This window comes from Chanodichthys erythropterus, chromosome 16, assembly GCF_024489055.1.
Source record: "Chanodichthys erythropterus isolate Z2021 chromosome 16, ASM2448905v1, whole genome shotgun sequence".
NCBI classification, from domain to species: domain Eukaryota; kingdom Metazoa; phylum Chordata; class Actinopteri; order Cypriniformes; family Xenocyprididae; genus Chanodichthys; species Chanodichthys erythropterus.
In genome coordinates this window covers 17,287,410-17,431,588 of record NC_090236.1, presented here as the reverse complement: position 1 = coordinate 17,431,588, position 144,179 = coordinate 17,287,410, and the positions used below count along the sequence as shown (strand labels likewise).

The 144,179-nt window shown below is 37.3% G+C and overlaps 1 protein-coding gene across 1 annotated transcript; it reads right to left on the bottom strand.

Moving 5' to 3' along the window:
- Nucleotides 1-26,283: 26,283 nt before the first annotated feature.
- On the bottom strand, nucleotides 26,284-143,049 carry st6galnac3 (ST6 (alpha-N-acetyl-neuraminyl-2,3-beta-galactosyl-1,3)-N-acetylgalactosaminide alpha-2,6-sialyltransferase 3). The gene is made up of 5 exons (XM_067363700.1): nucleotides 142,881-143,049; nucleotides 109,172-109,366; nucleotides 87,741-88,150; nucleotides 36,199-36,306; nucleotides 26,284-27,583 (listed from the first exon to the last, which is right to left on the bottom strand). Exons 1-5 carry the CDS (start codon nucleotides 142,896-142,898, stop codon nucleotides 27,394-27,396), a joined length of 921 nt encoding a protein of 306 aa, XP_067219801.1. The 5' UTR covers nucleotides 142,899-143,049; the 3' UTR covers nucleotides 26,284-27,393.
- Nucleotides 143,050-144,179: the final 1,130 nt, after the last annotated feature.

Below are 144,179 nucleotides of genomic sequence, written 5' to 3'. Positions count from 1 at the left end.
GTTTGTTTTTTTTTAAAACGACCAATCGTTTCACTAGATAAGACCCTTATTCCCCGTCTAGGATCACGTAGAGCCCTTTGAAGCTGCACTGTATCTGCAATTTGGACCTTCCACCCAATGAACCCCACTGAAGTCCACTAGAGAAGAATCCTGGAATGTTTTCCTCAAAAACCTTAATTCCTTTTCAACTGAAGAAAGAAAGACATGAACATCTTGGATGACATGGGTGTGAATAAATTATCAGGAAAATTTCTCTCAGAAGTGAACTAATTCTTTAATTATACATAATAATAATAAATAAATATAATAAAAAATTAGCAGCAAACGAACAATTTTTTCTCTAAATATCTTTCACTCTAAACTGCTTTAATTTGGAGAGAGATACAGGGGAAGGGCTTTATTGCATCAGATTCATGTCACTGTATTTACATCTGATTGGTCCTGTTAGGGTTTGCAATCTCTAACCCTGAAAAAAACATGCTCCGAAGCAGGTTAGTTGTGTAGCAGATGTAGCGTGTTACCATGGCAATGAAACCCCCTAAAAACCAATCCACCTTACTGAGCCTGAAAAACAGTTTGCTCAAACTTACCTGGGTAGCGACTGAAATCGGCTTTGTGCAACAGGCCACTGTTGTGGGACAGTCTCTGGACTGTTACACGTTCCCTTTATTGTTAATAAATCACCATTGACTGCTTATCTCTGCGCTTGGGTCCTTGGGTTATTTCCAGTGAATCCTAACACAAAGATGAATAAATACTGTAACAAATGTTTTATTCATGTTAATACATTAAGTAATGTTAACTAATGAAACCTTAAGGTAAAGTGTTACCATTATTGTTAAGGAATACCAGACTCAGAGACCCAAGCAAGTATTTACAGAACAGATGGAATGCACAGATGAAGCAGGCAATCTCAAAGTTACTGATGACTGATGAATAGTGAATAAAGTAATTTACTTTTACCGGGTAGCTTGGGCTGAAACAACAGATGTGTTCGACTTGAAGCAGCTCTGCAGAGCCCTATTGGTGTATGACATCAAAGTACCGCGAGAGTGATTCGAAAGCATCTGGAGCCATCTGCTCTCTAATCGCTCTCACGATAGTTTGATGTCATATACTGATCAGTCTACACAGTGCCACTTCAAGTTGAACACATCTAATGACTGGTAATGGGAGGAGACTGGAGAGCACACACTTTATGGGTGGTTGGAACAGATGAGGAAACACAGGGAGGTAATTGGAGAGTCTTATGAGGAGAACAGTGGAGACCAGACGATGAGTGACTGAGAAGTGTATGCTCTTATACTATGGCCAGTGGCCCTCCAAGGCTGGATTTGAGAAACCCTGCTCTAGATGGCGTAGGCGGAAAGGTCCTTCACTCAGTCTGCTTGAAGTCACTTTGTTCTCTACATGGCACAAGCTGATTGGTTCCTATTGCATCAGCAGCCAGTGAGCTTGCTGCTTAACATTAAAATATTTAGTTAGTGTTTACTATAGCTGTTTGCAGCATGCTTTCAGAAACTCTCCACCTGTATAGATCTACTACAGGTAATTTCGTGTACTGCATGCTATAGGCCTATTGTGCAGCAGCAGCATGTCTTACATACTCACATCAGCATGTTTGTGTATGTGTTGGTAGTAGCAAGTCTGTTCTGCAGCAGCAATAATCAATAGCAGATCTATTCCAGCAAGACCAAATATATTAACATTTTCATATCCATTACCATGCTCTTTGAGAACTGTCATGATAGAACTGTTATAATGTACACAAAGAAAGTCAAAGGTCTTACATCATTCATAATGAATGTTCTTTCAGACTGCATTATATTATATTAAAGTATATTCTATTATAATATATTATTGTCATGAAATTCCAGACTCAGTGTTCAACCCAAACATTTATTGACAGAGATGATATGCACAGTTAAGCAGCGGAGTACTGAAGCAGTCAGAGTAATGAGCAGATGAATACTGAATGACAGTGTTTCTTTCTCTGGTGGTGACTGGAACTTGAAGGGAGAGCACACATGTCTTTGCGGAGTATGGCGAGTAGACAGGTAAGTATAATGTTCCAAGCAATAACATGAGATCTCTGGAGTTTCACAAGGAGTTATCACAGCTAAGTAGAGCAGGTTGGAGACCAGACAAAGGGTGACTATCAGGTGTGTGCTCTTATCCTGGTGCAGATTGGATTTCTGATGTTGAACAGGTGCAGGTGATAGCCAAGTAAGTGCAAGGGGTTAATAAAGGCCTTCTGAAGCAATGCATTTGTGTATTAAAAAAAATATCCACATTTAACAAGTTATGAAGTAAAATATCTAGCTTCTGCTAGACCACCTTCTGTATTCAACATACGAAGAAAGTGTAAAACTCTTGCCATTCAAAAAGCTTATGCTATGTCCTACGCCTTCCCTATTCAACTTACGGAAGAAGTGTAACTGACGCGATGGCAGTTTACACTTTCTTCGTAACTTGAATACAGAAGGTGGTCTGGCGGAAGCTAGATATTTTACTTCATAATTTCGGTCTGCAGGAAGCTATATATTTTACTTCATAACTTGTTAAATATGGTCTTTTTTTTTTTTTTTTACACAAATGCATTGCTTTGCTTCAGAAGGCCTTTATTAACCCCCCGGAGCTGCATGGAGCACATGTTTATGGTGGATGGATGTGGATGGAAACACTTTCTTCAGCTTCATACTTGTTGATCCCACTCACTGCCATTTATAAAGCTTGGAAGCGTCAGGATATTCATTAATATTTCTCCGATTGTGTTCATCAGAAAGAAGAAAGTCATATACACTTAGGATGGCTTGAAGGTGAGTAAAGCTTGGGCTAATTTTCATTTGAAAGTGAACTAATCCTTTAATTAGCATTAAATATAAACAGCATTAAAGTAAATCATATGGGCCTATTTCATTATAATTTTAGTTTTATATTAACAAAATATAAAGACTATTTCATGCAAATATACATAAAAATGTCCTTAACTGAAGCTCTGTTGAGTTCTCTAATATACAGCGACACAGTATCGTCCATCACCTCAATGCGTTCCTTTCAGCAGTGCTATATTTCTGCAGGGAACAGATACCAGAGTGAAAATAGGCCTCCCTCCCATTTGTCACCAGCGTTTGGATAATGAACAAGGTGGATTGGATGTACTTGCTAATTATATATAGGACAAAGAGCCGACCAAAGCCTTGATTCAAGGTCTCAGCGCTACTGCAGCAAGAGCTCTGGTTGATGAAGAAAATGCACTCAAGTCTTAAATTTGTTGTGGAGTAAAAAAAGACATACATAAAAATGCTCATTATCATCAAGGATGCAATCATCTAGTGGAGAGTCATGCTGAAACGACATGTGTAGCCATTCTTTAGCTGCTGTAATGAGCTCATTTGGCAAGTCATCACTGCACTTCTGCAGATTTCTCTGTGGCATAAAAAATGTATTCATTCATTGGTAATATTACTGCATTCACTTTTTTATTTTTATTTTAGAGGCCTGTGCATATCTTCATTTACCGGAAAATTATACTGTAAGTGTATTATTGGTGTCCTATTTAGGTAATATAACCCTGTTGTTCTCCAATCAGGGTCAATGACATTATGCTCTTTTTGGTTACGCTTTATTTCGATTGTCTATTATAGACATTCTACTAGCTACTTTGTTACTTTGCAACATGTCAACTCTCAATATGCAACTTGTAGACAGTCTACCAATACTCTAATGACTTGAAGTTTACATGTAGTTGCGGTGGACAGCAATGACCAAGATGAGAGACAGCATGGTAACTTGAAGGAAAATGGATGAATACTAACACAGTCCCTTTGATTACAGGAAACACCCTGCTGAAGAAGTGGAGGAGGCACCATACATGGTACTGAGGTCTTACAAACTCAAGACGAGACAAGACAAGACAATAATGGTAAGGTGAGTATAAATATCGTCCATGATGAGAGAGGTAGTAATGAACAGGTGAAGGTGATCTGCATTCCAGCGAATGAGAACGAACTGTGGTGGGAGACCATGGTAAAAGTGTGACAGGATCCCTGCAGACCCACATGACTAAGTCAAAGTTTCTCAAAATTTTGGTGTGACTCCCTAAAAATATAGGCTAATGATGTTTATTTATTTATTTTTTAAAAATGTGCTAATGCACCAAATGTTGGAGTACTGCCCACTAAATGCTTTTTACTTTGAAAAATACTTCAAACCTTTTTTTTTTTTTTTTTTTTTAATTCATGGATTTATAATGATAATGATAATAAAATATATACATTTATAGAGTCAATACATTTAAATGAACTTGACATAATGTATTTTATATGATTTTTTAAAATGACACATTCCTTTCCTTTTTTGTGGAAACTTTTTTTTTTTTTCTTGTATGAGCCAAAAACATACAAAAGACATATTTCCTGCATTTCAGACATTTGAACTGTACCCTGTCCAAAGGAAGAGCAACGTCCAGTAAGATATTCTTCTTTTTTACACTTGTTCCTCTCTCAGTTTGGTTAGAGCTGATGATTGTCCTTTGCTCAGAGCGGAGCTTTAATTAAATTGCTCCCTGAGGCATGATGGAGCTGGAATCTAGTTTCAGGGGTGACTACACTACAGGAGCTGTGAGACTCCCAGCTCTTATGCCTGGCTAACTTATACACACCAACCCTTGTAGACATTTTGCCCTAATCCACATGACACAAAAAGAAAAAAGCAACTACATGTTGTTTCCCTTTATGTTTGTTCCTTAATAATTAGTCTTCATGACTATCCCTGTTAGGGAATTACTTTTAGGCTTATAGCAGTGGTCTCAAACTCAGTTCCTGGAGGGCCACAGCCTTGCAGAGTATAGCTCCAATTCACACCTGCTTAGAAGTTTAGTAATCGTGAAGACCTTGATTAGCTGGATCAGGTGTGTTTGATTAGGGTTGGAGCAAAACTGGGCAGAGCTGTGGCCCTCCAGGAATTGAGTTTGAAACCAACGCACAAGTTGAAGCTCACAATTCTGACATTTTCTTACAATTGCAATATCTCGCAATTCTGACTCACTTTTCTTATAGTGGTCTGCTACCAAGCCACTGGTTTATAATAAATGTTTTCTTGCTGCCCACGGTCAGTTCACGGTTTATAATTAGTTCCTCACACTAACCAAAATGTCCTTCCATAATATAATAGATCAAAAACAATGTACACCAGTGGACAGACCTGTTTACCAGATTTTTTTTATCCAACGTTTAGTCAAGTAAATTAGGAGCATTCAATTCATTGTTAGCTGGGGGCTATCAACTAAGACAGTGTTTTCCAATGATTTTTCAGTTCACCCTTTGAAAATGTTCAATAATTTATGGCACCCTACACTAGTGTTGTCACAAGACTGGAATTTCTAATTTCAATACAATACCATGAAAAGTATCCATATTCTGTGCTATTTTTGATACCACATGAAAGAACCTCCCTATGTACTGTAACGAATGGGACTCACAGGCAGGGGATCCAAATGCAGCATTTATTAGAAGTAAGAGTGGTCGTACAGGCAGGGTCAAAACAGGAACAAACTGGAACAGTGAGGAACAGGCAGAGTCGTAGTCAAGGGACAGGCAATGATCAGGATAGGCAGCGACGGGTCAAAAACAAGAAACAGGCAGGAACGATAACAAGCAGGCAGACAGGAAACAAAGAAATGCTCAGAAATGACACACTGGGAAATCAAGACTTCGCGGTGAGGTGGTGTGTGTGACAGTCCTTTATAGTCCTTGTAATGAGTGGCAGCTGGGTGTGGTGATTAGTGTGGAGTGATTGTGAAGTGAGTGCAGGTGATCAGCAATGGAGGATCATGGGAAATGTAGTCCGGGATGTGACAGGAACAGACGTGATCATGACATGACATAACGCCCCCCTCCCGGAAGGCGCGTCCTCGCGGCGTAGATGACACCAATAGGGAGGGGGGGTGGGTGCATTGGAGCTCTAGTGGCGGACAGAAATGGAGTCTCCAATGCAGGTTCCCGGGCCGCCATGGCGGGTCAGGTGCCACGGGCAGCCATGGTGAGTCCGGAGTGTCAGAAGGCCATGGGGGATCAGGTGGCTCGGGCGGCCACGGCAGGTAAGGTGGCCTGGGTAACCACGGCAGGTCAGGCGGCTTGGGTAACCACGGCGGGTCAGGGTCCATAAATGGCCAGAATAGTTCAAAGGCCGATGACGGCAGTGGCCGAGCAGGGTCCCCTCCCGCAAGCTCCCCACCCCTAGGTATACTGCCCCCCCCAAAAAAGTTCTTGGGGAAATCAACGGAGGCATTGGCGGGTTCATGGGCAAGGAGCTCGGGTGGCGCCTGCAGGGCAGATGGCCTGAGCGGTGGTGGCAGGGCCGACCAAGGGTGCTCCGTGGCCGTGTCAGTGAGAGCGGGCAGCTCGGTGACGGCCTCCGTGGCCGTGTCAGGGAGAGCGGGCAGCTCGGTGACGGCCTCCGTGGCCGTGTCAGGGAGAGCGGGCAGCTCGGTGACGGCCTCCGAGGCCGTGTCAGGGAGAGCGGGCAGCTCTGGGATGGGCACAGGCCGTTCTAGAACGGCAGCGAGCCGCTCTGTGACGGTAGCAGGCTCGGGCTGCTCTGGGACGACAGCGGGCTGCTCTGGGACGACAGCGGGCTGCTCTGGGACGACAGCGGGCTGCTCTGGGACGACAGTGGGCTGCTCTGGGACGACAGCGGGCTGCTCTGGGACGACAGTGGGCTGCTCTGGGACGACAGCGGGCTGCTCCAAAGTCCATAGAGCTCGAGTTTATCCTCAACGCACACAGGACAGCCAAAACATAAAAAGTGAGCACAGCCCTCTGGGCCAAGACAGGACTGACCAGGAGAGCAGGCTGCTCTGGAGTGGACTCACTGGCTGGAGCGGCCTCTGGAATGGACTCACTGGCTGGAACGCCCCCTACATCCTTACTCATTGCAGGGGCGGCCATCTTGCCCGAGGGCACTGGCAAGGCAGCCACTTTGTCCATCGCGTCCGGGGCACTTGAGAGCGCTGCAACCGGCGAACTTGAGAGCGTTGAGAGCGAAGCGTCCGTCTGGCTTGAGAGCGAAGCGTCCGTCTGGCTTGAGAGCGAAGCGTCCGTCTGGCTTGAGAGCAAAGCGTCCGGCGAGGACTTGGGGATGCCAGCTGCTCGGACCGTAGCCAGTGGAGGATCAGCCACACTGGAACACAACCCTCTCCGCTCCCGGACTGATCTACAGACGTGACGTTGCTCTGGGCGACCAGCGAAGGCGTGACGTTGCTCTGGGCGACCAGCGAAGGCGTGACGTTGCTCTGGGCGACCAGCGAAGGCGTGACGTTGCTCTGGGCGACCAGCGAAGGCGTGACGTTGCTCTGGGCGACCAGCGAAGGCGTGACGTTGCTCTGGGCGACCAGCGAAGGCGTGACGTTGCTCTGGGCGATCAGCGAAGGCGTGACGTTGCTCTGGGCGATCAGCGAAGGCGTGACGTGACTCATGAAGATCAACTATGTTTTGACTTGGTGTTGTTGTGATGGTAGCCACCATTTTGTGAGTGTCCATTGGTGTGGCAGCCATTACATAATTCACCGTGGTGTTGCATTTCTCTGCGACACCCACAGTAAATGGAGAGCCCACAGTTAATAACGCATAATCCATAAAACCGCTGAGTGATAAACGTGGTCCTTCTTGTCATAGTTTATTTTGGAGTGGCTGGTTAACGCCATCACAAAAAAAGTCTATCAAGACACAGTCAGGCAAATCTGAATAGTAAGCAATATCCAGAAACTTCTGAATATGGTCCTCCAGGGTACAGTTACCTTGACGAAGTCGGATGAGACGTATTGCGGGGTCCATGTTGAGACTGGAAACGCTCACAGAAGCTGCTGGATCTGGGTAAGGCAAAGTCTTCTGTAACGAAGGCAGGACTCAGAGTAAGATCCAACTGCAGCGTTTTATTAGAAGTGAGCGTGGTCGTTCAGGCAGGGTCAAACAGGAACAAACAGGAGCAATAAGGAACAGGCAGAGTCGTAGTCAGGGTACAGGCAAGGATCGAGGCAGGCAGCAATGGGTCGTAAAACAGGAATCAGGCAAAATCAATCACAGACAGGCAAACAGGATACAAGGAAACGCTCAGAAATGTGACACAAGTGACAACAAGACTTCGCGATCAGGTGATGAGTGTGTGAGTCTTTTATAGTCCAGGTAATGCATGGCAGCTGGGTGTGGTGATTAGTGTAGTGATTGGTGGAGTGAGTGCAGGTGATTGGCAGAGAGGATTATGGGGAATGTAGTCCAGGAAGTGACAGGAACTGACGGTGATCGTGACATGTACTTTCATATAGATATTGTAATATTATCTAATTTTTTGTCCATCCATTGAAAGCCTAGGAAATCAATAATTTCTTTTGAAGAGATCACTTTATATGATGACAGATTTTAATGTAGGCCTTAATTCATAAATAAACATTGCTCAAGTATAAAAATCTCACCTAAATGTTGTGTTTTTACAATGGGCTAATTTTGTTGCAATAGCACAAGATAATTTGATTTTAATTAAAAGAAAGATTTAGATTACTTGTCTTTTTTTTCTTGAAAAAATCAGGGCTATTCAGGTAAGAAATACTACAGAAACTGAATAAAGTAATCAAATGTAAAATAACACTTGATAATCTTCATTGTAAAAGTTAAATACAGATTAATCTATTAAAGTTACAAAAGTTAATCAGTCAAGAGCAGCAAGTGATTTTTTCTCTTTGTCTTTTGTTGTTTGATTAATATTAACAACACAGAGTGTGGCATGTTTATTAAAGGGATGGTTCACCCAAAAATGAAAATTTGATGTTTATCTGCTTACCCCCAGGGCATCCAAGATGTAGGTGACTTTGTTTCTTCAGTAGAACACAAATGAAGATTTTTAACTCCAGCTGTTGTCGTCTGTCGTTTCGTGTCTTAGGACATCAATGTGTCGTCATGAGCCGCAGGGTTTAATTTGGATTTGTCTATGCAAGGTTTTTCGACTCTTATTGATCCAAGTTCCCATTCACTCACATTATTTGACTGACAGACGGCAACGGTTGGAGTTAAAAATCATAATTTGTGTTCTACTGAAGAAACAAAGTCTCCTACATCTTGGATGCCCTGGGGGTAAGCAGATAAACATCAAATTTTCATTTTTGGGAGAACTATCCCTTTAAGCTGCTTTCACTTTAAGACCTGATGCATGTACCCGGTATACATGTTTTCTTTCTGAACTGTTTACGTTCACTTAGGACCATTGTGCTCATGTGAATACTTGACAAGACTGACATTGTGACATTATTTTTATGTGTGTTTGACTGTTAAAGTGCGTTTGGCTTTTGCAAACTGTATGAGAGGTGGCTTTATGTGCACGCTTTGGATGTGAGCGCGGGAATGAAAATTATGCAACCCCCGCAATCCTGCGCCGAAATTCAAACCAACCTTTCTTATGATTTGCATTTTTACTATCCATTTGTGTGTTCTTTGTTATTATAAGAGACATTGGTAATACGTGTTGAATGCTTCATACACATTTTCAGCAATTTTAAAACGTTTGAAGGATTTTTACACGGCACCCCTGCTCTCACCAGATGGGACCCCAGGCTGGGAATCATAGAACTAGAAATAGTTACTGAATCACATTTTATACTGTTTGATATGTTTATTTAAATTTCTTAAACCTTGTAGGATATGATACATTTCTCTCTTTCTCTCTCTCTCTCTCTCTCTCTCCTGGAGCCGGCAAGCATTTATGTATTCTTTATAGCTAACTTCTGATCTCTAATCAGATATTTTATATAGAATCATCTTATTTGAGTTTGTGGATGATTGTCCTGATATCTTTACAAAGTTCTTATCCGATTTCAGATCCAGATATTGGTTCTGCGGCATAACCCCTATGTATATATTATTATTTTATTATTATTATTTTAATTAACATTATTAACATTTAAAAGTACCATAAATGTAGACCCTTGCACTGTATTGCACTTTCAAGTTGTACAGTAGCTTTATGTGAGGAACAGACTGAAACTGAAGTCTTTTTCACTGAAATTTTGCCTGTCCAGAGATCTGGCAGAGTAATGATACACAAGAGAATGTCTTTGACCTTACAAAAAAGACATTTATTCAACTGTGCTTATACTTCTTTTAAAATAAAAATAAGATATAATACTTTGTCTACTTTAAAACTACAAAAACTTACTGTAATAAAATTATGTTTAAATACTGGCTTGAATTTTAGTGACAAGCAAACAAAGTTGAAGTATATTTGGTCAATACTTAAGTATATCTTTATCAAAAAAAGTATGTATTAAGAAAAGTATAGTTGGCTTCTTGGGATGGAATAGATAAGAGTAAATAGTTAATGGGTGGAACTGATCTTCCCAATGCAAATCTTCCTATATATCCTAATAGACCCTTTTCACATTTCGAGGTATCTTAGAAGCTGAAGTCGTCATAATTGGGTAAAATTCCATAGTGGTGAATGAGAGAATACATTAAATATATATTTTTTTGTGTTCCCATTTGCTCAAATAGCAAAAGAAAAACTCAACAACAGTGTTTTCACAACTTTCAAAAAGATGAAAAAAAAAATCTATATATATAGAGAGATTGATAACAGCTATCAGAAGAGAGAAAGATGTCAACTTTACCGTCACTCCCATAGCTATTGTATTAGAAACACCCTCACAGCAGCGTTAACTAGTTTTGTTGTAATTTGATGCAAAGGTAATATAATGCTAAGTATAGTGTTATAAATATACATACATTTTTTTAAAACTGAAAACATAAAAAACGTTGCAAAATTTACGATGCTGATGACCGATCAAAAGTGTCATCACAGTCTATGAAAAGGGTCTACTGAACCCATTGAACGACTGATCCTGGAATTTGCCTATCTATGAGAGGTGAAGCCCCGCCTCCACAGAAGAAATCAACACCTACGTCATCATTGCAACGTTATCCCCGCCCACTGGCATGTTAGTGAGATGAGGAGGAGAGGAGAGCGATACAGGACAAAAATAACATTACCTTTCAAAGGATCCTAATGCTAGGAATATGTTTTTTTATTTTCAATAATGTGAATGTCTCAGCTGAGCTTTATTTATTTCTATTTGGTATTCACTGTGGATTCTTTGGTTAATCAATAGCATTTCGGTGCAGGCTTTGCAAACAGACTTTTATGATATGGACTCGACAGTAATTCTACAACATGTAAATAACTGAGTTACTCCTACTGTTCTAATGCCTGATCTGAACGGTCAACTTCACATTGTTTTTGTTAGCAGGATGAAAATAATCTGTTATTTAAACAGTGATTAAATTATATAAAGAAAACGATCAAAGAAAGCAATCACAGCAGTGGGCGTTTACACTGAAGTCTCACAGCTGACACGCTCCTTAAAACAGAGCATTTAAATCCAAGTATAGGTCTCTGCAGGACAGTAATAGTAGTTACCAGATCAGTGGGTGAGGCCATAAATAGAGGGGCGTTTTTGAGAGCGTTACCTGATTTGCCCATGTCAGTGTGGTAGGGTTTAGGGGTGGGGTAGGGTGAAGGGGATCACTTTCATTGCATGATTTATAAACACCCACCAGTTTGAAAACACCCACAAATTTAGAAACGGCCACTTTTGTCCTGCAGAGACTTCATACTCTTCAAATCAGAGGGCTAAAATCAGGGTAGCAAAAATGCCTTTTATTTCTAAATTATGACAATTTTGGATGTAAAAACCATACTAACATTAAGTGCATTATAAAACATTAAAACAACGCAGTTCATTACCCCTTTAAGAACATCTAAGTGTACTCACCTTTTGCTATTTTGAGACATCATGGATATGAATTAAAATGTGCTTTTTAACATACTATCTCTGTGTTAAAAAAAATTATTAAGTTACCACTTGTAGTACATTGGTGTATGAAAGATGGGTTCAAGTGTGCAAGATAGTATGATAAAAGCACATTTTAGTTCATATTCATGGTGTCTCAAAGTAGCACAGTTGAGTAAGATTATCTTAAGAAGTACTAAAGAATTTTTTGTATATTAAGTACAAAATTAGTATACTTTTTTTTTCTGGGTTGGTACACATACAATACTACTATAGTACATTGATATTAGTATGCTTACTACATAATGTATACTTGGAAAATACACAACTTTATCTAAGTTTATTTAAAACCCTTTAATGCATAACATGGGTCAAAAATGACCCCGCTGGGTTTTTATTTTCTATATCTTTGCAAGAAATTAATCTCATCATTCAGTATTCCAGGTATTCCTCAATTAACTTGTTTTTGATCATAACAAATCCTCATTTTAATTTTTTCTTTCTTACTTTTTTAATAAAAATCATTTTTGTATCACTACCCTTCTAATGCGCAACATGGGTCAAAAATGTCCCGTATTCATTTCCTATGTAATTTCAATCATGGTTGAGTGTTTCTTTGCTGAATCTATATCTTGTTTTTGATTGACAAAAATCATTATGTTAATTTTTTCTTTCTTACTTTATAAACAAACGCAGTTTTTGTTTGTCTACATCAATTTTACACACATGGATCAAAAATGAGCCGTATTCATTTCCTATGGTATTTCAGTCAAGTCTGAGTGTTTATTTGCTGAATCTTTGAAAGAAATTTATTTTGTCATTTATTTATTCCAGGTATTCCTTAAATATCTTGTTTTTGATTTTCTACAAATAATTATGTTTATTTTTTTCTTTCTTACTTTATAAACAAACACAGTTTCTACATCAATTTTACACACATGGGTCAAAAATGACCCATATAGAAATCTTTAATATTTGCAAATTTTTGCAAGTAGGAACATATTTACTGCAGACAACTGTTCATCTGCCACACATTTCACATCTTAACAAGGCTACTTTTGTATATTTGATGGATGTAAGTCTTATTATATTTAATATATTAGGCTATGTATTTCATAATTTTAATTTTTTTTGTCATAAAACAATGCAATTTGTCACCCTTTAAATCTGTCAGTGTTCCTGAAAAGTAACAGTTTTGGACATATACAACATGGGTCTAAAGTGACCTGAATGAGTTATTACTTTCTATATCGCATATATTACAATAAATTAATTTTATCATTCATTATTCCATCTATTACAATAAACAAATCCTTATTTTTTTTTTCCTTTCTTTTTGAATGATTTTTTTTGTGTGTCATTACCATTCTAAAGGCCAAAGTATACTTCACTTTTGCATGCATATGTGAGGATCAGCATACAGATTTTTTTTTACTTTTTATAATTTCCGCCAGATTTATGTAACATTTAAATTGCGTTTGACTGTGCGCAAAGTAAACTTTCAGCTTTTTTTACAGTGATGTCATCATCCACCTCAGTTCTGTTGAGGACCAGCGACTAACACTCTAGATAAAGAAAATCAAAAGCACTGTTGATCGATTCACTTATTATATATTTTCACTGTTGGACAGAAACCTTGTTCAAAACTGTTACTTTTCAGGAACACTGATAGATGTAAAAAGTGACCAGTAGCATTGGTTTATGACAAAAAATACAAATTCTGAAATATAATATATAGCCTATTATATGAAATATAATATGACTTTCATCCATCAAATATACAAAAGCAGCCATGTTGAGAGGTGAAATGTGTGGTGGATGAACAGTTGTCTGCAGTAAATATGTTTCTACTTGTGAAAATTTGCAAAGGTTTCTATATGGGTCATTTTTGTAAAATTGATGTAGAAATACAAAAGCTGTGTTTGTTTATAAAAAAAGAAATAAAAAATAAAAAACAAGATATTTAAGGAATACTTGGAATAAATAAATGACAAAATAAATTTCTTTCAAAGATTCAGCGAAGAAACACTCAGTCATGACTGAAATACAATAGAAAATGAATATGGGTCATTTTTGACCCATGTGTGTAAAATTGATGTAGACAAACAAAAACTGTGTTTGTTTATGAAGTAAGAAAGAAAAAAATGAACATAATGATTTTTGTCAATCAAAAACAAGAAATTTAAGGAATACCTGGAATAAATGAATGATAAAATACATTTCTTTTAAAGATTCAGCAAAGAAACACTCAACCGTTATTGAAATTATATAGGAAATGAATACGGGTCATTTTTGACCCATGTTATGCATTAGAAGGGGTTTTCATAGCTTGTGCATTAAAAGGGTTAATAAAATGAACTTGGAGTATACTTCTTCTTTTGTAAGGGTTAGCAGCATCGCAAACCTGCTCAGTCTAATTAACTTGACGTTAATTTAAATTTGAAATTTTTAGAGTAGATGACAACTGATCCCTTCCTCATCAGCTGCAAAATAAACTTTATCTCTCCATAACTCCAAGAAAAAGTGACACATTTCAGTAAGGTTGTATGGCTTGAAATGTCCCCATGACGAAATATGATGCTATCTGAGTGATTCTTTGAACCGTTGCCCATTCTCTAGCAAGTCTCAGTCTGCCAGCATGTTACTCATTAAAATTTGATTGGAGGCGCTTTGGTCTTTGACTTCAGAGAGAGCTGAGCTGATTGATATTGTGAAAAGGAGGTATTAGTGTGATTAGAACTCCACCACTTAATAGCCTCCATCATTTAAATTGGCACTCATGCAGAAATATGTTTAACTTCTGTCACATTAAGGTTAATGACAATTAATTTAAGCTAAGAAATCTGATTAAAATATCAATTACATCATAAAAAATACCATGTCATTATTCTTAGGTGTGTGAAATCTGTGTTTATGCTACCCAATTTTATTTCAAAATTTAAGATGACCAAAACCTACCACTAGCAATCAAACAGATTAAAGAGACAATTTTTAACTGTCAAGTATTCATTCTTAGAACCTCAGAAACAAGCAAATAAATTTAGATATGCAGAAAGTCTAAGCACATGAGACAAATCATTAAAACTGTTTCTCTTAGACAACAATAGAGAGTTTTTACTTCCTCCATCTCAGATGTTTTTCATGAGAAAATCTCACATGTGCCTCATCTCAAGTTTCATAAGAGGAAGAGAGAAACTCCATTAAGCCTCCTCAGCTATGAAAGAGCGACCTCAGAGCAATAACATTTTGCTTATGTGGGAAGACTCTCTCTAGCAGAAGCTTAATATGGCATATTTACAATACATATTTCTCATAAACCCATGTGGTCATCATTGCCAGCAGCTGTATGGACTCAGCTGCAGGTAAAAATCGGGCCGTTTATCAACTTAGAACAGACCACCAGCAGCACTGAACCCAGAGGCTTTGGCTCTGAGGGTCTATATTTCAGCCTGCTTATCAGTTCTCCATTTGGCTCATGTTGTTCTACCTTTAAATGGGAAAACAAATATGCTTTTTATCTTGGGCTGGAGTCAATGAAAAGATAAAAAAAAACTTTAATGGGGAGAAACTCATTTATTGTAAACATTCTGCAGGAGAATGTGATTGTACAGCATCTGCTTCAGACTCAGAGTATCTTTGAAGCAATCTGTTGCAGCAGGCAGGGAGCAGTAGTTAATTGGGTTGTGGCAGAAAAAAGGATAGCTGATGTGATTCAAGTCCCCTTTCAGGGAAACCTTGAATCACAGCATTATTTTTTTTAAGAAATTCGCCTTCTAAAAGTCAACAGAATGTGACCGAGCAACATTACACAAATACAGCCCATTTTAATGTTTTCTTGGCCTGCTCAACACCACTGATGTTCATTTGTGGAACTATTTTTGTTAGTATTAAGATTGTTAATTATGTATTAAGGTCAATTTTGAAAAATATTTTAATTTATTAATTTATTATAAAATATTCAAATTTTTAAAATATTAATAAGTAGTGAAGCTTATTCTTTTAATGATACTTTTTTTCTTCATTATGATATCAAGACCTATTTTTGTCTTAAGGTCAACCAAAATATACAAAAGATTTTTAATTAAAAGTCCTATACTGATTGGTTTCATCACTCTGTCTAGGGCTGGACAATTAATCGAAAAGTAATCGAAACCGAAATTCAGAACCTCTAACCGACGTAATTTTCCCATGTCGGTTATTTCGTTTTTTTAATCCTGATAATACTTCCCCCTTAAAAACATACTACCACGTGTGTAGTCACGTGACTCTTCCCCGTCCAGTCAGTGGCATAAAAGCAACACAGAGGTGAACGCTGGTTCGACACATAGTAATGGCGCACGAGCGGTGAGCCTTGCGTCTTCACTAAACTTTGTCAGTTGTATTTGTTTTAATGTTTGCCAGTTTGGACATTCAAGCAATTTTAGACGGATGCATATTATTTCAAGATACCGTGCTCGCGCAGCTGCATTGTGGCACTTGGTGAAATCACATTCACCTGTACTGGTACTGTGCTAATTTATCTTTATCTGATTTACAATGAGCAGAAATCTGTAAGAAATGTTACAAACCATTGATAAAATAACTGCTGAAAGTGAGCTGTTATGTCAGATCACTCTTTCAATAGGAAAAAATATCCCACCTTTAATAGTCAAGCATATTTACAATATAAACCTTGTCAGTGAACTATAAGGGCAAAAAAAAATTAATCGAGGTTTTGATTTTAGGCCATAATCGTCCAGCCCTAACTCTGTCTCCTTTCCACCAATAAGCTGGTGTGTGGTGGGCATTATGCCGCAAAATGGCTCCCGTTGCATCATCCAGGTAGATGATGCACATTGTTTGTGGATGAGGAGATTCTCCTTTCCATATGTAAAGTGCTTTGAGTACCCAGAAAAGCACTATGTAAATGTAACACATATTATACACATATTATATATATATACACACACACACGCACGCACGCACACACACACACACACACACACACACACACACACACACACACACACACACACACACACACACACACACACTTTTATTTTTTTAGACCCAGACAAAAAAAAAAATAAATAAATAAATAAAAATCATATGTTATCGTGTCAGGAAAGGGTGAAGGGATGAGGCGTGGACTCAAGGAGGCAGAGTAATGGTTTTTTATTAAAATAATAATTTAACAAAATACACACACACACACACACACAAAAAAACACCCCATAGGGGAAAACATGGCAGCTGGGAAGAATAAATAGGGAAGTAAATCAGGTGGTTAACAAGGGAGAGCAGGTGATGAACCAATAATTAGGTAACAAGAAGGGTGGGTTAAGACAACAGAAAGGAGAGCACATGGCACATAGAAACAAACAAAAAGCCATGTGCTCACACAGAACATGACATGAACACGCAGCCAACAAGAGACATGACATGAAAGCATGCGGCCGATGAAAAATATGAACAACATGCTACAGTATACAGAACACAACAACAGGGGAACGCCTGGTCAAATGAACACGTAAACCAGGCGCTCTACAAAAACACACTACACAGGAGCACACAGCGAGTGAATGAATGCTTAATTCATGTGCTTACACGAAGAGACAAAACATGGAGCATGAATGTCCAAACCCTGACACTGATCCGTAACCAAACTAGACACAAGTGTCGGGATCCAAACACCATGATCCTCACATACAACACAAATGGATGAAAGAGCATACAGGTCAAGAAAATTCGTAATTACACGCCCACACAAAGACAAGAAAACAGGAATGTCAGAGCAAAATCACCAAACTAAGGATATGTTTAAACAATTGTTTCTAGCATTTTTTTTTTTTTTTTTTTTTGCATACAGATGTTAAAATGATCCCCATTCACAAGGATCCACGAAAATGATTAAAAAATACTGTATTATTCATGCCAGGCCAGTAGTTGGCGAGGTCACTGTGTAAAGAAACTGTATAGCGAACATGTAATACGCATACACATGATGTCACCCCTGTTGAAAAAAAAACAGCATATGCTGGTTAGGTATGTTTTGAAACTGGTTTGAGCTGGTTTATGCTGGTCCTTAGCTGGTTTATGCTGGTCCTTAGTGGGCCACGAGCTGTGAGCTAGTTGCTTAGGACCAGCTAGCACTTGACCAAAACCAACTAAGGATGCTTATGCTGGTTTTTTCAACAGGGATTGTTTTCACAAATTCATGTTTTTGTAGTTTACATGGAGACTATAATGGTATCATTTTCAAAAACGTGCATGTTCGAAGCTGTTTTTGAAAATTTTGCATTTTCAGGCTCCCAGAACACCATTGTCTTTGTAAATGAACAGCCAAAATGCACAAAACGTTTTCAGTTTTTAGTTGAAAATGGTGTCGTGTAAACGGCCTCTGATAATAAACCAGACCAAAGTGACAGAACCCTGACACGTTGACCCATAATTAAAGATTTTTAGAATGCATTATGTTGCATGCTCATTTCATAGGACTACCAAACACAAAAGTCACAAATTTAATTTTGTCATTTATTACAAACAGCCAGACAGCAAGTACAAAAATGTGTGACAATCACATTGCTTAAAAAGCGAACATTTTGTGAATGCGTGACATTTTTTTTCTTTAAAAAAAAACAAACAAACACTGCAGTGCAACAGACAATAAGGAAGAGAAGAAAAGAAAAAAGCAGCATACATAGTTACAGACGTTAAAGAAGACAAAGTGATAATATTAAACAACACGGAACAATCAGCTTCCACAACAGCAAAAATTTCCATAACAAGAGTTTGATGGACCACTGATTTCCCCACTGTAATTGGTAGGAAAAATAATATATTATTTTCCAATAATATAAATAAAGCATCATAATAATACGTGTTGTTGAAAAAGGGCTTAAACAAATCTAAGATGGTTTCTGATCTTAGCTGGCATAATATGCCCATCTAAAACCAGCAAACTATCTTAGTAGAATTTTTTTTTTCTTTCCCAGCAGGGTTTTCAACAATATAATTTTAAAACTTAGAAAACAATTATTTTATAATGCAACAAAGTGAACAGCTGATGTACATGTAGATACTCCACGGGTGTTTTCTCACACAGAGTTTTTCTTACAGTCATTGTGATTCCACAGAACAGCAGTGAAATTGGGGTTTTAAACTGTGAGCAGAAGCCTAGATGGGAGCACAGTACATATGGCAATGCCATCTGTTCAATAAAGGGCATCAGCACATTCTGGGAGAAATTATTTTGCAGGAAAATGTATTAGATTAAAAAAAAACTGAAGTGATGAGTTAACTGACCAGCTTCAACAAAGTTTCAGATGAACTACAGAATGTTGAGTGAATATCACTGACATAGCACTGCCCACTGGCATTTAGCCTTAGAGGCTCGACAGGGCTTTTAGAGTTACAGCACATATAAAGAATGTGAAAATGACAGATATGTTGAAATGAGGAGATATGCAAGCTGGGGTTGATGGGGTATTAAAGCTCATTTCCCCTCAGTGTCCCATGGTTCATTTAGATTTTAATGAGGAATGTAACCACTGTTCATAATCACTTCCACTACTCGAATGCAACAACGTCTGGAAACAACAGAGCAGGAAACCATCAATTCTACAAAGGCTTCATTAATATATGTCACCAACTAATAATCTGTACTTTATTATTTCATTTTCCGACCTGGACTTTCTTATACTCACCAAGGTTGCATTTAACCAAGAATACAGTTTTAAAAAATAGATTGATTATTAGCATTGACTTTTTCAACATTGAATATTATCATCAATGTAAAAAAAAAAAAAAAAAGATTTAAATGCTTGATATTTTTGTGGGAAAGAATTATACACTATTATTATTATTATTATTAGAAATTAATACATTTATTCAGCCATATATACACTGCCCTCCAAAAGTTTGGAAACACCCCTGGCAAAGTGTGGTTTTGGATGATATCAGCATAAATCCTTATCATTTTTCAGTGCAAATACATTAAAGTAACTTGACATTATCATTGAAGACCAGCAATAATAATTTTCATTTTGATTACATAATAATTATATATATATATATCTATATATATATATATATATATATATATATATATATATATAGATAGATAGATAGATAGATAGATAGATAGATAGATAGATAGAGAGATAGATAGATAGATAGATAGATAGATACAGTAGATATGTCTAAGTCAGACATTCCCCTTTACCAGCTGTGATGCCTGGTTACCGGTTTAAACTTGGCCCAGGTTTGTAAAAGATTTTTGGTTCAGCACACCTCAATAGCTTCAACAATTGATTGCCAATTAAGTTTAGAATACAATGAACCAATTAGAATCCCAGTTTAGGTCAGATAGCTGCTAATGGTGTATATTTTGATGAATCGAAAATGTAAGTTTTTTTCTAGGTATAAACTGTTTATATAATAAAATATGTTTTCTTAGTTTGTGTTGTCCCTTATCAGTGCAAAATTGTTACAAATTAAAAGGATTCATGCCAATATTGTCCAAAACCCCACTTTTCTAGGGCGTTTCCAAATTTTTGGAGGGCAGTGTATATATGTATACATACATACATATATATGTATACATACATACATATATATATATATATATATATATATATATATATATATATATATATATATATATATATATATATATTCAGTGGAAACTTTAAACAACCTTTACGCTGGTCTTTTCCAGTCAAGATTAAAAAGCAAAGTCTGAAACAATCCCTCTAATGCTATGATGATATTCACACATTCTCTGAACAGGACATGTCAAGACAAATGAATTACACCTAACTTCAACTGTTTGTAAGTCAAACTAGTTGCTCTGATAGTGCACTACATATACACCTCAAAATACAGTAGACTGACCTGTAAATAAATATAATGTAATTATATTATAGCAGAGGACTATGTCCAAACAGTTTGAATCCAATAGGTCTCTTTTGCAATGAGAAACAGACTCTTTTATACACACCACAAAATAGTTAACATAGGTTCATTTTTACAAACCAACACTGTGAAACACTTTGAAGGCAAGTTTCATATCACACTCAAGATCACAACACAAGATGATACAGTGCTTTGCAAAGGTTTTCAGACCCCTAATTATTTCTCTCATTACTCTAATTTACAAATTCAATTTTAAATGAAATGCTTGCAATTTTAATAAAAAGAAAAACTGTGCATGTCTACACATTATATCACGGAGCTAGTATTAAAGTAATGATAGCAGGAAAGCTGGCTTTATAAAAGTCTTCTGTGGCATGTACCGTATATTGAGGCCTAATTTTGTCCCATTTTCCTCAGACAGATTGATATTTCAGGTCAGTCGGTGACACTTCTGCACTGCTGATTGTCAAATAGCACCAGCGATGCACAATTAAACTGAGATCAGGGTTTTGACAGGGCCATTGTAGGAAATTCACCTTTTAGGCCAGTCCATTGTTAAATCGCCTTGTGTGTGGGATCATTTTTGAGCTGAAAGTTATTCTAGAGTTATCCATTCTTTTTTAGCAAGATGCCAACTCCTTACCTTTGAAAAGCAGCCCCACAGTAGGATGCTATCACGACTTTACTTCACTGTAAGCATGATGGGTTTTATTTTAGTTATAAGTATTAGGTGAATTTAAAAGCAAATCTATCTTTCCCCATAATTCTGCTAGGTCGCGGTTATGCTTTTTAACTCCATGTGTTATATGTATTCATTTGCACCTTCCAATACAGGACAATATGAAGATATCTTTGCATAATAACATGTCATTTTTACTTTTTTTTTTTTTTAAGAGTTGATTTAGATGTGGCTTTTTTATCATTAATTAAATTCAAAGTGTAATGAACATTTCACTAAAGGTTGTGACTTTGGCACCACTTTGAAAATTCAAGGCAGTAATTAAACTAAAGTTTTCCATTTTAATGGGCTGAAGTTTTTACAGTCTAAGTAAGTGATCTTATGATTTTTACCCACCAGATGACAACATTCATATAAAAAGCAAAGTCTAGGGATCTGAATATAAAAAAAAAAGTGCCGCTGGGATCTTTTGGCCTAGACCAGTATGCAAAAATCACTCAGAACATCTAGGCAATTTATAGCTTAGAAAGACGGTAGCGAGTTTTCCATGTAACACCACTGTAAAAATAAAATGCTTAAGTAATAGCTTGTTATATTGTGACATTCTCCACATCTATGAATTTGTTTTACATTCTCATAATGTAACTAATTTATACATAATTGTCTGTCGGAAATCTAAATGATGATCCTTTCAATTTTTTTTACAGGAAATCATTGTAATGATTCACAGTTAGAGGACAACTGAAATGCAATTGTGTCCTTGTTAGTGGGATTGTTACTTTTGGAAAGCACTGTATATTTGACTGTTAGTAGATTGCACTAACAATGGCAAGAAAACACTCAAGAAATCATCACTAAAAAACAGACATTTCTGATTGCAGTGAATGGCCAAAACCTTAATTATGTGAGAACATAAAAAAGAAAAGAAAAAATGCAGCAAAAATATAATAGGCTAAATAAAATAAAATAAAAAAGGACACTTTATGCTGCAAAGTGTACACCTCAAGCACACAACCTTTCAAAAGGTTCAAGAAAAGCACTTACGACATTTGATAAAGAAACAACCTAACAAGATAAGCTAAAAACTAAAGTCAGTATTGCGTTTTTCTACAAAAAATAAAAATAAAAAATTGTGTTTGATTCAGTTGGGCATCTGGGAGACAATTCACAAGTCAACATTCACATGCTTGTGCTGAACCGCTAAAGCTGCTGCAGATCTGTGGAAAGGCATCGACTGCATCAGGCAGATCATGAGACTGAGATAACAGAGCTCAAAGAGTCATGACCTCTCCTTCCGAAGCTCTGATATACACAACATGGCCACAAGCTTGTGGACACACACTTCCAGTTAACAGGTGTAGCTATTTCAGCCACAGCCATTACTAAGAAGTTAATTAAATCAAGAATACAAACATTTAATCTTCTAAAACATCTTTAGAAGAATGTGGCCCTTTTCTCTTTCAGTATTACAAAGTCACCGTGAGAAAAGAAAGGTCCATGGAAGAACTTGACTGGCCTTCACAAAGCATGGCAGGAATCCCACTGAACAGCTCTGGAATTAATTTGGAAAGCTAAGAGAGCCAGACTCCATCATCCAGCATCAACACCTGACCTCACAGATGCTCTTCTGTCTGAATAGAAGTGCATTTCTGCATCCATATTCCAACATCTGGTGGAAAGCCTTTCCAGACTGAAAGCTGGTAGGACCACCTCTGTGTTAATGCCAATGGCTTTGAAACAAGCACATTTTGGGTATGGTGTTCAACTATACTGCAAAAATAAACAAGTATTTTTGTCTTGTTTTCCAACATCACACTGTTCAAAAGTTAGCATTTTTTTAAAAAATGTTTTTGAAAGGAGACCCTTATGATCACCAAGCAGTAATATTGTGAAATATTATTACAGTTTAAATACCTGTTTTCTATTGTAAAATGTAATTTATTCCTGTCATGTCAAAGCTGAATTTTCAGCATCATTACTCCAGTCTTCAGTGTCACATGATCCTTCAGAAATCATTCTAATATGCTGATTTGATGCCCAAGAAATATTCTTATCAATGCTGAAAACAGTTGTGCTGCTATATAATTTTGTGTAAACCGTGATTTTTTTTTTTCCAGGATTTTCTTTTCTTTTTCAGTGTTTCTTTACAAAGTGACATCGCCAACTACTGGCCTGGCATGAAAAATACAGCGTTTTTAGTCGTTATGGATCCGTGTGAACGGGGATCATTTTGTTAATGTTTTTGTCATCTACATGAAAAATGTTTCCATATATATATATATTGTTGTCGTGTAAATGTACTCTTAGGTGCGTTTTTGTTTTAAATGGCGTTTTAAAATGAAAACGATCCTTGTCTATACTGGCTTTTCCACAGCATTTCAGAAACAATCTCTGTCTACACTACATAAAAAAATGCAGAGTTTAACAATGAATGCTAAAAATGACAACAAAGCCAGCAAAGATTGTAGGTCAGTCTACATGTTATTTACATGGTCGTCAAGGATACACATAGTGAACGTGAGCATAATTTTTTTAAAAGTCTCCTTTTTAGTCCGTTTACACTGAAATGCAACCCCAGCGTTTTGTTCGAAAACACCGGCGTAGTGTAAACGACAGGCATAATCGTAGCAAAACTTACGCATTTTAAAACGAAAACGCACTAGTGTAAACGGTGCCTTAGTGATGTTTATGAACAAACAATTGGGTAAGAAACAATATGAAAATAAGCAAAATACTATTTAATTACACTATTTATTAAACTTTTTTTGTTTTAGATATTTTTAAGGGGAAACAAGACAAAAAATAACGATTTTTGCAGTGCATCCACTTACTTTTGGTCATGTAGTGTATATCAAGAGAAGATCAAGTAATAACCGAGTCGTGAACAGCAGAAGCTAAAGTCAAAAATACATAGAAGAGTGAAAGTGCTGTTTGTTGACCAGCTCTTTTTTTATACCACATGGTGAACAAAATCAATATAGACAACAGGAAATGATGATCCCGGGTCAGCACTCTGAGAAATTGAGCTGGCATCAATTGTTTTAATGAACAGGTTGGCCAGAGGTGTGAGCAGTATCTCATCAAAGTGCTCCAGCAGTGGCGCTTCCTTCCCGTTCTGTCTATCAGTCTCATATTCTCATGCCATATATAATTCTCTCTTCACACAGCTAGTGCATCCAGCACATCTTTCTCTCCAGGGAAAAACTGTCACGGTGCTCAGGCGATGTTGCAGTGCTGGTCAAACATGCACAGAGTGGTGCATAAGAAAAGAAAGGCTGTCCGGGCTGAGCTGCCAGATGATGTCAGAATCACAAGCTGATACGAAAACTTGTACCGGCGAAGATGAATGTTTTTGATATACATGCAAAAAGAGTGCATGCTGTGTTTGATGGGGAAAAACACAACGACAAGAGCAGCGGGGAGCAGTAGGGGAGCCTCAAGGGCGCTGCATTGTCTGCTGGTTTATATGATGCTACGACACTTAGCTACAGTAGCTGATCAAATTAACCTGCTGATCTGACAACAGGGACAGCGTACCTTCATCTCATGGGAATTCAGGATTCTGACAGGTGGTGGACAGGAGTGTCATTTTTAAATAAGCAAATAAGGCATAAAGGAAGGATAGGTTGCTGAGTTGCACAGTCAATGGACCTTATGCTACACTTCATACAGGCACAGTCTTGACATTCACTCACTCTGAATCGTACCTCATGTCTTTTGCCGACCGTAGACCTACATATTGTAAGCAATTCTGCTTTCTTGTCATGGCACCGAACAGAATATCACTACAGTCTCAGATCAACTACCATCTGGATTTTACTACTTTTTGTACAGGGAGTAAATAAAAGCAGAAATTATAAGTTCCTGAATGACCTATTAAGCGGTTTAAAGGAAGTTATGCAAGTCACTTTGGGAATTTTAGGATTTGGGGCTAATTTTTTTTGTGCATTTTGTACTAAAGTAAAATGTTTGACAGTGGCAAAAACTTTCCTAAGACTGGCTTAAGTCTAATGTTTGTCTATGACATGAAAATAGCCTATAAGAAACTAGGGCTGGGAGATTTATCAAATTTTCACAATATATTCATGATGATCATGATGACTTTGCAGGCAATATAAAAATAAGGAGCACTGTGAATCATAATGTAAGGTGCTTTTAATTTAGTCATTACTTTCTCTAAACACTGTCATACTCAAGTATGAAAGTGTTTAACGTAAACAGAAATGTTTTAAAGGGTCATGAAACTCGAAACCAAATTTTTTGAGATTTTAACAAAGTTATGTGTGTTGAACAACAGTCAATGTTAATTTTAAACCTTTTTGCGCTATTTTCAACTTCCGGGTTTAAATTCGCCTTTGTGCCAACGTCACAAGACGTTTTCTCGTACTATAGTAGGGTGATGACTCATCAGTTTCTGATAATTATTCATGAGACTGAGTGTCCTTATCCTATGAGAAGATGCGTTGCTTAATTCATGACAGTACGTGCTTAATTATTCATGACAGCAAGCGTTGATTTCAGGTAAGCGAGCAATGCAGTAATGGATCAAAAACGAGTGTTTGTTTTTGCATTGTAAGAGTTTCTGCGTCGCACAAGTTCTCTTCAATATCTGTGTCAAAGACACAAATGCGATTCATCCACATTGTGAGTGTAACCAGTCTTTACGGCTCTTTAGCCGATCAAACAGCTTATAAAAACGCCGCAAAATAAGTCTCAAAAGTTATCAAAGATGCAACAGCGTGTTCATATATGAAGACTTCAGATGCAAAAGCCTCTAAGTGCCATCTGAAATGTTCTTGTAAAATGAGCATTTTTATCAAGCTCGTATGTTTCAGTTCAGTAATTTCACTTTAATAGCAATTAATAGGTCCTTTTCATTGCCATTAAAGAAAAATAACTGAACATAAACATACAAGCTTGATAAAAATTCTCATTTTATACAAAAAGCCAATACGAAAGTGACTTTTACTGCAATTCATCGACTGGCCGCTAGAGACAGGCTTCAAACGAGAGCAGAATCTCACTGAGCTCCATGTTAAAATGCCCAACTTTACAGCAGAAAAAAAAAACATGTTTACAGCCTGGTACAAATTGTGGATTTGGTCTATATAGCTAATTTTGACGGGTGACATCACGGACATATTTTTTACAGTCTATGGTCTTCCCTCATCCCCCTCCACTCCGCAGCTTAACCACGCCCACTTTTGTAAGATTTTTCAAAACTGTGGTGAGAACTGACTGCTGCTGAAACAAGAGGTTTCATGGCCCTTTAATAGCATATCTGATTTAGACTTTAATAGCAAAAACTTCATTAGAATTCATATGTTCAATTAATTTCTGTGAATCAGTTGATTCAAAATTTTGATTCTGCTATTTGCACAGAAGTCTCCATGGCAGGTTTCATTTTCATTTGTTTTACTATGTTGCTTTAGTTTTAGATAAATTATTAAATTCATTAAATATTGATCTTCCTTGGGTTTATTTGGTGAAAACCTTTTTTTTCCCCCACAGATTTTTACTGTATTTTACTTCTTGCACTAATCGTTTGAATCAAACTACAGCCATTACTGCAGTTAGATAAAAAAAAAAAATAGTGCAAGAAGTGAAATATATATTTATATATAATTTGGTATATTGGCCAGCCCTAATATAAGGGGATAAAAGATAAAACAAGGACATTACATTCTACTGTAGCCCATCCTTTCTGCAATAAGTGTATGTGCTCTGAAAGAAATATACTACTTGATTGTCCAGATGAGTACAACATGCAAAATCCACTATTTGATCACACCGGTTTCATTAGAGAGCTGTCCTCATGGTCACGGAGGGTTACTTACTTCACTTGGACAACTGTTTGAAATCACATTCGGAATGATTCATTTAGCCACTTCATGACAAGTTTCATGTGTGTTACTTTAAGATGGAGGGGGAACGAGCCAACAGGACCGTAGCGTTAAGGAATATTCTGAAAGAATGGGAGTCTTGGTCATGACAGGTGCCATTCCGGACTGAAAAACTTGATGGGGTGCGTCTTTGCCCACTTCGCAAAAACTGCCTTCTCTGTGATGAAACGGTGCCCGCCATAAGGGGCACTCTCATGCAAGAGGTATTCGGCACACTCGTCACGACTTCCTGCTTCATAGTAGTGGTATGGGACCTTCCTGTAGCCTTCTGATCTAAAATGTAAAAAAAAAAAAAGGTGAAAGGAAGAAAGTGTTATTTTGTTATTGACAATAAATTGTACTGTAAAGTGCCATTTTCAATAGCCTATATTTTAAAGGGTTAGTTCACCCAAAAATGAAAATAATGTAATTTATTACTTACTCTCATGTCGTTAAACACCAGTAAAATCTTTGAATCAGTGGTATTTCAGTAGTTTGACACGCAATCCGAATCACTGATTCGAAACAAAAGAATCAAAGCAGTGTTTTGAAATCGGCCGTCACTAGATATTGTTGAAAAGTCGTTATTTTGTTTTTTTGGCGCACAAAAAGTATTCTCGTCACTTTATAATATCAAGGTAGAATCGCGGTAGTCACATGAACTGTTTTAAATATGTTTTTCAGTACCTTTCTGGGCTTTGAAAGTGTAAATTAACTTGCTGTCTATGTAGGCCTCACTGAGCCATCGGATTTTATTAAAAATATCTTAATTTGTGTTCCAAGGATGAACGAAGGTCTTACAGGTGTAGAACAACATGAGGGTGAGTAATAAATGACTTTATTTTCATTTTTGGGGTGAACTAACACTTTAAAAGGCATTTACATCTATATTAGGTAACATTTTATTGGTGCACATTCGACATTCTACTAACTATAAGTAAATTTGCAACAACATGTCAACTATCTCTCATTAGAGTATTAGTAGACTATCTGCTTGTTTAGTATCTGCTAACACATTTTATTTTGATGGTCCCCCAACAGACATTTTAATAACTATAGTATAAATATATTTGCAACTACACTACTGTACCGGTCAAAAGTTTGGAAACATTACTATTTTTAATGTTTTCTGAACAAAGTCTCTTATGCTCATTAAGGCTGCATTTGTTTAATAATAAACACAGAAAAAACTATAATTTTGTGAAATATTATTACAAATTAAAATTATGGTTTTCTATTTTAATAAGCTTTAAAATATAATTTATTTATGTGATGCAAAGCTGAATTTTCAGCATCAACACTCCAGTCTTCAGTGTCACATGATCCTTCAGAAATCATTATTATCAATGTTGGAAACAGTTGTGCTGCTTAATAGTATTTTATAACCTGTGATAATTTTTCAGCATAAATCAGCATTTATTTAAAATAGAAATCTTTTCTAACAATATACACTACCGTTCAAAAGTTTGGGGTCAGTATTTATTTATTTATTTATTTATTTTTTTGAAAGAAATTAATACTTTTATTCAGCATGGATGTGTTAAATTGATAAAAAGTGATAGTAAAGATTTATATTGTTAGAAAAGATTTATATTTTGAATAAATGCTGTTCTTTTTAACCTTTTATTCATCAATGAATCCTGAAAAAAGTATCACAGGTTCCAAAAAAATGGAAGACTGGAGTAATGATGCTGAAAATTCAACTTTGCATCACAGAACTAAATTATATTTTAAAGTATATTAAAATAGAAAACCATAATTTTAAATTGTAATAATATTTCACAATATTATTGTTTTTTTCTGTATTTATTATGAAATAAATTCAGCCTTAATGAGCATACGAGAATTCATTCAAAAACATTAAACATAGTAATTTTTTAAAGACCTAACAACCTAACAGCCTACTAGTAATCTAATGAGAGTTAGTTGACATGTAGATGACAGTTTACTTATAATTAGTAGAGTACCTGAAATGGACCTTTGAAAAAAGAAAAAAGTGTATCCCTATTTTATTTAAGCATTACAAATCTCTGAGTGAAATTGAAAATAAATAAATAAATAAATAAATAAAAGTAAATAAAATCTATAATTTTGTGAAATATTATTACAAATTAAAATTATGGTTTTCTATTTTAATATACTTTAAAATATAATTTATTTCTGTGATGCAAAGTTGAATTTTCAGCATCATTACTCCAGTCTTCAGTGTCACACAGTGTCCTTCAGCAATCATTCTAATATGATGATTTGATACTCAGTTATTATCAATGTTGAAAACGGTTTTGTTGCTTAATATTTTTTTGGAACCTATGATACTTTTTTCAGGATTCATTGATGAATAAAAGGTTAAAAAGAACAGCATTTATTCAAAATATAAATATTTTCTAACAATATAAATCTTTACTAACACTTTTTATCAATTTAACACATCCATGCTGAATAAAAGTATTAATTTCTTAAAAAAAAAATAAAAATAAATAAATAAATAAATACTGACCCCAAACTTTTGAACGGTAGTGTATATTGTTAGAAAAGATTTCTATTTTAAATAAATGCTGATTTATGCTGAAAAATTATCACAGGTTATAAAATAATATTAAGCAGCACAACTGTTTCCAACATTGATAATAATGATTTCTGAAGGATCATGTGACACTGAAGACTGGAGTGTTGATGCTGACAATTCAGCTTTGCATCACATAAATGAATTATATTTTAAAGCTTATTAAAATAGAAAACCATAATTTTAAATTGTAATAATATTTAACAATATTATTGTTTTTTTCTGTATTTATTATGAAATAAATTCAGCCTTAATGAGCATAAGAGAATTCATTCAAAAACATTAAACATAGTAATTTTTTAAAGACCTAACAACCTAACAGCCTACTAGTAATCTAATGAGAGTTAGTTGACATGTAGATGACAGTTTACTTATAATTAGTAGAGTACCTGAAATGGACCTTTGAAAAAAGAAAAAAGTGTATCCCTATTTTATTTCAGCATTACAAATCTCTGAGTGAAATTGAAAATAAATAAATAAATAAATAAAAGTAAATAAAATCAAGGATATTTTCTCTGGAATGCACTGATGACAATAAAGACATTACAATAAGATTATGAAGCATGCAGCAGTTTTGATATTGTTGAAGCTTTAAAACATTGCTTCTTTTATTCAAAGACCGAGTCCATAAGGAGAACTCCAGCCGAGAGCTTTGAAGACTTTTTTTTTTCTCTTACTAATAGATTCAATTTTTCTCGCCCAGTAGCACCTGTTGAATTTTAATTACAAGAGATCCAGCGAGGTCAATTACAACAACAGCTCAGCACATTATGCTAAAATAGATACTTCCCAGCTGAACTGCCTTTCATCAAAATGAATTTGTTGTAGCCAGTGTTTTCTCATTTGCCAGTCTTTACAGGTGACTGGGATTTTCTGTGGAATGAAAATTGCTCATTGTTTTGAAAGGGAAAGCGGAATGAATAAATGGTTGGGAAAACAGACTATAATAGCTACTTTAAACACACTAATCATATCATTGCGTGCTTTGATTATGTCTATCTGCCGTAGGAGGGTTGTGAGGTTGTTAAGGACACTATCATTAAAATGGAACCATAGTGTGAGACTTATGATAAAGGGGCTTATATGCTGCTAGTGAACTATTAAAAACAAAGGTCAGGAGACATGCAAGGCAATGTGTTAGAAAACAGGTCAACAGAAAAAACATTTTGACACCCAAAATTATTGTAGTAGTAAATCAATCAATAGTATTAAAGGTGCCATAGAACTGAAAATTGAATTTACTTTGGCATAGTTGAATAACGAGTTCAGTACATGGAAATGACATACAGTGAGTTTCAAACACCGTTGTTTTCTCCTTATGTAATTCTCATTTGTTTAAAAGACCTTCGAAGAACAGGCAAATCTCAACATAACACCAACTGTAATGCAACAGTCGGGATCATTAATATGTACGCCTGCAATATTTGCATATGCCAGCCCATGTTCAAGGCATTAGACAAGAGCAGCCAGTATTAACGTCTGGAGCTGCACAGCAGAATCATCAGATTAGGTAAGCAAGCAAGAACAACAGTGAAAAATGGCAGATGGAGCAATAATAACTGACATGATCCATGATATCATGATATTTTTAGTGATATTTGTAAACTGTCTTTCTAAATGTTTCGTTAGCATGTTGCTAATGTACTGTTAAATGTGGCTAAAGTTACCATCGTTTCTTACTGTATTCACGGAGAAAAGAGTCGTCGCTAATTTCATTTTTAAACACTTGCAGTCTGTATAATTCATAAACACAACTTCATTCTTTATAAATCTCTCCAACAGTGTGTAATGTTAGCTTTAGCCACAGAGCATAGCCTCAAACTCATTCAGAATCAAATGTAAACATCCAAATAAATACTATACTTACATAATCTGATGTATGCATGCAGCATGCATGACGAACATTTTGTAAAGATCCATTTTGTGGGTTATATTAGCTGTGTGAACTTTGTTTATGCAATGTATTATAGAGTTAAGAGCTTGGGGGCGGGGAGCGCGAGCATTTAAAGGGGAAGCGCATTGAATCGGCGCATATTTAATGATGCCCCAAAATAGGCTGTTAAAAAAATATATATTTAAAAAAATCTATGGGGTATTTTGAGCTGAAACTTCACAGATACTTTCAGGGGACACCTTAGACTTATATTACATCTTGTGTAAAAGCATTCTAGGGCACCTTTAAAAAAATGTGTTTAAAATATGATCAACATATAAGTTCACTTGTGGAATAAATTAACCTTATATCATGGTCTGTTTGAATATTTGATTCTGATTGGCTAGAAGGTGTGTTAAAACATATAAATAAAATAAGTACCACATATTAAAGGATTAGTTCACTTTCAAATGCAAATTAGCCCAAGCTTTACTGACCCTCAAGCCATCCTAGTTGTGACAAAAATATGACATTTTTTTTTTCTAATGAAAACAATCAGAGAAATATTAAAAAATATCCTGACGCTCTATAATGGCAGTGAACAGGGGTCACTAGTATGACCTGAAGAAAGTGCTTCCATCTACATCCATCCATCCATCCATCCATCATAAATATACTCCACACGGCTCCGGGGGGTTAATAAAGGCCTTCTGAAGTGATGCGTTTGTGTAAAAAAAAAATCCATATTTTACAAGTTATGAAGTAAAATATCTAGCTTCTGCCAGACCGCATTCCGTATTCAACGTAGGAAGAAAGTGTAAAACTCTCAAAGTTCAAAAGGCTTACGCTACATCCTACACCTTCCCTATGCAACTTACGGAAAAGTGTAACTGACGTGACGCAAGTTTACTCTTTCTTCATAACTTTAATATGGAAGGTGGTCTGGCAGAAGTTAGATATTTTACTTCATAACTTGCTAAATATGGATATTTTTTCTTACACAAATGCATCGCTTCACTTCAGAAGGCCTTTATTAACCCCCCAGAGCCGTGTGGAGTATGTTTATGATGGATGGATGTAGACGGAAGCACTTTCTTCAGCTCATACTCGTTGGTCCCATTCACTGCCATTATAAAGCTCGGATGCATCAGGATATTTATTAAAATATCTCAGACTGTGTTCATTAGAAAGAATATACACTTAGGGATGGCTTGAGGGTGAGTAAAGCTTGGGCTAATTTTCATTTGAAAGTGAACTAATCCTTTAATAAAATTAACAATTATTTTTATCTGTCCAATCAAATTTAGGTAGCACTTTATTTTATAGCACTTTATTTTATTATGTACTTATTGTATGTATTACAATAACTAGGTACTAAGTAACCCTGAACCTACCCCTAAACCTAACCCATGTAGTTACCTTATATTAACAGTACTTTCTTAGGTAATTACACTGTAAATGCATGTAAGTACACATGCTGTGAAATAAAGTGCAACCCAAATTTGTGTCGCAAACATCAATAAGAGCTTTAACTTTTCCATGCTGGAAAGTGACCATGGTCTAAGTATGATAATTTTAATGCACTTCACTTTGCATTGAGTGGTTCTTTGCCTCCACTTTGTGGATTAAAATTGTTAAATGCACACCTAGCTGTCAGTATCTCTTATCTTGCTTACTGTGAATAGACGATTTCTAAATGGTTGCTTTTGTGTGATGCTACATCCACATCCCTAGGTGTGGCCACATTTATTGTTCAGCAAAATTTCATGGGTGAAACTGAGTAATTCCAATAGGAATCTGTGCGATGGGAGTTTCAACATTAACACACCAAGTCACTTTTTTTTTTAAATGTAAGTACATAATAGTTAAAAACACCTCATATAAAGTGTGACCAAAACTTGAGTTACTAGGTTTAGTCACAAGCTCAAGTTTAAAGCTATTTAGTATAAAGTTCTATTCAAGCTCTAGTATAAAGTATTGGCAATAAATAAATAAAATAAAAAATAGCGTAACTAATTTCAGACAGAGGGTCAGAATGACAAAAATATTAATTTTTTGCAAATATATGATTGTTTTCTGTCCAAAAACTGAAGTGAAAAAAAAAAAATGTTACTTCACCCAAAAATGAAATTTCTATCATCAAGTACTCACCCTCATGTTGTCCCAAACCTGTAAGACCTTTGTTTGTCTTCAAAACACAAATTAAGATATTTTTGATGAAATCCAAGGGTATCTGATCCACACATAGGCAGCAATGACATTACACTTTTTGAAGTACAGAAAGGTACTAAAGACATTGTTAAGACCATCGACATGACTACAGTGGTTCAGGGGTCTGAAGTTTTTTGGGGCCCTGGAGAAGGTTTGACATGCCCTGACATTTGTGCTTTTTTCAGTTGTTCATAAAGTATTAATGGAAAAAGTGTCATTACACTGTATTCAGCACAATTTAAGCTACAATAATATGTGAGGAACATGTACATGTTTGTATTTTTGAAGGAATAACGTTTATGCGTGGTTATTGAAAAAAACAAAAAACTTAAGTCACTGAAATAAAGCCAAACAATATATATTAAATTTGTGTTCACAATACTTCTGGGTATTGCTTCAAAATGAGGTAAAATTATGCTGCCTGCTTGTTCATATAAAACAATAAAGAGATTTTAATTTTCTAAAACATCTTTGGTCAAGAAACAGTATGCGTGAAGGCATGAATCATCATGAATAATGGGTGATTCTCAGCTGAGAAGACAAAAGAATCGCATAAAGAGCTCTAATGAACTGCATAAATAATGAGCTCTTTCAGTCAGGTAGGCTGTGAAAAAATCATGTCTCAGCTCATCATGGTGTAAATCAAACATACAGATAAAACTGCAATACAATTTAAAATAATGGTATTCTATTATATTCTTTAAAATATAATGTATTTCTGTGATGCAAAGTGTCTGAACAGTTATGTTACCTCTATGGCATTTCATATAGGCTTTTAGCTTAAAATCATGTACATTTGGAGAAATATTGATGGATTCTCATATGTTTGTCAATTTTCTATACAAAGGAGTAATATTTATTCTATATTTATTGTCTTCACTATGAACGCTGGATACTGTTTTCAATTCATACTTGCAGCCGGATGGCGCTCTGTACACCTTTAGTCCACAAATCCATATAAAGAAGAAGAAGAACCAGGAACAAACTGCATGTCTTCTAGAGCTCGCTAACCATAGCTTTAACATCCAGATAAACACTTTTCAAGACAATCAATACACGATTGAGACGATGAATGCATGCATTGCCTCAGAATTTGCGTCTGAATAGCGCTGGCTCCGTGGGCGTGGCCGCATTAGCAGATAATGAGCTGAGTCATGGACTTCTGACATGGCTCTCTTTTCATACAGATTACATAAACCCAGAATTTTTGTTTTCAATTTGACTTACACAATTTAAAATCTAACATTTCAACGTGTCTTTAGAGACAAGTCTCATTTTTTTGTGATTAGTATTCACTAAGTTACAGTTCATTTTCTGAGAGCTATCAGATTGGACTTCGTTCAGAGGGAGACGAGAGATCACGCATCATGTTAGTTTTCTTTATTTTGCAAAAAGCACAACATTTTGTTTTTACTCTGAGTGTACACAAATAAAAGAAGATATTCCACAGATTAAAATGGTGTATAGCTCTTAATTGTATGTGCAACTTTGACGGAGTATTTTGAGCCTCTTTCACACTGGTTAGAAAAAAAATGCAGTGGTCACGCCGGCGTGACCGCCGACCCGAGAGTGTTAATATTATTAAGTGACGAGAATACTTTTTGTGTGCAAAAACAAAACAAAAATAACTTTATTCAACAAATTTGTCTGTCCCCTGTTCATTGAAGAGCTTCAGTGTTTATGTCCAAATGGTGCCTCAGTATTGCGTGTGATGCTGACGCAGGAGCCCGCCAATACTGAGCCCATTTTCTGACATAAACACTGAAGGTCTGCAATGAAAATAGCAGAGCAGAATTTGTTGAATAAAGTTGTTATTTTTGTTTTGTTTTTGCACACAAAAAGTATTCTCGTCTTTAGTACCTTTCTGGACCTTAAAAGGTGCAATGTCATTGCTGCCTCTGTGTGGATTATATTCCTCTCAGATTTCATCAAACATATCTTAATTTGTGTTCCGATGACAAACTAAGGTTTTACGGGATTGGGACAACATGAGGGTGAGTACTTAATTACAGAAATTTCATTTTTGGGTGAACTCACCCTTTAAGGAACATATTAAAATAATTTAAAAAATCTCTCTCTTTAAAATTTTGAAGCAAAGATATTGGTGTGTATTTTTGTATTATGACAGAGGGTTAGTTTCCTTCCAGTGTTCAACTGAAACTCACAGCACTGCTCTTGTATCAGCTCTACTGTCATACTCTGGAAACCAGTAAGGCTGCTTTAAAGACCGCTGTCAAGTGATAGATTGCATGTCAGTCTTACTTGCAGTATGTGTCATTGATCATTCCGTAGACTCGGATCTCTTTGCACATGTCCATGGCCAGTATGAGGGTGAACCAACCGGTGCTCAGGTACGACCCCGACTGAATCCTGCCAACATAAAAAATGATTTCAGCACTTAAAATTCCCTATTTACATGTGTAGATTTCATTATTCCAAAAGAAGTGGTTGATAAAACATGCATTTGAGAGATCTACATTCAAATAATCCTCATTATAGTTCCCAAACAGTTGTAATATCTCTTTAAGAAAGAAATAAAGCACCTTTGTGTAGAACATAAACCGGGTGAACCTTACTGATGAAGATAGTTAGTGAGGGTGATTAGGACTAACAACATAGAAGCTGCTCTATATAGAACTGAAAGAGCTTTAAAGGTAAGAAATGAATAGTTTGTGTGAAATTAAATCCCCAAATCAGAGATCAGTTTGAAGTAAATATAGTCTCATCATGCTCCCTTGCCTTATATAAAAGCTCCTCCACTGCCTCAGTACCTCCATCACACAGTCCTGACGCTTATATTCCCTGCAACTTGAGCTTGTGAAACTCTCCCCTGCAGGGCTCAGGAAAGTGGTCAATCATCAAGACATATTAGAGCACGTGGCCATTTAGAGAAGCTATTGGCACCTGTGGAAAAATCCATTTCCCAGGCGTTTTGTAAAGAACACCGGTTTCATCAGAAAGAGCAGGCCCTGCTTTCAAAGTAAAGACATTAATTCCCAGCCATCTACCCTCCTCTGCTCTGTGCACCATTAAATTGCCATTCATACAGTTTCTGAGACATTGTTCACCTGAACATAACAACCCTTAATGACAGCTTCTCTGGTAGCTAAAGAAACCTAAAGGGATAGTTCACCCAACAATGAAAACCTATATGCTATATGCTGTGACAAAAGAAGAGAATTTGAAGAATGCTCATGTAGCTCTTTTCCATACAGTTCATCTTGAACATGAATGGAAAACACCACAAATATTGTCCATACAAACAGTTTGCTATATTCCAGGTATTCCAGGCTGAAGCCTTTGTGTGACAAACAAACTGAAATTTTAAGGGTGAGTCCACCCAAAAATGAAATGTCTGTCATTAAGTACTCACCCTCATGTCATCCCAAACCCGTAAGACCTTAGTTTGTCTTCAAAACACAAATTAAGATATTTTTGATTAAATCCGAGGGTATCTGACCACACATAGGCAATAATGACATTGCAGCTTTTGACGTCCAGAAAGGTACTAAAGACAGTGTTAAGACCGTTGATGTGACTACAGTGGTTCAACCTTAATATTATAAAGTGACCAAAATACTTTTTGCGTGCAAAAACAAAACAAAAATAACTTTATTCAACAAATTTGTCTGCCCCCTATCATACTGCTATGCTATTTTTGTTGCAGAGCTTCAGTGTTTACGTTCGAACAGCGGTTCAGTATTGACCAGCTCTGGTCACGTGGCACGATGCATGCAGGAGCCGGCCAATAATGAGTCAGCGTTCTGACATAAACACTTCAAAATACATTCTTCAAAATATCTTCTTTGTTTTCCAAAAGTAAATGTGCCAATTTTACTCTCCTTTTTTCTTCTTTTTTTTTAATATCCTATTAGGAAGAGATTATTTTGCAGTGTTGGAATTGGGCACAATTGCTAAATACAAGAGAAGTTTTCGAAGCTCATCTGTGCCATAGAAAATAATTTCGACTTGACTTTCATGCATATAAATGCAACTAAAAATCATGTTTACAGTAATGCATATACAATGGAAGTATACGGGGCAAGACACTGGAATAAGCCTTCAAATAAACACTATTTGGAATATATAGCCACAATACTTACACAACATTATATATATGCCACAATTGTGATAGAATTGCTTAGTAACTTTGCGGAAATGGAGAAGCACTGCTATTCTTTACCTAATTGATTTATCTAAACAGCTCATTTTTTATGGTGTGGTTCTGCTGACTAATACGGCTGAACACTGCTTCCCTAAGATGTTTTAAACTATTTCTTCCCCTGGGATGAGTTTTTCATTTAGCCAGAATAGTAGAGTTGCCTAGCGCTCTTAGCTTGTGCCAATTTATCTTTGTGAGGAAACTAAGTACAGCCATTATTACCCGACACATTAAAGAAGACAGACAGTCGCTCCAAGCTAAGGTTGTGTTTACTTTCATTTCGGCGAGATCTATTAATAACCCTGAGGCTGTCAGCAGTTGCTAGTAAATGATAGGCCTTTAGTAAGTGCACTAGCTCCTGTTCTTAAGTGGTTTTACCTGGTCAGCACAACTTCAATTTCTCCACCAGCAGCTAATGGTGCTGTATCTGTTTTCAGTCATGTCAATAAACAGAGAGTTTGTCACTTCTTTATTTAAACTTTTTACCTTTGTCATTGCTGAACTCATTCCTGTGTGTGAGCAATAAAAGGTTTTAAATGCATTATTTTCATTGTTAATATATATATATATATATATATATATATATATATATATATATATATATATATATATATATTTTTTTTTTTTTTAAGTATTATTTTGTGGATCATTTTAAACAACTTAACTATAACATGTCAATTCAACCAAAAGGAAATACATATTGCTCTTTTTAGTTGAATAATACAATATATAATAATGACAATAAAACTAATTTAATAAAATAATAAAATAATTTCTCGCTGGGTTTTGTTGTACTGCTAGACAATTACTAATCTCTCCCAGGTGACCTCATGGAACGCTGGAGATGGTGGACTTTTCAAATTGTAATAACACTTTTTTTTTGATTGATTCAGTTAAAACACAAGCTCAGATGCTCTCTATCATTGTTATCTTGAAGTGTGAATTTTATATTATTTTCCTGCTGTTTTCTGCATAAAAGATCAAAAGATGCCATCTATTTATCTGCCATTAGAGTTATTACTCTACTTTTGTCTGTATAAAAGTCAATGTACGGTGAAATATTATTTTGTACTTCAAATCATTTTGCTGTAAAACCTTTATGAAGAGCACTATAACATACACTATTACAACATACAGACAGTGAAGAATGAACAGACCATGACCGCATTATAAAATGAGGTTTAAAGGCCCATTAACACCAAGAACAATAACTTTATAATAATTATAACTTCCTTTTTTTTTTTTTTTTAACTTGATTACAAAAATGAATACATATACAGAACACAAGTTAAAGGGTTAGTTCACCCAAAAATGAAAATTCTGTCATTTATTACTCACCCTCATGCCGTTCGACACCCGTAAAACCTTCATTAATCTTCGGAACACAAATTAAGATATTTTAGTTGAAGTCCGATGGCTCTGTGAGGCCTTCATAGGGACCAATGACATTTCCTCTCTCAAGATCCATAAAGGTAAAAAGCTAAAAACATATTTAAATAGGTTCATATGAGTACAGTGGTTCAATATTAATATTATAAAGCGACGAGAATATTTTGGTGCGCCAAAAAAACTAAATAACGACTTATTTAGTGATGGCCGATTTCAAAACACTTCTTCAGGAAGCATCGGAGCACAAATGAATCAGTGTATCGAATCATGATTCAGATCGCGTGTCAAACTGCCAACGGCTGAAATCACGTGACTTTGGCGCTCCAAACAGCAGATTCGATACACTGATTCTTTTATGTAAAAAATATTTATTAATCTTAGTAAATGCACTGTGAATTAACATGAATATGGACATTTGTGACCCGTCACGGAAACCAGGGACACAAGTCGGCAGCACAACTATTGAGCAAACTGAGAAAAAAGCAGATCAAAATTGGTGATTTTCGTTTTTTTGCAGAATCTGTTAGTTGAGATCATGAAGAAGCATCTCCGTGTTTTAGATAGCAGTATTGGTTTATTTAAAAGCGGTTGAGGTTGAAATCGGCTTGTTTTTCAGAGATTCTGTCTCGCAGTAGGGGCGTGTCATTGTTTGTATTTCCATACTGGAATCGGATACGCCGGCTTTTGTTTCTTTTGTTATTGCCGCCGCCCTCCAAGGGAAGCATGGCTACTTATTTATGCAGCGCTCTGGCCGGCTCTAGCTGATATCAAAATTTAATGAAGATGGACGCCGCAACGAATATCTCAGACGAGCTGAACCCTGGCTGTTACACCGAAAATGTTTTGAAGTACAACATACGACTGGATTCTTTAGTTGCAGAAAAAGTGGCAGGACATGTGAATTATTGGACATTTAGAGGCAAACAGACGCATAGTGCAAACTTCGGAAATGGTTACATCCACAAAGAAGACCCAGAAAAAGAGAAAGTGTGCCCAAACAACTTATTTCATTGGAGGTATCAAGATCTTTTCTGTTTCTTATGGGGTGAGTTTCCATAAACATCAAAGTCTGTCGTTTTGTGTTCATTCTAAGAACACGTAGGCTACACGTTATCTCATGTGTCTATTGTTATTAGCTAGCTCAGGACTGTCGTTTTAATTGTAATCGTTAGCTTCGTGTCACTTGCCAAAAACCCCCATTACTATAATGGGCTTTTAGATGGTAATGTTAGCATGTTAATTTGAATAACGCTTCAACTGCTTGAATTGACTGGTGTGAATGACTTAGCTCATGTAAACCTTATTCTTGAATTGAATGTGACGCTAATAATTTTAGCCAGTTACTACTTCTTAACAAGGATTTACTAATGTAATAGTAAATGTATCAGATTAAATTCCTACGTAAGTAAAAGTATAAAGTATCCATAGCCGTAAAATGTGCGTTATAAGTCAAAAGTAAAAGTATTGAAGAGTTTAATGTACAGGATTTTTTTAATCCTTTGACTCAAACCAGGTCTAACCACTAACTGAGGTCTAAACCAGGACTATACGGTTATCACAGAATCCTGTTCAAAAAGTTCTAATGTCAAAAAAGATAAATTACTGACATTTACAATGCACATTATCCTTTATTATTAATAGTATGCGGTCCGATTTTCCCGTTGCGTCTGTCGTTGCTATGCAACCATGCAGCTTTACAGGGGGTATGGCTTATCTAAATGAGATATAAATGAGCCCTGTTGTATATAACCCTCCCAGCAGGTGAGAACAGGCGAGAACTGCAAAATCTTTAGGTCATTTTCTGCCCTTTGAGCTTTTTTGAGTGCCTGCCTTCAAATGGCCACAACTTCTCCAAATATTATCAGATTTCCATGTGTTACACATCGTTGGAAAGCTTGGAGACTACACTTTCAGAATCGTGAATAACTCAAAATGCCCCAGAACCGACTTGTGTCCCTACTTTCCGTGACTGGTCACATTTGGGAGAGCGTTTTCACATTTGGCTCCGAAACTCTGGAATAGCCTTCCTGATAATGTTAGGGGCTCAGACTCGCTCACCCAGTTTAAATCTAGATTAAAGACACATCTCTTTAACCAAGCGTTCACATAATGCATCTCATACCAGATCATTTGCACATGACTATCTTTGCTTAATGTTCTGAAAAGCAGCTACGCTAATTATTCTCCATTTGCTTTTCTGTTTTACATCGGGACACCCATCCCAAGGTGACTAGAGAGGACATCAGCTTCAGTTTGGATCCAGCGTCTTAAGAAGACCTCAGATGACCAACACCTATGAAGAGACGGCACCAACTCCTGAGAGGACTTCAGAAGATGCAATCATCTGGATCAACATGCACATTGCCCAATTTCTATATCCTAATTATTGTTAATATGTTATTCATTTTTTCCAGGAGCTCATTGCTTCTATCTTCAGTTAAACTGCTAACAGTGATTGTAAATTAATTGCCTACATTATTTGCTAACTGCATTCTTTACATTGTAATGTTGACATGCATTCTCTGTAAAGCTGCTTTGAAATGATATGTATTGTGAAACGCACTATACAATATGGAAGTAATTTAATGCCAAATGTTTTTGAAATAAAAAGCTTGTTGAATTGCACTAATTGAAAAAAAATATGCATTACATTAGCTGTGCTTGCATTTTGATTAGGGCTGGGCGATATATCGCATGCGATTGTCATGCGCATTTCGTCAGTAAAGCCGGTTCCCTGATTGCCGCTAAATCGCCATCACCTGCTTTCAAATGGAGCGCATGCGATATATCGCCCAGCCCTAATTTTGATGCATTGTATTTTAAAGGCTTGCATTTTTATGGGCTGAAATTCAACATGGTTGTATATTTAAGCTGTGAATATTTTAATTAAAAATATTTCACACACATTTTCATTATTAAAAAATAATTAATAATTTATTTTCACCTTCAGATTTCACTTCCAAAATTCTGTTTAAAAATACAACCTATAAAATTTGACTAGCAATTTTCAGTCCATTTTATTTTGCTTTACAAATTCACTTCCACAAATTCAGTGGTTCAAATTCGGCAGAAAATTCAACATTTCACATCCGGGAACTGCAGGAAAAGCAATAGAGTGCCGATGCATGATCTCCATCTGCTGTTAGTCTTTTTCACCAGCAGGTGCCGCTAGCGGCTGTTTAAGACCAGAGCAACTGCAAGTAAGTCATCATTCATTCATAAAAACGGATTTACAGAAATGGAGCAAGCGGTAGGGTTTGCTTAATCTCTCTGATTTCCCGATTCGATTCGATTATGATTACTGAAGTCCTGATTCAATTACAGTCGATTTTTGATTATTAACGATTCTCGATTAGCGATTATTGATTTTCCATTTCACAACAGTAAATGAAAATACACTACAAAGTGATTGCAGTATTAAAAAAAAGTCAGCTACTGAATTGAATTGAGCTCTTTTATTGAGTAACAACAACTCAAAGCACTTTCTGTGTCATGAAGTTATAACTTCAGAATTATTTGAATTTTAAAAAAATGAATTTAAAAAAAATAAAAAATAAAAAATCGATTTTTTAAAATTTAATAATCGATTCATACTCGTCCATAACATACTCACGATTAATCAATAATCGATTTTTTTCACCACCCCTAGGGGTTCGTACGTATAATACGCCATAAAGTGCATATCATATGCACGCGAAAACTCATTTTGGCGTATATATTCTATGAGATTACAAACTCGTACTATTTATATGCATTTTCGTGTGATCGGGCTCGATAAAACGCATGCCGTCTGTCAACATTGCCACACTAAACTGAAGTACTGCGGCAATATGAGCAACTTGAGGGCCCACATTTCCCGCTTTCATCCAGAGGAGGCAGGGTGGGTTAAAGACGACCGCCTGAAGCCTGTCATCCCACCGAATCAGCACACTCCCACGATATGACAAAATTGTCAGCACAACGGAGCACACTCACGCTACAACATGTGGACCAGCTGGTCTTCCTCCATAAGAATCTGGTCATTCCAGAGCTATGTATGTTTAGTACAACTTGATTGCTCACAAGTTAGTGTGTTGCATTTTGTCACTGTGTTCTACAGTACAGTATATAAGCTGAAGCTACAGTAAGTTGTTCAAAAATGTTAATTTTGTCTTCTTAATGATTAAATTGGACAATTTTCTTCTAGAAAGACAAGGTGTTCAGGTGGAGAAAAAACTTTTTCTTTACCTTGACATGTTTCAACTGCAACCTGCAGTCTTCCTCCACCTGAACACGTTGTCTTTCTAGAAGAAAATTGTCCAATTTCTACAGTATGTTGGTTCTGATCTACTTCCTAATTTATTTGTTATTGTTTAGTTCAACTTGATGACTCACAACACAATGTGATGTATTAATTTCTGTGTTCTACAGAACATAAGCTACATACAAATAATTCTGAAGTTATAACTACATGACACAGAAAGTGCTTTGAGTTGTTGTTACTCAATAAAAGAGTTAAGTAATTCAGTACCTGACTTTTTTTTAATACTGCAATCACTTTGTAGTGTATTTTCGTTTACTGTTGTGAAATGGAAAATCAATAATCGCTAATCGAGAATTGTTAATAATCAAAAATCGACTGTAATCGTATCGGGACTTCAATAATCATATTCGAATCGAATCGGGAAATCAGAGAGATTAACCACCCCTACGAACCCCCCACCCTCATCCTATCCAAGAGTGTATCATATACACGCCATAAAGTGCGTATCATATGCACGCGAAAAATACGCGTACCATAAGCACGCCATATATTCTACGAGATTACAAACTCGTACTATTGATACGCATTCTCATGTGATCGTGTTGGTTTTATCAACATGTTTAGAGCTCCTGCCATGAAAACCAAAATGAATAAAATAATGCAAATTTAAATAAATAAATAAATAAATAAAAAATCGATTTTTGAAAATGTAAAAATCGATTCATACTCGTCCATAACATACTCGCGATTAATCAATAATCGATTTTTTTCACCACCTCTAGCAAGCGGTAAGTAAGTGAATGGTTGATGATTATCAGGGCCAGTATAAATGCAAAACAATCTGATAAAGACACAAAAGCTGCATTTATGTTTAATTCAGTGTCTTTATGGTTACCTGTGTAGTCTACATGTAAGCAGCTTTCTTTCCAGTGAATGAGATTATAACATTATTGCCCAATGCTGGTGTACAGATCAAACGTTAAATCTGAGGTAGACATACATGTCTCTCTGTTGTTTAGTTTCCTTAACTTTATATCGTGGCGCTGTGTTGTAATACTAGGGATTTCTCATCTGTCATAGGATTCCCCTGCCATCAGGACATATAAAACTCTTAACACAGCTTAATGGACTCGTACAGTGATATAAAAGACCAAACTCGCACCTCATTTGTGATGTAAGTTATACCATATAGGCCCCAAGAAAGCAGATACTGGCATAAAGTTGATTTGAGGCTGAACGTTTGATTTTCGCAAATTTAGGGACCGTCTCTAAAGTTACGACATTTATTAACATATTACGTTTCTACCTTCAATAGCGTTTAAAGAGAATGATTTACAGTCAAAAAACCAACTGTAAAGTGTTCATCTAGGTCTCAGGTATAATGCAAACATTTTAGATTTTTTTATATTTATTCAAATAAAAGGTAACACTTTATATTAACTAGTTAATATAACTAACGATGAACTGCACTTCTACATAACTTCTGTTATGTTAATTCCAGCATTTACTAATACATTATTAAAATAAAAATTTGTATTTGTTAACATTAGTTAATGCACTGTGAACTAACATGAACAATGAACTGCTGCATTATTATTAACGTTAACAAAGATTAACAAATACAGTAACAAATGTAGTGCTCATGGATAGTTCACGTTAGTAAATACATTATTAACCTTATTGTAAAGTGTTTCCAAATAAACTGTCAAGTAATATGTAAATATTGCAATGTATTTCACTACTGTATGGGATCATACACAAAAAATGCCATAATATAAATCTCAACAGCATGTGACAAGAATAATGTACAGTCACCAAACCAACTCTACAGTGTTCATCTAGGTGTCAAGTCGAACAGTGATACGCCTACTCTCTCTCTCTCTCTCTCTCTCTCTCTCTCTCTCATGCACGCACACACACACACACACACACACACACACACACACACACACACACACACACACACACACACACACACACACACACACACACACACACACACACACACACACACACAACACGTGAACTCACACAAACTCTTGTAGACACACATGCACATACATATTCAAACACACCCCACTCAAAGTAGCCTACATACACATATCCTTTTCCCTTTTTTTTTTTGCTTTTTTTTTTTTTACACATTCATCACACAATTCTTTCTACTTTGTTCCTTTTTATTATTCCTGCTTATATTTTATCCTGCTTATACAAATTTTACATTGTGTTGCCAAAGCATTTATATGAGCAGGAAAAATCTAATTATCAAAGTAGAACTAATTGTGTGATGAATGTGTAAAAAAAAAGGCAAAAGTATATGTGTATGTACTTTAAGTTGTGTTTGTGTTTGTGTTTGTGTGCGTGTGCGTGTGTGTGTGAGAGAGAGAGAGAGAGAGAGAGAGAGTAGGCGCATCACTGTTCGACTTGACACCTAGATGAACACTTTAGAGTTGGTTTTGTGACTGTAAATCATTCTCATCACATGCTATTGAAATTTAAATTATGGCATTTTATGTATGATCCCATACAGTAGTGAAATACACAGCAATATTTACATATTATTTGATAGTTTATTTGGAAACACTTTACAATATGGTTCATAATGTATTTACTAACGTGAACTATCCATGAGCACTACATTTGTTACTGTATTTGTTAATCTTTGTTAACGTTAATAATAATGCAGCAGTTCATTGTTCATGTTAGTTCACAGTGCATTAACTAATGTTAACAAATACAACTTTTTATTTTAATAATGTATTAGTAAATGCTGGAATTAACATTAACAAAGATTAATAAGTGCTGTAGAAATGCAGTTCATCGTTCAACTAGTTAATATAAAGTGTTACCTTTTATTTGAATAAACATAAAAAAATCTAAAATGTTTGCATTATACCTGAGACCTAGATGAACACTTTACAGTTGGTTTTGTAACTGTAAATCATTCTCTTTATACGCTATTGAAGGTAGAAACGTTAATATGTTAATAAATGTTGTAACTTTAGAGACGGTCCCTAAATTTGCGAAAATCAAACGTTCAGCCTCAAATCAACTTTATGCCAGTATCTGCTTTCTTGGGGCCTATATGGTATAACTTACATCACAAATGAGGTGCGAGTTTGGTCTTTTATATCACTGTACGAGTCCATTAAGCTGTGTTAAGAGTTTTATATATCCTGATGGCAGGGGAATCCTATGACGGATGAGAAATCCCTAGTATTACAACACAGCGCCGCGATATAAAGTTAAGGAAACTAAACAACAGAGAGACATGTATGTCTACCTCAGATTTAACGTTTGATCTGTACACCAGCATCGGGCAATAATGTTATAATTTCGTTCACTGGAAAGAAAGCTGCTTACATGTAGACTACACAGGTAACCATAAAGACACTGAATTAAACATAAATGCAGCTTTTGTGTCTTTATCAGATTTTTTTCATTTATACTGGCCCTGATAATCATCAACCATTCACTTACTTACCGCTTGCTCCATTTCTGTAAATCCGTTTTTATGAATGAATGTTGACCTACTAGCAGTTGCTCTGGTCTTAAACAGCCGCTAGCGACACCTGCTGGTAAAGAAGACTAACAGCAGATGGAGATCATGCATCGGCACTCTATTGCTTTTCCTGCAGTACCCGGATGCGAAATGTTGAATTTTCTGCCGAATTTGAACCACTGAATTTGTGGAAGCGAAATAAATAAAATGGACTGAAAATTGCTAGTCGAATTGTATAGGTTGTATTTTTAAACAGAATGAATATTTTGGAAGTGAAATCTGAAAGGTGCAAATAAATTATTGAATTTTTAATAATGAAAATGTGTGTGAAATATTTTTAATTGAAATATTCACAGCTTAAATACAAAACCATGTTGAATTTCAGCCCATAAAAATGCAAGCCTTAAAAATACAATGGATCAAAATGCAAGCACAGCTAATGTAATGCATATTTTTTTTCAATTAGTGCAATTCAACAAGCTTTTTATTTCAAAAACATTTGGAATTAAATTACTTCCATTTATACAAATAAATGTGCATTGAATTGAATTGACATTTTATTAACTAACATTAAATTTATAAACAAAGGTTTATAAATGCTGTAAAATATATTGCTATAAAATATATATTAATATAAAATATATTGCTCATTGTTAGCTCATGTTAACAAATGAGACCTTATTGTAAAGTGTTACCTGAAAACTTGTATCAGTGCTGATTAAAACCCTGAACCCCATAAAAAAAAAAAAAAAATTGCGAACAGGTTATTTTCCAAGCAGTCATGCTTAATAATTCATGCATTCTCCTACAAAATCCCTCAATCCTCCCTTAAATCACTGTAATGAGAACAACAATATTGATGTTTAAAAAAAAACCAACAACAAAAAAAAAAAACAACTTTAATAATTGTATGTTATTAATACATTGTTTACATTGCAGTGAAATTGAAATGGCAAATTGTTTCCCAAAAGCATCGTTAGCCACCTAACATCGCAAGTTCTGTCGATACTTACATAGTTTCTTACACAATTTGGTGATTTCCAAAACCATAGTTCAAACGAACATTCGCAAACTGCAACGTAAACTTGTGTGGTTGGAGCAACAGCTCTCAAGCTGCGGTTAGAAGCATAGTTTCTTGTTTTGGACTTAATAAATCATTATCTTGAGCAAACTAAGCAAGCTGACATTAAGTACAATGTATATCTTTTATTTCGAAAATATACAAATGTCATTTACATATTATAGTTTGTCAAGAGATTTAAAGCATGAGATTTAAAGAGTTTTAAAGCAAGAGATTTCAAGTTTTTGAAGTGTGCGCATATGCGCACGTGCTCTAGTAAGAACAAACTTATGATTAAATCTGGAAACAAAGCAAAATAACAGAAAAACGAGAATTAGTCCTCCGATGCCATGTCTGTAATTTATAGCAAAAAATCTAGCATTAATTTGATCTCAAACGGAATTATTTAAAGAATTTATTACTCACCACCTGTGTGACGTCATTCACCAACGTGGTTGAATGACAGCTTTGCGACAATAAGGTTTCAGGAAACAGTTGTGACTAGCTAGTTCATTGTTCAATGATGCAGCGTACTATGGTAGTGAAGCAGCGAGTTACATCTTCGTTGTTAGGGAAACGCACCCCTGATCTCTGATCAACAAATTTACATTTTAAGCTTAACTTAATTAATATTCATAGGTCAAGCCTTTGTCGTTTTGAGAGATCGCAATGGCACATATGCAATCGCTTGAGTAAATCTTGATGGTTGTCTTGGCCTACTTTGCAAGAACAGTTAAGTTAGCCATAAGGGATGCTTTCATGCACAAGATGCATTCATCAAAACATCATGCTTCATGCATTGGCATATTCCTGGATGTTTTGAACCCTAAACAAATTCTCAAAGGAAATCTAGGCAGACATAAGTTTTGTTTGTGCATTCTGTAAATAGTGCTCCATAAAGTTTCAAGAGCAAGAACTCTTTATGAGTCATAATATCTCAGTCTCAGCAGTGAATGAATGGCCTCAAAGAAAATAAGTGCATGAATAAGGTGAGCTCAAATAATACTGCATCTGACAGAGTTTCTTTACATAGATGAAAAATGGAAAATTCCCAAATGTTTAATGTGACGAGTCAGTGCATTATCTAATTTATCACCCTCCTCACTTTTTCCTGTTTTGGAAAGCTTACAGAACAGATTTCATCTGCAGAAATATTCATTAATCTATGACAAGATAAAGCCTTATGTTCTGATCTCTATCAGCTCAGACACAGCATTGCGTGATTTTACCATCTTTCATGGTTGGAAATAGATCTAATGTCTTTAATATCAGTTTCAGCTCATCTTGTGCACTTAAAGCAGGGATTTCTGGATTTGATTTACTGTGATGTTTAATTTAATAAATGTGTGCAGATTGTTTTGCATCAAGTCATGTCATTATTATTCTTAAAAAAAAAAAAAAAAAACTGAAACATGCACAAATAATAATCCCTCTATCCTCATTTACAGATAGAGATAGATAACAATTGATTAAAGTTTGGTATTATAAACTCATATCGTGTTCATGAATTTATTAAGTATAACTTATCGAAGTGTATCAAATTGTAATTTAAAGAAACATCTGAAATAATTACATCTAATGTAGGTTTTGTATTGCTCTTCTGGTTCATCTCATTCTAATTAATTTATCTGCACTTGAATAAACAAGAAAAAAATACACAATTCATTTTTGCTTGTGAGTAGCTGGTGCATATCAGTAAAAAAAAAAAAAAAAAATTGCATATACGGAATATGAATGCATATTTTAGATCATGTAACAGGTCACCATTTATTTTAGGTTTTCCAGGAATAAGTAAAATGCTGTTTAAACCAATTTCGATGGAATCAGTCACACTGCAGGCTACCTGTTTCTGTTACGAAACACATGCACTGTTTTGTATGCTAAACGCAAGCAAAATGTCTTCTTTCTATCATCTACACATCAAAACAAATAAAATAACTTTACAGAGACAGCCAGAATTGACATTTTTTTAGATCTAAAATCCATCTTCAAGGGCTAAATTGACTTTGTTGAACTACAAATCTAATCTGGGCATAGCTGCATTTGCTGCAGGGAGGAATATGAGTGAGCAAAATAATGAACAATTTCAATATTTGAATTCTGCTCACATCCCATCTCGGTAATGTCTCTTTCAAAGGCTCCAGGATCTGTGATAATAGCCAGTGAATGATGAGGCCTTTTGAATGCATTAGGACTTTTATTCCCTCACTCTATTCATAGAGTTTTCTGGCAACGCTTGGATTCATGGACTATAAAGCCATCCATCCTGACACACGGTTGATTCAACAGAACTTTCCCAAGAATACACAAATGGCGGTGCCTTAGGAAGCACTCTTTGGATAATGGTAGGCCATTTCTGCTATTCTGCTGACATTCAGCCAAATTCTACAAAGAACTGAAATTACAGTGGCTGCTAAAAAAGAGGAAATGGACTTCCTAATACCATAAGCATGTAGTAATATGTCAGATAGGTGCTAGGGAAGTCAATATCGGATATACTTATTAAAATTATGCAGAGCAACTTTGTGCAGTCAAGCAAAATAACAAATAAATGAAAAGATAAGCAAATCTCAAAAATCCTCTGTGAGCATTCACAATGAAAACAGTAAGCTGAAGAACTAATCAAAATAAATACCTTTGTGCCTCCAGTATGAAATAAGGGATTAGATTTGAAATAGGGGTCAATGCTATTGACATGATAGATCTCAGACTTCTAAAGGTATTTTAGTGCAGTGCGACATATTCACATTGAGCCTTTCCTATACATTTCAACATTTAATAAATCAACTACTATAGAAACATATGCATCAGGCTTCAGATGGGTCAAAATGTGTTAATTATTCTATTATCTTTTATTACTTATTTTCACACATCTTTAGAAATATGTCATCTTCTAATGGACATAAAAAAAACATTTTTTTCTTAAATTGAATATTTTAATAATCTAAAGAATCTTTTTTCCACTATAAATATCCTTTTATGCAATGTAATGGTTCCATTGATGTTAAAGGGTCTTCACGGAACCATGGTTGCCAATAAAGAACCTTTATTTTTAAAAGTGTATAATCACTGTAAACAGGTTTCGGTTTCTGTTTTTCACCCAAACAGGTTTATACTGGAGCAGGAGAAAAATTACATCAAAAAATGTCACAAATCATCACCAACGAAAACTGCATTGTTGTTCATACACTGCATTGTTGTTCATCCATCCATCTATCTATCTATCTATCTATCTAGTAGGGGTGTGACGAGATCTCGTGTCACGAGATCTCGCGAGATTAAAATGTGACGAGATTTCTCGTTGAGGCGAAAAGTAGTCTCGTGATGTTGCCATGAGAGAGTGTTAGTATGATTAGCTACGTTTACATTACGCCTCCACTGTCGTTTTGCTTTGTATTTAAATAAAAAACATTTAATTCAGTTGGATAACAGTCGCTGCTCCTCCATATTTACAGAGTTACGCGCGATCACAAAAGTGAAAGTAAACGCGATTTCAATACCCCGCATTTTGAAAGCGGCTCCCTGATGAATACAGATATCTCTCAATATGAACGCTATTTTAGGCTGGGCAGTGTAGTTGTAACCATCTCTTAGCTCTTTGTCAAAGAAAAAATTGGTATTTTTTTCACTTTGAATATTGAGAGAGTGCGATTATGGTTGCACTTATTGTAAAGTGTTACCATAAAAATGAATAACAGTTTTTTCTTAATCTTATTAAGCACAAACAATAAGGTTTCATTTGTTAACATTAGTTAATGCACTGTGAACTATCATGAATTAACAATGAATGACTATTTTTATTAACTAACATTAACAAAGATTAATAAATACTGTAGCAAATATATTGCTCATTGTTAGTTGATGTTGGTTAATACATTAATGTTAATAAATGAGACCTTATTGTAAAGTGTTAACATTTTTATTTATACTGTTTTTATTTCTATGATCAGTTTGTGGAAAGGAGTTCAGTTAGGAGGTCAAAAGTTGTAGAAGCTCATAAATCATGTACAGTAAGGTCTGAAGAGACTGAAATCATACAGAAGAGAAGTCAGTCAGTTGAGTTTGTGTCAAAACCTTTTACAGTACTTGGGTATTGTTGTCTTTTACTGCATATGATAATTCATACTCAGAATGTAGAACAGAAATGACATTCATGACAAGATGATTAGTTAAAACATTTCAAATGAACCTGCAGAATATTTTTTGGTAGTCATGTATTTCGCTATTGAGGATTTCTTAAAAATAGTGTGTAAAAATCTTGTCTCGTCTCATGAACTCAATCTCGAGTCTCGTCTCGTCTCGTCTCGTGAGCTACCTGTCTAGTCAAGCCCCTACTATCTAGTAACATCTCTGTATCTGTCAAAGTAACATTTTAAACAATATCTCAATGAACACAAAAACAATTTCCAAAATGTTTACATCTGTTTAACTTATAACATGAAAGTAACGTTAATAATATAACTTAGAGAACAATTTTTTTTTTAGTTTTACTCAAATTAGGGTGATGCAAAAACGAGTACACCCCACTGAAAGCCTCTGGTGCAAAGCTAAATTTTAGACTACAAATGTCTAATTTAACAAGAATTCAACCACAGGTTAGTCTAATTATTCATTACACATTGTGTCCAGCAGACAATTAACTATAAAAGGGTGTTAAAACCCCTTCCCATGTCATGCTGTCAGCAATGGCACCACATGGAAGAGAAATGTCACATGACCAGTGAAAGAAAATAATTTCTTTACACCAGAAAGGTGAAGGCTACAAGAAGATCAGTGAAGCTTTACTAATCAGTCAGAATACTGTAGCAAAAGTGGTTCAAAAATTTTAAAAAGATGGAACTGCAACCATCTCACAGAGACGTCCAGGTCGTCCACAGAAGTTAACACCTCGACAGGAGCGTCTTCTGATTAGAAGGGTTGAAGAAAATCGGCATGCAAGTTCAGTGCAGTTATCTAAAGAAGTAAAAAGCCAAACTGGGGTGACTATTTCCTGTCACACAATATGGTGTACACTGCAGTGGAATGGCACGCATGGGTGCTGTCCACGAAAGAAGCCTCTCCTAAAGCCAAGGCACAAAAAAACCCGCCTAGAGTTTGCCAGGGCCCATGCTGACAAAGATGAAGACTACTGGGACTCTATACTCTGGAGTTATGAGACCAAGATAAATGTTTTTGGAACTGATAGCTTCAAAACTGTATGGTGTTGCAAAGGTAAAGAATACAAAGAAAAAAGCATGGTGCCTACAGTGAAACATGGTGGTGGCAGTGTCCTTATGTGGGGCTGCATGAGTGCTGCTGGTGTCGGGAGCTGCATTTCACTGATGACATCTTGAATTCACAGATGTACCACTCTATATTGAAAGAGAAGATGCTACCATCACTCTGTGCCCTTGGTCGTCGTGCACTTTTCCAACATGACAATGATCCTAAACACACATCTAAGGCTACTGTAGGATTTCTGAAGAAGAACAGGGTGAAAGTGATTCAGTGGCTCCTGATCTGAACCCAATCGAACACCTATGGGGAATTCTGAAGAGACAAGTTGAGCATCACTCTCCATCCAGCATCCAGTCTCTAAAAGAGGTCATTCTTGAAGAATGGAAAAATATAGATGTTGCAAAATGTTGCCAACTTGTTCATTCTATTCCTTGAAGACCTAGTGCTGTCATTAAAAATCATGGAGGCCATACAAAGTACTAGATGTAGTAGTTTTTGTTGTGGGGTGTACTCCTTATTGCATCACCCTAATTTAAGTAAAACTGAAAAATATTATTAACCTTACATTCATGTTATAAGTTAAACAGATTTTATATTAAAATTAGTCTTGTCAACATTTTGGAAATTGTTTTTGTATTAATTGAGATATTGTTTAAAATGTTACTTATATATATATAAACTCAATCCAGATTTACTAATACACAAGCTTTAGAAGTTTCAAATTAGGAATTATCACAATTAGAGGAATTATCACAATTAGAATGACCGTATATGGCTAATATCAATGTATTAAACGATATTCAAAGAATGAAGCCTGATTTAATAAAGCACATTTCTGAATGTTCCCAAGCCAGCTGCATTTTATTCTCATCCTCCATAAGTAAATAAGTCAAGCAAAGCCTGAAATGACTGGGTATAATTTATAGGTATACTTTAAAAATGCCTCCAAGCTCTCAATTACTATTAAAACTACTATAATGTAAACTTTGAGTCATTCGGAAGTGAAAGAATACCACTGATTTTGACAACATGGTGTCTACAGTGTTTCATATGTGCTTTTGTTTTTTTGAGCCATCTGGGCAACTTGCTCATCATGGCTACGTTTAAAGTCCACTCAGTGTGTTTGAACATAAAATGCATTTAGCCTGATTATTTCCAACCAAACAGTCAGCAGATCTAATTATCTCTAATGACATTATACTGTCACATTATATTGCGTGGTGTGCAGGTGCATTCATTAATTTAGAGGGTAAAAGGGTTTGATTCAATTAGGCAAAGAGCAGAAGCAGACCAATGATTTTCCGAGGCAGAATTGTGACTACTTGACAACTGTTGATGAGAACCATAAGAGTCTTTCTAGGCAATTAAATGTTACATTTAAACCTGCCTGTTAAATGATGATCAAAAATGGACAGTTCAGACTTCAAATTCTGATAGGACAAGCCACACAGTCTGTGAAGATAAATGAATTATGTACTAATACGTCAAGTTTCTACATTGCTTGGTAACTATAAAAAGCCTATAGTCCCGTACATATCCACTGATGTGGAATGAGCAAATTCCCTTTAAGGGGCATTCAGTCTTTTTGAACAATTGATAGCAATTGTTGACCTTAATAAAACAGCCACCCTCAAGCACATTTATACACACACCCAGAAAGTACAACTAAGTATTACAGTGTAATAAGGTTGTAATAAAGCGATTATAAAGATGTAACAGGTAAAATGGTGGCAAGCAAAGTGAAGAATTCACAAAATGGAGTCTCTGATTATCAGTAATATCTGCAGTGACTTAGCACCTGTATGTGTGTGTCAACACAGAGGTCAACAGGACTATCATGGCAACAAGGTAATGTGACAGTGTGATTTAGGAGGGCTGTCGGCTGTTATCTGCACATAGTTTACCATGCCAACCCCACACACAGCATGACAGCGAACCGGTAAATGTGCGACATTTAAGATAAAAGAACTCTGTCTGGAAGATTCTGCTTTGCACAACACACTGCAGGTATTGTTCAGATACAGAGATTGCACAAAAGTTTACACATGGTCTGGGAGAAAACATGGAAAGGTGAAAAGGTAAAAAAGGGGGGAGAAATAAAGGATAATGAAAGCAGAGAGGAAGAAAGATCAGAAGGAATGTTAAAAAAAGGATCAAAGATAAAGAAAGCTAGGAAGTAAACTAAAATCTTTTGTATTCACGTATATTTATATTTTTTTTCCCCAGTATTTATTTTTGTATAGTTTAAACACTGTGTGTTCACTTATAATTATAGGTGACTATAAATGGCTAAATATATGCAAGGAATACATAATTCAGCATGCAAATATATGCAAAAAAGAAGACCAACATCACCACTGACAGCCACATTTGAACATTTTAAAAATGTCAATGAGACTGTCATTTAAAAAAAAAAAAAAAAAAAAAAATTAATACAATTAATTTGAATGGAGTTAAGTCTAGCCAGGGGTCGTTGTCTGTGTGCTTTGTTGTCTGGAGCACATGGTTTTTGTTTTGGCAACTCACCTTCCCACACTCTAAAAAATGCTGGGTTGTTTCAACCCAAATTTGGGTCAAATATGGACAAACCCAACCGTTGGGTTAAAAAAATGTATTTAAAAATTTAACCCAATGGTTGGGTTTGTCCATTTTTGACCCAAACTTGGGTTGAAACAACCCAGCATTTTTTAGAGTGCAGGTGAAAAAAAAATTACAATTCCATAATGTACTTAAAGTGCTCTATTTTCGTGCTCTGATTTTGTATTTAATATACTAAAAAGGCTTCTTCTTTAGTACTTCTTAAGAACATCTAAGTGTACTCAACTTTTGAGACACCATGAATATGACCTAAAATGTGCTTTTAACATACTATCTCTTTATTAAAAAAAAATTATTTAGTTACCACTTGTAGTACATTAGTGTATGAAAGATTCAAAGGTTCAAGTGTAATACATGCTTTTGAGTCATGATCCAAGTGCCATTTTCTACCCTGTTTACTCTTTCTCCTTCTTGTCCCACCACACTTTACATCCTGTTTCCTGTCCTTGTTTTCTCAGATCCGTTGAGACTCTGATTCACCACTCTATCACTCTCCTCATTCTTTACCCTCTCACCACTCTCATCATTGGATTACAAGTTGATTTAGTCGTTGTGCTACTGGTGACTCTTGGAATCCTCTTCCCACTTTGGCTGTGCTAAACTCTCTTGCCCCAGTGGATGCTGATATGGATGCTCAGTACTGCCTGGCTTTTTTTTTTTTTTGCTCATTGAGAATAAATTAAACATTTGTTTTGTACCTGCAATTGAATACGTATCTCTCCCTGACAAAACGGTCTGACCAATATGGATTCAGGAGGCTCTGACCAAGTCAGAACTGTGGTAACTCAACAGGGCAATTTTCTGGGCCAGCATTCCAACCAGTTAACTGCCACTTCAAGGGAAGTTGAGCTCCTGACAGCCTAGGTAGCCAAATTCAATGCACAGATACATGAACTCTATGGAGGGGCTGCAGCAGTTCTTGGGGTTCTCAAAATTCTAGTCCCGGCATATCTAAACCATTCCATTCAGGGAGGTGGTGGTGGGGTCTCTTTCCTGGGATGTCGAGCGGCAAGTGAGGGAGGCCATGGGAGGTTGGTGCCGAGGGGGTGTCTGGTGGGGGCCGGTTGTTTGTGCTGGCTGAACTGCATCCTGAGGTGCTCCGGTGGAGGCACGAGTCCAGGGTAGCCTGCCATCTAGGGTTTTGGTGGTTGCTGGCTGCCATCTGTCAGTGATTTTGGTTGCCATCCATGGCTTAAGATGTCAGACAGTTTGCGAAGTGTCTCCGCCAGAGGACCCCAGTTTGTCTCCCGGTTTTGGAAAGAGTTCTGTAGACAGATCAGGGCCTCAACAAATTGGTCTTAAGGTTTTCACCCTCAGACCAATGGGCAGTCCGAGCAAGCCAACCAGGACCTCGAGCAAGCTCTCTGCTGCCTGGCATCACATAGTCCAAGCTCCTGGTGTCTGCAGCTACTGCGGGTTACATATTTCCATAACTCCCTATAAGGGAGTGTCTCCTTTTCAATGGTCTTTTCCCAGCTCAGAAGCCATGTGCAGCTGCTCTTGGATGAGGGCTAAGGAGGCCTTGGCCTAGGCTTCCAGATGGACCAAAGAGGCGGCTGATCATCATCGGACTCAAGCTCCCCTGTACGTCTGCAGACAAAAGGTATCACTGTCCACCAAGGACCTGCCTCTCCAGGTGCCTTCTCATAAGCTGGCACCCAGGTTCATTGGTTGGCAGTGCGGCTCAAGCTTCCTCACACTCTTTTACGTGTCCTCATAATACTGTTGTTTCTTCCCTAACACCACCCCTCACTGTCATGACTTCGGTTTGATCAGCCAGGTTTTGTTGTCTTTGTCTTCGTTGTCTGTGAGCTTTCTTATCTAGAGCTTTTGTGTTGTACCTGCAATTGAATCTGTGTCTCTCTGTGACACATCTAATCATGCAAAGTGAAGATTATTGTATTATATGTTCTCCCTTTGCATCGAAGGTTATTACTTAGACCAGAGGTCTTCAACCCTGCTCCTGGGGACCCACTATCCTGGAAAGTTTATTTCCAACTTGCTTCAGCACATCTGCACATGTATTTTTAAGCCAACCTGAAGAGCTTGATTAGCTGCGTCAGGTGTGTTTGATTAGGGTTGGAGCTAAACCAGGGGTTGGCAAGTTCGGTCCTAGAGAGCCTCTGTCCTGCTGAGTTTAGCTCCAACCTTAATCAAACACACCTGAACAAGCTAATCAAGCTCTTCAGGATTATTAAGGCTATAGGCAGCTGAAGGTTTTTTTTTTCAGGGTTGGAGCTATACTCTGCAGGACAGCTGCTCTCTAGGACCGAACTTGCCTACCCCTGATCTAAACTCTCCAGGATAGTGGGTCCCCAGGAGCAGGGTTGAAGACCTCTGACTTACACTGTGCTTTAGCAGTACTGCGCACTGTAGCCAATCACAGACATGTCTTTTGAAAGCAACAACCAATCAGAGGTGTTTCAGATTATATACCAATCCCTTTCAATTCACAATTTACAACAAATGTTAAAAAGAGGTGCTCTACCAACAGAAGAGGAGGTGCAACCAAAAAATCAAAATGTATATGAACTGGAAAAAGGTGCAACACTCACTTTTACAGTGATCTAACTTTGTTAATTAAAAAAACATGTTTTTAAGTTGTCAGGAGTGACAACTGCCTGTAAATGTGGCAGTGAATCCACTTTATTGTTCCACATCGATGACAGACTGTAAGGGACTCTGCACATAGGTGCCTGAGTTTAGGACTTTTATGTTGAAGTTCATTGTCATGTTTCACTATGTGCCTGCTTTCACTGCCTTGTTTATTGTCATAGTTACCCTTGTTAGTTTCCCTGACGATTATCCACGCCCCTCGTTTCCTCGTTATCTTGTTAGTCTGCCTCTGTATAAATAGATCCCTGATTCTGTCTAAGTTTGTTGGTTATTGTTTGAGTTTCTCAACTTAGTGTTTGTGTGTTGTTCTCCCATGGTGTTCATGTAATTGCCATGCCTGGATTCGTGCCTTGCTAATCTGTGTACTACTTTGTCATGCCTGAAATTAAATTTGTATTCATGTGACTGTTTTAGTGTGGAATAAACTGCTTGCATTTAGATCATCGCCCTTCTTCATTTGAGACAACACAGCAGGCATTATAGAATAACCGAACCCAGTTGAGATGGAACTAGCAGCAGTTTTTCCTCCTGGAGCTCAACTTCTTCTGTTACACCAAGGTAACCGTTCCATAGAAGACCATCCTGAAGATTTCCTGGACCTTGCATACCTCTGATTTCCTGATAAGGCGCTTGCTGCTTTTTATCGTGGCAGTCTGAATGAGCCTTTGAAAAAACAACTTTATTTTGGGACATTAGCTGAAACCATTGAATGGGCTTTATTACCGAGTGGTTCTATGTTCACTGTTAAATATGCAGAGGAAGAACCTCATGTTTCAGCATATCTTCCAGAGCCACGTCACGTTTCATTATGTCTTCCAGAGCCACATTGTGTCTCGGCACATCTTCAAGAACCACGTCATGTCCAAGTTGATGTTTTGGAGCCTTGTCATGTCTCAGCAGATCTTCCTGAGCCCTCACCCGAGATTGTTGCCATGCCTGAATCTTCAGCCAAAATGGTTGCCATGCCAGAGTCATTGACCAAGATGGTTACCATGCCAGAGATTCCAACCAAGATAATCACTACATTAGAATCTTCAGCTATCAAGTATGTTACTTCAAGTATTCCAGTCATATCACGTTAACAAAGTTAAGATGGGCGTTAACTCCCTCGGGTCGGCGGTCACGCCGGCGATACCACCTCAGTTTTTTTCTTACCAGTGTTAGAGACTCAAAATACTCTGTCATTGTTGCACATACAATTAAGAGTTATACACCATTTTAATCTGCTGAATCTTCTGTGTACACTCAGAGTAAAAACAAAATGTTGTGCTTTTTGTAAAATAAAGAAAACTAACATGATGCATGATCTCTTGTCTCCCTCTGAAGGAAGTCCAATCTGATAGTTCTCAGAAAATGAAGTGTAACTTAGTGAATACTAATCACAAAAAAATTAGACTTATGTCTAAAGAAATGTTAATGTCAGGTTTTAAATCATGTAAGTCAAATCGAAAACAAAAATTCTGTGTTTATGTAATCTGTATGAAAAGAGACATGTCAGACGCCCGTGATTCAGCTCATTATCCGCTAATGCGGCCACACCCACGGAGCCAGCGCTATTCAGACGCAAATTCTGAGGCAATGCATGTATATATCATCTCAATCGTGTATTTATTGTCTTCAAAAGTGTTTATCTGGATGTTAAAGCCATGGATAGAGACCTCTGGAAGACATGCCATTAGTTCCTGAAATGTCACATGACCTGTTCTTCTTTAGATTTATTTGTGAACTAAAGGTGCACAGAGGGCCCTCCAACTGAAAGTATGAATTGAAAACACAGTATCCAGCATTCATAGTGATGACAATAAATATTAAATATTACTGTAGGTATAAAATATTACTTGTATAGAAAATTGACAAACATATGAGAATCCATCAATCCATCCTTTTAAGCTAAAAGGCTATATGAAATGCCACAGAGGTAACATAATTGTTCAGACACTTTGCATCATAGAAATACATTATATTTTAACCCTCTGGAGTCTGAGGCTGATTTGGGGCCTGGAGAAGTGCTTACATGCCCTGACATTTGTTCTCTTTTCAGTTGTTCATAAACATATTAATGACACAAGTGTCATTACACTGTATTCAGCACAAACTAGGCTACCATAATATGTGAGGAACATGTATGTACATGTTTGTATTTTTGAAGGAATAACGTTTATGCGTGGTTATTGAAAAAAAAAAAAAAACTTAAGTCACTAAAATAATGGCAAAAAAAGTATATTAAATCTGTGTTCATATTGGAGGTTATAGACTAGAGTTTTTGCTTCAAAATTATAATAATAATAATAATATGTTTTATTTATTTAGCGCCTTTCATGAACCCAAGGACGCTTTACAGTAAGTTGCTATATAATATGAATACATATAAGTATACAGTCAGTATACAACATGTAATCAACCAGAAAGAACAGACAAACAAGGTTAATCTACATTAGACTTACAAAAAACAAGCACAGTGCTGGAAAATTGAGACAGACAATCAATTAACAAAACATAAAGTGAATAAGTGTGTTTTGAGGGCAGTTTTATAGGTCTGAAGAGAAGAGATATCACGAAGGTCTTGTGGTAGCTTGTTCCAGAGCTTAGAAGCTGATATGCTGAAAGCCCTACTACCCACACTAGATAGACGGAACTTGGGTCCTGCAAGCAAGTTTTCAGCACTTGATCTCAGAGTACGGGCAGGGACATAGGGGATAATCATTTCGCAAAGGTAGGAAGGTGCTAAACCATGACGAGCCTTAAAAACTAGAGTAAGAATCTTAAACTGGATGCGGTAACTAACAGGGAGCCAATGTAGTTGCTGTAAGACAGGGGTGATGTGAGCTGATTTTTTTGGACCCGAGCAGCTGAATTCTGAATGAACTGCAAGCGATTTATGACTTTTTTGGGTAGACCATAAAGCAAGGAGTTACAATAATCAAGAAGTGAAGTTATAAAAGTGTGAACAACAGTTTCTGCATCTTTGAGATTTAGTGAGGGCCTTAAACGGACAATGTTGCGAAGATGGAAGAAACAGGACTTGACAAGCTGATTGATGTGGGGTTCAAAACTTAGCCTAGAATCGAACAACACACCAAGGTTTCGAATAGTGGAAGAGAGTTGAACCAGGACACCGTCAATGTTAACAGAAAAATCATGTTGGGTGAGATCAAAGGATTTCAGGGCTACCAGCGGAATTTCGTTTTTTTCCATATTCAACATTAAGTAGTTTTGAGCCATACATATTTTGAGATCATGTAAGCAAGATTTTAAGGAAGGGGGAGAAAAAACAGAGTTAGGTTTTACAGTGAAATAGATTTGTGTGTCGTCTGCATAACTGTGAAAATTAAAGCCATAGCGCCGGATGATCTGACCTAGGGGAAGAATAAAAGTGGACCAAGGACAGATCCTTGAGGCACTCCATGGGAGAATGTGACAGAATGAGAATTTAATTTGTCAATGCTAATGAACTGTTGCCTGTCTGTGAGATATGAATTTAGCCATTGTAAAGCCGTTTCTGAAATGCAGATTGCAGACAATCGGGACAAAAGTACAGAGTGGCAGACGGTATCTAAAGCTGAACTCAGGTCCAAAAGGACCAGAATGCTGAGGACACCAGAATCAGAGGCGAGGAGGAGGTCATTCACCACTTTGAGAAGAGAAGTCTCTGTACTGTGGATGGGGCGTAAAATGTTAAATTATGTAAAAATGATTCTACCTACTCCTTCATATAAAACAATATATTGATTTAGTTTTTGTAAGACACTTTTTGTCAAGAAACGCAGTATGCGTGGAGGCGTGAATTATTTTAATACAGTGTAATGACACTTTTTCCATTAATATGTTTATGAACAACTGAAAAAAGCACAAATGTCAGGGCATGTCAACTTCTCCAGGGCCCCAAAAATCCTCAGACCCCAGAGGGTTAAGCACAAGAGACTTATATAAAGTTTGGATGATATACCCTTGATGACAGTGCATGCTGCTAATATCACTGTAGTTGTCTCAAGTCAAGAAGTAGTTCTACCAACAACAATTTACATCACAGTGATGGCCATTATGTGTGTCTGGGCCGCATACTGTTTATAAACTCAAGAGTTTCAGGGTCTGCTTCAAAGTCTGCTCCCAAGTCTGCTGCAGTCCAAGAGTCTGCTTCAAAGCCTGCTTCCAAGTCTGTTTTAAAGCCTGCTTCCAAGTCTGCTTCGGTTCATGAATCTGCTCCAGAGTTTGTTCCAGTCAAGGAGTCATCTCCAGAGCCTGTCCCAGTCCTTGAATCAGCTCCAGAGCCTGTTCCAGTTCATGTGTCTGTTCCAGAGCCAGTTCCAGTCCATGAGTCCACGTCAGAGTCCAGCTCTGTTTATGAGTCAAGTCCTGAGTTTCCTGTCTACCATGAAACGACCACAGAGGTTGTCCCTGAATTCCCTGTATGCCATGTTATGACCACAGAGGTCGTCTCTGAGTTTCTTATCTACTATAAAGCAACCTCCCTGAGGAGTTCCCTGTCTGTCCTGATGCGACCAAGGAGATCGTCCATGAGTGGTCTGTCTGCCCTGGGGTGACCATGGAAGTCATTCCTGAGGAATGTCTGTCTTAACACGACTGTAGAGGTCGTTGCTGAACTGTCTGTCTGCCTCAGAATAATAATGGAGGTCATTCCTGAGTGTCATGTCTGTTTCGACACAATCAGTGAGGCTATATCTGAACTTTCTGAGAACCAGAGACAATTGGAGAGCCTAAAGCCCATCAACGTGGACAGCCTAAAGCCCATCTGCATGACTGTGGTGGTCGTCTGCGCCCCTGTGGGTATCAAGCCTGTCTATGTTTATTTGGTGGCAACTTTCCCTGCACTGACCGAATGCCTGTTCCGCCCTGGCCGTCTGGTGGGCCTTCACCTCTAGTTACCCTGTCCTTGCATGGACCTGGCCCTGGCCCTCCATCCCTCCCCCAAGTCCGCCTCCGCTCCACTACCCTCCTGGATCATCATGTGTGGAGCGTCTTAAATCTGCCCTTTAAGCGGGGGGCCCTGTAAGGAATTTGCTCCACTAAGTGCCTGCTTTCACTGCCTTGTTTATTGCTATAGTTACCCATGTTAGTTTCCCTGACAATTATCCTCACCCCTTGTTTCCTCATTTATCTTAGTCTGCCTCTGTAATAGATCCCGGATTCTGTCTAAGTTTGTTGGTTGTTATTTGAGTTTCTCAACTTAGTTTATGTGGTGATCTCCCATGGTGTTCATGCCTTGTCTTATCTGGAGTTCATGTTATTGCCATGCCTGGATTCATGCCTTGCTAATCTGTGGACTATTTCATCATGCCTGGAACTAAGTTTGTATTCATGTGACTGTTTTAGTGTGGAATAAACTGCTTGCATAACAGCTTGCATCATTGCCCTTCTTCATTTGAGACAACACAGCAGACATTATAGACGTAATAAGCAGCAAATATCTCACATAAAGTGAAATATACACACAAGCTTTCTTTTTTATTAAAGGTGCCCTAGAACTTCTTTTTAAAAGATGTAATATAAGTCTAAGGTGTCCCCTGAATGTGTCTGTGAAGTTTCAGCTCAAAATACCCCATAGATTTTTTTTTTAATTAATTTTTTTAACTGCCTATTTTGGGGCATCATTAACTATTTACCGATATGTAGGTTTGCGGCCCCTTTAATTCTCGTGCTCCCCCTCCCCCGGAGCTCGCGCTTGCCTTGAACAGCATAAACACAGTTTACACAGCTAATATAAACCTAAAAATGGATCTTTACAAGATGTTCGTCATGCATGCTACATCAGATCATGTAAGTATAGTATTTATTTGGATGTATTACATTTGATTCTGAATGAGTTTGAGGCTATGCTGCGTGGCTTACGCTAACATTACACACTGTTGGAGAGATTTATAAAGAATGAACTGTTATTTCAAATGTTTCCAGGCATGCCTATATGCTTTTCAGAATGCCTCAAGCGCACTGCAGGTCAAGAACCAACTGATCAGCTTTGGCCTTTCCGTAACAACATCAAAAGTTCAGCCGGGTTTCATTTCTCATCTCCATAAATATATCTAGTAAAGCTAATGCAAGGGCTGGAAATCAATTAATCCTTTCTGATACTTCCTCGTCATCTTGTAGAGTGCAGTTCATGGTTGCATAGCAACGACAGATGTCACGGGAGCGAAAACGCTTTGGAAAGGAGGAGAAACGTGTTATACGCGTTTTTAGACACAACATGTGAATGCCCCCAAACATGGTGAATACCTTCAGATTAATGCTGTGTTGAATCAAAAGTCAGTGCCGACTGTATTGAACTGCGTATGTGCATGATGAGATAAGGTCCTTGTCGCAGGTCCTAGCAGATAAATACAACTGTAAAATGCTCACTGCTGTTCACCATGCAAGAATGACTGAAAAATGTCAGGAATCGATAAACAGAATCAAAATGCGCATAGTGTACCGAAGACCCGGTTCTTTGAAATTTGGAACCAGTTCTAAAATGGAACCGGTTCTCAATACTGAACCCTAGCTAACACACAGGCAGAACCAGGTATCTGGTTACAGGATACATGAAGAGTGATAAGACTATTTACGATTGTAATGAATTTGCAGAGACTCTCACTTAATTCTTGAAAAGGACAAATAAACCCTTTTAATCCTATATATTCTATATATAACCATTTGAGAAATGTATAAAAATGTTTCCAATTTTCCCCTCTCATGATTTTCCTTTTATGGGGTTTGGCCTATGTATTAATTCTCTCTTTTGAACTCTTTTGTATTAATGATTCAGAGTTGCATACTATGGTTAACTAAAATCACATGGGTAGCATGTTTGGTCTCTATGAACTCCAATCTTCGTTCTCGATTTGTTCATTTACATTACATTTTGCTAACTCTGTGACACATTAGTATTATAAGAGTCTAGAAAGTTCTTATCTCAAACACCCAATCAAATGTCTTATGCTAATATTCTGCCAGAGGACAAAGAGTCGTAAAAAAGCTCCCTCCAAAGGAACAACTCCTTATTGGCTCAGTCAGCTCCAGAGGGTTTGACATCTTCACACTTTAAAAATCACTGATCACAAGATCATGGGAGTTCTTTCTCTGATAAACTCTGATGTGAAGATGATGCTGAGCTAGAAGACTTCTAAGGAACCCCAAGCTTATGCCAGGCTGCAGCCTTGTCTTTCCATTCACCAAAGATCCTATAACTCCAACTGGTTATCTCTCATCAAGACAACATCAGCAAAGATCAGCGGGAGCCTCCACAAATTGCATCAGTACAGTTTAATTCAAATGGGTGAGACATGCAAGTATCAAACTCTCATTATTTGATACATTAAGTATCCTTACCCCCCTTTTAAAGAAGGGCGTGTTAGAACTAAACTGATGGTTTGCTCAAGGCTGTTGACCTGCTGAATTTCAAACAATGCTATAACTTCTTGCTAGAGCCCGACCGATATGGATTTTTGGGGGCCGATGCCGATATTAACTCGAAAAGAGCCGATTTATAAGCCGATATTTTGATTTTGAAAATAAACTTGATATTAGACCCATTTCCTATAAACTACACTTACACAACATTCAATAGCAAAATATCTGCCTGTTCTATGTATGTGGGCTGTATAAACCATTTTCCAGAAGGGATTATGTTAAAAAAAGCCTTAGATTACAGTCTCAATGACTAAACAATTGCACATCAAAAGTATATATTTTTTAATGATCAAACTGGTTTTAAACGTTTAACAGTTTTACTTACTTCCAGGTGAAGCTGGTTTTAACAGTCTGTGTACAGAATATTTAGAAGTGATAATGATAGGACCGTTAGCTAGAACAACCACACTGTTTTTATATACAGTGTATGAACTAAATCTACAATCATGGCGTACCGCAAGTCTGTGAGACCCCCCGCAAAGAATGAGATGGGGCCCCTCCCACAAGCAGTGATGTCATGTGTTAAAATTTGTTGTGCACCTGCGTCCATCTGCCCCACAGTTTACAAAAACTGATTTAACAGTGAGTCATGTGGTGAATTATCATTGCATTGATTCATTTGATGTTATTATCGAATAATATTATCCTAGCTATAGCCTATATGATAGGCCTATATAATGTTTAGTGATTTTGATATCGTAGACTAAAATATAATATAATAAATATTTAAGATAATTTATTCATTAAACCCAAAGGAGCGCCAAGAGAATGGATAACAGCCGCAACGAGCACTAGCCATGATTTCAGAAACAACACATTCCAGCGGATAGATCGCCTCTTATTTAACACAGACCTACACATTTATTATCAAATGGAGATGTTTCTTTCTATTAGGTACAGTTATTCGCCAAGTTTAAATTAATGTTTGAGACGTTTCAGAAAGATTTTCGCAGAGAGAAAAAAGTAGACCATTTGTAGTCTTGCACTAATCTGTAGGCTATCGCCAAAAATGACGGAAGGCCTGTTTTAAGTTGTTTCAGCTGTCATGAGGAGAAAATCAGAACGCGCCGACGCTTTCGTCAGCCAGAGGGATAAAAATGTAGCCAATTTAGTTTCATATATATTTAAATATTGGGTTATTGCCTAATATATTTTTTGTAAGATGTCACCAATGTTGATTATGAAAAGTGAATAGTCGGGAGACATATGCAGCAGGTTAGACATGTTTGACCACTTCATTAAGTTTTGTTTTATAGTAAGTCTTTCTTTAAAGTGAATTTCGTTTTGTAGAAATTGTATCTTAATTTCAATCAATGTTTCATCAACCAATTGCCTATATTTAATAAATAAGGATAAACCAAGAACGTCGGGTGTGGAATGGATTGTGTAACAAACAAACTCATGTTTCTGCGCGGCCTTTGAATAAGGCTGACGCAATAGATGTCTTTCTGTTTTTATTAAATGTCTTTATTACTTTATTAGATGTCTTTATTACTTAATTAATTGATAAGATATTTTTGGTCTAACAATATATTTTAGCTGGTCTAAATTCTAAGTTAGACACAAATTTGCGTATAGGCGTGTATATAAGGTTCCCTTCTAGACAAGCACGTAAATTGCTGTTTCGGCCGCAAATTTTCAGTAATTTCAATCGGTGCATCAAATGATGTATAGGCCTAAACTAAATTCATGTAGTTACAGTAAAATAATAAAGAAATAACTAGACTTATGGCTAGGCTACATTTGGAAAATAACTTAAGACATTCCGGTAGCTGACCATTATCAGAGCTGACGATGGGGTAAATATAGTTTGGGCAATATATAATAATATAAATAACAATAATAATGTCTCAGCAATGACCGAACATATTTATTTGTCTCGGCACACATCCGCTAACAGTAGCACAGCACATCAAAGCTTGCTGTTGTCTTGGCTACCTTACAAACGGCGATGGAAACAACAGTGAATTTTCCCCCTTTTGTGGTAATTTAGCCCTAGTTTCTATAATCTTCTGCTTGTATTTTTGGGCTTCAGTTGGATGCTTTATTTTTATCTTTAGTCAATTGAGTTCAGTTCTAAAAAAAAAAAAAAGCAAAGGCTATAAAGTAGTCTAGCCTAAACAGGTGAATCTTCAACGGGGCCCATCATAGGGTGGGGGCCCCCACGCACCGCGGGGGCTGCGGGGGTGTCCCGTACGCCACTGATTTCACATGACGAACGACAGACTCACCGTCAAAGAGTATATCTCCGTGGCTCGGCTGATAGCTTTCTTCTGTAGTAGATTTCTGCCGCTGTTGTCAACTGGGGAGTTGCAGAGCTCTCTCTGGTGGGCAAACTATGCAACACTCATAACATGAGTGAAGCATGAGACTCTGTTTCTCATGTTTCATCGGCCGTTATAAACACTGATGCCGATTTAAATGCAATTAGCTCATATCGGCCGATATATCGGTCGGGCTCTACTTCTTGCTTTCCTGTATTGTGCTTCAGCTCTCTCTTTCCTTTGGTAAACTGTGTGCATGTATGTGTGAATGAATGAATGTTAGGAGTTTAATTGTTTAGTCTAGTTAATAAAGTCGTCCGTGTTTCATGCTCATATACTGGAGTCCCTAATCATGCAGATTTTGACTACATGCTCATATTACTGTACAGTAAAAATGTTATTTCCCATAATCCAGAAATGAACATTTCTTAAAATTAATAAACAATTAACCAAGCGTTCACTGGACAAACAGGTTAATTGACTGTAATATTAACTTTACTAAATTAAGTTAAATCTATGAACTGATCCAAATATTTATAATCAATTATAACTAATTATAATTAATTATTCATATTTCTTCTAAGCTAATTTGCTACAAACTGCAGAAATGAACACTATTGGCAAAAAAGTGTAATGCTTACTTCCACAGAAGATGAAGATGATGATTTAATAACATAAGATTTATTACAATACTCAGAATAACCAGCCAACCTGCGAGGCTATTGTACAGACAACAATCGACAATGAACATGAAACAAGGAGGAACTTAAATACACAGAGATGATTAACTAAAAGACAAACAGCTGCGATGATCAGTGTAATGTCCATGTTGAATGATCACTGGATTGAACGCAAAGACAAGAAAACACATGTGATGAATGTAAACAAGCTAGAGTGTGAATGCACTGAACTAAATTGAACATAACTGTGACAAAAAGACCAATATAACTGTGACAAAAAGACTAACAACTTTTATTCATGTTTTATTCCTGAGACACATATCACAATAAAAGAGCTCAAAGACTTGTAGAAGCAAGCAAAAATGGCATGGTGCTTTAGTTAATGTGTTTTTATCTCACGTTTTATTTTGTTTAGGTTAGGGTTCTGGCAGGGTTCAGAGTAGGTGTATGTTATTTTAACGCAGTAATTAACCTTTTACCGCCACTCACTGGACATTTCATTTACGAACTGCCACAATAAATGCAACAACCATCATAATAAAATGTTGTGAGATTCACTTTCATCTGTTTTCATCTCTTAGCACTGCTCACTGGACATTTGTGCAATATCATTTTGCAAAAAAATGTTGCCACATTTTTCCAAAGAGTCTGGGTTGGTAACTTCCTGTCTTAAGTCTGGTTAAACAGTGATTTTACTATAGCATTTTTTGTAATGTCTACTGTTAGAACTGACAATCAGCCTCAGATTGCTTCCACTTAGAATAGTACAGTATCAGGAGACCTCACAATGGCTCAAACTGAGCACAGTCATTCTCCTGGAATCCTTAAGCTTTCATTCATCATGTGCAACATTAGAGCTGTCATCACACATATCTGAAATGTCATTGCTGTTCACAATCAGATGGGTGGATGTCTGACACTCAGAATAATGGAGTGTCTTTCACTCGCTTCCTCTGCAGCTGGGTTCACACTGTTGGCCTGATTGATGGTTCACACTGGACTAATGAGACAGAAATGGATGTTCTGATGTACTCTTGGGATTTCATTCAGTGTCTGACAGGCATTCAAATCTGGAATTAAGTGCTGAACAATGTGAAAACTGAGATTAATAATAAAGAGAGATTAATAATAAAGCACACATGCATTCAATTGTCTATAGCATATAATGAGCAAATCATCAGCATTTTACTAGTTTCCATTTCTGAATGAAACTACAGTTCCCTTTAATTCAGTCATGAATGTCAACCAGTGGTGTAATGTACTTGAGTCTTTATATTTTTGTCAACTTTTACTTTTACTCCACTACATTTCCTAAACAAAATGTATACTTTTACTGCGATACATTTTCCCAAAGCATTTTTGTTACTTGCTACAAAATACTAACCCGATTCCAAAAAAAGTATGATGTGGAAGTTTCAAATTTCAATATTTTATTCAGATTACAACATATGACAAATCAAATGTTTAAACTGAGAAAATGTATAATTTTCAGTGAAAAATAAGTTGATTTTAAATGTCATGACATCAACACATCTCAAAAAAGTTGGGACAAGGCCATGTTAAGACCAGTCTATAAACATGAAAAAATCTGTTGGTCCAGATGGATGTAGTGCGGGTCTTTTAAAGAATTTTGCACATGAGTTGGCTCTGGTGTGGCAATCAGTATATCAAGCTTCAGTTGACACACATACTGTCCCTGTGTTATGGAAGACCTCATATATAAAACCATTATCTAAAGTCTCATGTCCAAGAGAATACAAAGATTTTAGACCAATGGCCCTTACTTTAGTAATTGTGAAATGTCTTGAAAGATTGTTACTTCTGCACTTAGTTCAGATGGTAAAAGATACACTTGATCCTTGGCAGTTTGCCTATAAGAAAGGTTGTAGTACTGAAGATGCAGTTGCTGCTCTGGTGCATATAATCTCTAAGCATTTAGATAAATCCAATACAACTATAAGAACCCTGTTTTTAGATTTATCTTCTGCATTCAGTACCATAAAGGTTGACATATTGGTGTCAATATGTCAACCTATTCCTCACGAATAGAGTTCAGAGAGTTAAAGTGAATAAAACGTTGTCATCTGCTATCATAACAAATGTCGGAGTACCCCAAGGTTGTGTCAGCTCTGCCATACTTTTCACCTTGTATACAGATGACTGTCGAACTGACAAGTTATATCAGTATATTTTAAAGTATTCTGATGACACCGTGTTAATATCTGTGTTGAACGATTCGGACAGTGCTGGGTTTTATCAACAGGGTGTGACTAATTTGCTTGAGTGGTGTGAGAACAATGATCTTGTCATTAACACAAGTAAATGATCGACGATATGTTGACATGGAAAGATCACATTAATGCTCTCTGTAAAAGAACAAAGCAGATAATCTATTTTCTAAGTTTTAAGAATCTATTTTCTAATCTATTTTAAGTTACATGACACAACTTATTATAATAATTTGTTAAGACTGGCTAATAATATAATTTCTGATCCTAATCATGTCCTGCATAATGAGTTTGAATTATTATCATTCAAATCGGAGGTACAGAATCCCAAGATTCAAAAAAACTGAAACTGAAACACTCGTTTGTGCATCAGGCGATCGTTGAGCTAGATAAGACACTTAATCATAAATCAAGAATATTGTAAATGTGCTGTGTTGTTCTTTTTTTGAGTGTGTGGATTAAGTGATGTTGTGTAAGAGATGATTGTTGCAAACATGGAAAATACTGTAATGCATGAAAAATTTCAGACATATTCTGATAATAAAGTATCATATCAAATCATGTTTACAACTGTGTGGCATCCCCTCTTCATTTTATAAACGTCTGGGGACTGAGAAGACAAGTTGCTCAAGTTTAGGAATAGGAATGTTGTCCCATTCTTGTCTAATACAGGCTTCTAGTTGCTCAACTGTCTTAGGTCTTCTTTGTCGTATCTTCCTCTTTATGATGCGCCAACTGTTTTCTATGGGTGAAAGATCAGGACTGCAGTCTGGCCATTTCATTACCCGGATCCTTCTTCTACGCAGCCATGATGTTGTAATTGATGAAGTACGTGGTCTGGCATTGTCATGTTGGAAAATGCAAGGTCTTCCCTGAAAGAGACGACGTCTGGATGGGAGCATATGTTGTTCTAGAACTTGGGTATACCTTTCAGCATTGATGGTGCCTTTCCAGATGTGTAAGCTGCCCATGCCACATGCACTCATGCAACCCCATACCATCAGAGATGCAGGCTTCTGAACTGAGCTTCTGTCCTTGTCCTCTTTAGTCCGGATGACATGGCGTCCCAGTTTTCCAAAAAGAACTTCAAATTTTGATTCGTCTGACCACAGAACAGTTCCCTTTCGTGGGAACTATCGACGCTACGTCAACGACGTGATGGGAATCCTCTGCATTTTTGTGTTCGTGAAGCACTATTGTATCTAACCAATGAGAGAACGCGACGTCAGAGGCGGGTGACGTCACGGACCGGAACCTACAAAGCATGCCCGGAAACAAAGAGCGCTAGCTTCTGTTGTCTTCAGTAAGCGCTATTTGTATCTTGTCTGTCTTATTTACTGTTGTTTGTCTACCATCTCGCCAAAAAAAAGTGATCTCTTCGTCTGAGGACAAGAGTTTCCAGAAAGTGAATAAGACACATACACAATATATATATATATAATGACGGAAAGCCAGCGTTTCACTAAGTGTGCGCCTCCCTGTCCGCGATTCATCGTGGCGGGGGACACACACGACATGTGTGTGAAGTGCCTGGGAGTTGAGCACGCACAGGCAGCTCTCGAGGGGGCTGTCTGTGTGCACTGCGAGCGGCTCACTCTCAGGGCGCTGCGCTCACGCCGGGCGCTCTTCGAGGAGGGCGCCGCGGCGAGTGTTCCCCGCGGGTCTGGTCCCGCTGCTGCCGAGGCACGGCGAAGGCTGCACTCGTGGGGTTCACAAATGGATCTAGCAGAGGGGGGAGAGACGGGCTTTGCCTTATCGCTCCCCTTACCTGCTAGATCTAGTGTCTCTCCTTTGGTGGTGGAAGCACGCGCTGCGGTTTCTTCCCCTCAAAGGGAGGCACCGACACTGAACATATCGTCCTCCGAGGAGGTCGATGTGGAAGGTGTCGAGGGTGGTGATGAGGGACCGTCATCCTCATCTCCAGCCCATGAGGAGCTTATGGAGGTAGTGACCCGGGCAGTAGAGAAACTAAATATAAGCTGGCCCGCGGAGGAAAGCGTTCCTAAAGTTAAAAGCAAGTTGGATGAACGCTTCCTCCCAGCTAGGTCACTACCCCAGCGTCGGGGACTGCCGTTCTTTCCCGACCTCCACACCGAGGTGTCGAGGTCGTGGATTAGACCTGTGCAGTACCGTGTCTTCAGCCCTCAGACATCAATGTACAGCAATATTACTGGGCTGAAGCAACACGGTTATGGGGCGATGCCTCGGGTTGAAGAGACGCTTGCGAGCTATCTCTCGCCCGAGTCTGCATCGTCCCTGAAATCCCCGACGTTGCCCACCAGACCTTTAAAGCAAACATCGAATCTGGTGGGCAAGGCTTATTCGGCAGCGGGTCAGGCTGCGGCATGTCTGCACACTATGTCAATACTGCAGGCATACCAAGCTGACCTGCTGGGGGAGATTGACGAAAGTGGGGAGGTAACCTTCGAAACCATTCAGGAGTTGAGGAAGGCCACAGATTTAGCTCTCCGTGCTACCAAGGAGACGGCCAAGTCAGTAGGCCGCTCTATGGCAGCCCTGGTGGCCACGGAGAGACATCTGTGGCTCAACCTAGCTGATATTAAGGAGAAGGATAAACACATCCTTATGGATGCGCCGCTTTCCTCCGAGGGCCTGTTCGGCGACGCAGTTAATACTGTCGTCGACAGGTTCGAGGAGGCGAAAAGCAGAAAGCGGCGTTCCATAGGTTCCTCCCCCGAAAATCTCATCCCCCTGAGGCTGCTGGGCGGGGGCAGCCTCAGCCGATAGCCGGCTCCTCGGGACACAGGTCCCAGCAAAAGGCTAGTGTGGCCGCCCGTGCTCCCCCGCGGAAAGCTTGGGGACCGGAGCGTGCTGCACAGCCGAAGCCTTCCGGGGGTAGGGCGGATCTGAGGACCGTCATTATTTCCCGGAAGGCTTCCCAAAAGAAATCCTGACGCTCATGGGCCAGGGTTTCTGAGGGCAGCCCCTCCGAAGGGGTTCGACGATTAATTTCTATCGTTCCCCATCGGTGCCCTCAAGGGACTGTTCTGCCAACCCTGCCACCCAGTGTGCGACAGGGCGCAGCAGTCTCTGTCGATCCTCCGAGGAGGTTCGGCCAGCACGTGATTCGCTTATCTGCCGGTGCGCCGCGTCAGATAAACGAGCCAAGTGCTCAAAAAACACCAGAGACCAGTCTCGAGAGGCTGGTTCCCTTAGTAGAATTTTTGGAGGAATGGAAATGTCTTCCGAATATTTCGAAATGGGTGCTGCTCATGGTAGAACAGGGCTACAGAATTCAGTTCGGTTCTCGTCCGCCCAGGTTCAGTGGAGTGATTCACACGGTGGTAGCTCCAGAGCAGTCTCTGGTAATGGAACAAGAGGTTACGACGCTTTTGCAAAAAGGGGCTATAGAACGGGTTCCCTCTCCCAGCAAAATGTCGGGCTTTTACAGCCGCTACTTCATTGTTCCAAAGAAGGATGGGGGTTGCGTCCGATCATAGATCTTCGTATGCTAAATCGATCTGTGAAGAAGTTGAAGTTCAAGATGCTTACACTCAAACAGATTATTCCACAGATCAGATCCGAGGACTGGTTTGTGGCGATAGATCTGAAGGACGCATATTTTCACATTTCCATCCATCCTTCTCACAGGAAGTTCCTCAGGTTTGCTTTCGGGGGCGAAGCATACCAATACAAGGTTCTTCCCTTCGGCCTATCACTATCACCCCGCACGTTCACGAAGTGCGTGGATGCAGCCTTGGCTCCTCTGAGACTCCAGGGCATCCGCGTGCTGAACTATATCGACGATTGGTTGATTTTAGCTCAAACAGAACGTCTGGCAGCTCAACATCGAGATGTTGTGTTGTCGCACATGAAGAAGCTTGGGCTGAGGCTCAACGCCAAGAAAAGTGTGCTGGTTCCGAGTCAGGTTGCCAACTATCTTGGGGTAATCTGGGATTCGATCACGATGCGGGCGCAATTGACTCCCGCTCGTGTGACTTCCATTCTCGGGGCCGTGAATGGGGTGAAGTTAGGCCGGTCACTCACTGTAAAACAGTTTCAGAGACTGTTGGGTCTGATGGCGGCTGCGTCCAACGTTGTTACTTTTGGCCTTCTGCACATGAGACCCTTACAGTGGTGGCTCAGGACCAAGGGGTTTTCTCCGAGGGGAAATCCTTTTCGCATGATCAAAGTCACGTGGCGGTGCCTTCGTGCTCTGGTCATGTGGAAAAAGCCTTGGTTCCTGTCCCAAGGACCCGTGTTGGGAACTTCATGTCGTCGCGTAATGCTTACGACAGATGCGTCCCTCACGGGCTGGGGAGCGATCATGAGTGGTCGCTCAGCTCAAGGTCATTGGGAGGTACACCAGCTCTCCTGGCACATAAATCGGCTGGAGATGCTGGCAGTGTTTCAGGCTCTGAAACACTTCCTCCCCGACCTGAGGGGCCACCATGTGTTGGTTCAGACAGACAACACTACGGTGGTCTCCTACATAAATCACCAAGGGGGATTGCGGTCTCGTCCACTATGCAAACTGGTCAGTCACATCCTCCTGTGGACCCAAGGGAAGTTACTCTCGCTAAGGGCGGCGTATATTCCGGGGTATTTGAATATGGGGGCGGACGCTCTGTCGAGGCAGAGCGCGAGTCCGGGGGAATGGAAGCTTCACTCAGAAGTAGTGGAGCTCATATGGAGAACATTCGGTCGAGCGGAAGTCGATCTTTTTGCCTCAGAGGAGTCAACTCAATGCCCTCTGTGGTACTCTCTGAGGCATCCAGCTCCTCTGGGGTTGGATGCCATGTTACAGACGTGGCCGAGGCGACGCCTGTATGCTTTTCCCCCAGTCTCTCTGCTCCCGGGGGTTCTGGACAAAGTCCGTCAGGAAGGGGCAGACCTGATATTGGTGGCTCCTTTCTGGCCAACGAGAATATGGTTTGCGGACCTAGTATCGCTTCTTCACGGCTCTCCTCTGGAGCTTCCAGTCAGACAGGATCTCCTGTCCCAAGCGGGCGGCATGATTTTACATCCCCGTCCGGAAATGTGGAAACTGTGGGCCTGGCCCCTGAGGGGGCAAGGCTCATAGAGTCTGGTCTCCCAACCGAGGTTGTGGAGACCATCCTTCAGTCCAGAGCTCCGTCTACGAGGAAGCTTTATATGTATAAGTGGAAGGTGTTCTCTACATGGTGTAGTCATCTTAAGGTGGACCCTGTCCATTGTTCTATCAGCTGTGTGCTTCGGTTCCTTCAAGAAAGGCTTTCAGAAGGCCTAACTCATTCCACACTAAAAGTGTATGTGGCTGCTATTTCAGCTTATCACATTCCTATGGGTGGTGTCTCGGTAGGTCGAGACCCCTTAGTTGTTCGCTTCCTTCGTGGTGCACTGAGGTTGAGGCCTTCAGTACGCCAAAAATCTCCGACCTGGGACTTAGCCATTGTGTTACAAGGGCTGGCTAAGGCACCCTTCGAGCCTTTGGAAGATGTGTCAGATAAAATGCTCACATTGAAGACTGTGTTTTTGTTGGCCATCTCATCCTTGAAGAGGATAGGTGACCTTCAAGCTCTTTCGGTTCTACCATCATGTTTAGAGTTTGCACCAGGCATGGTTAAGGCCTTTTTACATACAAGGCCTGGGTACGTACCTAAGGTCCCCACTAGGGTCCCAGGTCCTATTGTTCTGGAGGCTTTTTATCCCCCTCCGTTCACTAATCCGGATCAGGAAGAACTTAATTTGCTGTGCCCTGTGAGGGCGCTGGATGCATATGTCCACAGAGCTGCCCTGTGGAGGAAATCAGATCAGCTGTTCGTATGTTATGGGTCCCCGAGTCGAGGGGGCCCAGCGTCCAAGCAAAGGATGAGTAAGTGGGTGGTTGAGGCCATCACTTTGTCTTATAAAGCCCTGGGGCGTCCGTGCCCCTTGGATGTTAGGGCACACTCAACAAGAGGTATGGCTGCTTCAAGAGCTTATATGTCAGGGGTTCCCTTGGCTGACATTTGTGGTGCTGCTGGATGGTCATCCCAGCACACCTTCATCAGATTTTATAATCTTAATGTGAATAGAACTCCGGGTGCTTTGGTTTTACAAGATAGTAGCCAGGCACCTGGAGGCTCGGCGTAGTTGGGACAGCGTTCCCATCACGTCGTTGACGTAGCGTCGATAGTTCCCACGAAAGGGAACGTCTTGGGTTACGAGTGTAACCCTTGTTCCCTGAGTAAGGGAACGAGACGCTACGTCACGTTGCCGTACCTCCAGCATGCCTGGAGCGCTTACTTCAGACATATCACAGAAGCTAGCGCTCTTTGTTTCCGGGCATGCTTTGTAGGTTCCGGTCCGTGACGTCACCCGCCTCTGACGTCGCGTTCTCTCATTGGTTAGATACAATAGTGCTTCACGAACACAAAAATGCAGAGGATTCCCATCACGTCGTTGACGTAGCGTCTCGTTCCCTTACTCAGGGAACAAGGGTTACACTCGTAACCCAAGACGTTTTCCACTTTGCAACAGTCCATTTTAAATGAGCCTTGGCCCAAAGAAAACGCCTGCGCTTCTGGATCATGTTTAGATATGGCTTCTTTTTTGACCTATAGAGTTTTAGCCGGCAACGGCGAATGGCACGGTGGACTGTGTTCACAACAATGATTTCTGGAAGTATTCCTGAGCCCATGTTGTGATTTCCACTACAGTAGCATTCCTGTATGTGATGCAGTGCCATCTAAGGGCCCGAAGATCACGGGCATCCAGTATGGTTTTCCGGCCTTGACCCTTACGCACAGAAATTGTTCCCGATTCTATGAATCTTTGGATGATATTATGCACTGTAGATGATGATAACTTCAAACTCTTTGCAATATTTCTCTGAGAAACTCCTTTCTGATATTGCTCCACTATTTTTCACCGCAGCTCTCATGAAATTAAAAATGAGCCAATATTTGGCATGACATTTCAAAATGTCACACTTTCAACATTTGTTATCTATATTCTATTGTGAATAAAATATAAGTTTATGAGATTTGTGAATTATTGCATTCCTCTTTTATTCACAATTTGTACAGTGTCCCAACTTTTTTGGAATCAGGTTTGTAAAGTCGGAAGAACACAGACTGCAAACAAGTGCTCACACAACTGCGGCTGATTTCATTTTCCAGGTTGCGTCCGCTGCTGGAGGCTGAGAAGAGTGCGCTGTCATTATACAATACGAGAGCAGCCTCTAGCCCTCTGGAGTCTGAGGCTGATTTGGGGCCTGGAGAAGTTTTGACATGCCCTGACATTTGTGTTTTTTTCAGTTGTTCATAAACATATTAATGGAAAAAGTGTCATTATACTGCATTCAGCACAAACTAGGCTACAATAATATGTGAGGAACATGTATGTACATGTTTGTGTTTTTGAAGGAATAACATTTATGCATGGTTATTGAAAAAACAAAAAACTTAAGTCACTGAAATAAGGCCAAAAAAAGTATAGTAAATCTGTGTTTACAATACTTTAGGGTATTGGAGGTTGTAGACTAGAGTTTTTGCTTCAGAATTATGTAAAAAGTATGCTGCCTACTAGCCTGGTAATACCAGACTCTGCTACTTCACTTTGCTTCGTAGACAGAGTCTGGAATGGCATAATAGAGAAGTGTTTTCTCTCTCGCTAGGTCGCGCTTGTCTGAAGTTTAAAATCATTGGTTACCCGTAAGCCAATCAGATACGTTTAGTTATGACGTATGTACAGCCGCATCGAAGCACAGACATCATGCATCGAACTCAAATCTATGATTGAACTTCCACTGTAAACCTGTTGTAAACACATGATGATGCGAGCGAAATACCGGAGTGAACATGGCTGTACAGACTCAATTCTGTCATGAGTCACTCACACAATTGCATCCCGTGTCTCGTTTCCCATTTCCGCGGTCGTTTCGGTTTTCGATTTCTCTAACCTACAATTTAAAACTCAGGGCATAGCATCTCCGTCACGGCTCTCAGCCCGCCCTCTGTTCATTGATTGGCCTAGCTGTTTCCAGACCGGTGGCAAACAGAAAGCTCTGACGCTGTTTCAGACTCCGTACAGAAGCGAAATGAAATTGAGCGGAAGTAGGAAGTCTGACGTAGTCAGGCTAGCTGCCTACTCCTTCATATAAACAATATATTGATTTAGTTTTTGTAAGACACTTTTTGCCAAGAAACACAGTATGCTTGGAGGCATGAATCACCACTGAATAATGGGCCATTCTCACCTGAGAAGACAAAAGAATTGCATAGTAATGAGCTGAAATGACTTGCATATTAATGAGGCATTTCAGTCAGGTAGGCTGTGGAAAAAAAACCTTCTGTGATGTCTCAAGCTCATCATGATGCAGAAAAATGAAACATACAGAAAAATATTATTACAATATAAAGTAATGGTTTTATATTATACTTTAAAATATAATGTATTTCTGTGATGCAAAGAGTCTGAATATAGGCTTTTAGTTTAAAAGCATGCACATTTGGAGACATATTGGATTCTCATATGCTTATGTCAATTTTCTATACAGAGGAGTTATATTTATTTCATATTCATTGTCATTTTCTATACAGAGGAGTTATATTTATTTCATATTCATTGTCATTACTATGCGCGCTGGTGTTTTCAATTCTTACTTGAAGTCGGAGGGCGCTCTCTGTGCATTTTTAGTCCACAAATTCATCTAAAAGAAGAAGAGGCTATTCCATGAATGGAGTTTCCAATTCATACTGCAGCCGGAGGGCGCTAAAGAAACAAAAACTCAACTAAAATTCATCTATATAAGAAAAGAAAACAGGAACTAACTGCATGTCTTCTAGAGCTCGCTAACCATGACTTTTACATCCAGATAAACACTTTTCAAGACAATAAATACACAATTGAGACGATGAATGCATGTATTGTCTCTGAATTTGTGTCTGAATAGTGTTGGCTCCGTGGGCGTGGCTGCATTAGCGGATAATGAGCTGAATCACAGACTTCTGACATGGCTCTCTTTTCACACAGATTACATAAACACAGAAGGTTGTAACCTGACATCTTAATGATTTTTTAGACATGAGTGTAATTTTTCTGTGATTAGTATTCACTAAGTTACAGTTAATTTTCTGAGAACTATCAGATTGGACTTCGTTCAGAGGGAGAGGTGAAATCACATTTGTTTTTACTCTGAGTGTATACAAATAAAAGAAGATATTCTATAGTTTCAATTGATATATTACTAATGTCTCTATGACAAAAAGTCTGTTTTGCTGCAATGTGAAAAAAAACCCTGCAAAACGCACCGGCGCGTTTTCAGACCTCAGAGTGCTAGAGGCGAAATAAAAACTGCTACGGATGCCTTGTATAGTTTGTTTTGACACGTGACGTGAGGCTGCGCACTGTACGGAGCGGGACACTTCAAAAATGGATTTAAAACAAACAACAAAACAGTATGTTATACAGTGTACACTACAGTACATGTTTTCATATCATTATAAAGTAATTAGTTAGACGCTGCATTAGTGGAGAACAGTAGTATGTTTGCCACTGACGCTGAGAGGATGCTAACATTAGTACCTCAAGCAGTTAAAACAATGTGACAAAAATACCAACTGTTTAATGTCATGATTGTTACCATTCATTTGCATTAGTTTATATCCATTTGTTCGCTGTTATGCATTCATTATCCAGTGAAATTGCATATTTAAACTGTATCTCGATCATGTAGCAACAGAAACATTTATCAGAAATGTATTTGATTTGTTCTTTTTATTGGCACCGTAACACATATCATGATCAAGTTTTCTAAAATAGAGGCAAATAATGTGTGAAAGTATACATATAATAGACCGTTGCTAAGCTTTTGTGAGTAAAGTTGGCAATTTTTAAGCATGACTGTTATTAAATGGTAACACTTTACAATAAGAGTCCATTTATAAATTAAAAGGTTAATACATGTATTGTTCATTGTTCATTGTTAAAGTTGTCTCTTACATTAGTTATAGTGCACTATGAATTAAGATGGACGAATAATAATTAATATATTAGTATTTTTTATATTTAAAAATTACAATAAACATTTAGCCATTATTTAATTCAAAGAAACAAAATGTAAGAAAGAGTTACAACTGAACATAATCATGCTACTCAAACTGTGTATAGAGCAATTTTTAATTATGTTTTTGCTCATTTTACATTTACTTGTACTTTTACTTTCAATACTTAAGTATGTTTAATATCAAAAAATACTTTTCGTACCCAAGTACAAAAAATATCACAAAACTTTTACTCAAGTAACATTCAAAACAGTTACTTTAACTTCTACCAAAGTCATTTTCTGGTAAGATATCTTTACTTTTACTCAAGTATGGTTTTCAAGTACTTTATACACCACTGACGTCAACAAATAAACTGACATTATGGGATCTTGCTTGTGGGATCTTACCCAATCACTTTCGAGTGGTTACAAAACAAGCCAATGGTCATTGGCGAATGAGAATTGTTCTGCGATGGATATACGGCACATTCAGTGGTGTTTCGCCATTGATAGAACAAACCTTGCACGGATAAGTGCAGTGATCACACCCCTGGGTGCTTCAACTTAAGAGCAATTTCCTTAAAAGAGCAAGTACAGGTGACGCTGCGTCTTTTTAAAGATGGCATTCCAGCTGTGTGTTTCTGGATGCGGTCATTACCTGGCCCTGTCTGACAGCCACGATTACTGCCTCACGTGTCTGGGCTATAAGCATGCTGAAGCAGTGTTTATTGATGAAAAATTTGGAGTCCCCTCTGTTATTCCCCATTTTGGTTTCTCTGCACCGCAGAGGACCTCTTCGGTTAATACAGAGGGTGATCTGAGGATTGTAGTGGGAGCTCTCCCGCCGGGCCAGTCTCCTGGGGCCTCACACTCCTCACATACATCACAGGTTGTGGAGTTTCCAGATGAGCCTGCCGGTGCTTCTCATAGGGGATAGAGCATCTCATTTGGAGCTTCTGCAGAGGACCAGATGATTATCACTGCATCGGAAGGTAGGCTTGAGTCCTCCGGGGACGAAGACTCGCCTCCTTCGGTGAGAGTAGTGCAGGTCAGTTTGGATCCAGAATTGACTGCCATGCTTTCCTGGGCTGCTGCAAGGTCTCGCTCAAGTGGAACCCTGGTGGGGCAGCCAAGGGTTACACAGACATTCCTCAGGTGGAGCATGCAATTACGATGCATTTATTCCCACATTTCCAAGGCATGTGAGTTCTCAGCTGTGCTTACAGTGCTGTTGGACAGGCTGCCTCCGCCCTGCATGCTATGGCCCTCCTGCAAGTACATCAGGCAAAAGCACTAAAAGAGCTGCATGAGGCTAGTTCTGATCCGGGGTCGATGCAGAGGAATTGTGTATGACGACTGACCTCGCCCTCCAGGTGTCGAAAGTCACAGCGTGGGCCCGAGGCCAGATGATGTCCACCTTGGTGGTCCAGGAACGCTGAACCTGCTGAGATGAAGGAAGCCAACAGAGTTTGCTTTCTCGATGCCAGCATCTCCCAGGCTGGCCTCTTTGGCAACACTGTCAAGGACTTTGTCTTGCAGTTCTCGGCAGTACAAAAGCAGAAAGAGGCAATCAAGAACATCCTGCCCTGGCGAGATGCTGCTGCCACCAGACCAGTGAGGGCTGCACTTCCAGTATGCTGTGCACTTCACTGCCTTCCTCACTCTCATCCCCCTCTTCTTTCACCAAAGTAAGTTTCTTTGATTAGGTGATTCAGTTCGCCCAGCAGCCCCCAAGGTTCAGCGGCGTCCTGTTTACCTCAGTGGCAGACAAGGATGCACCTTGTCCTGGTGGCAAAGGATGCAATAGAGCTGGTCCCTTCAACCCTTGCTTTCGAGGGTCTGTATATCAGTATAAGGTCCTCCCCTTCGGGTTGTCCCTGTCGCCCTGCATCTTCACGAAGGTCAGGGGGCCTGCCTTTGCCCTGCTAATGGAAGTGGGCACTCTTGTTCTCAACTATCTCAACAACTGGACTGGCTCATTCTAGCTTACTCTCGAGATTTGTTGTGTGAACACAGGGACCTGGTGCTCAGGCACCTCTGCCATCTGGGTCAACATGAAGGCATGTCTCACAAACAAGCAAGTACAGTCAGTGCTGAACTGCCTGAATTAATTCATGGGGAAACAGCGGTTCCACTGAAACTATTTCAGAGGCTCCTGGGTCATATGGCATCCACAGTCACATTGCTCGGATTGATGCATACGAGACCACTTCAGCACTGGCTACACGGCCAAGTCCCGAGATGGACATGGCGCTGTGACATACATCGGGTGACCATCACACTGATCTATCATTGCACTTTCAACCCGTAGTCAAACCTTGCATTTATACAGGCTTGAGTGCCTTTCGAACAAGTGTCCAAGCATGTTGTTGTCACAGTAGATGTTTCCACGACCGGATGGGGCACTGTATGCAACGAGCATGCAGTCCTGGGTTCCTGGATAGGACCTCAACTACTGTGGCACATCAATTGCCTTGAGTTTTTAGCAGTATTGCTGGGTCTGCCCTGGTTTTGACAACACATCAACGGTGGCTTTCATCAACCATCAGGATGGTCTACGTTCTTGTCCCATGTCGCAACTCGCCTGCCATCCTCCTTTGGAGTCCGCAGTGGCTCAAGTCGCTCCATACTATTTACATGCAGGGTGAACTCAATCACGCAACTGATGTGCTCTCATGACAGCTCACTCTCACGGAGGAATAGAAGCTCCACCCCCAGGTGGTCCAGCTAATCTGGAGTTGATTCGGAGACACACAGGTAGAATTGTTTGCTTCTCTGTAGTCCTCCCATTGCAAGCTGTTTTATTCCCTGTCTAAGGAGACCCTCAGTATGCATGCACTGGCACACAGCTGCCTTTGCAAGTATGCGTTTCCCCCAGTGAGCCGGTTCGCACAGACACTGTGCAAGGTCCTGGGTCAAGGTGGGGTGGCTGCTGTCACGAGAGGGAGCAGATGAGTCGCCGCCGCTGTTTGCTGTGACCCTGCTGCTGTCCGCCATGAAAGTAAGGAGCAGGGAATGGGAAACTAGCTGCCAGCTGCTCTCAGCCGGAGGAGCTATTGCCGATCGCTGGGGGTGGAGGAGGATAGAGCATCCACCGAGCATCCAGTACCATTGCATGGCACCACAAGGAAGAGCCTCTCGGCTGGCTGAGAACAGAGCAGCAGTGTGGACCCGGACAAATATTTATTTATTTTTTTTCTCTCTCCCCTCTCTAGTCTCTGTCGCTCCTTGTGCTTCCGTCTCCTTTTCTCTGGTCTCGTCTCGTGGAGTAGAGCAAGATTGGGAGTACCCCCCGGCCTGCGAGGGGCGATGGGGGTATGTGACGAGCAGAATAGGCCTGGATTTTATGTTATGTTTTACTATGTCTGTGTGGCTGGGAGTTGGCTGTGAGGGACTGCTAGCATTTTACTGTCGTTTTGTTGTTTGTCATTTTCGTTCTGTTGTAGACAGATATTGATAAAACAAAAGATAAGCAAAACTGTTTATTTCACACTCCCCCCAAAACCAAACCGCCATTAAAATCCATTACCATCTGAGTAGACCTCAAAAGGATTCAAAAGTGTGTTAAGTGACAGGTTGCAATCTCTCGTGTCCATATACTCTACATTTAATTGTTTTCATAGAATCTAACCAGAGAGTGAAATTGGTGCAACTTCATTTGCCAAAGGAAATGAGCTGTTAAAGGATGCAAGAGACAACAATTAATTGAAATAATTACATGATTAATTACACTGTTCACCCTTCCCTTACCTGTTAACCCACCCTTAAACCTACCCATACCAAAAAACCTTTTCCTAACCTTATCCGTATCCCACCTAAATAGTAGTGTTAAAATACAACATGAATACAATAAGTTCAAAGTACCTAACAATTATTATCATTATTATTATGTAGGTACATAGTAGTTAAAGACACCTAATATAAAGTGGAATCCATGTTTGACTTCATACCTGTAGTTGAACTCTCTGTATCTGTTTCTCTGATATAACAAGGAATATAAGTTCTTCTTTTGAATTCTGCTACAGTCTTCTGTGATTTTAGACTGTATTAGCGATAATTCTGTGCCTCACAATTACACAGTCCAATCGCAGGTGTTGTCTGTAAGCGAGGTTTCTCCTAAAATGTGATTCAAAACAAAGGCTTTACTGCCAACTGTTTCCTGACATGCCGATCTGCTCTATTAAGGCTGATTTATTACTGACATTATACACACATCTGCTCATGGCCATGCATTCACTCACACTCACACTATAAGTGGCTCTCCTCTATGCAGTAAATGGCCACATCTCACCTACCGGATGTACAAACTGCAGCACACTGTTAGGGACATCACTATCTGCTTGCTTTTCCTCTAAAGGAATTGATGTAGGATAAGGGATAATCCTCTTCAGCCCTCCTTAGGAATATCTCTTATCTGTGCTATAACACAACAGCATTAAGACTATCATGTGGGGATTACTCTTGAAAGGCAGAACTATCGCAGGATTTCAGTCGGACTGATCAAATGTAATCTAAGCCTCTCCATGAAATAGAGATTTTTTGGAGGCTTTTTAGAGAGTAACAGTGAACCTGCTGACTTTGTGAGCGCTCAACTTCAAATGAAACATTCATGAGGGTGTTATGTTATGGTCTGATGACTGTAATGAGTAATATCAACAGCTGATTAATTCCTGCACTATGAGCGCACAGTGTGCCAGACTCATTAGCACACAGCAAGTGCTCTTCAGAACTCAAATAACCTTGAGAGTCCATTGATTTCTCCTGAAAACATCTCACCTTTGGTACTGCTGGGATGTTGACAACAACACAAGGAAGATTTTACCTACTCCGCCTTCCTGAGAACATGGAGTTATTAGAGTGGCATTTTACAGAACGCTACAGATTTTACAGTTATGTTGCGTATCTAAAGAGGACAACGAATACATTGGTTTTCAGGTGTGACTTTTTTGTAGGTATTGGGCTGTTACATGTGTCTAACGAATTTCATACGTGTAAGTGAAACGTAGCGCAAAGGGTGCTAAATTGAAATTTTGTAGGTAGTGCTATCGAGCCATTTTGCTACACCTAATTCTGAAATCGAGCATGTTTAGGCCCTCAAACATACGATTCATTTCAGATAAGAAGAATATCTGAATATCTACAGTGGGGTCCTCACACCATCGGTGCTTGGGCCCTAAATAAAATGTTGTGAGGTGTAACCATCACATTTTATTAATTAATAAATATAATTACATTTTTGGGGGGAAGTTACACCACATGATACTTTTCACCCTGAACTAACCTTGCCATAAAAATATTATATTTTAATATTAGACTTATTGATCAATATTTCCTGTTTTGGTTTATTTTTCTGCATTTTTCTGCATGTTAGTTGTACCACATGACTTTGAATTGTTTTTTTCTTGTTTGTTCTTTTTATTACGGAAATGCTGAAACAAATAGAACCTATTTGTAAAGTATCACAAATGTAATTCTACTCCCTTAAATTTAAATTTGAATAGCAATTATCCATCCTATTTGTTAACTCAATTAAAATTCAATTAAAATTCACTGAACTGCAATTTCAATGGTATTCTCAATTTAGTTCTGAATGGTGCACAACCCACAGATACATGTCACTGCCTGGAACCTTGAGGGTTAATGTTGTACAGTTATGCAATAAGTTTTACAGTTTTAAGGCTACATTCACAGTCACACTGTCAGTTTTTGGGATTGACAACTGCATTTACTCACAGATGTGAGTTTCAAAATGTCCCATTCACACAGCAACTTAAAGTAACATCTTGAATACTGTACAAATGTGCAACAGAAGTCAAGTCCGTATTACCTTACCAGTAACCATAGTGACAGTGATCAAAGAAATATCAAAAATGGCGATGTTCATAAAACTGAAAAGCCTCATCACTTTTGACATAAGAGTCAAATCGAGTGAGTTCCTCCATAAAATCTTCATTAACCGACAGCAGCTTTTATATCAGGGTGGAGAGCAGAGCATTTGAGTCACGTAACACAAAACTGACAGGAGCAGCTCCAGTGGAGAACAGCGATTAGATCTAAAACCTTCAGTAAGATACCGAAAGCGAAACCACACATAAAAACCAGCAACACAGGGTAGACGCGCGTTTGTGCAGCTCAGAGCAGAGCAGCTCTGTATGGCATGACAGACAACTAGTTGTCCAGTCCGGTTCTGTTCACACAGCAAGGGTTTTCTGAGAATGCGATTGTGAGTCCTGAAAATTTACGGGTCTGAGTTTGGTTATAGAATGTGGTTATTACTCTCATAAATAACTGATGTGTGTGAATGTAACCATATTAGGACTCAAATAGAGGACTGACAACCGTATTCTGTGCCGTGTGAACGTCGCAAAAGATGTTTAATGTTTAGAATCTGGGTCAGATTAATTACCTCTTCCATACACACAGTGCATCACAAACATGTCAGACTACAGGAGGTGGTTACAGTGCTCTCACCTGTCTTTGCCTGTCTCCTTCTTGAAAACTGTGTCGCAGTAATTCATGCGCTCTTCTGTGGTGACGTAGATGCGAGACTGTGGGTAGTTTTCCACCGCTTGCCGCAGCATGTTGTACACAATGCCCTTGCCATCCTGCCTCATGTTGCGCAAGGGTCCCCAGACCACATAGACAGTCTCATTCCCCTGGCCGAAGAAGTGCTGGGGTTTCTGGATTAGCAGAGGAACACTAGTGTGAGACACCACTCTCAGGTCCGTCCTGCGGCCCACGTCCCTCTCAAAGCCCCGGGTGGGTGCGTTGTTCATTCTCCATATGCAGGAGGACTGGTCGATCTCAGTCCCTGCCTCACGCCCCAGCATCTGGCCAGAGCTGGAAACTATACTGCAAACCTCACAATGCAGCTTCAACGGCTAAAAGAAAAGAAGGGAAATGTGGCTAATTAGAATTATTATTAGTGAATGATTTAAATCATGCATTGCAAGCTTTCATAGTTTATTTTACCAAATTATAGAGAATAATGATATATAAAATTACATATAAATTATATACAAAATAATGTTATTATTTTATGTAAAATTATTATAAGTGATTTTTTTTCAGACCAGCTGATTTCTTAACATGTATAAATATTTGTATGAACATAAAAAAGATGAAACAATGGCAGAAAACTGATTTATTCAAATATACATTCAATATTGAGGCACAGGTTAAGTATAAATACAATAAATATGCAATAACCTATAGTGCATATATTTAGCAAAATGCTCCTCACTTAGTTCATTTTTGTAGCTGACTATGGCATGACAGTCTTTGGGAAAGTAGCCCATTTTCGATTCATGTGAGGTTTATTGTGCTTGCAATTTCACACCATTTTAAACAGCTTATTGTACATGTAAGTTAATCATCGTTCTAAACTAAAGTTCTGCTGCACTGTAACTTGCACACGCATACAGACAGTTATTTTTCACATGCAGAACATGCGCACACAGTAGCGCAGAAATGTATTGTCAACACTGTTCTGTGATTTATCAATAAAATAGCTTAGAAACTGAAAAGTTCTAGCATATATTTCTTAATAACTCACAGCTTCACTATTAATAGAAAGACTCTGCCATATAGGTTAAATTCACACACGCAATCGCTCTCTCTCTAATACATTCTGTAATATTTTATTCTGCTAACTTATATGTATCTGATTTAGAACGAGCAGAAATCTGGAGATGGTCCTCAATGCAGAACATGAGATCTAGGGGGCGAGGTTGGATCCATATCCAACTCCTCCCACTTTACATAACACTAAACCTACCCGTCTCCACCCCCTGGATCTGGATCCTGGATTTAGTGTTCTGCAGTGAGAAGCTACTGGAAATCTGTGAGAAATATAACGACCCAAAGACAAAAGAACTGAAAAAAAAAAAAAAAAATCTGTTATGTAGGAGCAATATCCTTGTGGGCAGCACTGTGTCATATGCCATAGCTGTGTTAAAGGCAACCCGTCTTCGAGTCTCAGCTAGAGGTTCAGGCTTATTTGATCATTAATGTCGCCATCAGCGACTAGTTGATGTCAACTTGATTTTAATCACATAAATGTCAAATTAAAAGCATCTGTGTCACTCTGCATGGTTTAGGGAAACACACGCTGATGATGGAGTTCTAAGCAAAAGGACTTTAATCAGCAAACGCAGGTGATCAATATACACGGTACAACGGAGACATGGAATACTGACGTTATACAATGACGAGAACTGACAGAGACAGAGGGAGAACAGAGGGAATATATACAAGTCAAACAAAGTGGCAAACAATGCTAATTAATCGGACACACCTGGGACTAATGAACTCAAATCAGGGTAACTAAGGGAATGAACAAGTGGCGGGAAAACTGAACAAAAGAACATGTGACACAGGGGAAACCTACACAGAACACTGACATGACTCCCCCCTCCCGGAAGGCGTGACCTTGCGACTCAAACTAGTCCAACCAGGGAGGGGGGTGGGCGCTCTGGAGGTTGGTAAGGGCGTGGCTCAGGGGATAGAGAACCTCCAGAGCGGTGCCATGGCGGATTGGGCAGTTTGGGGGGCCATGGCAGGTCAGGCAGTTCGGGGGGCAATGGCGGGTCAGACAGTTCAGGGGGCCATGGCAGGTCAGACAGTTCAGGGGTTCAGAATGGTGCCGGTAGCTCAGGGGGCCATGGTGGTGCAGCCTCTGTGGCCTCGGCTCCTATGGCCACGGGTAAATGGCGCCCCAAAAAAATTACTGGGAGGAGCTATGGGTCTCTGGGCTGGAGCGGGGTCTGGAGCAGGCTCGCAGGCTGTAGCGGAGTCTGTAGTGGACTCAGTGACTGGAGCAGAGTCTGGGGTTGACTCGGGGACTGGAGCCCTCTCTGGACTCAGGATGGGAACTGGAGCCCTCTCTGGACTCAGGACGGGAACTGGAGCCATCACTGTACGCTGGTCAGGGGCTCGAGTCCTTGTGTGGGTGGCCCAAACACACACAAATGTTAGCACCAAGACAGGCACTATGATGTTGTCAGGGAAAGGAGCGAATATAAAAACTGGAGTGGGCTCATGGGCTAGAGCAGACTCAAGGGTGAGATCTATCTCGGGACTCGGGACGATGGAGGGAGTCGCCTCTGGGCTCAGGACAAAGGAGAGTGCCACCTCTGGGCTCGGAATGAAGGAGAGAGCCGCCTCTGGACTCGGAACAAAGGAGAACCATCACTGGACTGAGGTCAGGGACTGGATCCTGGGTGAGGAAGAGATGCAGAGCCGTGGCGGCAGCCATCTTGACTGAGGGCTCAGGCGTGGCGGCGGCCATCTTGCGACGAGGCTCTGGGGTGGTGGCCATCTTGCGACGAGGCTCAGGAGTGGCGGCCATCTAGTGACGAGGTTTCTGGAGTGGTAGCCATCTTGCGATGAGGCTCAGGGATGGTGACCATCCTCATCGCTGCACTGAGGACTTGGGGATTTGCTAGATGATAGCAATAAACGGATCCCCAGACACGGTCCTCAGGCAGGATGATGCAGTTTTGGTCGGTTGTTCTGTCACGCTGCATGGTTTAGGGAAACACACGCTGATGATGGAGCTCCAAGCAAAAGGACTTTAATCATCAAACACAGGGGATCAATATACATGGTACAACAGAGACATGGAATACTGACGTTATACAACGGCGAGAACCGACAGAGACTGAGGGAGAACCAAAGGGAATATATACAATAAACAAAGGGGCAAACAGGGCTAATTAATGGGACTAATGAGCTCAAATCAAGGTAACTAAGGGAACAAACAAGTGGCAGGAAAACTGAACAAAAGAAAATATGACACAGGGGAAACACTGACAATCTGAAGATGTTCTTACTTTAGAATAAGTTTGATAATTAAAAAAAAAAAAACTATCTATGCCACTATAGTACTTTAAAATAGAGTAAAGTACACTGTATTAGTGAACTGGCTAGACAATTGCCTGTTTCTGGCATAAGCAACAATGAAATACTTTCCCATTGAATTGTTCACCTAAATCTCAGTCTTACAGCTAAATCTACTGAGTGGCTCTGTGGATACATGACGTTGCGGTGATGAGATGTGATGCTGTGTGCTTCCAAGTGCAGCCAAGTGTGGCATTATTGTGAATGTTACTGTTATATTCAGTTTTTGTTAGAGTCATGCATTCCACCGGATAAGGATCCACTTTTATGGTGGAAAGAAAATATAAAGCATTGTAAGAAACTTAGCGTTTAGCGCAAATAGTGAGGCAGTAAGGTGGAAGTGGTAGGTGGTAATTGACCTGAAAAGTTTGAGAACCACTGTAAAATATAAGTCTGCTTAGTCTGCTTAACAAATATACTAAAAATGTGAGTATGCAGAGTGTGAAATGCATACTTTGACAGGACTCTTAAACACTTACCCCTCTAACCAGCAATGTAATGACTAATCATCAACATCATGGCATTAAATCTATCACCTTGGTCTTTCTATTTATCCGCCTAGAATACCAAAGGGATGCTAAATGCCATGAGATTGCCCTAACAAATTGGAGCATGTTTGCCCTGCTTGGCTGATCTGCAAATCCGAGAACAATTTACTATTGCTCAAGACAGGATAATGGTGGCAGGGACCGATCAATAGCTTATGACTGACCAGCAGATCAGTAACAATTAGGAAGTAATTTGAGTTACACCTCCTTAAATGTTACATTACTCACATTATTCTATTGGGAACAAATAACAAATAAGACAACCACAGAATCACCGTGACAGTGAAAAACAACAGCAGTAAGCCTTCAGATACACTTAGTGCATGGCAAATGATAGATATTTGGCATCCAAAAATGGAAATGAGATTATGTGTATCATCATACTGAAGAAATTTATGGAAATTAAAGAAGATGCACAAGATATTTTTGCCATATTGAGATATTCTAATTTGCCTCAAATTTATAAAAAATAACCAAACCTGTTTTCCTGCATCACTATATGTACAGAAGGTATTATAGCATAACACTTATTTACAAAAGCCAATCATGAACAGGAACCGTCAACTTTAGGTCTGTGGGGTAGAAAGATGACTGGAGCTTCCTTGAGTCGTGCCTCATGAGTATAGCCAAGGTTTCTTGATTGTCTTAATCATGTCAACTAACCACCGGGGTGCCTCAGGGTTCAGTGAATAGCCCCCTCCTCTTCTTGATATATACAATTTCACTATGCCCAAACAATTTTGTTTTTTTCTGACCTTTGTTTTGATTCCCACCTTATGCCTTTTATTTTGAAAGTTATTGTCTCTTTGTCTATAGTGGGTAGAACTGTTGCCTCACAGCAAGAAGGTCACCAGTTCTGTGGCGAAAAATAGTGGAGCAATATCAGAAAGGAGTTTCTCAGAGAAAAATTGCAAAGAGTTTGAAGTTATCATCTACAGTGCATAATATCATCCAAAGAATCAGAGAATCTGGAACAATCTCTGTGCGTAAGGGTCTAGGCTGGAAAACCATACTGGATGCCCATGACCTTAGACGGCACTGCATCACATACAGGAATGCTACTGTAATGGAAATCACAACATGGGCTCAGGAATACTTCCAGAAAATATTGTCGTTGAACACAATCCACCGTGCTATTCGCTGTTGCCAGCTAAAACTCTACAGACATGATCCAGAAGCACAGGCGTTTTCTCTGGGCCAAGGCTCATTTAAAATTGACTGTGGCAAAGTGGAAAACTCTTCTGTGATCAGACGAATCAAAATTTGTTATTTTTGGAAAACTGGGACGTCATGTCATCCGGACCAAAGAGGACAAGGACAACCCAAGTTGTTATCAGCGCTCAGTTCAGAAGCCTGCATCTCTGATGGTATGGGGTTGCATTATTGTGTGTGGCATGGGCAGCTTACACATCTGGAAAGGCACCATCAATGCTGAAAGGTATATTCAAGTTCTAGAACAACATATGCTCCCATCCAGATGTCGTCTCTTTCAGGGAAGACCTTGTATTTTCCAACATGACAATGCCAGACCACATACTGCATCAATTACAACATCATGGCTGCGTAGAAGAAGGATCCGGGTACAGATCTTTCACCCATAGAAAACATTTGGCACATCATAAAGAGGGAGATGCGACAAAGAAGACCTGAGACAGTTGAGCAACTAGCAGCCTGTATTAGACAAGAATGGGACAACATTTCTATTCCTAAACTTGAGCAACTTGTCTCCTCAGTCCCCAGATGTTTGCAGACTGTTATAAAAATAAGAGGGGATGCCACACAGTGGTAAACATGGCCTTGTCCCAACTTTTTTGAGATTGATGTTCATGCCATGAAATTTAAAATCAACTTATTTTTCCCTTAAAATGATACATTTTCTCAGTTTAAACATTTGATATGTCCTCTATGTTGTATTATGAATAAAATATTGAAATTTGAAACTACCACATCATTGAATTCTGTTTTTATTCACAATTTGTACAGTGTCCCAACTTTTGGAATCGGGTTTGTAGTAATTAGATGCTATCTATAATTTATATTGGCAGATACTATTTGCACCTCAGTATTTTTGTACATTAACAGGATGCTATAATATCATAGAGTGTAAATTATTATATTTATTAAAATTATTAAATGGATGCTGCCTAATAAAAACCCTCCCTACACCTTCCCCTTACCACACCCAATAATCACTTTTAACATTATTAAACACTCGATCGCAGTTTATTTTTTTTACTTTTAGAAGATTGTTTTCATTTTTATTGAAAATAAATGCGAGCTAGGCAAAATGTGGATGTCGATCGCATTAAAAGCCAGGTATGTGAGCCTTACTTGCTTCTGCTGCACCACTGAAGACATTGGTGGGCAGAGCTAGTACAAAAAGCGTTTGCCAACAAGGGACACTATTTGCACTTAATGTAAATAGACATATCTTGTAAGGTGCTCAATTGTGTTTTTGTTATACCTATAATTGCAACAGGCATGAATTTCTAATAATTTAAATTAATTTTCATTTTATATATTTTTTTAATTAAAAGTGAATTAAAAACGTGCATCCTGTTTGCTATCTCAATTCAGTTTAAAACCTTGAATTGAAATAGAATTTAAAAAACAAAACAAAACTTAAACTTAATTCTAAATGATGAACAATACAAGTTAACACATCGTGAACACAACCACCACAAAATCATTTAGGGGAGATTGGGGAACATTTCAGTGCAGCCACAGAATCTCACTTGTTCTTCTAAACCTAGTCCGTTTCAACTTGCTGCTGGACACACAACTCTCACTGATGTACACATATCGATTGTTTGGTTGGAGCAGGAACACTGTCTCTGAGTTGGTAGTCATTAAACTGTTCTGAAACATCTAGACTGTGCCTGGATTTCATTACCAATCTAGGCAGAATAACAGAGAATATATGAGCACACGCAAACACACAGGAGAAATTAATAAAGTGATTTGATGTATAACAGAAGAATTACAATGCGCCGATATTCAATCTACAATAGGAAGCCGTGTGCAGCAATATATATTAAGCAATAGGTTATTATGTAAAATATAAGGTTATTTAATGTGCACCTAATAAAATATTATGCTAAAAATATCAACAGTTAAGCCTCCCCTAAAATGTTCAGAAGGAGATTATGCACTTTACACAAGCTTTTTTGAGTTACAATAAAGCATGTTGATAAGTGAATAGCATAGTTTATGCATAATGTTTATGCTATAACTTCATTGGTTTGTTTGATGACTGGGCTTCATGCATTAGCACTTTTGATCTAAAACCTCATGCAGAGTTCAGCACCTCTGGATATGTTAAATCAGAATGAAAACAAGGTCATAACAAAGAGAGAGAGAGACCAAATGCAAATAGCAATGACTAAGTGAGTGTGCTACAAAGCAGACCAGAGCTTTTATCATAAAAATAGTTCAGCTGATTAAAGACACAAGTATGTTTGTCCTAGATTTTTCAGTTCTACCTTGGAGACAGTGTTGAGTAGTTTACTGAAGTTTAATAATATGTAATAAAAGCAGGTAATTAATGCATTTAAAATTAGACTTTGTCCAGACTGCCTCTTTGTCGTGATGTTGTATAGAGAATATGCTCCTTTTTTACAATTTTTTAAAAACAGACATCTTCTTGTTAATGACATCAAATAAATGATTAATGGAAGATTAAAAGTAACAAGATTAAATTACTTAAATCTAAATCTAAATCTAAATCTAATCTACCCAACACTGCTGGAAGACATAAACAAAAGAGTTTGCATTGTGTGATCCTAATCAGTTAGGGATGGATACACAAACACATGCGTTTTGCTAAAAGAATGAATAATGGGCTTTTAAAAATATGCACACACTTTAGGCCTGGAACACTATTTGAATCAAATTTATTCATTTACATACTCATTTAATTTTGTTCTGAAAAAATGGCATGTGGTACCGTAATTACTGCAATATTCAATGCACACTGCTTATACAATGCTGACAGACAAAGGAGAAAGAGAGAAAGAATTCATTTTTCATTTGGTATTCAAGCCAGAGATGGAATACAATGCTTCAGACTACTGTGAGCCTTGATAAACTGAACTCTTCAAGCTTTTCTTTCTTTCTTTTTATTCATTTTTTTTTTTTTTTTTTTTTTTTTAATGTGTGTGGCATTTTAAGCACAGAATTAATGTTGCCTCCCCCACTCAGCAGCCTAACTCCAGTAAACATAATAAAACCAATTCACTTGTCAAAACAAACACAGTCTCTGTGACAAGATGCAGAAGAGATGGTGCATAAATTACTGGCTTCAGGACTGCTGGATAAACTTTATTTATCATAAGCTATATTTGCCAAGACAAAAAAGCATAAACAATATGTGGCAAAACTAAAAAAAAAAAAAAAAAAAAAACATAAACAAGTGAAAATGAAAATAAATATAAGCTATAACTAATGGGCCATTACTAGCTGAGAATGTTACTTTTGCAAATTTAGTTTAGTTGGTCCATATGGTGAAGCATTAATTTAGTTTTCACAGCTTGAAAATGCAAATTCAATTTAATTCCACTTTCCTTTAGAAGGCTTAATGCATTATATATCCATGCTTAAAGGGATAGTTCACCCAAAAATGAAAATTTGATGTTTATCTGCTTACCCCAAGTGCATCCAAGATGTAGGTGACTTTGTTTCTTCAGTAGAACACAAATGATGATTTTTAACTCCAAACGTTGCCGTCTGTCAGTCAAATAATGGGAGTGAATGGGAACAATGGGAAAAACGTGCATAGACAAATTCAAATTAAACCATGCAGCTCGTGACGACACATTGATGTCCTAAGACACGTTTGTGTGAGAAACTGAACAGTATTTATATCATTTTTACCTCTAATACACCACAATGTCCAACTGCGTTAAGCACTCGCTTAGTGAGGTCTGATCGCACTCTGACAACGGAAGTGATGTCTAGCACTCATTGAAGTCTCTGCGCGAGACATCACTGCCGTTGTCAGAGCGCGATCAGACCTCACTAAGCGAGTGCTGAACGCAGTTGGACATTGTAGTGTTGTAGAGGTAAAAAATGACATAAATACTGTTCGGTTTCTCGCACAAACCGATCGGTTCGTGTCTTAGGACATCAATGTGTCATCACAAGCCGCAGGGTTTAATTTGGATTTGTCTATGCATGTTTTTTCGACTCTTATTGTTCGAGTTCCCATTCACTCCCATTATTTGACTGATAGACGGCAACGGTTGGAATTAAAAATCATCATTTGTGTTCTACTGAAGAAACAAAGTCACCTACATCTTGGATGTGCTGGGGTAAGCAGATAAACATCAAATTTTTATTTTTGGGTGAACTATCCCTTTAATTAGTAAACATCTTGTTTAGAGTAAAAATGTGAATATTTTCACTGCAATATTCTGATGGAACTGTGTAAAAATGTTAAGCAAATGAATCTTTAATGAGAAAACTGCTGGAGACAAATGCTTTTGTCAGTTTGAGATCAAATTTCTGTTTCAGTTAACAATAACAAAAGTATACTGATCTTATGACAGCTTGAAATTAAGCTACTCTTTGAATCAAAATTTAAATCTGTAATTATTAATTTAAGGAGTATAATTATTTTATTGGCTTTTACTCATTTTTTTTATTATTATTCTTTAAACTTTCTAGGATCTTCTGGTGATTCTAGTAATCTCACATGCTCTTCCAATCTTACATGAATAGAGTATTATATATCCTTGAAGAAGACAACGTGTACAAACACAAAAAACAGTAGAACAGCATAAAGTCATACAAGTGATATCATACTTGATTATCAGTTATAATAATAAATCTTATGGGATTACAACTAACCCTGAATTTCATTAAGATGCTTCAGAACTATTCTATAAATTATTCATTAAGTAAATTACATATCTATTTGTGCCAAACAGGGGCCTCCATGGAATTCTGTTCCACCACTTCATTTTAGGCCAAAAAAAGTGATCTTAATATGCATGTGTGAAGGTAATATTATGCACAAAAGGTTGAATAAAATGTCCTCTGCTGACAGAGCCCAGTTTTTAAGCATATAGCACTATGTCCTTGGCATGGCTATCAGCCTAAACATCGCTCATTGTTAAAGGGCAAGTCGCATATTTCTGTCAAAATAAATGCCAGTGGAGACACATTTATGGTCTCTGATAAGATTAAGGCATGTAGGAACATAATCCTGTGCTGATAATATACACTAATGACATACTCAATCAAATACCCCAGTTTACTGCAAACAAGGACAAAAACAGAATTGAAAAGGACAAAAAAGAATAGATCCAAAGTGAGTTACCAGGATCAACACAGATAATAGACTAACACTACTTTCCAAATGACATGCATGATGCCAACGTAAAGGACTACAAAGGGAGAATAATCATGATCCCAAACCAAAAAAGTATCACTTCAAAGGGAACTTTGATATGAATGCTTTCATAGGATGTTTTCAATAGTGTTCTTTGTTATTCTAATAGAGAAGGAATTGAAAGAAAATAGAGTTACACTTTATTTTGTCACAATTGTGTTTAGTTCTATGGACTCTTATTTTGATAGGCTGTTCTGTTTCCCTTGGTTCCTGTTTCCTTGCTCTGTTTAGTTTCGGTTTTCTTGGTTCCCTATTTGTTCTTATGGTTACCAGGGGCAGTTTCTTCATTAGGGAAATAGGGCGACGCACGGCCAAAGTGAGAAAGGGATGGATTTTTCAATCACATTCAACCACAGAGTTACGCTAGCTGTTACTGCTAGGCTGTTTGTTCTGCCTCTGGATATAGTCCAATCAGCGGTACTCTGTGGAGTACCGCCTCTTTTTGGGCATTTCAGTCTGGCGGAGTTTTCCCCCGCGTGCTCCCATAGACCTTTTTTTTCGAACTGCAGGCATTGCAATGCAATCTCTATGGGTTCCGGGAGGTTCGCACTAACGCGCTTTCATCATCATACGTAACCTTAACTTGTGCAGCGATTGGTGGAAACAAACATACCATTAATAATTTTTTTTTCAAGCTGAAGTGACATTTAATAATTTCCTCAGTGCATAATTTACATATCACAGACATATTCTCCATCTGTAAAAGTTAGAAAGTCGAGAAAATATTTCCATTTTGCAGTCAGTTATGGACGAGCCTTCAGCAAGCACAAACTTCCTTGAACGAGCGCCACCGCGCTCCGAACAGACGGAGTACAATCTGAGTAAAATACATTTTGCTCAAAATGAAAATTTGTTTTTGTTGGCGAACATAATTATGTCATATGTAGAATTTCGAACCTACAACTAAGTGTATTTGTACGATAGCAGTAACTGTGTAAAGTGACTATTCTAGGGTAATCAAAATAATAATAATTATTAGTCTGTTCTATTGTTTTTATTTATTGTCATTTTAGATTAGTGTATTTAATTTCTGCTTCCAAAAACATTTTGTTTTTAGATTGTAAAGTTACAATTTTAGAATGTAGCCTAGGCCTAATGTGATTTGACACCTTTTTTGTACATAATTTATAGCATATACTACACAGTTACATTCATGTTTGTTTTTATAGCCTTCAATATGAACATTGTTTCTAGGACATAATTGGGCAGGATCTTAAATAAATGTTTTTTTAATTAAATACAGATATTTTTTTTTTTAAATCTCAGCTCTATGGCATACTTTAAATACTGAATTCTCCATGTTTTAGATAGATACATTATTATATCACTTGTTAAATGGATATTTAACAATTAGCCTATTCATTCCTGCATTTCTAAATTGTTTTTTTTTGTTTTTTTTGCGCAAGGGGTCATGAACTGAGAAATCAAATTTTCCTTGATCTTTTAACATTTAAGAGGTCATCATATTATAGAAATATATGTTTCAGAAATCAAAACTTCCTTGTTAGTCCAAAAACAGCTTTTATTGAAACCACGCTCCAATAATGACTTGTTTTAGATTTTGTCTCAGTATGACGTCATAGTGCAACGAAAGCAGAAGATCAACGCCTACTTCTACATCATCACGTCACAATTTTAGGCAGCAGAACAGTATAGAAAATCCAAAAATGTTATATACAAAAATGTTTTTCTTCTCAAAAAAAGTGTCATCCCTTGTACAACTGTTACTTTATGGAAGACCAGGGGTGACTGTAAGTCCATCATTCATTCATTCACATGGAAAGCACGCAAGAACATGTGAGAGTGATAATTTAGGAGTTACTGACAGCTTACACAGCAACCTGTCTGAAAGTACACACAACCTTGACAGAGGGCCACAACCTTAACCTTTTTGACCCCATGGGACACCATGAATGATTCATGGGACACACTACACAAATTTTGCTGACACTTGGCCTTATGTTACCTGCAGGTAGGAAAGAGACGTATTGATGTTGGACATTAAGTGCTAAAAGCCTTCGCTCACTCCCTATAGCTTTATGAGACAGATTGAAAAAAGTGCTCTGAAGTCTGGGTTGCTTTTAGAACAGTGATTGTGTTGTTTACGTGGCTGACGGGCCATTGAGGACTGAGTCCCTGTTGAGCCAGATCAGTTACTTGTGATTCATGTGTTTCTAAGGGGTAGAAAAGCAAAGTTGCTTGAAATGCAAATGGATATGGGCTCTGGGCAGCTGTGTAGACAGTTCAGATGTTAGAATACGTTAATGTTCATTGGCTCTGCTATTGTGGAACTTATGAAAGAAAGTGAATGATACACCACATTAGTCCAACAGCCCAGAGAAAATCAGACAGCCTTTTTTTCATTAAAGCTGAGATGAGAAAAACAAGAAGAATATGCTGCATCTGCGACTTCACTTTGTCAAGCTACAGCAGGACTGTATAAGCATGTAAACAAAGAACAATATTTTATTTTTTTATTTTTTTTGCAGGACTGTGCTTTATTTCTGTGCCAAGAAAGTTTAAAGACAAGCAAGGCATATTTTCATTTTGATATATCATGAATATTTTGTTTTTGTATTAAAGGTGCCGTAGAACGTCTTTTTAAAAGATGTAATATAAGTCTAAGGTGTCCCCTGAATGTGTCTGTGAAGTTTCAGCTCAAAATACCCCATAGATTTTTTTTTTTTTATTAATTTTTTTAACTGCCTATTTTGGGGCATCATTAAATATGAGCCGATTTAGGCTGCGGCCCCTTTAAATGCTCACGCTCCCCGCCCACGGAGTTCGCACTTGCCTTTAACAGCATAAACAAAGTTCACACAGCTAATATAACCCTCAAATTTGTTCTTTACAAAGTGTTCGTCATGCAACATGTCTAATCGCTTAAGTATGGTATTTATTTGGATGTTTACATTTGATTCTGAATGAGTTTGATAGTGCTTCGTGGCTAAAGCTAACATTACACACTGTTGGAGAGATTTATAAAGAATGAAGTTGTGTTTATGAATTATACAGACTGCAAGTGTTTAAAAAATGAAAACAACAACAGTCTTGTCTCCGTGAATACAGTAAGAAACGATGGTAACTTTAACCACATTTAACAGTACATTAGCAACATGCTAACGAAACATTTAGAAAGACAATTTACAAATATCACAAAAAATATCATGTTATCATGGATCATGTCAGTTATTATTGCTCCATCTGCCATTTTTCGCTGTTGTCCTTGCTTGCTTACCTAGTCTGATGATTCTGCTGTGCACATCCAGATGTCCTGCCCTTGTCTAATGCTTGAACATGAGCTGACATATACAAATATTGGGGGCGTACACCCCGACTGTTACGTAACAGTCTGCGTTATTTTAAGATTCGCCTGTTCGTCGGAGGCCTTTTAAACAAATGAGATTTACATAAGAAGGAGGAAACAATGGAGTTTGAGACTCACTGTATGTCATTTCCATGTACTGAACTCTTGTTATTTAACTATGCCAAGATAAATTCAATTTTTAATTCTAGGGCAACTTTAATGTTTCTTAGATATTGTCTTTTTTTTTTTTTAACTGATGCACCAAAATATTCCTTTCAGAGGGCCAAAATAATTATTTGAAACTCTGACGATTAAATAGTGCTTCTACAAAGGTGTGTTTTGACTCTGTCTGTCTGACAGTGTCTATTTGATGAACACAAACATGGATAAGTTGCCTACAACAAGTACAATAACAAAATTTCAAATATATGCCTACCATCCAATAATCACAATAAGCTTTGTGTTTTGTTACTTTTGATATTAAGCAAAGTCTGAGTGTCCATATTCTGCCAGTTGTATTATGAAATTCAAACAATAAATGTTTTGATGCTTTTTAATGTTGCATGACATACAATTTTTTATTTCAGTGTTGATTATTAAATAAATCTGATCATTATGACTGGTTTTCAGCATCACTATTTTAGCTCTTTCCCTGCCAGCATTTTATCATGTAGTTGCTAAAAAATGTTCTAGTTTCATTCATTCATTCTTTTTTTTTATCAACACTTGAATGTGGATATGTTTTATTTTAAAAAAAAAATAATAATAATAATAATAAACATATAAACAAACAAGAAAACAAAAAGTTGAGAAAATCAGGTTTTTGTCAAGGACTCAGATCAGACTAAGAATGATGATCAAACCATAGATGGAGTAGTTTGAGACCATCAAAACCTCCAAAGCTTCACAGTCATATACTCCTTCAAGGGTTTGACATTTCCTTTGGTAACGTTAGGCAGTTTTGATTTGCTGTTGAATCTATGGTGATCACATTAGTTTATTTATGCATAAGCAACTTATATCCACTCCTTCTGGTTTACACAGATCTTCTTCTTCATTTATTTTTGGATCCAGAGATGCTGTGCTATTATCTGCAACACCGCCTCTACTGTATAACAGTGAAAACATGGATTGACGGAAAAGCTTGTCAATGGCAGAGAAAGAGTTAAAATTACACCAAACCGAGTCGCCTGATACAACAAAAAGATTATGGCTGTGTTTGAAATGACATACTATTACTATTTCAGCAGTAGTATGTATACTGTGCTTAATATGCAAATTTTCTGTATGCATCGAATACCCAGATGACCTACTATATTTGCCAGCATCTAATACAACTCAAGAACACTGAAATCAGTATGAAAGCTGTGTTCGAAATGGCATACTACAAAACAACTCATACTATATTGCACTATACAATGTGTATAGCCTACTGTGAATAGTATGTGAATTTTCTCTATGCATGGAATTCCCGGATTACCTACTACATTTGCTGAAATCTTATGTATACATCTGAGGACACTGCACGGAATACTGTTTCCCACAATGCAATGCGCTCCATGTGACGTATCATCTTGTGAAAAGTGAAGAGTGTGGCGTGAGTGAACTGGAGGTGAGTAATAATTATACATGTAACCAGTAACACTTTTATAAGTAGCTGTTTCCGAAAACACAATCATTACATAAATTGCACTTTAATCTCTACTGAATGTTTCCAATCAAGTCAAATTAAGTCACCTTTATTTATATAGCGCTTTATGCAATACAGATTTCAAAGCAGCTTTACAGTGATAGACAGGAAAATAATGATTCAGTGATGCAAACAAAGTTTGATGCTTCAACAGACTTCTTAGGCTATTTAGAGCATTATGTTCAATACAAATGAATCTTTCTCATTTTTGCGTTTTCATCCAGAGTTAACCAAAGGCAAAAGTGTCCCATAATAATAATAAAAAAATAATAAAAATAGCCTAATGGTTTATGATCTATGCCCCAAGTATATCCATAGTAGTTCATTTGCATCGAGATGCACTCATGTCCATAAGTTTTCCCGCAACAATCAGGTTACAGGTCTTGTAATGACGACCAATCTGTTTTGGAAAATGTGCGCTTTGTAGTATCTGCTTTATCTAAAACTTCAAATTATTATTTCGATGCTGGGTTGAGTCAGTCACATTATATTGACCAAAAAATAAAAAATAAAAAAAATAAATAAATACATATAAGCATATCAATGACAAAATATAGCCTATTTACCTAATATGTATGTCATAATTTACCACAAATCTTTTGGAAAACCCAGCTATAAAGTTATTTTTACCTATGTAAAATTGAAGTTCTATACAGTAAAAAGTGATAGGTGTTCCTGTAAGGACCTATATTGTTAACTGAGCCCTTAGAAAAACTTACCCCCATATAATCAATTTGATTCAAACATTATATTTTTGACTTGAATCAAACCAGTTAATTTACATGTTACCACAACAAGCACACCTTTATGTTAACATTTTTTTTTCAGTGTACATATTTTTTATTTTAAGTGAAAAACATGATTTAATTTCACTGAATAAACTTGACTTTAAACCAACAAACAGAATTTTAGATGAAGTGAGGACAGTCGAAAGGTAGAACATTTTCACTCAGATTTGCACATAAAAATCATGAAAACAGTTTGGAGGAGATAAATATCATCTTACAAATGTGCTCTGCTCCATGTGATGTCAGAAGGTATAGGTACATTTTAACTTCAGCCAAAAAAATGTTTAATAAGCAAACAGACAGGGCAAACAGAGTCATAATTGAAGTTTTAATGTAGCAAAGAATTATAAGAGAAATATTTAAAAAAAAAAAACTACTGGCACACCAAACACAGGTGAAATTGAAATACTTCCTCAAACAACCTGCTTCAGTAAGTATTAAAATAAACACATTTTGCACATTTTTTTAATTTCATAGCCATTTCATTAAGCTTTGAAATTGTGAAGTGGAAAGGTTTGAAGATTTTAAACAGAATTAATAAAATCCTGTCGTAGTTTGCAATTATCCAGAATATTTAAATGCAGAAATATTACAAGAAGTAGAAAATATTATATTAAATGATTAATGAAAAAGTGGAATTCCAACTGAGGGTTGCATGCTTAATATGAAATTCTAACCTACCGTAGAACTAAACAAATACTACAGCAGATGCCTTGGTTTCACTGAATAATAACAGGAGCGCTGAAACAGACTTACCCACCTAATCCATTTCAGTGCATGGCAGAAGTTCAGAGCAAAGTATTGACAAGAACATCAGCAGGAAGATGAGAAGCATTCATCTCTCTTTGAGCTGACAGACAGACACTGATCTGACAAGAAAGCCTGCTCCACTGTGATTTTGAGAAGCTTGACTACAACGCCCACACTCCATCATTCCAGATGAGAACATACAGCCTCTTTCTAAGTTATGAGTACAAAACAATTAAAATACAAAACATCATAAGGATAAATGTAAGAATTATGGTAAAGAAATGTGCTGGTGAAGGGATGAACTAAATATGTATTTTTGATGTTACTCTTGGGGTGGCAGTTTTGTAAATGTAAAAAAAAAAAAAAAAGATTACAGTAGAATAAAAGTACAAATAATAATAATAATAAACAAAGATCAAAAGATCAATAAATACTCTCTCTCTCACACACACACAAACACACACATTATAAATAAAGACAGATAGAGCGAACTGTTCACTACACCAATAACAATAAAAAAGTTTGTGAACCTTTAAAAACTATCAACGTTTAGAAGTTTTCAGGATTATTATTTCAATGAGGAGTTCTTTTCAAGCAAAAGTAAGTTTTATTTAGAGCAGTCAAGGATTAAAAAAAAAAAAAAAATTCTATAATAAAGCCAATTTCAGTGAGATTTGATGCACTGAAGCATTTCAAAATTGCCATGTAGCAATCTGCGGTGAAATCAGTGGTGTTCCCTTTCGATACTACACTCGTACTGCATCGTTCGTCTTATTATTAATAAGACAAGACGCATATGAGAAAAAGTCCTTTTTTCTCAGATTCTGAAGACTTTATTCAATCACGCAGTGTAACTGCACGGCCATTGGTTCGTGGAGTTAAAGTAAAGGTTCATTTAGGGCGTGTGCTCTCACAATGAGAGTGCTACAACGAGCTCAATACTGACAGCGCTCAGCTGTATATGACATGACGCTCTCCCCTGACTCAGGTGAGACTTATAGATATAAATTAACTCTGAAAGAGCATATTTCTCTGGTGTTTGTTATTCAATGGCAAACCTCTGAGCGCTTCGCTTGCCGGCCCCGTCCCTGCAAGCTGCGTTCATTGAAGGAGTGTGTTCTCACTACAAGAGTGCTAGAACAATCTAAATGCTGACAGCGCTCAGCTGAATATGACATGACGCTCTCCCCTGACTCAGGTGAGACTCATGGTATATATTCACTCTGAAAGAGCATATTTCTTCAGCATTTGTTGTAAAATGCCCAATTAATCAACGCCGTGGTCCAAACCTTTGTGGAAAGCAGGGATGTGCACGTCCTGCATTCCGAGGTAAACACCATGCTGGCAAAAGGAGCCATAGAGGTGGTTCCCTCAGCACTGAGCGAGTCAGGTTTCAACAGTAGGTACTTCCTGGCTCCAAAAAGTATGGCGGTCTCAAACAGTACTCATTCTGTATCTAGGGGAACCGAAGTTACATTAGTAACCGATTACGTTTTCTATGGAATTACAGGGTTGCAGATTTCAAGCAGCTTCAGTTCTTAATAATATTTTTCATTCTGGCTTTCTATGGTCTAAAATAAACAGTTTTTGGTGTGGAGAGTTTGTGACTTTGAAAGAGCTCAATTAGTTGGAGGTTAGAGAGGCTGCCCAGCAACTAAAAGATCTTTCATTCAGGCATGACTGTTGTAGCAGCACTTTGTAACCTTGACAAAGGTATTCAACATAGCATTAGTATTAGGACCCTATCTGCCCCTGTTTTTGTGCATAAAGCAGCATGAAAGCACTAACAACAAAATAATTCCAACCCTCCTGGCCCATTTCATCTATACTAAATTGCTTTCAAAAAGCTGAATGCTTTTAAGAGATCAGATTGGAACAATAAATTTAATTAACTTTCCCTCTTTAATTTCTTTAGTAATTTTCTTTGTTCTATTGTAAGTTGGAGAACAAGCTGGCCTCTCTGCACTAATTGTGGCAATAAATCACCTGAGCAGTTGAAACTACATGAACTTGGCAGTTATGAGTCAAAGCCTCATCTGTGTGTGGGGAAAACTCTTCAATGACCTTGAATATAGGATAGATGACTTGGCAAAACTTCACTTAAACATTTGGGCTGCAGATTCTTTCATCATCCACACATCCTTGAAAACATCTTGAGGCAAAATAGGCTAAATTTATTGTTAACATCCTCATAAATATTTATGCTAGTAGAATTCAGTCTTAACAAAAGACTCATTAGCACTCAATAACATAAAATGCTTTTTTTATTATTATTTTGGAAAACATTATTAAGGGGAAAAAAGGCTTCAAGATTATTTTAATCGCCACCTATAAAACTCTCAGTGTGAGTAACTCATAACCTACTAATAATTTACAAAGTATACCGAGAATAATATGACTGACCATAGTGCATTTAAAGTAAAATAGTCATGGTGACAGCAAGTCCACCCTCCAACTTTTTCAAACAAAGTGACGGCCACTGCAACGAAACACAATGAAATTCACATTTAATTGCTTCAGGGCAAAGCAATGTAGCATTGTAAAATATTATAAGACACTTTTGTTTGCAGAATACATAAATAATGTGTGACAAATTGAAGTGATCATGCTATTTCTAACTTGCTTTCAGTGATGCTGCATCCACATGGGTGATATATGACAACAAACTGTTAAATTTTAAAAGTTGTAAATAAAACAAAGATTATCAGAGTATGTTTTCATTCTACTTAAAAATTTCATGTTTAACCCCCTGTGGTCGGCGGTTATGCCGGCAATACCACCTTGCTTTTTTTTTCTTATACATTATTCGAAACTGTTAAATGACTACTTTTATTTGTGTACAGTCACAATAATGACAAAACTTTGTACTTTTGTAAAATAAAGAAATCAAACAGTGTACGCTTTCTGCTGTCTCAGTCTCTGTGAACTTTTTTTCTGAAACACGTTTCAAAAATGAACTGTAGCTTATCGAATACTTGCCACACAGACATGACAAATATATCTTTAGAAAGCTTTAAGTGTCTACTTTTAAATGATGTTAATCAAATTGAAAACAAATATTCTCTTTTTATGTAATCCATATGAAAACAGCGAGAGGTATAACCTTCCCTGCCTGGCCTCATTATCTGTAATGTGACCACACCCAAGCACAGCGCAGCCTTTGACACACAAATCGTCCATGTGCGAGGCATGCAAACCTATATACACCCCCATCATCTCAAAACAGCTTCATCATTCCTCTGCTTTTTTTATCAAGTTTGGAAGACACGCTCCGAGTTTATCTTGAATTTACCTCAGATGAAAAAGAACGTAATTGAAATGCAGCAGAGGTAAGTCATTTATTCCCACTTACATTAGTTAACGTGTTATTGTTACATAAACTGTTCTTCAAACAGTCATGCGTTTCTTGCCTTCATATTTAATAAGTAAAATCCTTTCTATCCCCTTTTTATTCAGCTACAGTGATAGTTGTATTGGGGATGTCCTTGAACGGCATGTTATTGTACTTCTGTGCGGCATATTTGGAATTTCTGTGCGAGGACGCCCTCCGGCTTCCAGTATGAATTAAACATACATAACATTTATAATGATTTATAGTTATAGACTGCCTGCATTTTTCACAAAAAATAAATTTTTCTGTAAAATAAAATTATTATTATCAATTTTATTATTATCATTATTATTTTATGCAGCCCTACAAGCAAGCACAGCAAACCTGGTGTTCTTTATACTTTTGTGAATTTTAACCAGAAAAATCACAATTAGATGCAGCCCTAGTTGCTTCTGATATCAGCATGTTCACAGTTGTTTTGTTGTTTTTTACAGGGACCAGATGCCACCGGTGAGTCCTGTTGATTCAAACTTTCTCAAGTCTCTTCAAACTGTTTTTCTCTGAGTGCGCTGTACCAACACCAGCAAGCTGCACTACGTGAACAAATTTTAAATCAATATATTGTCTTATCTGAATGAGCAGTCAGGGTGATTTTCACATAGTTTTGGAGCAAATATTCTAGGCTATGTCATACAATTTTCAAAAGTCTTGTGAAGAAATAATCAGTATGGGTTTCATGGCCTTATTTCAGTGAGAATTTTTTTTTGTATTTTCACAAACCACGCATAAATGTCATTATCTCAAAACTACAAACTTTTACATACATGCTGCTGATATATTATTGTAGCAGACTTTAGCCATGAAAATGTTACAAGTAACAGAAATAAGCACAAATATCAGGGCATGTCAAAACAACTCCAGGGGCCCAGAAAACACCTCAGGCCCCCAGAGGGTTAATTCAATGTTACTTCCCGTTTCTTTTGTAATTAAATTTGCTAGTAATTTATGAGTGAAAATTGTTTCAAAGCCAATTTTATTTTTCAGTGCAGTTGAATTGGTGAGTGAAATGTACAGTATTTGTATCCAGCTTTGACTGTAGGACAAACCAGTTTGTATTTTTTTAACTATAATGCAGCTCAAGAGTGTAAAACAGGGACAAATCACTAAATAAATATTTTAAGTGTGCTCTAGTCTCACCTCCTGGTTGGGGACGCTGAGGTAGCCGTGGTGGGGTTTGAAGGCTTTATGCGGTGTGCGGGAGAACATCCAGTTTCTACTGAAGCTCTGGCCGAATACAGGCTGCAGCAGGAAGTAGGGTTTCTCTGAGTAATTAATCACCACCAAAAACAGAGACACCACCACAATCAGACTGGTCACTATCACTGACTTCTTCTGTGAGGAGGGAGAGAAGAACAGAAAATATGGCGTCATTTGTTTTTTCTGATTCATGAGCAAAATGTGGCATTGAAACTTTTAGACAAAATAGTCATAGTCATAGTTGTTTTTCTTTTCTTTCTTTTTTAAATTGATAGTGAAAAGAGGTGCTTAACCTCCGAAACAACCTCAAGAGGTCAAATTAAGCAGAATATTAGCTGTTTTCATTTCTACTCATTTCATAGAAGGTTTACCATTTATTGCAAAGTAATAAACATTAAATAAACATCAGAATTATTAAGTGGTATCATGCCATTCTGCTTTAAACATGATGTGGTGCAAGCTCTTCTAAAACTCTAAAATATCTCAAAACTGTCCTTTTTATAAAAAAAATCTCAAAAAAAATGATTTTTAGCATCCTATTTTTAAATGGAAATGTCATTTTTGATAAATTGTAATCTGGGTTTAAAACACATCACAGAGTCAATCCTCCTTGATGTGTGTTGCAAACTGTTGCTGGCTAATGATTCAGGAAAGTGTGAAGTTCTACTTTGATCTTACTGATGCATTCGACACCACAGTTCATGCTATTTTGCTGGAGCATTCATGGCAGTGGGCAAGGGATTAAGGGACTGTTCTTGAATGCTTTTCCTCCTATTTTAACATAAGAACTTTCTCTGTAGAATTGGGATATGTTTCCTCTTACCCTGAATCTATTCCTTTTGGTGTTCCACAAGGCTATATGTTGGACCCAGTTTTATTTTCTTCATATATGCATCCATTGGCTCATATTTGCTCATATCCTACCATCTTTAGGCTGATGATATTGAAATAGTTTTTACTATATCAATTCATAACAGATTATTCTAATTAAAAAAAAAAAACAAAAACAAAAAAAAAAAAAACTGCTAAATATATCATCGGAAAGGTCAAGACCTCAAGGGTGAGAAAGGGTGCATTTAAACCAACATATTTATCATGCTCAGTTATTTATATGTTAGATAATACCTTATACAACCATACAACAAAACATGTGAAATGATAATAAGCCAAATCAATAATATCTTAATAGAACAAAACTCTTATTTCTCAGTGCATGTCCTAATGGTCTAAGCAGTCCAAAAACTCAACCCTTGCAAACAAAAGTCAGAAGTACAGCAGAAGTCATTCTGTATTTCTTAAAGAGGATTAAAATGAAGCTCTTTTCTCTCTTTTGCACTCGACCGATCGCAGAGGACAATTCAAGCCAATGAATTGTTCTTTTTTTCCCCCGTTTAAAATATTCTCCTCCTTTTCATGTATCTGATATGACATATTTTCCACTGAGTATTAAAAGAAGTAAGAAAGCTCTTAAAATGTGACTTCTTCCATTCTGTTCTCTATTCACGGTGGAAGATGGAGAACTGTCAAAGATATCTCTGCATTATGATGTGTGGGTGTGAGTGTGTCATAAGAAATGTATAAAACTCAAGAAAACTTACTCGAAACATGCCCATCCCGATTAGACTGAATGCATGGTTTCTGGTCAAGTACTTGGAATATTATAGGCATTCTATGCCAGACATGAAATATTATGTAATATAAACTAGGTTAGGTAATTTCTCTTTGAAATAACACTCTCTAAACATCTTGTGCAATATGTTATAGCAATTTTAAGAAACCCTATGAAATCAAAATCAAAGTTTTTTGGCTTTTGGTCCAGGGCAGCGTTTCCCAAAAGCATCGTAAGCTTAAGTTGATCGTAGCTCAATTTAAACCAATGGAGCTACGATCAACTTAGGCTTACGATGCTTTTGGGAAACGCTGCCCAGGTCAGTTATCTCTGTAGTCATGGGGAAATGTACTGAAAATGTTAATGAACCATCTATGAGATGACTAGCAACAAGTAGCAAATCTTGGTTCTAAAGGACTGCGAAGTAAGCTAAAGGACATATGAACATTTAATTAGAAAAATTTCAGCAACATTCTGAGGGCAAAAAAGGCTCATTGTCTACTGTCAATAGTGTAGTGATATATAAAGCACAGTCCACACAAAAGTATATTTCAAACCAAAGTAATCTGTAGGTCAACGTGGCAAATTTTCATGACCAGCTGAACCTGGTGTAAAATTTGCATGGTGAAATCTTCCATGGAGAATTCCAGATCCCAGATAGGATTCCTACAGAAATGACTGGGTTTTCTCAACTAAAATTATCCAAGCAACAGTAGATATGTCTGCATCTTTAAATAGGATTAAAATTATTTAAGTTTCAAGTGCTTATCTTTGCATCATGCCTCAAGCAACTTGTACAGCAATGTAACTGATGCATCTCCATGCAATAGAGAAATATAAAAAGAAAAAGCCCCCTCTTTCTCTGCTAAGGTGTGTATGTCTATGTTCTTTGATGTAGTTTGATGGCCCGAAATTTGCCATCTAGAATGGAATCGTGTCTGGAATAATAAGGTGGCTGTCAGCAAATCTTTCTGAGCCAGTGGGGCTCAAATCTGGCACATCAAACATCTCAGGGAGGGTGTTTGGGTTTGCACTTCATAGGAAGACATCAAACATGAAGAGTTCATTTCAAAAAATGACCATTTAAAGCTCAGACTAAAAGATTGCATTGCATAGATTGCTGAAATGTTACATCATTATCTCAGAAATGGTCTCACATTCCTGTTGTGTCATTGAGTTGAACAGTGAAGACTTAAAGGATAGGATGCACCTTGAATAGAATCCAAATTGTTGTGTATATACTTATTTTTGGTAAAGAATTTCTCACTACAGTGTTTTGAAATTGATTTATGCAAAAAAAAAAAAAACTATTTTAAAAACACTTAACATCCCTGTTTAATGCACCTTGCATAGAATCAATATTTTTGCATTGATATGTATTTTGTGGTAGAGCCTTTCTAACTAAATTGATTTGAAATTAAATTATGTTGAAAAAGAGTATTTTAAAACACTTTCTAATATCTCTGTTATATCCTGCAAAAACAGATTCCTTCTCACTGCGGTTGTTAAAAGGCTGTATAATCATATTACAGACTAAAATTTTATTTGGTTTTGACAATCATCCAAGTATCCAAGTCACAGAGCAAAACTGATTTAGCCCTTAAAGCACTTCAAAACTCAACCAACAAAGAGCGAAAGGAGAAGAAAAAAAACATCTGCTTGACCATTCATCTCATCTGTTTTCATGGCAAGGGGGAATAAAAAGAAAATATCCCTCCACCTTGATTTGGATCTGTGGCCACAAATCTTGGCAAAGTGATGTGTCAGATTTGGGGGTGAGGTAAAGGCTTATAGGGGAGAAGAGAGCAAGTCGAAGAACTTCCATCAGCAACAGCATATGACTCATCTCATCGTTGTCCTATCCATCAGGATAATCATTGCACAGGCCTTGTGTTCTGCACAATTTCACCCATTTCGATGGAGAGGAATTATTCAAAAGCAGGGACAAACAGAAAGAGATGAAAGAGAGAGAGAGAGCAAGAGAGAGAGAGGGCAAGAGCGCCATCATAAGACTATTATGATACTCAAAATAAAAGAGACCAATACGATCCAATTATGGACAACTGATTGACCATTAATAGAAAAAAAAAAAATTCTAAACACTTCCATTGCTACCATTAGGAAGCTATTACAGACATTAGTTATACAAGAGGAGAAGAATAGTGGTGAAGTGGTAAACTAGATTTTTATGTTTTCTGAAGAAAATATGAGTGGCGACAATGTACAAATGTGACTGAGAGGCTATGTGGTTGCTAGGTTATTGTGGGCAGCTGCCCCAGCTTTATTAAGTGGTTGCTAAGGTGTTTAGAGTGATTTTAGCATATTTCTATGGATGAGATATGGAACACTAGGGCATTGATATATGGTTTCTAACATGTTGTTTGGTTACAAGGTTATTCTGGGTGAATGCTATGGTGTTTTGAGTGTTTTTATCAAATTGCTATGGCTGCTAATGTGTTGTGGGTGGTCAGGTGTTTTGCATAATTCTTTAGCACATTGCTTGTGGTTGCTAAGATGTTCTCAGTGGTTGCAATGGTGTTGCTATGCAGTTATTAGGGTGTTCTGGGCGGTTGCAATAATATTGCTATGCAGTTGTCAAAGGGTTCTGGGTGGTTTCTAGGACACTGATATGCAGGGTTACTGGACTGTTGTTGTTTTGCGTAGTTTTTAAATACATTGCTTACAATTGCTAAGGTGATCTGGGTGGTTTCTGGGACATTGGTATGCAGTTCCTAAGGTGTTCTATGCACATTTGAAGGCCCATTTCCCTTTCCTTTCCCTATGTATAGATAAAACGTTATCATAATTATTCCAGTTCGCATAGATCCGCAGACACAACAAATTTTTCTGTATTATGCGGACCAGACAAGTAATTTGGCAATCACTTAAAAAAAAAAAAAAAGACCAAGCTTCTGTGCACATACACACTCAAACACGCAAACCTATAGACTAAACATGTAAATGAACAGCAAGAATGCATTAAAGGTATTCAGTTTCCAGTAGGAAATGTGTCATTTAAGCAGCCCCTAAAGTAAAAATTCACATTTTTTTCAACGAAAGCGATTCAATCAAAAAAAAAACTTTAGCTCGATAAGAATTTTCCTATTGTCACTGTAAAGCTGCTTTGAAACAATATGTATTGTGAAAAGCGCTATAATGAAGATGACTTGACATTACAGTATGGTTGTTAGGTGTACTGGGCTGTTGTTGTTTTGCATAGTTTTTAACACATTGCTTGTGATTGCTAAGATGCTCTGGGTGGTCGCTACGGCATTGCTATGCAATTGTTAAGAGATTTTGGGTAGTTTCTGGGACATTGGTATGCAGTTAAGGTGTTCTATGCACATTACAATGTGGTTGTTAGGTGTAGGGCTGTTGTTGTTTTGAATAGTTTTTACACATCTGCTGAGGTGTTCTGAGTGGTTGCTATGGTGCTGCTATGCCGTTGTTAAAGTTGTTTTAGGTGGTTTGGCATTGCTAAGCACTTGTTAAGACGTTCTGGGTGGTATCTAGGGCTTAACAATACAGTTATTAAGGATTTTTGAGTGGTTGCTATGGTGTTTCTTTGTAGTTGTTAAAGGGATAGTTCACCCAAAAATAAAAATTCTGTCATTTACTCACCCTGAAGTTGTTCAAAACCTGTAAATATTTTTTTTTCTTCTGCTGAACACACACACACACACACACACACACAAAAAAAAAAGATATTGATGTATGAAGAATGTTGGTAACCAAACAGTTGATTGGCCTATCAACTGTTTGGTTTCCAACATTCTTTGAAATATCTTCTTTTATGTTCAACAGAACAAAGAAATGCATACAGATTTGGAACAACTTGAGGGTGAGTAAATAATGACATAATTTTCATTTTTGGGTGAACTATCCCTTTAAGCTGTTCTAAGTATTTGTCATACTTAGAACACCTTAGTGTGTTTCTATGCAGTTTCTATGCTGTTCTATTGCTATGTGGTTGCAAGGTGTATTGAGCTGTTGCTAGGGCATTACTATACAGTTGTTAACAAGTGCTAGGTTGTTGCTAGGGCGTTGCTATGCAGTTGCTAAGATGTGCTATATGGTTTATAGTAGTTCAGGATGTTTACTAGGGCCATTGCTATGCATTTGGTGCATGATATTAAAAACATTCGGGTCTTCTAATAGTTTAAATTTCTTCAATAAACCAAGTAGTGTTCTTCCACTTTTCATTATGGATGATTTAAGCACATTGATATGTAGGTTCATTTATGTTCTGGGTGCTTGCTAGAGCTTTTGCTATGCAAGTTCCTGTAGAGTTTTGGGAGGTTGCTAAGGTGTTTTGATGTGGTTGATGTGTTCTGAGTGATTTTATGTTGAATTGCTATGCAGTTAAGTAGACTTTGAAAAACACTGTTTGGAAGTTAGTTGGGCCGACACCAACAACAAACGTGTAACCAATCAGCATTGGGGGGCGTAGCTATAATGGTCGAGGAGACAAAACGAGTAAGAGGGAGATTTGGGGAAAAAAATGCAGAGAGATGATGAAACAATACAAAACAGCTCAAAAGAATATCACTGCAATGAAGGGTTATGACTGGGCAAGATCTTTAGGACCCGCATTAATATTAGAAAAGCTTTCCAGTGCTGGAGAGAGCTAAGCGGGAAGGCCTTAAAACAGACGTGGAGGCTGCTTTGATTCTGCTTCACACGTGAGTAACACTGGGTTTGAGTGTCATGATTTTCTGGAGCTGCTGTGCTGGTGGCGAAATGTAACTGTAATGAAATGTAATTCTGGGTTATTGATAGGGAGTTGCTAGATGTTTGCTAGCGTGCTTTTGGTGGTTTCTAAGTGATTGGTTGCTTAAGTCAAAAAAGCCTATACCCCATTCCCCATTCACTCTTATTAATAACAAAACTATGTGTAGACGTAATTGTTTAGCACTCTACAACATGACTGCCAACCATATTATAGGGTATTAGAGCTGCACGATTTTGGTTAAACTGAAAATTGCAATTTTTTGTTTCAAAGAGAGATCATGATTCTACCACGATTATAAATAGACATCAAAACAAAACAGAAATAAAATGGTGTAATTTACTAGAAGTTCTGAAAAAATGTTAATTGCTGCAGTCTATTTAAAATGTTTTATTAACCTGAATAATTAAAAAAAAAAAACGGTTTGAATGATTAAATGACTCATAAATACTTCACTTGTTTCATTACTGGATGAATCAGCATTTTTAAACAAAGCTCTTGAATGAATGATTCAATGAGAAATACATTTTTTATGATTTAATGAGCAATACATTTTTTAAACAGTCACTTGTCACCACCTACTGGTACAAAGATGGAGTCAATATAATCGCTATTTAAAGTGCCAAGTAACTACTTTCAAAAGATGATTTGCTCCATTTTAATCGCTTTCATAGACAACAGTGTTTATTATAACCGTAAGAATTATAACCTTTTATCCCAGTACTTCTGTGATAATAATAATAAATATTTGTTACACAGATATAGCAAAACTGTGTGGTTTAAAAGACTTTGTGAAGCGGTTTCATACATGACATCTGCTCTCTCTGGGTCAGCAGCAGCACCAATGCAGATTTGAATGTTCCGGTGTGATTTTGTCAAAGGTTTAATAGACATATGTGATTCATTATCATTTAGGAATTAGATAACAAGGGTATCTGAATCAAGATTGCGATGTTTTGATGATTAATCATGCAGCTCTAGTGTGAATGTGGAAATTTACATGATATGTTGACCTATAGAAGTATAAAATACACCCTGAAAAAAACAATTCATTTCAAGGGATATCCAATCATCCAAGTATGAAGACACACCATAAAAATCAAGGTTCCTCTCTAGACTGGACACTCAGTTGAATATATTCTGTTTCTTTTTATGAAGCTTCTTTACGACTGGGTCTGACAGGGAGTTTTACAGTGCTAGAGATTGCAGCTGACACTGTGGCTAACAAAGCTTTCTCTGTGGAACATCTCTCTGCTGAGGGCTATTTCTAGAGCCACGACCAGACTCATTTCAACAAGTATTGATCTCCGTTCACAGACTGAGCACTAGGCGTCACAGCAATCCCATACACTGACTAGAATCATCCTGTCAGCCTGGTAAGTATGTGTGAGGAGGAGAGTAAGCGGGTGAGAGAGAGAAATTGGATTTCTCCCAGATATAAGGTGGGAAATTAAACACATCTGGAGAAGCAAAAACATGGATGTCATGCTGAGATGCATGCTAATAATGCATGGGAGGAATTGTGATGGGAGCATTTATATATCTATTATCATGTGTGTGAGAAATAGTGAAATATTTATGTATGACAAGTCCAAATCTTGGTAATAATGAACAACAAACTGCGAATGAGAATGAAAGGTGAATTTCAACCACAAATGTTAGAGAAACAGTATGAGGGAAAGGTGACAAAAGTTGAAATGGCTTTGTTCGATGCAACAACGTATTGTTGCAAGCACATTACTGATCAAATTAAATGCACAGGTATATCGGGCATAAGCATCAAAAGGGAAGATACATTTAAAAAAAACTGTGGTTATTAACAATTAATTAGGTATATTTGTTACATTGTATATGTTCTATACTTTTAGAGTTTTATATTCTGTATAATTAATAAAAAGTCTAAGCATGTTGGTTGCTTTTTGCATACGTTAGACAGACGTTGTTGGTTTTGGTCGCTGTTTTTCAGCATCAACCTTTACCTCATTGTAAGGTTTGAAAACTGTCTTTTAAGATAATTATATATACTTTTCTGTCATTGTGACTGTCTTATAATGTATGCATGGCATACATCTAACAGCTGATTTTAAATTAAATTGGCTGCTTGAGTAGGTTTATCATGTGATATCTAAAGCAAAGACAAAGAAAGAGCACAAGCTTTACAGAGAATCTATTTTCAGAACTCTTCACAGTAATAGCAAGACGTGCAATAGCAAGCATGGAAATTACATTTGCAATGCAAAGATGTTTCCCCGACAAATTGTTTCCACACCCATGGCAGAGTGAACCATTAAAGTCCAATTTCAATTAATAATAGATTCTAGAAATATTTACTGAGTGTTTGTGTTCTATCCTCTCCTCCAGTCCCCAGCTAGTTCTCAAGAATCATTACTAGCCCTCAAAGGTAATGAGATGGCACAACTTGCAAACAAAAACCCATCTTCTAATAAAGTGGATTTAATCACGTGATTGCATAAGATTTTACTTTCTTCTAGACAACAAAATGAGATGTTAGGCAGGATGTTCATCCTGCTTTTTGTATGCAATGAAAGTGAATGTTAAGACTTTGAATACAGCGTACAAGAATAAAGTAGGTCTTTAGCACCACCATTACTTACAGGCATCTGCTTTTTACTGCTTTTTTTGTTTTGCCTATGTTGGTCAACAACAGATATCAGAAATACACATACATTAGGACACTGCATTTTTTTACAATGGAAAATTGTCAGTTTGGCTCACATAGACTGCTGTTGTGCTCAATGTGTGAAGAGTTTTGAAAAAGTGACCTAAGTATTGAGAAATGTGTCATAGTGATTGTAAAGAATTGTAATGTAACTGTGTGCAGTGCACTATATGCCTTAGTGCTGTACTGACAGTAACCAGCAGAGGGAACCCTGCTCTGCCTGACTGTATGTCATACTTTGCTAACCAGAGAACACAAGCAGTGTTCAGTTCTGAGACAAAAGAGAGGAATCTGGAAGCCTTGCAACATAAGTTAAGTTTGTTATTTTTAGTAAGCGTGTCAGGTGGAGCTGGATGATGTATAATAATGAAAATTATTGCAAAATTGTACGTTAAAAGGACCTCAGCCTGAGCTTTCACAGAGCACACAATTAAAAATTAAACCAAACAAAAACTTAACTTTGTCAAATAATTGCAAAGGAACAGCAACACATTGAATTAAACATTAAATTTTAAAGTAGAAAGACTTAAATTAAATCACACTGGTTATTTGTTTTATTTACTTCAAAAATCATTTTAGTGTGTTCTGTTGTTCTGCCTCACACTGAAAAAAGACTGTAGAATATATTATATATATATATATATATATATATATATATATATATATATATATATATATATATATATATATGTGTGTGTGTGTGTGTGTGTGTGTGTGTGTAATATCACAATACTATTTTATTTCTGTGTACTTTGTGCTTTTTAGTTTATTGTGTCTCCAATGTCAGTAGCTTTCCATGCACTTTTTTTATGCAAAGTTTGGGATATTGCATAAATATTCTGGTCTGAATCCCCGTGATGTGAATTTCAAGTTGTGCTTGTTTGAAGTGGATGCATTTTTTTTTTTTTTTTTTTTTATTCAATAAGGAGATAAACTACGATAGAATTGGCAAGAATTTTTTGCATCAAAAAATTAGGATTTGTCATTGGACCAATATCATTGCACAGCTCAAATGTTGATCTGGTCCTTCAGAAATGCCAGAGCCAAAGCTTGTCATTAATAACTGGCTACTGTCACTTAGACGTGCCTGCAGACACATGACATCTGCTGCAGATCGCTGGCAATGTTTGTAAGACAGGCCTAGCTTGCTTTGATTAATGGTTTCTTTTTATAGAAAAATAAGAATTATTTTGGCAGGAGACTGACTGCATTAATAGAATCATACGGGGTTATTATTGTTTTAACTAAAAAAAACATTTTCAATAATTGAAATATATGTTAACCGAAATAATATATAGATTTTTGAAGTAAATAAAACAAATAACCAGTGTGATTTAATTTCAGTCTTTCTACTTTAAAATTTAATGTTTAATTCAATGTCTTGCTGTTCCTTTGCAAATAGCCTATTTGAAAAGTTAAGTTTTTGTTTGGTTTAATTTTTAATTGTGTGCTCTGTGAAAGCAAATGCTGAAGCTGAGGTCCTTTTAACGTACAATTTTGCAATAATTTTCATTATTATACATCATCCAGCTCCACCTGACACTCTTACTAAAAATAATGTTTATATATAAACATTGCGTCTTTGTGTAATGAATGCCCTAACATGGTATGTTTTCTAATAACTGTAAAAATCAGGGCTGGTCGGCTCAACACATTGTGTGGAGGCATAAAAAATGTATTAAAAAAAAAGGAAACTTTTTCATATTCTTTAATATTTAACCACAGAAGATTTCATTTGGCATTTTACACCAGTGGTTTGAAACAAGGGGGCTACAGGAAGATAACAGTTTATTAAAATAAACTAAAATCAAGGTTGTAAATGGCAATCATTTTTCTCGTGAGTTTGTGAGTTCTAATGGTCTAGCCCCACATACTTTACTTAGGTGGGCCACACAGGTATAATAATGGCTGCCACATATACATTCTATATTTTAGTGAGCCATTTTTGCTTTTATTATTTTTTATCCTCTGATACTTTTTATCCGCCCAAGATGATGAAACCATCCACAATCAATTTAAGGGCCGTTCTGTTGCGTCTAAAAATGCGCTCTGGAGCGTGGTGTCTGCCGTTGCTAGGTAATCACGAGCCACGTTCTCCATGAAGACAAATAAGTTTCAGCAAAGGATAAATGGATTTTCAGCCCTTGTATTGGCTCTAGCCTACTAGGTATATTACATTTCGTACCTGCTCATTCGGTGTGCACGAGAACTGTTTACTCCTGCTAACAATCCCATATGTGCTGCAGAGACCCACAGAGACGTGGATATTTCACAGACAAAGACCTGGCATGTGTGGTAATTACATGGTAATTACACTTGTTGATTTCAACAGAACGAATAGAGAGTCTCCGCAATGGTTAGCGATGCTCCGTAGTATCTTTATCGCACTGTCACTCAGTTTTTGAGGATAGTATGTGTTCTAGGTAGATTTACAGCTGTGTCATATACTGTATGCTCTTTTTATTTTAGATCACTTTATTAAAAAAAAAAAAAAAAAAAAAAAAGTCCACTGTGATTTAAAACAACAAAAGATGAAAATGAATACATTAATACTTTTTTTATTTATAACAACATTGCTTTTAAGGCCCGATATACTTTTTTCCGTTCTTCGTTTAGGGGTAAAATTAAAGGTGCCATCAAACGTTTTTTTTTACAAGATATAATATAAGTCTAAGGTGTCCTCTGAATGTGTCTGTGAAGTTTCAGCTCAAAATACCAAATAGATTTTTTTAAATATTTTTTTTTAACTGCCTATTTTGGGGCATAATTAGAAATACGCTGATTCAGGCTGCGTCCCCTTTAATTGCTCGCGCTCTCCACCCCCTCCCAAGCTCTCGACTCTATCATTGCATAAACAAAGTTCACACAGCTAATATAACCCTCAAAATGGATCTTTACAAAGTGTTCGTCATGCATGCTGCATGCATACATCGGATTATGTGAGTATTGTATTTATTTGGATGTTTACATTTGATTCTGAATGAGTTTGAGGTTATGTATGCTCCGTGGCTAACGGCTAATGCTACACTGTTGGAGAGATTTATAAAGAATGAAGTTGTGTTTATGAATTATACAGACTGCAAGTGTTTAATAATGAAAATGACGATGGCTCTGTGTGAATACAGTAATAAATTATGGTAACTTTAACCACATTTAACAGAACATAAACAACATGCTAACGAAACATTTAGAAAGACAAATTATACAATAATTTACAAATATCACTAAAAATATCATGTTATCATGGATCATGTCATTATTATTGCTCCATCTGCTATTTTTCGCTATTGTCCTTGCTTGCTTACCTAGTCTGATGATTCAGCTGTACACAGATCCAGACGTTAATACTGGCTGCCCTTGTGTAATAACTTGAACATGAGATGGCATATGCAAATATTGGGGGCGTACATATTAATGAGCCCGACTGTTACGTAACAGCCGGTGTTATGTTGAGATTCGCCTGTTCTTTGGAGGTCTTTTAAACAAATGAGATTTACACAAGAAGGAGGAAACAATGGTGTTTGAGACTCACTGTGTGTCATTTCCATGTACTGAACTCTTGTTATTCAACTATGCCAAAGTAAATTCAATTTTTAAATCTAGGGCACCTTTAAGTTTGAAATACATGAGCAGCGATATACTGTTGTCGAACATCTGCTGAAAGTGGCATTTAGAGGAATATGTAAATATGTGCTGCATGCTTTCCTCACAAAATAAGCACAACAAAAATGAGAATTTTAACAGAAAGCAAGCATTTTTTTATAGAAAGCATGTGATCATAACAACATGGGTATGTTAGCGCAAGCTCTGCAAATTAGCACTCCAGTAAGTCACGTCATGTTTATTTATATATGATTTTTTATATTCAGTAGATTGCTTAAAAGCAAGCAGCTTTACAGTATTAAACATGAAAAACAGTGTCAGTGCCTCATTTTATCAAAAGCACAATTTCATTTTCTACTGTAAAGCGGCTATCCAAGTTTCTCTTGAAGCCAATACAGAAGTGACTTAAACTGTAATTCATCAACTGACTGCTAGGGACAGGCTCCAAAAGAGAGCAGAATCTCATTGACCCTCATGTTAAAATGCCCAACTTTACAGCAGATAAAAACATGTTTACAGTTGGTACAAATTGTGTTTTTGGTCTATACTGCTAATTTTCTCTGAGGGGGGTGATTTTTTTTTTTATAACTCATCCGTTTAAATTATATTAAGCCTTTAAGTTCTGCATAATTAAGGGTGTGGTCACTTGAGTGACAGGTGAATTGCCGCTGCTGTCTGTGAGCCGTCACTTTACCTCAGCTAATTCCAGCTGCTGAATTTGGCATCTCTGTCGTGTTTGTGCTTTTTTCTGGATTATTTTATACAATTATCAAATAATATGGCTTGCTGTGTTAATGGTCAAGACTCGAGATGTGCATCTGTGTACATGTGCACGTATGCGGAAGATAAACAGAACACAATGTTGTTGGATGGTGGCATTGGCTAAAAGTTTTGTTTGTGAGATTTACTATGACAAAGGCTGGAGAATATGCCTCTCAAGACACCAAAAAAAAACCCATAGAACTGCTTGGATATTATAACTAAAACTGCTGCACTATTTTGAAAAATTATACTTTGGACGGGGGCTCATTTGTTTGTGAGAGTCTAATGTATACAATCCAGTTTTACAACATAAACGCTGCTCAGTTTGCATAATATCTGGAAGCTCATGGACATTATACCCAAGTGCAATGGATTGGATTCATCTCGCGATCACTATTTCACGAGTTCACATATACATATAATTAAATAGAGTAAAGTTATGCGTATTTGGCATGGAGAGGGCTCCGAGCTCTTTCAAATGATATAACTTATTTTTATTACTATATTAGATCAGAGGTCTTCAACCCTGCTCCATGGGACCCAATGTCCTGCAGAGTTTAGCTCTAACTCTAATCAAACACACCTGTGAACCAGCTAATCAAGCTCTTCTGGATTGCTTGAAAATCACAGGCAGGTGTGCTGAAGCAGGTTGGAAATAACTTTTCCAGGACACTGGGTCCCCAGGAGCAGAGTTGAAGACCTCAGATAGTGTCTAAGATAGATAGCTAGCTCCTTAGCTTGATAACATGATCACGTCATGCTAGCTGGCATGGTTTCAGCAACTAGGCTTCTCAGTTCCAACCACGTCCTGCCTCTTTGCCCATTTTCAGTTATGAATATGCGTGATGATGCTCTGCCAAGATGGCAACGGCCACTTTTGTCCTTCAAAAATGTTCAAAAATGTCAAAAACATCATGGACACTACACCCATATTTTTTTTACAGTCTATGGTTTTCACCCGCATCATACCTCGACATACTCAACAGAATTGAGTCAGAGAAGCGTTCCACATGAAAGAAGGCAGAGTCTCAGCCCACACCTCCTATTACATTATTGTCACAGACCCAGGGTCAGCGTGTGCCTATAGGCGAACTAGGCAGCTGCCTAGGGTGGCAGAACAATCACGGTGGCACGAAAGAGAGGGATTTCGTTTTTAATTTAATTAATCTATTTATTTTTTGGACATTCGTTTGGAATGATTTCACCTATATTAAAAAGTTATCACCCTATTAGTTATTCTAATTAACTTTCCTTCATTCTACCCAGTACCAAAACCCGCTCGCCCCGCCACCAACCAAGAGCAGCATATGATCTGCGTGCAATGTAGCCAATCACATACATATCTGTTGATTTCGCAGTGGCCAAGTTAGCACTGGGCACTGGACGACTCCGTTGTTTTGAGCGGTGAGTGGACCCTGAGTTTTGTACGCTCACAGATCCTCTCATAATAACAAACAAGTGTAGACATTTTGTAAATAAGAGATTAATTGTGCAGACAGCTTCATTTATCATAATGAGCTTTGTGAGATCGATAATATGACAACTTTTTATTGATTATAGAGGGAGCGCTCTTTGTGAGCTTTCTGCCTTGCCAAATCCCTAATGCAGCATGCTTATTTTTCTTTTAACGTAGACACAGATGATTTATCAGAAGTGTCTAGTGTGTATGCTGTGTATATTGTGTAGACTAGGCTGTGTAGATTGTACAACGACAGGTAAATTCAAACTATTACAAGGAAATGTATGTTTTTAAAGGGGAACCGAATCTCCTTAGCCTTCCCTTGGAGTTTACCCTCCACCTATGTGTGTGAGACAAAGCGTGGGAGAGGTCACGTATAGTCTATGCCATATACATTTATAACCTCTATGAAGAGCTGTGCTTGCACAAGTGATGGGATTTTGGGTGTGAGAACCGTGTGCACACCGTCGCTTCGTCACTACTACAACCGATTTAATTGCCACTTACGTGTGTCTCTAATTTTAAATGAACTAGAGACTTTTGCTTTTCGCGTCCCATGTAAAACTGTCTTTATGACCAAGTAGGCTACTACTATCAGCGGCCCACCGGTGTTCTGACAATTTGTGCTACCCCGAGATATTCTTACCATATAATATATTACAGTATTTGCATTTGCAGATAGTGTTTGCATGCTGATTTTTTTACGTTGCAGAAAAAAGAAAAAAAAAAGAAAACATGGAAACATGCTTGTACATGCTTGTATTTTAGTGCAAGTTTATTAATAAATCAATAAACAAAGTTTATGCATATGCACGTTGCATAATGCCTCTCAAAGATTGTGTTTAAGTACACATGAAATCAAAATTTACCTTATTTATTTTGTTAGGCAGTTATCACATTCATTCAACTATTTCGATCACTGGAATAAAAGAGTACCAATGCAAGCAATACTGCTGGTACGAAAATTAACCATAGTTACTACACTCTTACTATAGTAAAACCATGGTTCGCCTTCATAAGTATTTGTTTAATTATAACCATTATATGAAAGGTAAGTTATACTGCTGTTTAATTGTCAGCTTGGTTTGTTTGTGCGTGTCTTGTGCTCTTCTGCACCTATACAGTCAGAAAGCAGCTAACGCGACAGAAGTTTGGGCTGTCCCACTGGAGCCACACGTGCCCTGCATTTTACACCAGTATCTGGGCCCACAGTGGGCTGCCCGCAATGGCATACGGGCCCCAAAGAAGCATGTTTGCTGGGTAGTTACTACACTTACCATAGTAAAACCATGCACTTTCTTAAGGGTGTTTATCAGTCAAATTCATCTAAATGTAAATTTAACAGGTATGAAATATGATGACTAAGAGAAAAACACTGCTAATGAGAAAGCACTTTATTTATTATTCAGAATGCGCATTAGGAAGGGAATTAATACACATTTCAGCAATTTGAAGATAATTAATGTTAATGCAGAGAATATGATTAATTGTTTAAAAAATATTTGGCAGCCCTAAAACGTAGTAACGATCTGCATTTTCATGAGAAGCTCTCTATATACAAGTACGCTGAACGCTGACTGGAAATGCTCAAGCCGTAAAATAAGTAGAACGCGGAAGTAGTTCTGCAAGTAGTCCATTGTGATTGTGAACTGGGGGTGGCACGACGGTGCTTTGCCTAGAGCGGCAGTTGAGCTTGTGCCGGCCCTGCATGGACCAATGGTAGTACAAAGGTTTTTTGCAGCTGGAGCAAACTTTTCCTGAGAGTTCACTTTGGCAAGCTGTTTCAAACTTCGTTTTGGCCTGATTTTGTTTGAAATCTCACATAAGTTCGTTCTTCGATTTTGTTTGAAGTATATTGGGGCCTTTAGTGTCTCCTTTAAACAGACGGCAAAATTCCTTTAAACAGCCCAGTAGGCCAAACTAGAAAGAAAATGTATACTGAAAGTTTAGAAGTTATATATACATATATAGAAGTTATATATATACATATACATATACAAACTATAGGTCTACCAAAGTAAGTTATTTAAAAAGTGACAAACCCCTGATAAAGTCTCCAAAAACACTATCCTACTGAAATTGTTTAATGTATTGTTCTTCCTTTATTCAATTTTTTCATATCAAATTCTTGCATAGATATTGCCAAACTGAATGCTCACTATCTGTCCTGTCTCACCCATCAACTGTTTAGCATTTAAAAGGCTTTCATAAACCAGGTCACTGAAGATGTAATCCTGGTGACATGACACATCTCTATAGAGCTATGAGCCAGTTTGTCACAAATTCTCCACAGTGCATAAGCTCATTCCTCCCCCAGTCACCCAAATTAAAACTTCATTAGGGGGAGTGAAATTGAGAAAGATCAGAGTTTGCCATTTGCTTTAGGCTTTTGAAATATAAAACACTATAAACTAGCTCACTGGTTACTATACTCATGGAGCAGTATTTGACGTCAAAGCATAATCCCTAAAATAGAGAAGCCTAAAAATAAATGCATAAATTCTGATCATGGAACAACTTTAATGATTCATCTTAGATGACCCGGACCAAGCTATCAATACACATTAGGCAGAGGACATATATTTTTATTGAATATACAGAAGTAGGGTTAGGAGTTTTTTTTAAATAAGTATTCCACTCAAGGTGGAAACATGATGCAAAATGTTATTTGTTAAGTATTTTGTTGGTAAATTAAGACTTTGGATTATTTAATAAAGTCCAAATAAAATGAAAATCATGTTTGATAGCACATGCATGGCAAAGCATTTTAGCTTAGCATAAAGCTAAATCTTCTCGTGACAACTTACCGCTCCAGAACCTACCTCAAAAGTTTATAAAACATTTTTTTTTTTTTTTTTCAAATTGCAAAATATATTTATTGTAGCTTTTTACATAAACTAAATACTATACCTGCTTATTATTTTTCAAACAAACATCCTCTATACTTCTAAGACCTCAAACAGGATAAAGAACATTGACAAATAATACATTTTATTATATTTTGTATTGGATACATGTTTTATCTAACTATTCTGGTTGATGCAATAATTCCAATCCTTCACAATCAACTATCTTGAGCTGTTACATCAAAGATCTCCAAAAAACGTTTTGGGCAGTGGAAAAAAAAAAAAAAAACACAAAACAATAAAGATAATCCACACTGGACAACTCAAGGAGAACAAGTAACAGTGGTACAATTCAAGACAAAGAACTGATTGAATCAACTAGAAATAGGGCTTGAAATATCCGGGGATAACAAGGAACTGACCAAGAGACAGGTGGGACTAATCAAACTTATTGGTAACCATAGAAACAGAAAACACAGGAACAATATGACCAGTAAACAGAACATAATCCTGACAGGTATAAACATGGTAAAGATATCTCCAGTGGAATTTCTACTGTCATTATGACAATTCTGCTTGTTATCAAACTATTAACAGAAACTGGAAGTGTTGTTGATATAAATAATTAACTACAATTCATTTTGTTAATCCATAAAGAATCCAGGTTCTAATTTGGTACGTTCTTCTATGAAAACAATACTTTTATTGAAGCAAAATAACACATATGATTTCATTTATGATTTCATCGTCTACTGCAGTACAAGCGAGATCACCCCTGGGTCTCAAGAAACACTCAAAAAGCTTTTTTTTTAAGATTTACAGATTTTAATTGTATAGTAAAATTCCATCAATTTGAATAATCCTTACATATTATTTATATTATTGAATAAGAATTGTAAAGTTGTAAAGTAGTTAAAAAAAAATTGAGCTTAATAAAACATTTTATATAAATTTTAATGGAACAAAGGAATGAACCATTTCAGTTTGAAATATTAAGTTCAGAAAATATGTTATATGAATAACAAATCTATGAATACAAGTCACATAAACTAAACACATAAACTGGTAAATTCCCTTGTTCCAGTAAGATTAATACAAAATGTTTTTAGTAGTTTTAAGAATTTTAAATTTTTTTTTTTTTTTTTTTTTTTTTTTTTTAATTTATAATGAATAAATGAATGAATAATATTAATTATAATGAATAATGAATGAATAACATGTAATGATTATTCAACACAATTTGATGGAATTTTACTATACAACTGAAATTCGTAAATCTTAAAAAAAAAAAAAAAAAGTCTCTTGTGAAGGAAGGAAGTGAAGGAAGATGATGTGAAAATTATATAATGAATAAACCAAAAAAGAACTGCACACTGCCATTTCTGCTCTCAGAATTTAATAAAAGGACAACGTTTCGACCAAAGAGGTCTTCGTCAGGTCAGGCAAACAGTATATAGTGACAAAATGGCAATTACTTTGCATTTTCTCAACATAGTCAATGACACCTGATACAATTAATTTCATCAACATGATCCATCACACCTGTTACAAATCATCATTATATAATGGCCATTTTCAAACACAGCAAAAGAAATTGACATATTTCCCGCTATATTTTTCAACATGGAAAGCAGCATTTCCCCTAAATATAATCTCCACACGTGACAATTTAAAACAAACTGAAAGTCCATGAAACCAAAACTAACTGAATATAACTGTTATATCACACCCCTCTCTGGCAAGATGTGACCTCGCGCCCTAACAGAATGTTGGTATAGGGAGGGATGAAGGGCTTAGGAGGAGGACGTGGATGAGGCAAAGGGATGGTTGAAGGATGTAGCAAAGGGATGGTGATGGCAGGACGAGGCAAAGAGATGGTGATGGCAGGACGAGGCAAAGGGATGGTGATGGCAGGACGAGGCAAAGAGATGGTGATGGCAGGACGAGGCAAAGGGATGGTGAATGCAGGATGACAAGACCCAGATGGTACAAGTGGAGGAAGTCCGATGGCGCACACCCAGAGCTCCACAGAGTCAACAGTTTGCAGAGGAGTCAAAGGCAGGAAGAGCCAAGGTGTTGTAGGTGTGGCTGCTGACATCTGGGGGACGACCAATGGAGACAAGGTGACAAACCTCGCAGGTGGAGCCAGAGTAACCAAGGACTGGGGCAATGCCGATGAAACTGAGGACAGAGGCAATGCTGAAAGGAGGAAGGAGGCCACTGCAGCTGTAGGAGAGGAGGGACGGAGTGCAGCAGACGGTATGTCTGTGGTGCAGGTGGAGTGATGACTGACCAAGGGGGAGCTGGTAGGACAAGGGAACCTGGTGGAGCCACTGGGCCAAGGATCCCTGGCGGAGCCAAAATGGGCGGAGCCAGGATGGAGCCGACGGAGCTGAAATGGAACGAAGGGATCCGAGGCCAGAAGCGGAGCCGCAGGATCCTCTAATGCAGGCACTTCTGATGGTTGCTCGACCTGTGGCTCGACGTCCCGGCAGGGCTGCAAGCTTCTAGCAGCAGTGGGGCTGGAGGATTGGATGAGCTCTGTGACGATAAAGGAGATTGTACATGATGAAGGTGAATAGGACACAGTCCAAAAACATCAAAGAAATGAGCAAATCACCATCCATATCGTTCATAATGCTGTCTTTAAACAGCAATGATGGTCCAACAGAAGAATTATCACTCTCAGTGCTGTCCTTGAACAGTGTTGAAGCAGTAGATACTGTGTGGGCTAGGGTGAGAGTCGATCTTTGTTCTTTGGCGTCCAGCAGCCAGTTCTCGGTTCCCGTTCCCTCGGCCACTGATGTCACAGGCTCACACCCCTGGTCAGACTCGCTCAGGGGCTCCACTTCCTGGGTAATGGACAACTCTGTCCCTTTGGCCTTGAGCTCTGGCTCAATCGTCGAGGCAGGTGGTCCCTCAATGTCTGTAGGGGGCTCTCACACATTCTCTGTGATTAAAGGTGGTAATTTCGGCTCTGGGTCTGGCTGTGCTCTGAATCGGGGCTGTACACTCTTCAGTCTGGTGGTGTCTGGGAGGTTTATGGGGTCATGAAAGTTCGCCCAGATCCAGAACAGGGTCTTCAGGGTCTCATCATCGAGTGGACAGATGATGGCAAGACGAAAAAACCCGGCAGAAAAAGAAAGGAAATCAGTGATCTCCTGAGCCATCTTTATGAACATGGCGATCCAATCCATGTTTGGTTCGGTCATCTGTTCCAATGTGTGCAGGCAGGCAGATGAAGACACAGAAGTGTAAGTTCCAACCAAAGTTTACTTATATTAATCCAAACAGGTAGCAGTCCATACAGGTAGCGGACTAACATACACATATACACATAAACGTTGTAACGCTCAGCCTTACCGGCAGAGGTAACACAATTAAAAGGAGAACTGTTTAAAATATTTGTACATTGTGTTTAAAATGAAGACAAGAAAACAGCAGATATAAAAGAAACAGATATGTATTTACACCAATCTAAATGACACTGAACTAAAACAACACAAGATATATAAAGAGTCCTTAGACTGGTAAAAGCATACAGTCCATCAGTTCCATACCCTAAAACAGTCCACAGAAACTCTGTGTGTTGATAGTTCAATGTGTCCACCCGTGTATATACAATCCAATGTGCAATAATCCAAAGTGCAAGTGTAAGAATGAAGTCCTGGAATAACGAGTGTTCAAACAAAAGTACTCCACAATCCAGGCAGCTTTCGACCTAAGTGTTTTCAGGGCCCCATCTTAGGCCATACTGCTCCTTTTATAGGGAGAGGCTATTTCCTACTACCTGTCAGGTGATTGGTCACATGACAGGTGAGGTCTCAGTTCTTAAAGACACACACACATTTTTAAGAGGAGTAAAATGGACAATGAAACATGTAAAACCTATTAAAACTCTGATACACAAACATACAGTTATATACAGAGCGGTTAAAACATGTCCATTATGTGGCAGTGTCACAACGTGATCAGACAATGAGTGCAGGAGAAGGTACCATATAAATAAGCTCAAACAAGATCATTAATCAAACACAGCTGAAACAAACAAACAAACTAATAATGATGGTAACCAAAGAGACAGATCATGAAAACTGAAACTAAGTTCATGAAACTGAAACTAACTGAAGATAATTGTTACAACATGTGGTTGTCCACACAAATCAGTGTCATTTATATATCGCCTTATTAATTTATCATTTTAATGCATTTATTTAAAAACAGCTTTTGTTTGTGTAGCCTAATGCAGTCAGGTTGATTTAGTCATATTAAATAACATTTTAACTAATATTTTATGTCACCACATGAAACACATTTTAGGTTACCTGTCAAAACATTTTACAGTCTATGACATTTTAAAGGTTTAGTCTTGAAAAATGTGACAATTTGGAAATCCAAAAGTGTTTGCAATACAACTGCAGCCTTTTTATGTCTTGTTTCTTAAAATTTCTTGTCAATCCACACCTACAACACTCACCTTATAACTTACTACAGCCGACACAGTCAGTGATTTCTGTGCTGTGCTTTCCAAGGCCGAGACAATGTCTGTCAGCTCTATGGGTGATTAATGTGAACACTGAGCTGTTCTCGGACACCCTGCACTTAAAACAATTGAACACCATTATTCCTGGCGAGGGTCAAACAAAAAAGGTTTACATTTGCTGATGTACTTCCAAAGCTTTATATTTTGGTATGACCTGGAACATTGCCTGGACATGTATATCAGCTCAGTTGCTGCCTTATGAAATTATCATGGCATTTTTAGATCTAGGGCGCTGTGTACTCGATGCAGGTCCCCGGCAATGACCATCTGGTTCAGGAAATAGCTGTCAGAGAAATACTGAGCCAACACTGAACATACTGTACGTTATATGCACTGACTCTATCTTCAAATTTGTTTTGGTGCAGGTTTTAAAATATCTGTCTTTGTCTATGACAAGAGAAACAGATATAGAACATTTTAGCAAAACATTTAACCCTATATTGCATGATATTAAAAATATTAAATACATTCATCATATTAAAAATATTAAAAAAATATTAAATAAATATTAAGCTCATGATCCATATAAGATGCCAATAAAATGGTTACAAATAAAGAGATGACTTTGAATGATATATTGTTGATATATATATATATATATATATATATGATGATATATATTATAAACCAATAATAAACTTAATCAAAAAAAAAATATATATATATATATATATTGTATATATATATATATATATATATATATATATATATATATATATATATATATATATATATATATATATATATATATATATATATTATATATGCATCATCTCTTTTTCTTTAATTTTTGAAAATGTGTTTGTTGCTTAAAAAGCCAATGGAATGAAAATGGAATGAATGCAGTGGATATGTTAGGTATGGTCAGTGTTATATTATTTCTTTCTCTTTTTTTTTTTTTATTTCTTTTTGTTGTATTTTTTGGCCCTCTAGATGTTGAGGTGTAACAATATTGAAATAAATAGAAATAAATTACAAAAAACCACAAAAATACACAAAGTATGGCACTAGCCAAACTGCTATTTTATTTCTACTGAAGAAAAGATTGAAAAGAATCAGAATCTGCTTAGCAAATGTATTTATTCTCTGAGGGAAAGATTAATGCTTGACAAAACCACAACATCTGGATTTGGGTTGGAAAATTCACTGCTTAAATAAACATTTCTTTAAAAAAAAAAAAAAAAAAAAACACTCACACACACACACAGATCCATGTCTCTTAGGACCTTGAGACTGAGAGTACAGTAACAAACACCTACGCATGATATGTACATAATGCTAAATACATTTTTTTTTTTAAATCGAGTAATCGTGACAGCCCTAAATGACAGATCTTTTCATTTTGGGGTGAACTATTTCTTTAAAAATAAACAATATGCACGATAATGATCCACAACACTTTAAATGATTGATAGATTGATTTTTATGATAGAGTGCAACATATTTTCACCATAAAATTTTATCCTGATTTTGATCCTTTTTGGTGCTTCTCAGAAGGCTTAATTACTTTAATTACACCATTTATTACAATAAATGTTGATGCAACATGAACGTCATCAAAATAGCTTTATAAACTGATCTCCAGATTTTGAGAAAATGTTGATTTGGCACAAATGAAAACAATGTTTGGTATCCAAAAGCCCAGCATATAAAATGCCTTTCTTTGCCTGTCTTTTAAATTATTATTATTAATTAAAATCAATATTAATATTATTAATTAATATTATTAATAATAATTTCAAATCATAGGCATGCAGTGACATTGAGTAACACTGTTTACAAATTCATCTAACTCAAAAGTGACACTTGGGTTGACGGTCCAAGATGTCACCATAATTCATCACATACTGTTTATAATTAAGGGGATGGAAACATACCGTACAATAATAAGAGCACAACTGATTCTGTGCCATTCACTGCATAGGGTTGATTAATTCTGTGCTGACTAATTGAGTCAAGCCACTGAGGAGAAGGAATATTTATATTTAAAGTATCACTTTTATTAAATGAATATTTGATTTGTATCTTATTTAACGATAAATGTGAGCTGCAATTTCTACAGTAAATGATGACATTTGCATTTGCTTTTCACAATCCAAAATCATCCATTAGAAATTAAACTTTATTAAAGAAGGTAACCAAAATTCAGTCTGGATACACATCTGTTGTGTGCACATGGATCAGAAGTCTAAATCCTCAAACAGCCACACAAGCAGATACCTACATTATCTCTCCCTGCCCTCCTCACATTCCTACTAAGCTACTTACCCACATCAACACTGTTACCATTCCAAGCCAGATTACCAGTCAAATGAGATGTCATCCACTTCCAGGCCTAGCTGTTTTTCTCCTCCTCCTAAATAAGACTGAGCTAACATTAATGAACTAAATGCTGCACAATAACACGTCCAGACAACAGAGAGTTCTTGCTGGACATCTGAATGGAACAAGGACCAAAGTGGACTTAATAAAGGGTGAATCGTCTTCTTGGAAGGTTAATGAGTAAAGTGCTTGCTAATCCGTTTTACCTGCAACCTTTTAAGCTTGGTTTTGTTGAACAGCAAGACAGGTGCTTTGAATTGTTGCATACCACACCTCAGAACCAGGGCCAGTTCAGCAGTTCAGTTTCTATTAGGGATGCACAGATATGAACATTTTGTCCGATGCCGATAACCAATAATTCTTTACATTTGAAAGCCAGTGACCCACATATTGGCCGATAAATCTAAATCCAAATTTTGTATACTTTGAGAGCCTGATTAGAAAAAACAAAAGTTTCACCATTAAAACCATGTCCAAAACACAGTATCCTAGTATAAGATTCCTTAACTAACTCCTATGGCCAACTTTCTTTATAAAAAAATGATTACAATAAGCTTTCATTTTGTTAGAATTAGTTAACATGAACCAACAATGAATGAACAATATTTATACAGGATTTTCTAAGACATTTTTAAGATCCAAAGTTGTCTCTGTTAACATTAGTTAATGCACTGTGAACTAACATGAACAAAAATATTTTATTAACTAACATTCACAAAGGTTTTTGCTCTCTGTTAGCTAATGCATTAACAAATGAGGCCTTATTGTAAAGTGATACCAACAAATCTATTGCCTAACAAAAAAATAAAAATAAAAATAAAATAAAATACCTAAATAATGCAAAAGTAATTGGACAACATTACTTGGGCTACCTATAAAGAAACAAAATGCATGTGCCATGGATAAATAAAATGAAATTGGCACCGCAAGGCCAACAAGGGAATGATTTTAATCAAACCATATTGTTGATGGAAAATAATATGAGAACAAAAAAGTGCTAGTTATTAATAACGCATCAATGTTTTTTTTTGTTTTGTTTTTTTGTTTTTTAACATTTTTAATATAACAGTAATAGTAAACGTCTTTAATATTACTGTTTCAAATAACATTGCAGTTTGAGCTGAAGCTGAAGAGAACAAACACCCGTAAACTGAGGAGATTTGTTAAAGAGGGTTAATCAACTCAACGGTTGCTGAAGCATGGCACCTAAACAAAAAAGTTTACAACTTTAATGTACATAATTAATTAACTAATTTAAACTAAGCCAAATGCATCGTATATGAGATTAATCAGATATATACACAAAATAAACATAATATTACAACTTAAAGTGTTGCAAAATGCTGCGAATGTTCAGGCCAACTTGACTGTGCTGGTCATGAAGGCTGAACTCCATACACGGCCCTTTCAGCCACAATGTGCTCGTCGCACTAAAACACTGGTGCACAAAGAATTCACATTCTTTTACAGTTGTGTTCTCATTATAATTTTATGTAGCCTTTATGACAGATTTGTGCTGCACATGTTGCACTTAACTTTATCTTCCTTTTAGAAGTGATTCCAATCATTTCAAGCAATTCAAAACCATCATGGCGAACAGTGCATCTGAAGGAAATACATTATCAATCAGCTTTAAAGGGTTAGTTCACCCAAAAATGAAAATTCTGTCATTTATTACTAAGTGTAAGACAACACAAATTAAGATATTTTAGTTGAAATTCGATGGGTCCATGAGGCCTCCATATGGGAGCAATGACATTTCCTCTCTCAAGATCCATAAAGGTACTAAAAACATATTTAAATCAGTTCATGTGAGCACAGTGGTTCAATATTAATATTATTATAAAGTGACGAGAATATTTTTGGCGCGCCAAGAAACAAAATAACGACTTACACAGTGATGGCCGATTTCAAAACACTGCTTCAGGAATATTCGGAGCACAAATGAATCAGTGTGTCGAATCATGATTCAGATAGCGTGTCAAACTGCCAATGGCTGAAATCACGTGACTTTGGCGCTCCGAACAGCAGATTCGACACACTGATTCATCTGTGCTCCGATGCTTCCTGAAGCAGTGTTTTGAAATCGGCCATCACTAAATAAGTCGTTATTTTTTTTGTTTTTGGTGCTCCAAAAATATTCTCGTCACTTTATAATATTAATATTGAACCACTGTACTCACATGAACCGATTTAAATATGTTTTTAGTACCTTTATGGATCTTGAGAGAGGAAGTGTCATTGCTGGCTATGGAGGCCTCACGGAGCCATCGGATTTCAACTAAAATATGTTAATTTGTGTTATGAAGATTAACAAAAGTCTTACGGTGTGTGGAACGGCATGAGGGTGAGTAATAAATGACAGAATTTAAATTTTTGGGTGAACTAACCTTTAATACATCGGCCCAATTTTCTTATTGGATTGATAACGATAACATTAAAATTTGTCGGCCGGTATATCATGCATCTTTAATTTTTCATTTTGGAACAACTGTATAGTTTGCGGACTTTGCGGATTTAAGAAGTTAATGCTTTTATTCATCAAGGACACATTAAAATGATCAAAAGTGACAGTAAAGTTTCGTTTTCAAATAAATGTTTTTTTTTTTTTTTTAAAGAATTCTGAAAAACCTATCACAGTTTCCACAAAAACATTTAGCAGTGCAACTATTGATAATATTGATAATTACAAGAAATTATCAAACAAAATTGATAAAAAGATGTGTAGCAAATCAGCATTAGATTGATTTCTAAAGGATCATGTGAAACTTAAAAGTATGACTGGAGTAATGATGCTGAACATTCAGCTTTGCATCACAGAAAGAAATTGAATTTTGAAATATATTAAAATAGAAAAAAGTTATTGGAATTTTTATTTCACAATATTACTGTAGTGTATTTACTGTATTTTTGATCAAATAAATGCAACACTGATGACCATAAAATACTCTTTTTTTTTTTTAATTCTTACCAACGGCTACACGGTGGCGTTAAAATGCAAACAATGTAAAGTAATTATTTGTACATGAGTGGGTGGCTGGATTAGTCACAATATAATGTATCAGAAAGCTCCCTAAATCCATAAAGACCATGCAGGTTTATGTTAAAAAATACATTAAAGTTTGCTATTCTGAATAACTCCAAATTGCATTTCTCTGCCTTTGTGTTTTTGACAATGCAATTTGCAAAATGCTTATTTTAAAGTCCCCCGCAGTCAATAATTTTATCCCTTAAAACTCATCTTTGATCACCAAAATTACATATTTAAAATTTTTTCCTGTGAAAAAAAAAAAAAAAAAAAAAAAATTCTTCATGCCTTTAGAATACCTTGAATGTAACTCTACGCCCTTGCCTCATTTAGTTTACAGTCAGGGATTATACGTTAATTAGCCCCACCTCCACTCAGTCACACAAGCTCAGATGAGATCCACTCGGTCAACTTACTGAGGTAAACGCTGTATGATGGTATCACTCTTTTTACAACATCGAACATCGTTTTTTTTTTTTTTTTTTTCCCACAGCAGTTTTCAGCAATGGTGCTGACATATGAATTTGTACATGGTTTGTCTTAAAGCATATTAAAAACACCACATAGACAACTTGATTTTCACCACAGGGGGGGTTTTAACTGTTGGACAACTCAGAAGTTAAACCTCTTAAAATTAGCCTAATAGAATTGAGTGTAATCCCATCCAAACTGTCTGTTTCTCATCATCTTACTGATAATCTCTGGATTTAGAATCTTTGGGTTTAACATGTTTGCAACACCAACTTTGGTTTCGTCCAGGGGTTCCCAATTCCTTGTTAGAACATGCCGCTTTTGCATGGTTTGTGCTTGCTTTTGAATAATCATTTGAAACTTTAAACTGGCAGCCCCAGTAGTGGTGAAAATTATCTTGAGCTCTGTCATGAAAACTACCATGTACAAACCTTAATTAAAATAATCAATTTAATAATCAGGTAAAAATTAATTTATACCTGTATCATATTATGCTGTAGCCACATTGGGAAGTGAACAGAAGGAAGATTCAGCTACGGGCACCAGATGTGCAATTCATTCTGCGCATGGCGTGACTCTCACAGTGCATTATGGGTATTCTCTAGCCATTGAATGTCCATCAGTTGTACACTTGTTATTGTGGTGCATTGTGGGATTGAATGAGTGCATTCTGTTATGTCCACTATGGTTTTGGATACCACTAAAAATGTCTGTCCCCTCAAATAGTGCCCTATTTAAGGGTATAGGGGGCAATTTCAGACATAGCCAAGGTCCACTCCCTGAACACGGGATATCTGCTGAAGTTCACTTCACTTAACAAAATGCGTTCATTCGCAACACCCTGCGATGTCAGCAAACACAGACGAAACTCAAGTCGCGCATATTAGAGGAGTTTAAGGTTTGATGCCATTATATACATTTGTAAATAAATATAACATAAATTACCATATTTCATTTTATATTTTTGTGTAAAAAATCCATATAAATTTTTATTTTATTTTGTTTATATAGTATCCATATGCATATTAATTAATTATACAATTCTCTTAGTCTAATCTGTCAAATTCAAAAGCCCTAAAATGAATGATAAAATGTATGTTGCGATGTTTAATATGAAAATAAATATAATTTATTTACATCTTTTTATATTATTTAACCCGCAATTATGATAGTTGACTTGTAACTGTTGCTTCTCACGCAGTTTACACCATTGAACAGCCACATGCAAACGTACCTACTTCGGATTTGGCCTTAAGATAGTAAAATCCTTGATTTTACTATGAATTGATTACAACATTTCACTGGAATTGTAATGACAAGAGTTTGTAAACCTGTTTCCAAGTATATTCTACATTTACTACAATACACTCTTAAAAATCAATTGTTCCAAATTTTTTTTTTTTTTTTTGCTTACACTTTATTTCGATTTCCACTTTAGACATTCTACTAACTATAAGTACATGTCTAACTATAACTACATGTCAATTATCTCTCATTAATTTGCAACTTCATGTCAACTAGCTAGTATAAACAGACTGTTAGGTTAGGGTTAGTAGAATAAGTGTACATGTACTGTACATGCAAATTGACTTAAAATCAATAGAATGTCTGTTGGGGACCATCAAAATAGTGTTAGCAGATATTAAGAAGAGTCTACTAATACTCTAAATACTGGTAGTTGACATGTTACAAAGTTACTCACAAAGTTGAACACCCATTTTTGGTTCCCCAAAGAATCTTTCAGTAAACAGTTCTTAAAAGATTTTTTGTCTTAGTGTGAAGAACATTTTAATGATCTAAAGAACTTTTTCCACTATAACCTACAACTGAACATAATACTGAGTCAGCATTCTGACGTACAACTCTGAAGCGCTGCACTGTCTATACAACGTAAACGCATAGGATAATTACAGCGAAGAAACAAATTTGTTGAATAAAGTCGTTATTTTTGTTTTGTTTTTGCGCACAAAAAGTATTCTCGTCACTTCATAAAATTAAGGTTGAACCACTGTAGTAACATGGATTAGTTTAACTATTTAATTGCTGTCTATTGAGGAGATTTCTTCAAAAATATCTTCATTTGTGTTCCCAAGATGAACAAAGGTCTTACGGGTTTGGAACGACATGAGTTGTGAGTAATTAATGACAGCATTTAAATTTGCTAAATAGCACAATTGTTATTGAATCAACCTAAATATACAACATTTAATTTAGTTACACTAACAAAACCAAATTAAATGGTTAGATCTAGAAGAAATGGCTCCTTAAGGTCACAATTGCAGATCTTTCTAGTGAAGTCTGCAGACGTGCAGAAGGCTGAGAGCTGAACTGACCACTGCAGCCATGTGAGGTGGACAACACTGGAACTAATTCTCAGCCATTACAAAGAGGCTCTCAGTGGCATACTGCACTCTGACCAGCTCTTGAAGGTCACATTACCATCACAAAACCATCCAAACTGTCCAGAAGTAAAGCAATCTGCTTAAAGTGAATACCTACAGAACTTCAACACTTCACATCCACATAAGCAGGGACATACATTTTATATGAGCAGCTTTAAATTGTTAATCTGTCCCTCTTCTCTGTTTGCTGATTGCTGTCTGATGCAGACATATAGATTAAGGGCGATGATAAAGCGCTGACAAAGGCACCTCTTTATCAGACAATACAGCCAACTGAGGCTATTTACAGCCACACACGAATCTCCTGATTATATGTCTTCAGTTTCAATGAATGGCATAAAACATTGTAATTTAAACTGAAATTGTTACTTGTTAAACATGCTTGCTCTGTGTGAACAACCCTCTACGTGTAAGACATCACTGCTTCTTTCAAATATAATTGAAATCATGGCTTTGCATTTACTGTGAATATTCACAAAATTAAAACATTTTAAGCACCAATGCTATGCAGTCTGCACAACTTAATACAGCTGGTTTCCAAAAACTGAACCCCCCTATAGTTTTACCAAAAAGAAATGCAAAAGAATAATTGTTTTCAAACAAGTTTTCTGAACACAACTCATCTGCAAATGGTGAGACACAAAGATAGTTCCGCCCCCAACATGAGTCAATGATGCTGTTGTCAAGCTGGTTAGGATACTCAAACAAACAAAGCAAGGTTTTGATAGTACAAATCAAACCTATGAAAGGTTGCCTTTACCTGTTAAGATGGTAAACACTGGAAAAAAATACACTTCAGCTTTAATACTGTTTGGACAAACAGCTGAACAAAACTATTTAAAAAAATAAATAAAAATACTACAAGATCTAAGATGTATATAAAAAGGAAATTAGAAGTGTGACAATGTTGGCTGGAATACACAACACACTAGGCATTATACACTTTCCAACTTTGTAAATGGTTACAGTGAAAAACTCAGCATTGCAGGGGAGAGTGGGGTAAGATGAGCCTTTTTTTTTTTTACTTATGTGGTCCTCAAGATAAGGGAAAATGAGGCAGAAGTACAATGAAAGTATTTAAAGTAATTTCAGGATGTTTCCTATCATTTTAAATGATCAAATACATCTATGACCAAGGGTTCTTAAAATATGGCTTCTTATAAAAAAAAGTGGCTCAATTTACCCCAGGTTAGGAGTAAGTTGAGCCGAGTCAGTAGGTGGGTGTAAACTGACCATCTAACTGAATCTGAATCAAACCCCATTTTAAATTTTAAAGATAATGTACCTATTTTAAAAACTAATTTAATAATCAAATTTCCTTTTACAAATATTCTTTGTAAAAATATTTTACAAATTTTTCTTTTTTATAAAAAGCAACATAAAACAACATAAAACCAACCAAATGAAGTTGAAATTTCAGTATCTTTAATTATTTGCATTTCTGAAACAATATGTTAAACATCAAAGTTGTAACCTTCCCACAAAAAGACTAAACACAGTTCGTTGAGTAAAATTAAATAAACTAAATAAAAATGAATAAATTTCACTGAAACTAATAAACATTTTAGTCAAAAGCTTCTTGACATGGTTGTTTTTCTACAATGTCGACCATGTTAGGTCATTAGAGACTACAGATGGAAAGATATATGTGATTAAACCTCCTCTGGTTCATATCAGAGAAGGATGAGAGGAGTGGAAGTCGCTTATTTACTTTAAAAACTGTTTTTGGCTTGTCAAATTAACATAACGGATGTAATGGCTTGTGTACTTGTACACTATTCCTATCAAATAAACTTGAAAACAAAGATAAAATAAACCAGTTGTGTAATATTACATTGAAATGACATCAGTTTATACTTCAGATTTAACTTAAATTCATTGCCAATTCAGAATAATATTTAGCTAAATGACTTGCATGGTTTTATACGTTGCTATATGCATCATAAATAGTTTTAGACCTGGACAAATTTGCTTTGATGAAACAGCCATTACATCCGTTATGTTAAAATTTTACTTTGACAAGCCAAAAACTGTTTTTAAAGTAAATAAGCGACTTCCACTCCTCTCATGTGCTTCTCCTTTTCACATTCTGGCAGAAATGACAGGTGGTTCTAAAATATATGGTCACACGACAATAAAATGGTACGGTTGCCAGGGGGTGGGTCAACTTACCCACTGGCTCATCTTACCCCACTCTCCCCTACACTAAACGACTGAGGATCACACAATCCAAAGTTTCCAACACAACAAACTCACACAGAAACATGTGCCTTGTTGATGAAATTAATGAAAAATTAAAACAATTAAAATCAGATCAAAATAATAACATTTTCAGACTATGGAATTATACAGCAATGTCTGCAACAATCATATATCATACACTACATTATTTTCTGCAAAATCTGTCAACTCCGACAGCTGAATATTCTTAATTTTATATCTTTTATATAATCATTTGCATGCTATTAAATCTAACTTTCTTCAAACAATTCAGTGCCCATGTAAAGTTTCAGTTTGCAAAGAAAAGCCTTTACAAAAGTTTTTTTAGGGATTTTGTTTTCTGACTGACAAAACAAAAACAGATTCAAGCATGTTTGAAAAAGCAATCAGTCTAGATGTTTTTACTGTCCTTTTTCACATCACAATAGACAGAATGATTCATCCAGACAAAACAAACCCTCAAACCACACATATTATGAGTGGAGGTTCATGATGCATGAAGATCTTAATTTGTTTTTGAACAGAAGGTTGTAAAACGTCCAGAAGACGATATAAAAGCATGAATTTACATCACTGGTTGTAATAAAGTACATATAACGGGAAAACTAATAACTTTGTTGCATTGTATGCCTCTTACAACGAATGGTCTTTGCAGAACCAGACATTGTCACTGGTGTTTTTGGATACATTAAGTCCCATCATTGCATAAACCAGCATACATCAAGTAAATCTGGTCGCAAAGTGTAATCAAACTAGGTGATCACACGTGTCGCACATGAACAATGTTTAAAGACACGAAGCTTCTACCACAGTTACATTCATTACAAAAGCACCGATGATATAACCCTCCGTTTCTCGCTGCACACTTCATATTTTAAAATCCCAACATTGCGAATGTAATCTGAGCAGCGCATTAATGTGCATTCATACATTACTGAATATAAAGCGATACAAACACTCAGCTGCTCGACTTACCTTCCAGATCCAGGCCATCTTAAGACTGAATAAATAGCTCACAGCGCTGAAGTGCTCGTATCAATCTATAGGCGAAAAGGCCAATACTGGCTGTTTAATGGTTTATTCATATGCGCCATGGATGCCCGTCGTCGGTGTGGTGATGAAACATTTCAGTAAATATTGTGGAGTACCGTTATTCATGCTCTATTCACCCGATCTACAGAGCTCGGGTTGACACGCGCTCCTATTGGCCCGTGGCTACGAGAGTCCCGCCCCATTCATCATGTGACTGTGATTTTTCATTTCTGTGCTATTCAGTGTAAAGGATGATCAATGTGAGTGCACTTCACTATTGTAACAAAGGGAGTATATTTATGCAGAAGGCTACTCAAGAGTAATACAATCATTGTCTTTTTTATAAGACAATTTCATGCTATTGTTAGAAAAAACTAACAGGATTATGTGCTCACTTATAGATTGTAAACAAAATGTTATTGTTATACATTTGCAAGAAAAAGCATGTGAACCACTTACAGAATCTGTGAAATTGTGAATAATTTTAACAAAATAAGGGAGATAATACAAAATGCATGTTATTTTTTCATTTAGTACTGTCCTGAGTAAGATATTTTACATAAAAATGTTTACATATAATCCATAAGACAAAAAAATAGCTGAATTTATTAAAATAACCCCATTCAAAAGTATGTGAACCATTGATTCTTAATACTGTGTCGTTGCCTGGATGATCTACGACTGTTTTTTTTTTGTGTTTTTGATGGTTGTTCATGAGTCTCTTGTTTGTAGTTTCAGTTTTCCAGCGTCTTTTGGATATTTGAACCCTTTCCAGCAGTGACTATGATTTTGAGATCCATCTTTTCACACTGAGGACAACTGAGGGACTCAAACTCAACTATTTAAAAAGGTTGAAACATTCACTGATGCTCCAGAAGGAAACACAATGCATTGAGAGTCGGGGGTGGTGGGGGCTTTTGAACAGGATGAAGATGTCAAAATTTTTATTTTGTTTAAATATACATTTTTTTTTTTTTTTTTTCAGTTAGTACTGCCCTTCGGAAGCAACAGAAGATACTTTCATGTTTCCCAGAAGACAAATTTAATACAATTTACCTTGATCTTGATGTTTTTCACCCCCCGTCTATTAATGAATCATGTTTCTTTCTGGAGCATCAGTGAATGTTTGAACCTTTTTTAATAGTTGAGTTTGAGTCCCTCACTTGTCCTCAGTGTGAAAAGATGAATCTCAAAATCATAGTCACTGCTGGAAAGGGTTCAAATATGCAAAAGATGCTGGAA

Excerpts from the sequence above, each read along its gene's own strand:
- st6galnac3 (XM_067363700.1), bottom strand. Across the intron at positions 88,151-109,171 it reads TCAGCGTCCCCAACCAGGAG|CCGTTGAAGCTGCATTGTGA; the intron begins GTGAGACTAGAG and ends CTTTTCTTTTAG. Across the intron at positions 27,584-36,198 it reads ATCAATGACACATACTGCAA|ATCAGAAGGCTACAGGAAGG; the intron begins GTAAGACTGACA and ends TTTACATTTTAG.